Raw genomic sequence first — 112,589 nt, 5'->3', positions numbered from 1 at the left:
GTTTGTAATCTATACATCTAATATGATGCTCATTTGTAACGACCGGTTCAAGTGTACCTTCGGATTCATCTAATTTGATATTTTTGAATGCCCTCTCCTTTTCTTGAGGACATCCCCCTTGGAGTTTCCCTGTATGGAAAAATTCTTGCAGCTTGGCTTATATGAATCCTTTTACCCACACCCGTAACAGAACACTTTTCGGTCTTTTAAGCAGTCCTTGTATATGTGACCCGATTCGTCACAGTTCCAACACACTATGTTCTTACGTAACTCATTGATTTCATCATCTGATGCCTGCTCTGCTTCAGAAATTTCATCGTGGATCTCCGCTACGTTTCCTTTACCACGAAATTGCGTATATTTTGTAGCAGTTCGCATATTATTCATGAAGCGTTCATGTTTCTGAACTGATTTGTGAGAAGTTCATAGTAACTCGTGTCTAATCTCTGGCCTTAAATTACGGATAAGGATTCCACAGAGTCCCTCGTCCGAAAATGGAACTAGTAATTTATCTGAAAGCCTTATTATGTCATCAAAGAATTCATCAAACGTCTCGTTAGTCCGCTGCTTTCTACGACGAATATCGTCCCTAATGTCATAGTCATTGTAGCAGTCCTAATATTGTAGTTTCAATGCCTCACACAAACTTGACCAATTAATGACATTGTTCCGATGATGAAATCTCCAGTAAAAGTCCAACGCTTTGCCCTCGAATAAAATATGGACATGTCTACACAACAACGGATAGTTGCCATTGAGAGTATTCGACGTCATTGTGTTTACTCTATATATAAATTCCTCAATAGGCATATCACGTTCAGCACCGGAAAATGTGAGTTTCCAATTTTTCAAAATATTTAACGTTCTATCCGGATTATCGGATGGAGCAATAGCGTTCATTTGTGGATCTGTCTAACCTAGGCATATCTACGACCCTGTTTACGTCTAAACCGCGTAAAAGATTACTTATTTCATGTGAAATGGAATTTGTTATATCCCTACGCATATCCGTAAGTGACTCCGAAATAAGTCCTCGTACTCTATCTTCGTCAAGTTGGTTAGAAGTCCGTGAATCACCTGCCGCACCTTCTTCAATATCAATGGGTGGTCTGTTAGAGACACAATCCGTTGTAAACCTCGACCTAGTCCTATGACCGACAGGAGTACCTGTAGGACTTTCCGGATTCACAGGTATTTGTCGACGGGGACTATCTGACCTGTCAGGACTTTGAGCCACATACATCCTGGCAAAATAAATATATTGGGTTGCCCAAAAAGTAATTGCGGATTTTACTATAATAAAAAAAAAACTATACCAGTATCAAAAAGAAAATATTAAGTACAGAAATAATATCGAAACGCTGCTACTCAGTAAACGTCACCTAAAACCGAAGATAAAATAAAGTGGTTCAAAATCATCGAAAGATAGAGAAGATACAGAAGGAATATTAAATCGTAAAGGTATTACCTTCAGCTATCAACCTAAAGGTCTAACTCCATTCACGACTCATATACCTTCACCAAAAACAGAAAACAAGATTATCAATGGCTCAAGACCGAGGTTGAAAACAAGAAATAAAACCAGTAGTACAAAATCCTCAAAACCATATTCACCACGATATCAGGATAGATAGAAGGTATGTCCTAAACCAAACTCTTTGTATGAATCGGAAACTCGGGTTCCAACTTCGTAAGTCGACGATTTTAAGTCTAAGACGAATCTCCTTTAACCCATCGGGTAAAAAATTCTCTAAAGCAAATATCAAAAGGAAGATAAGAAATAATATGGAACCAGCATTAAGACATAATACTTGCATCCACTACCTAAGCACTAGCTGTTTGTGATGTCAGCGCAACTAAAGCAGCATCGGAACAGTTTATTAATGATTTCTCTGTGTTTACATCTATCTCCTTATGATAATTGCATTAATGCTTTGTTCTGCAACTGACAGCAAAATGACCCAGCTTACAACACTAAACACAACCCTAGCTTTTCTTATTGTCGTTCTTTCTTTTGTTGTCCCATATTGAGTCTTTTTGCTCTCTTGAGTTTTTAATGTAGCTTTTGCTCACATTACCTCCCGCATAAATTGCAGCTTGATTGTGTCTCCGATTTTACCTTTTTTAACTCAACATCTTCTAAGGTTTTTACTCTTAAGATTTCGGGTGATGGTAGTTCGTCTCTTGTTTCAAGAGCACATCTAAACGTTTCAAAAGAGTGTGGTAAACTGTATAATAGTATGGCCAGTAAAACGTCACCAATTTCCACACTAATTTCTATTAATTGACCGACGGCTTCAAAGAAATCATTAAGGTGATCACGAGAGTTGTCTCCTTCTTTCATTCTAGCCAACGCAACTCGTTTTAATAAAGTTGCTTTTCTTGCAGGGCCCTTCGATTGGAAGAAGCAATAGTTTCAACATAATTCCACAAATCTGCTCTTATTAGAATGGCTTCCATATGAGGCTTCCACGTATCGTAGTTATAAGCATTCAGGAGCTCAATCCTAACACATTGTTGGACATGACTACCAAATTTTTTTGTCTTTTTCTGTTGACAATGTAAACCCGTGAGTTACTGAAATACATGGGACCTGGGCGCATAACCTGTTGAACAAGTCGAATGTTTTTTGTTCTGCTTTCAGACTAAAAGTTTTAAAGCTCATGTGGGTATGCTTACATATATACATTAGATACATAGATAGATAAAGAGATGAGAACAAATTGTACATAACTGACAAATGTCATTAAAAACAAACTAGAAAGTATTTCGTTGTTGCACATTATAGTAGTAAATTCCGAATAGACTTTGCTATTTCGAACAATTTATTTTTAGTCATTTTTGTAATAATTTGTTTGGATTATATTTTGTGTCGCTTATTGTATACACTTTATGCATTAAATTGGTGGCTGTGTTAAATTTAATTTTTAACGGTTGTGTTGAGTAGTAATTTATCACTTTTCCGGAAGAAGTGGTTTTTATGTAGCAGTCTGTTATTATTCTATTGCCTTCTCTTCCTTTTTTCATGTCAAAGTATGGAATTACATTGTTTTCCTTTAACTCTACGGTAAATTTTATTTTGGTGTGATATGAGTCAAAAAGCTTGAGAATCTTTTCAGTATGTTTTTTGTCAATTATTGCGAATCTGTCGTCTACATACTTAGTAATAAAATTTGAAAATTGTAAGTTCTCCGACTGTGTCGTCCAGTAAAGTATCAAAAACTATATTTTCTATCGTATGTGATAGGGGGTTTCCCATTGGCATACCATACGTTAGGTGGTGAATCTTCCCATCGTAGGAGAAGTAGTTGTTGTCGTTTAGACAAAATTACAGCAGCCACAGCAATTTTCTTTTTGGAATTGCCGTGTGATCTTTCAGGGTGTCCCATTTGTCAAGTATGTTTTTTTATTGCTTAATGGGTACGTAACACGTAAACATTGTATTGTAGCCGTTGAGTGAAGCGGACGTGTTTTAATTTCACTCTAAAGAAAGTAAATGCATTTTTAATAAGACTTAGAATGAACTTTAATCAAATATGCTTTTTTACACTTTTTTTCTAAAGCAAGCTAAAAGTAACAGCTGTAAATAGGTACTACCTATTACAAAACAAAAAATTAAGGCCTTTTGGAGTAGGCTAGAAATGGACTCCAAAGAATCAACATCTGCGGTGGTGGTGTCAGACCGTAGCGTGTTGTCCTCCCCTCCTATACGTGTTGGCGCCTTGGCACCTGTAGTCGAGAGTAATGCTTCAAGCGCACAACTAGTCGTCAGACTAATTAATGAGGAAGAGACGGATAAACCAGAGGGATGCACAGTTCGTCCCCTGCCTTTAAGTAAAGGTGGTGTTTCTGACTCGGATTCAGACAGCGACTGTGTCAATGAAACAGTCATCGCAGCCGAATCGAGGGATGAGGGCATCGGGGTGACAGCAAAAGTGAGCGATGGAGTATGTATCGGCAGCGGAAGTATGTATGTACCGGCAGCGGAATCGGGCAAAAGTGCAGGATGCTGGAAAGGATAGAACTGACATTCCAAGCACTTTTACGGAAGCTGGAAAAAGAATCACATCTTTACGCTGCGTTTTGCGTCGGCGGAATGTATTGGTACCGTCAAACAGCTCGTCAGAGGTATTCACGCTCCCTGGGAGGGCGCAAAGCTCAACATCATGAGAAAGATGGATATCCCCCTGCTCACAAAGGCTACGGTCTTCATCAAGGGATAGAGCAGTAAATTTGCGACGGAACGCATGTTGGGATTCGTGGGCAAGCAAAACCAAGTTTTGGTCGCCAGAGAAGTCGGAGAACTTCCACAGGGAGGAGGAGGAAGGAACTCTCTTTGAGGTTGGCATTGATCAAGTCTCCGTGGCAAATTTGCCTAAGACTAAAGGCATGGCGAACTACGGGAGTAAAGCTCCCTTTTTCTAGATTAGGAAGACTAGGATAGGCAGAAATTTTCATTCTGCGACATCAAGCCGTGCAGTGGCAGGAGACTCAACACTGTCCCAACAGGGGCCCGACAACGAGGCAATCACGGCATCTCTCGATGTTGGAAAGACTAGGAGAAGCAATGGTACTAATACTAAAATATCAGGCAGTGCAGTGGCGAGAGACCCAACGCAGCCTAACAAACAGGAACCCGACGACGGACCTATCATCGACTTAAAGATTCGGAATTCTGGGATAGGTAAAGATCCTAATATTGAAATATTAGACAACGTAGCGACATGACAATGCAACCCAACGAACAGGAAGCCGATAATGGTACCAACACCTACTCCCAAGAAACCCATTTACATAAGATTTGGAAGGCTAAGATAGGCAAAGATCCCAGTATTGAAACATCAGGTAGTACAGGGAACAGAAACCAAATACAGCTTAACGAACAGGGACCCGACGATGGAACCATTACCGACTTTATAAAGAGCCGGAAGACTAGACTAGGTAAAGAAACTAAAACGATGACATAAGGCAGTGCAGTGACAGGGAAGTCAATGCAGTCTAAAAGACAGGGAGCAAACGATGAGATCATCACCTACTCCCAAGATGCCGATTTACTGGAGGACCAATGATTGAGGTAATCCAGATAAACCTCCACCGGAGCGATACTGCTACACTCGCTCTGATGGAGGAAATCAGCAAGGCAAGATTCATATTGCCTTAATTCAGGAGCCAGAACAAAGCTTCTGGACTGAACCAAATCAACTACCAATTATTCTATGCTAACACTGGTACTCGGCCGGGGACCTGCGATTTTTTGTCATTTGTGGAGCATACCTGGCATCACTTTATTTGCCTTTCGAGTGAGGAAAGCAAAACAGACAGGAAACGAGGTACTAATAGGGTGCGAAGCGAACTCTTACCACATTTCCTGGGGAAGTATCAACACTAATAAGCGGGGCTAAGACCCGGCTAAGTTCTTGAAAACTAACGACCTAATAACATTTAATATTGGTAACATCGATGCCTTTGTTAATAGGATTAGGGAGGAGGCATTAGAAGCAAACTCTTACCATATTTCCTGGGGAAGTATCAACACTAATAAGCGGGGCCAAGCCCTGGCCAAGTTCTTGAAAACTAACGACCTAATAACATTTTATATTGGTAACACCGATGCCTCTGTTAATAGGATTGGGGAGGAGGTATTAGATGTGACGATATGTTCGGAAAATCTAATCGATGAGGTTCAGGATTGGAGGGTCATCATGGAACACTCTTTCTGACCATCGCTACATTAGGTTTGGAATAGCACGGCCAGCGCAGAATCCAATAAGCTTTCGGAATAAGTTGAAAACCGACAGTACAAAATTCGGAAGGCTACTCAGAAGAAGACTTGGGGAAGATAATTTAGATTGCCTAAGCATAGAAGACATTGACGAAAATGTCAACAGGATTACGACTGCACTGGTGGGGTCCTTCGAAGATAGTTGTCCGCTTCGGGAAAGGAAATCAGCCCAAGAAAAACCCTGGATGACCGGAGAGATTCGTATCGGTGCGGCAAGTGATAGCATGCGTAGGGCATGCGAGGAAGATGATGAGACGTTGGAGCATTTCCATTATCATTGCCCGGCTTTCCTTCCGTTGCATTTTGTTCTTGATGTTTTTATTATTATTTGGTATTTTTCCTATGGACACGGATAGATTGTAACAGGGATCCTTAAGTGAGGAAGAAATTGGTCTCAAAGGCATGTTCTCTTTATGAATATTAGGGAGACCATACAGTTTCGGAGCTCCAGCAGCATTACTCGTCTATTTTTCCCATTCGGTAATACAATTGTTTTTGTTCATGTCCTTTACCAAATTTTTGTTCATTCTCTGGATTTTGTTTTGTTGGGTCCTCCCTTACTGTTTTGTTTGTTGCATTCCTCTGTATACAATATCACTGACTTATTGTATACAATATCACTGACTGTATACAATATCACTGAAGTAACCATTATATTGTCTTTGTGTTTGTCCAAAAACTTCTTTGTATCTTCATGTATAGTCATCGACAGTATCAATTTTTGTTGTTCATTAAAAGCACAGCCTTATCACATATCAATAAGTGCTGTTCGATTGAAGTTTAAGGTCATTGATAATGGGCCTCCTTTTTACAGCCGAGTTTGAACGGCGTGCCGCAGTGCGACACCTATTTTTGGAGAAGTTATGACATGGCTGCCATACCAAATGGTACAGTACCTCACAACTCTGAAAATTTATTCTGATGTTTTCGCCAGGATTCGAACCCAGGTGTTTAGCGTCATAGGCGGACATGCTAACCTCTGCGCTATGGTGGTCTCCACTAAATGGACATAAAGCAGATTTAGGAAATGTCACGATATTGGACAAAGGGAAAATAGAGAATAAGAGATATACTTAAGAAAGTCTTCTAACAACAAAGAATATAAAAATAACACTAAATTACAATATTCTGTTGCACTACTTTAAAGCGTTCAGTTCTGTGATATTAGTTACAAGTTTTGCTGCAATATTTTCTTGTTTTAAATATAAGTAGTAAGCCGAAAATGAGAAATTAATTGTAAGTAAAACATAACCTTTAATGCAGAAATCAAACTGAAATTTGTAAGTTTTTGTCACTAGGAATATAATGATTGGAATGAATTATGAAATAAATTAGGTTTAGTTAATTCATACGAAGCTAATTTGACCGAGCAGCCGGTTGGAACAACAACAAGCAGTAATGAGAAGTTCACGGTCATAGAAAATTGAAAAGATTTGTTTTTAAATCTTAATTAAAAAAATAAAATTAAATAATTTCTATGTGCTCTGAGTCGGAGTCAAGCAATCTTCCAAGAATAGGAGTCGGAGTCGAGTCAAAATTGCTCCACTCCGCACTACGCACTTCAAACGAAATTTTCGGTTGCAAATAAAAAACTATGCATTCGTTTGGCCAATCCGAATGAAGTGCGCATTTATCAAAATCAATCGATACTTTTTAGAAATAAATCCATGACGTGGCGCAAAAAATTATTAGTTTTCTTGCAATGAAACCAAAACATTATCCAATGCTTTCAATGTCAATTTAACACAAAGAAAACCTAAAGTTTATGTTTGCTTTGTGTCAATGAGTTTCTATGGCAACGGAAATTTTATTTAAGGGCATACCGCCGTTTAACAGAAACATTATTTATATGTAGATGCACATCAGGTACATCCTATCTGCGTAGGGAACTCTAAGTTTGAGAGCTATTACAGATATAATTGAAAATGGTTGTCAAAATTGTTCACTTATACACACGATTCTTAATTTTTGTATCTCGCCAGTATGTTTTTTCATATTACATAACCTAAAAATTTGAGCAAAATCTGATTTTTGTAATTTATTTATTTACACCCGCACAACAAGAATATAAAATTCTTATAATTAAAGTGCGGGTAATATCTCCAACAGTTGTATATAGTAAAAACTTAAAACTAAGAATCTATATTGTATGTATTGTATAGCATACATCACAGATTTTGAATGAATAACTTACTAACGGGAAAAACTAATATTTGTGGCTTTGTAGATTTGAATTTAAAAGAAAAAAACAAAGGTGAATTTATCAATTAAAGAGGAATTAGTAGACTTAGTTGATACGAAAAAAAAAGAAATTAAGGTAAGTATAAAAGAATAAAAATAAATATTTATATAAATGAGTCTCAACATTCATCAACTTAATGCAGTAAAATGTTTCCAAAGTCTGGTTTTAAATGTTGCCGAGTTACTGAGTAATTGCAGATAGTTAGGAAGTGAATTCCAGAGACGTACAGCGAATATGAACATATGCCATTCAGAAACAAGCCTCCGATACATTTTGGGAATGATTTTTTTTCCTCTAGTAGATCTGGCGAAATCAATAAATCCATACAGATATTGTGGTGCCTGCGTGTATATCAGTTTATGCAGGAAAGTAAGCGATCTTAGGAACAACAAGTGCTGTAAGGAGACGCCATATAGAGATAAAAAGTATTCAGGGATGGAATCGCGCCGTCTCAAGCCAAATACATAACGAGTAACGCTATTAAAAAAGGTGTTTAGCTTACGTCTACTTACCGAGTCGCAGTTAGCAAACAACTCACAGCCGTAGAGAATGCCAGGAACAAGATAAGTCTTTGCCAAGAGAGACCTAACCCTCAGCGAAGTAACCGACTGAGTGGCCCAGAAAGCATGCAATTTTGAATATCCCTGACCTACGACAGAGTCGATATGATTACTCCAAGTCAGAGTGCTGTTAATAACAACGCCCAAGTACTTTACATGAAGAACGATTTCCAATCTAGAGTCGTTAATGAATATACCGACATCACATGAAAAACCAGACAGCCTGTTTCTGATAACCACACACTTGGACTTTACAGGGTTGAGACACAGGCCATTGGCTTCCGCCCACGTGCTGACTCTTGACAGATCATGATTAAGCAGACGTATGTTTTCAGCAATCTCATCCCTCGGACTGCCGATATATATTTGTACATCGTCAGCGTACATATGTACCTCACAATAAGACAATTGACCCGCCAAGTCGTTACTGTACAATGAAAAGAGAAGAGGACCCAGAATTGATCCCTGAGGAACACTTTTTAAAACAAGCAGAGGTGGTTATAACTGACGGACTGAATGCGGTGTGACAGGTACGACAAAATAAGACGAACGAACGTAGAAGAAAAATTGTAAAGATGTCTCATCTTATCACATAACAAGGAATGATTCACAGTGTCAAATGCCTTAGAATGGTCAAGAAGAACAAGGAAATTTATCTTGTCATTCTCCAAATTGGCCTTGATCCTCTCAGTGACCTCTGCCAAGGCAGTTACGCAGCTGTGGTTAGGTCGAAACCCGGACTGTCTCACATATAACAAAGAGTTCTCGTTGACAAAAGACGACATTTGCAAATACAACAATTTCTCAAAGACCTTTGACAGTAACAAAGAATCGCAATTGGTCTATATTCCTTGGAATTTTTAACTCGTGGTCAAAATCCTATTGAAAACATATGTAGGTTACATGAGGAATAATAAGGGGGAGCAAGAGTCTTACAAATCTAGGATCAATGCCATCAGATCCGACAACGTTAGACTTTACAGTCGCGACGAACTCAAGGACATCGGTGGGACCAATACAGCTGAAGCCAAAACCAGAGTCGTCATCGAGGGAGGGGGAGATATTGAAGCCATAGAAATTGGGATCTGTGGGACATTAACAAAGGCATCGTTAAGCCCGTTGATGTTCAAGTTTGTTGAACATCTATTAGTATCTTTCCCAATTCCTATGTCTCGAATAACCTTCCACGTTCTTTAGGAGCCTATTGCAGAAGTAAAGCGTTATCAACTTATTGACATGGTCTCTTGCTGAGCGAAAGGCATCATGTAACTCAGGCGTCCTGAAACGTCTCCACCTGCGATTCGACATATTCCTCACGTGAATAGCCGAACGAATATCCCGGGAGAACCACGGTTTCGATCTGGAGGACACTTCTCTAGTCTTGAATGGAACCGTAAGTTCCTGTAGGTCACGGATATTCCTTTGTAGAAAGTCAGTTTGTTCATCGATAGTTTCCATACGAAATAAGTCCCTAGCAACCACAATATCTGAGTAAGTAAGAGAGAGAGGTTCAAGGACAGAGAAAAATTCTCGCGTATCCGTACGGTTGTTCGGTCTATAAACGCACCCCACTAGGAGCTTAGTATCGGCAGCAGACACCTCAACAAAAACATACTCAATTGGACCACCTGGGTTAGACTTTGTACATAACTGAGTATTCTGGTAGTTTCTCACATACAGAGCGGTGCCGCCCCCACGACGTAATCTATCAGCTCTATGCACGCTATATCCTGAAAGATCAATAAACGCATTAGGTGTTGATTGATTCAGCCACGTCTCCGATATATACATTATATCAATATCAGAGTTCTCAAAAATCATCTTGAATTCATCAAGCTTGTTATTCAGGCTTTGGGCATTAATATGACAGATATTTAATCTCTTATGCTGCCTAGACAATATCCTGATCATATTCGCCGTTGTATCTCTAGTATTAGTTGTAGCAGTCATATTTAAAGACGTAAAACGATTTAATTAAATCCTCAGCAACTCGGAAGATGATAAATGCTATGGGTGAAGATAAATTAATTTTGATGAATGGTAAGATACTATAATAAAAATGTAAGAAATGCATGGCAAAAGAACTAAATATAGAATAACATAAATGACATGAGTTTAGTTGTGGTTTATGAGATGATGTTAGTAGTAGGATTATGTGTGTGGTTAGTATGACGAAACCCATTTAAAGCATCAGAATGTTCAATGCATACCGGAACGTGGCTGGGATCACGCTTCACATACACTAGTCCTTTGAAAGTGTAAGCTGAGTGTAAAAGTTTCTTTCTTTTTAGGGAGAGGGCATCTTGTAAGATTCTATAGTTTGAATTCGAAATGTTTTCATTTATATAGAACTGACAAGTTGAGTCAAATCCAATCAGGTTGAGAGATAAGGTGGTATTGTTTCTCTTCCAAAATTCAGATAGTCCTTTCAAAAGGAAATTTTTGTCATACGGAGACATTAATGTAGCAATAATTACTCCTTCCCTAGAATTTCTTTCTTTAGTGTTGTTTCTGTTTCTTAACCGGTGTATGCATTTGAGTTTTGGAGTCGGAATATTACAGCTTGTGCAGATTTTTGTGAAAATGTTGTTTAGGTTTTCATTTTCATTGAAAGGGATTCCATTTATACGAAGATCTGCAGCAACCGGAGCATTTTCCTGACGTAAGATTTGCAGTTTGATCTCTTTTAACTCCAGTTTGAACACATCGATTTTACATACTGCAGTCTCTAGTTTCGTGACTCTACCACTGATATCAGCAATGTCTGCACGTAACTCGCATAATCTTTTGTCCAGTTCATTAAAGATTCGGTTTTTAGATTCATACTCAAAGCTTCTCAAAACGGTCATCCAACATCTGCATCAAGCGAAGTGGGGAGTCAGAGAGCCTTGGTGTCTTTGTGAGGGGCCGTGCAAAATCGGCTGGATTCGAAGATTGGGATGGCATTGTTGGGGTATTCATCTTTCTTTTTTTTTCTCGGTGTAAGTATTGAATACAACTAAGAAAGTTGTTCTTATTGGGGTTGAGCAATTCCGTGTTAGGTGTTACCAGGTTTGAGTTTTAATTATAAAGACCCAACAACACAACCGAACGATACAAGGTTAACAATAATTTCGCTTTGAGCCACTGTAGAATTTAAATTTAACGGTCAAATTTACTATTGTGAATTATGTTTAAGCGACTTCGCAATTTATATTGGGTTGCCTAAAAAGTAATTGCGGATTTTTTAAAAGAAAGGAAATGCATTTTTAATAAAGCTTAGAATGAACTTTAATCAAATATATAATTGCCATTTTGTTCGATAACCTTTTGCCATCTTCCTGGCAAATTTAGTATTCCACGCTCATAGAACTTCTGGCCTTTATCTGCAAAAAACTGAACCTAGTGCTATTTTATAGCCTCATCATTGCCGAAAGTTTTACCATTTAAGGAGTTCTGCAAAGATCGAAATAAATGGTAGTCTGATGGTGCAAGGTCAGGGCTATATGGTGGATGCATCAAAAGTTCCCAGCCAAGCTCACTCAGTTTTTGGCGAGTGACCAAAGATGTGTGCGGTCTAGCGTTGTCCTGGTGGAATATGACACCTTTACGATTGACCAATTCTGGTCGCTTCTCTTTGATAGCTGTATTCAATTTGTCCAATTGTTTTGGTGGATATCAGTCTTTGAAGTGGTTTGAGCTGGTTCACCATGCTTGGACCATGATCGTTTTCGACTAACGTTGTTGTAAACAATCCAATTTTCATCTCCAGTTATGATTCGTTTTAAAAACGGATCGAATTCATTGCGTTTAAGGTGCATATCACAAGCGTTGATTCGGTTTGTTAAATGAATTTCTTTCAATACTTGTGGTACCCATATTAAAATTGACGCCAAACAAACAAATGTAAACAAAATTTCGCGCACTTTTTTCTAAAGCAAGCTAAAAGTAACAGCTGATAACTGACAGAAGAAAGAATGCAATTACAGAGTCACAAGCTGTTGAAAAAATTTGTCAACGCCGACTATATGGGCAACCTAATATTTGACGTTTCGCTTGACACTTCTCTTTTACTCTCACAGTCAGTTCTCTAATGTGTTTTAGCTTCTCACTCGTTGTTCTTGTAATGTTACTTGTTTGTAATTTCGGCTTTGCTTTTTCTTTTACACAAAAATAAATTGCAAATGTTTGTAACACATAACACTTTCTGTTACTCGAATATGATTATTATTGAACACAGGGTGTACCACTTGTTGAATTTGCTTTTATTTGTATTTTTTTGTGGTTTATGAACAAAGTATGGAGTGTTTTATCTGGGGCTCAAATAAACACGTCTACACGCTACAAGTGATCTTCGAGAATTCTTTTATGCGCAACAATTGTTTAAGTTGTGAGAAAGCTGTTTAAATCATAAATTTGTGAAAACAATTTATTTTGGGGTTGATTTCATTCGACTGACAACAAAAACAGATGATTTATTTATGTTCTTGTCAGAAGGAATAGAATAGAAGGAATAGAATAGCTCGCTCTACTCGAAAAAAATACATGTGTTATTTTGGAAAGTGATTTTCATATGTTAGTTTCGTTTGTATCACACGACATGTATAAATATGACATATGCTAAATATGACATATCATAAGACAACATGTGCTAAATATGACATATCATAACACAACTACATACCGTGTAGTAGAGCCTTTAGATATACCACTGCAGAGAAAATGACCTCACCTCTTGATTGCACCATGGATATTTAAATACTTACATGTAATTTCAAAAAATAATATGGCTTTATTATACATTTTGAATATTTTATTATTAAAATTTTAATTTGCAAAAGACACCCTAACTTTCGATTCATATTCCAAGATAAATATATTTAATTTAAGTAATTTCTTGCTTCCTTTATTTTGTGAGGGATGCAAGTACATGAAAATTTCTCCATGCAAATAAATGAATATTTAATTATTAAAATTTTAAATTACCAGAGACCGCAATATTCCCACTAACTTTCGGTTCACATTCCAAGATAAGTATATTTAATTTTAGTACTTTCTTTCTTCCTTAATTTTGTGAGAAATGCAAGTATATGAAAATTTTGCAATGCAATTAAATGACTATTTTTAAGAGAGATTTCTAGTAACTTTATCTATCGTAAAATCGTTAACAAATATACATAATGTGATGAAAAATTTTTAGAGCAATACAATGGCGCTTTTATTAATTCTGCATACTTTTTAAGAGTAATGAAGAAAATGTATTTAAATAATTCGAATCTGAGTTATTTATTGCCAGATCCTGGTGTAATTTTCACCGCACCATTTGCTACGAATGAATTATTTCAGGTATTGTTTGATGGTTGCGTCTCCATCGATTGTATGGCTTCAAATTCCTTCGAAACTGACACCGACAGAGCAATGATTAGAATATTCAGCATGTTAACTTTTCTATAAATGTTCAAACATTATATTTGTGTAAAGAACAAAGGGCTGGTTTTGATCTTGTAACAGTACCGTAAATGTTGTACAAATGTAACGCAAATTATGCTTTTTAGAAAAGGTAGCCTATATTCAAGAACATGTCAAGCTAAGCACAAGATTAACTAATTGAATTACCTTTAAATTTTCTTCAATTGCGCAGACGCAACAAAAAATAAGAACAGCATTCCATAAATTAAAAAATTTGGTTTTTAAAATGTTTCACACTTCAATTTTAACCACAATAACGGAACGTAAAATATGGTTTTTATTAAATTTTACCTTCCATTTGCGCTTGGTAGACGTTCAGTAACCTTTTGGTGCTATCACACGATAAGTATTTATCTCATAACCTGTCACCATCAGTATTCTAACGTATTTCTTTATGTACGTCAAATGCGAATATAGCGCGATCTCATTCCCATGTATTGTATTGTAATTTATACACCTACCCGTATGTTCGATTAATATGAGCCTGCTTTATGGTTGGTACTATGTTCGATTTTCACCGTTGAAATCCCGTTTTTCACAATTACTTTTTTGAAACATTACGAAAATAACAATTTTATTCAAATTTTACCATGAGTATTGAGGGAATGGAATGTAGGAAACATCTGAGGCCTCTAAGCTAAGAAAGATTCTGTCCTCGAGACCTAATACGATGGGGTGTAACCAGAAGTCAGAATGTATGGACAATGTCTTGTGAGGAAACACTAGAACTACTCTTTGATACACATTTCCCCGGGAAATTCTCCAACAGGCAACGTGGGGCCAGATGAGGTTATCACTGGTATGCATTCGCAAGACACTTGAGAGGTTGATAGATACATATCTTAGTGCAAAGATCCCTGGAGATCGCCTGTCGCGGCAACAGCATGCATATAGTAAAGGTTAATCCACAGAAAAAGCCCTTCACGACCTAGTCGGCTACAAAGAGGGTTCTCTCGTTGTCAAGGAATTTACAATGGTAGCATTTCTTGACATTGAAGGTGCTTTCGATAATGTTAAACCGACGTCAATCATGAAGGAGTGGGAGTTTCTAGGCATCAACTCTACCGTAAGAAAGTTTATTAATAACTTACTTACTAAAAGAGGCATTACGGCAGGCTTGGGATCTGTGGATCTAAAAAGATGGGTCAGCAGAGGAACACCTCGAGGAGGTGTACTGTCTCCTCTACTTTAGAATATAGCCATTAACAATATATTATTGTCTCTTATAGAAAGATGTATAAAAGTGGTCGCGTATGCTGATGAAAGTTTCCCCTGACCGCAATCGACACGTCATCAGCATACGCGACCACTTTTACACATCATTTTATAAGAGACAATAATATATTGTTAATGGCTATATTCCAAAGTAGAGGAGACAGTACACCTCCTTGAGGGGTTCCTCTGCTGACCCATCTTTTTAGATCCGCAGATCCCAAGCCTGCCGTAATGCCTCTTTTAGTAGGTAAGTTATTAATAAACGGCTCTTCTAGAGTCCACCTACTGCTCAATACTTAGCCGGATACGTTTTTCACAGCGTGCCTAGGACTTGCATATACTCCGAATGCCTGGCAGGAGGCAAGGGTGGTGTTTATACCAAAGCCCGGCAAGGCAAGTTATGCGAAAGGCCTACAGACCCATAAGCCTTACGTCCTTTCTACTCAAAACTATGGAACGTATTGTGGACATCATGATAAAGAGTAGGACATCCAGCGAACTGCTCAAATGCAAACAGCATGCCTATGTCAAAGGAAGGTCGGTGGAGACTGTCCTGCACGAGGTTGTGCATAAAATAGAAGAATTGTTCGATGCCAAAACGTACACACTGACGGTATGCATTCACATTAAGGGGGCTTTTAACAATGTGCGGACACACACTGATCCAATCCTTAGACTAGTACCGGGTGGACCCGGTCGTTAGACTAGATAAACCATATGCTAAGGAACAGGTGGATAAATTGTGTGTCCCATGGCATAAATATAAGGGAGAAAGTGGCACGGGCACGCCACAGGGGGCATTTTATCGCCACTCCATAAATGACCTATTACGGATGCTGACTGAGGAGGGTACTTCTAAGGGGTAAGGATCCGAACGAGCTATGTAGGAGGGACGAAAGGGTCTTGCATATGGCATATGACTGGGCTAGACCCAGAGGTCTCAATGTTAACCCAGAGAAGACTGAAATACGCCTGTTCACGAGGAAGACGAAGGTGGGCCAATTTAACGCACCACGTTTCCTCAATAAGACGATTTCGATATCTAACAAGGTCAAATACTTGTGTGTAATCTTGGACAGGAAACTGTATTGTCCAACTGTATTAGGAGCATAATGAGAAGGCTCACAGATGTTGGGCACTATGAAGACAGGCCGTAGGCTCGAAATGGGGCCTGAATCCGAGGATAGTCCACTGGCTCTACAGGAGCGTTATTAGACCAATACTTACTTACGCCTCAGGAATTTGGTGGACTACTATGGAGAAAAAGTGCAACATAAGGACCATTCAACAGATTCAGAAATCATGTCTTGCCATGAGCGGATGGGTGAGGACCACGCCCACTAGGGCACTCGATACAATTCTAGATATCCGATCCATTGACATACAGACTAAGCGTGAGGCAGCCACTGCGACTATGAGACTTAAGGCGATGGGAGAATGGATTGAGGGTGGGAGCAGCTCATACCATCGCGGTATAATCGAAGCAACGATAGGAAATCTGGAAGGAAGGGAAGAGGTTTCCGATCGGATACTTGAGATGAACCTTGAAGTCAAGTGCGAGGCATTGCTGCCAACGGCACAGTCTTGGATTGACAGAACCCTAGTATTGCCATCTTAAAGATCATATTACACGGATGGATCAAAGTTAGAGGACAGAGTGGGCCTGCGGGTTTACATTGAGAACCCAGGGACTGAGATCTCTTTTAGACTGCCTGACCATAATACGGTCCTGCAGGCGGAGATCCGGGCTATCACGGAATGCGAGAAGTGGTGTGGTGCTAACGCGAGGACATCGAGCGTGAACATCTTTACCGAGAGTAAAATTGCCATAAGGGAAATAACAACCAGGACGGTAAGGTCGCGAACAGTCTTGCAGTGTAAGGAGATTAACGCCTTCTCTGAGGATGGGAAAATCCGCAACGTTTGGGTGCCTGGCCATTAAGGAGTAAGGGGAAATGAAAGAGCAGACAATTTGGCGGTGAAGGCCAGAGGACTGCCCTCAATCTACTTGGTTAACCCGAAGCCTTTCGGGTCGACGCAGTACGAGTTAAGGGAGTGGGCGACGAATCCGCATGCAACATTGTGGAACAGCGAAACGGTCGGTAGGGCGGCGAAAATCCTATGGGGGGATCCAGATCGTGAGACGAGGCTATACTGAAAGGAAGTAAGAAGACGACCAGTGGGCTTTGGTTTACTCTAAAGATCTAGAACTAGTCATATCGAAAAGATTACTCGACCACTGCACAGTGTGTCAAGCGGAGATCCTTCCGATGAAGGAAGAGGTGGAATGGCTAAGATATAATGTCATACCGACGACTGGCATAAATATCTTCTCAGACAGCCATTAAATCCCTGGAGAACGTATTTCTGAACACAAAAACCGCCCTCGACTGTCGCAGATCTCTCAACGAGATGGCTGAACAGTTCAAAATTCACCTGTTCTGGGTGCCGGTCCACCGAGATATCCCAGGGAATTGTAAAGCGGACGAGCTTGCGAGTCTAGGAACTACCCTACACATTCCAAGGATACTGGAATCTGTGGATATGCCTCTAGCGTTATGTAAGCTAAGTTTTCAGAACCAGGCCCGAAGGGCAACGAATGATAGGTGGTCACAAAGAGGGGGCTGTGAGGATTCCAAAACTATGTGGCCTCACCTAGACTTGAAGAGGTCTATTGCTTTGCTGTAATTGGCTAGAACAAACGTCTCAGTCATTGTGTCCGTCATGACTGGTCACTGTCTAATCGAAAAACATTCTGACAGACTGAAGGTTGCCATTAACGAAGCTGTGAGGACATCGAAGAAGAAGAGTTCTATAGAACACCTTCTGTGTGTGTGTCCCGCACTAGCAGCCAGAAAGAGTTCCACTTTAGATTCTAATTTCTTTGAGAACCTGATTTAGCGGAGGTGAACATTCGCAAGTTATTGGGATTTTTAAAGCGATCTGGATGGCTCAACGGTAGGAACTAGAAGGCATCTTCCTTCTTCTGTTCCTGGGGTATCACAATGGACGAAAATGTCTAAGTGAGTCTGATGGCAGACTGCCACTTAAACCTAACCTAGCCTAACCTAACGCTTGAAGCCATGCCGGCGTCATTTTTGTTTCTTTATTGAATTCAAAGGTTCGTTTTTTCAATTTATTTTATTTAATTACGAAAAGAAAATTATAAAACAATAAGTGCAGATAAAAAACGTCATTTGGTATGAAAACAAGAGTAAATTATGCTGTCAAATTTTGCTCGTGAAACAATTAAAAACTTCTGGGACTATTCCGAAATCAAAACGGAATGCCAACCCTAATTTGACATCCACATAGTCCATAAAGTCTGCGTTCATGTGACAATTTCTTTTTTAAACACATAAACAAGTAAAAAGGCGTTAAGTTCGGCCGGGCCGAACTTTGGATACCCACCACCTCGGGTATATATGTAAAACACCTTTCGTCAAAATTCGTTGAAAAATGCATATCTTATGCCCCATAGCAGCTATATCGATATATGATCCGATTTGAACCAAATACTAGGAAGTACAAATCATTGTTCAATAAACCGATCTAAACCATATACGACACGGATGTCGAAAAGCCTAACATATGTCACAGTGTTAAATTTCAGTGAAATCGGATTATAAATGCGCCTTTTATGTGGCCAAGACTATATGGCAGCTAAATCCAAATCTCCACCGCTTTTGGGCCAAGTTGCAGAAAAAACTCGAAGAGCCTAACAACTCAAATTTCGATGAAATCGGATTATAAATGCGACTTTTTTGGACCCCAAAACCTTAAATCGAGATATCGGTCTATATGACAGCTATATACAGATCTGAACCGATCTAAGCTAAATTGAAAAAGAAAGTCGAAGGGCCCAACAAAACTCACTGTCCGAAATTTGGCCGACATAGGATAATCAATGCGCCTTTTATTGAACCAAAACCTTAAATCTTGAGATCGGTCTATATGGCAGCTATTTAAATCTGGACCGATCTGAGCCAAATTGAAGAAGGATGTCGAAGGTCCTAACACTATTCACTGTTCGGAGACATGGGATAATAAATGCGCCTTTTATGGCCCCAAAATTTAAAATCGAGAGATCGGTCTATATGGCAGCTATATCCAAATCTGAACCGATCTATGCCATATTGCAGAAGTATGTCAAGGGCCTTAACATAACTCACTGTCCCAAATTTCGACGACATCGGACAATAAATGCGCCTTTTATGGGCGCAAGACCTTAAATCGAGAGATTGGTCTATATGGCAGCTATATCCAAATCTGAACCGATCTGAGCCAAATTGAGGAAGGATGTCGAGTGGTCTACCATAACTCTCTGTCCCAAATTTCAGCAAAATCGGATAATAAATGTGGCCTTTATAGGCCTTAGACCCTTAATTGGCGGATCGGTCTATATGGCAGCTATATCGAAATCTGAACCGATCTGGGCCAAATTGACGAAGGATGTCGAGTGGCCTAACATAATTTTCTGTTCCAAATTTCAGCAAAATTGGGTAATAAATGTGGCTTTTATGGACCTAAGACCCTAAATCGGAGGATCGGTCTATATGGGGGCTATATCAAGATATAGTCCGATATAGCCCATCTTCGAACTTAACCTGCTTAAGGAAAAAAAAGGAATCTGTGCAAAATTTCAGCCCAATATCTCTATTTTTAAAGACTGTAGCGTGATTTCAACAGACAGACGGACGGACATGGCTAGATCGTCTTAGATTTTTACGCTGATCAAGAATATATATACTTTATAGGGTCGGAAATGGATATTTCGATGTGTTGCAAACGGAATGACAAAATGAATATACCCCCATCCTTCGGTGGTGGGTATAAAAATAAATAAAGTTAAGTTTTTTTGTATATGTTGTTTCTATATATTTCATAAATTAGAAAACAAAAACAAAAATACAGGTTTGCTTTTGCTTTTTTCTTCTAACGCTATTTTTGTCTCATAAGAAAAAATTATGATAACCAAAAAGTCTGCGTTCACTTTGTTTACTTCGAAAGTACCGTTACTTTTTATGATGCTTGTTCTTATTTTTGATCCGTTTCAGTTCATTATCACAACAAGTGATGGTTACACGTGTTTTTTTTTTTTAAATTAATAAATTTGGAAACTAAAGGAAAGGAAATATGCATATCTGAAAAAAAAAATTATTAAATTGTATTGTAGAAAGGACAAAGCTTTAGAAATATTGGTGGAACAGTTGGAAGAACGTATTCTTTTGTCCAGCGCGTAATTAATAATTAATTTTAATAATTAAAATAATAATAATTAAAATTTAGTTGGAACGGTGAAGCACGATGGTGGTGGAGTTATGGTGTGGGGGTGTATGGCTGCTAGTGGAGTGGGTCAATTAGAATTTATTGAGTCCAAAATGATAAATGGGGTTATCTCAATATTTTGAAAAAAAAATTTTTTTGAAACTAAGTGCATAAGTTTCATCGGAGGTTGATACGCTTTGGCTTCTATATAACACTCCAAAGCACCTTAAAACACCACCCTAATCACCAGATCTCAACCCCATTGAGCATCTTTGGGATCTATTGGAGAAAAAAATTCGTCAGCACGTTATAACCAGCAAGGAGATGTTACGAAGTGTCATGCAGGCAGAATGGGCGAAAATAACATCTGAGGAAACAGAGAAGTTGGTAAACTCCATGCCAAATAGACTAAGTGCAGTCTTAAAACAACGTGGCTATCCTACCAAATTTAAGGAATGTGTTAATATGTTTTTATTATGTATTTAAATAACTCTTTTGTTTATTTTTAATTACTGAACGCAGACTTTGTGGTGCTTATATTTAATTGTTATCATATTTGATTCGCTTAGAGTGAAAGTGCTTAACAAAACTTAGAATTTTGTTTCTGTTTTTTAATGTTAGGAATATGAAGAAAAAACATATGTAAAAGAGTTGATTTGATTTATAATTTTATTTTATGTTCTTTAACCAATCATAAAAGTTTGTCAGGTGAACGCAGACTTTATGGGCTATGTGTATCAAATGCATTTCGTGTGATACCAGCTTATGATAACACAAATAAAACAACCTAAAAGTTTTCCTACAATTATAAGAGCATGACCAGGCCTTTTAGGTTTTCTTGATTTGAAAAAAGTTTCAAAGTAAGATGCGAGCGCGACCATCGCAAAGCACACGACAAGAAACCAGATGAAGAACAGACATACAACATTTTGAAAATAAATTGACGATATTCTATATTGTAGATTGTGATTATGGAGCTGCACGATCAGACATGTCATAAGAATAGAGCGCGCTCATTCTTATATGTAGAATTCTTTCTTTTTTGTAATCATGTGTCTACATGTACATACATATGTTCGATGAAATAAAAGCTCGATTTAATCTAAACAGTTGCATATTTATTACAAAATCCATTTGTCATATTAAATTTTTGGCACGTATCACACGATATGTACAACTTTTAGAGCTTGTATTTTTGAAATTATATATGACATGTTTGATGGTGTAATAGCAGCTTATGACTCCATATTAAAATATATACATATGTTTATATGTATTTGTCTCTGCTAAAACAGAAGAAGGAATTAAGCAACTGATGTAACAATGGTCAAATGTAATTTCAATAGGTGGGCACAATCACCAATCTTGCACTGCGTTTTCTTCATTAAATTATGTTACTTTTCATGAAATATATTACTTATTTTACAATTTTTTTCTATAATCAACATAGCAAATATCTTATTTATGAAAATCTTATGAAAAGTTGTGGGTCGATTATGGATAGCAATCTTAATTAAATTACCTTGCCAGTTGAAAAATTGACATTACGGATCCGAACTTTCCACTGGGTGTTTTTATGCAACTTTTTGTTGTTGCTGTGTAAATAAATAGCTGATATGCATAACTCGTTTATTTTTTATTTCACCATTGCGCCACCCGGCAGCTGATTTATTTAAAAATTAACTTGGATGTAAATATAGTAGGCGATCTTGATGGAGTTGGGTGGGAAGAAGCTGAAGAAAACCATTGAAAGGGAGCATACGACGACAAAAAATTAACTTTAACACTTTGAGAAATATAGAAAAAAACATATTTAATATAAAAAATATTCAACAGTGTTTTAAAATAGAGATTATGTTTATTCTTGAAATTACATAGCTTTAAGCTTTTTACCTTGACTAACTTCTTTGTTTTCGTTTTTTCTTGCAGCGAATTGCCAAAGCGCATCTGCGTCAATCAGTGGCAGGTCTTTTTCTTGAAGAATCTGAAAAAACTTCATAAAATCTACACTTTTCTTTAAACACAAAATATCTATGAAACCTTTTATAACGACTGAATTTTACTGAAATCTTCTGCAAAGACAAAATTTTCCTTAAACAAAAAAAAATTGTACGAAGTCTTGAGTAGCATTTCGTAAAAATGGCAAAAATGCAATGAAATGTGGACTAAAGGGAAACTTTAACAGTGGCTAAAGAAACTCTCAAAATGAAATATTTAAATTTCCATTTTTTCGCAGAATTTTTTCTATTAATACAGGCCGTTTATATAGTATTGACAATAACAATTAAGAACACACATTAAAAAGACGGGTCATTTACCGAGATGGTAAAAATCTGGCTGTACAACAATATTTAGCAAAAAATGTAACCCTGTTTTCAAAATTGACCTAATGACCTTCAAAGAAAAAAAATCGTCAAGCGTCCAAAAAATCATCAAAATGGCGTAAAATTGTCAAGTCTGGCAGTCCTGGTGTCAATTGACAAAAGTTTTTATCCGTAATACAAATTTTTATAATGGTTGTGTTGTTAGACGGAAATTAGTCGCTATCCATAATCGACACATTAGATTTTTCGAGAAATGTGGAGGTGGTTTCGAAAGAAAATAATCGTTCTGCGATAAACTATCACTATAAATTACGGTCTGTTTATTACTGTATATTGTTGAGTATGTGAGACATTTATGAAACTTTGTCCTACCATTCAATAAAACGAAATAAATTTTTGAAGTTTTAATGTTTTGTGAATATGGCTGGTTGTTAGAGTTTTGTACCTCCAATGAATATTTTGTAAATGCTGAAAATTTGCGTTTTCTGTTTTTATCCACGTATGACCATGAATCCATTTGTTTAAGCTTTGTTGTGAAATCGGATACCTCGAAGATGCATAAAAGAAAAAGTAGGTTTACATTTTGATGTCGATTCTTGGAATGTCGTATAATATGATTGTAAATGTACCCAATGTACATCATTACCGAGTCGTCATATTTTTGGAGCTTAAACGAAAACAGCAAAATCTGGTAATAATGGTGAGAAATCGTTAGCATCGGCAATGGAGATGCTTCTGATATATATGATAGCAAATACTTATTAATAATTATATGCTTTGGCTTTGCGTAATCAGATGCTTCAATTGAATGTGATGAGGCCAGTTTGCCGGTAACTTTACGCTATAGAAGATTTTCGGTAGTCAATTTGGTTGAAACTGAACTGGAGAAAGAAGCAACTAAAAAGAAAAACAAAAATTTCAATTAGATACAACTTTTTTCTTCAAGTCTTAGCTAACACAGAAAAAATCGTTGAAAGTTTTCAATTAAAGTAAAATTGTTTTCTATTAAAAAATTAATTGATTCAATCATTTTTTTAACTGAATTTGATTTTTTTTTTTTCAAATACAGTCGTGATTGAAATTTTTGCAATTTTCAATTACAAAATTTTTTAATAGTATCTAAGAATTTTCAATCACAATCGTGATTGAATGCTTTTTAATTTTCAATTAAGAAATTAATTGAATCAATAATTTTTTTAATTGAATCGAAAATATTTGAATTACAAATTGGACTTAGATCCTATACCACTTCTTTTATAATATTTCTTATGTAGCCCTTAATTGCTTTTACTTAAGCAGCATATTACGTATCGAATTTCCATTTGCTGAACATCAGCATGGATTTCGAAGACTGCAACACAGAAAAAATTAAAAACTATGTTATTGATTAATTTGTACATTCAAATAAAAAATTTGCTGAAATCGGATCTATAAATGAATTTGTATTATTAACCATTTTGCTATTTAGATTTCAACAATTTTGCTATTTAGATTTACAATTTTTTTTTAACAATTTTGCTATTTAGATTTACGATAAGCCCAATAATCCAATTAAAGTCGTTATTAACCCAATAAACCAATGTGTTTTGAAATTTGATATTTCTTATTGAGATTCCATTGCTGGATATTGTCCGGCTTTAGACCATTGCTTAATACTTTCTATTCAAAGCATAGTATAGCATAAAACATTAAAAGTCAGCAAAAAGTGTGTTGTTGCTAGAAGAATTTGAATTGTTTCTTTCTGACTTTTAAGGTTTTTATGCTATACTATTCTTTGAATAGAAAGCATTAAACAGTGGTCTAAAGCCGGACAGAATCCTGTAATGGAATCTCAATAAGATTTTATGACCAAAAAAGAAAGCGCAAACAGACATTTTTTACTGTTTTAATAAAAATAAATAATTGATATTTGTCACATTAATAAAAAAAACTTTTTATTTCATTAGATTAAACTGCGGATAAAACATGAAACATATTGCTTAAAAATATTTATGTATATTCTTTCTTAATGGTCCCAGGCTTCTAAAAAAATTTTCAATTCCACTTTAAGCCTCTCTTCGTTGTCGACGACAACGTCTGTGTGGAATATTATAAACAATATAATTTATAAACATGCATATTTAAAATAAATCGTAATAAATACTAATCTTAGCATTTTATGTGCAATATCACGACATCTAGATCCACCTGTATTTTCTTTCATCCTCTGCGCCCAAATCGAGATAATCTATATATGGATAAAAATAATATTAAAAATATTACATTCTGCAATGCCTTCCCATTTGTTTCGATTGGATTTATCCACTCTATTTGTTCACATCCGGCATTTTTCTGCATTAAACTATTTCGCCGCATCATTTTTCAAAATACGTTTATTTTACATTAAAATTATAATTTTTTTGTCTACCATGCCACTTCGTGTTTTTATGTGGTAGAAGCTAGACATATATTTGTCTCATTCGCACTTCTTTTCGCATTACATATGTGTGAAAGAGAACACAATATAAACTTGGTCAATACACAATCTTTGCTATTAAAAAGCTATTTAATTCGTACAATAAAAACTTTTTCAATGTTTTCCCTCTTTACCAATCACTTGCCGTGACACAAAAAATATCTATGTCAAAAATAATTGTTTGAAAAAAGTTTTATAAGTCAATACCATGTTTAATTGGTCAAATTTGGGTCAATATTTTTTCTCTTAAGCACAACAACTGATTTACATCCCATCACCGCACAAATTCGCCGTGCCTTCAATCAGCTCGGGCTATGTGATAGGACGGTCCTCGTGGCACTGGACCTATCGAAGGTATTCGACACGGTCAGCCATGCCAAACTATTTGAGGACATCGCCAACATGTTCCTCCAGCCAAGCCTGAAACGCTGGGTCGCGAATTATCTGTGTGGTCGCCGGTCTTTTGTGGTATTTAGTGATTAGAATTCGGGGTGATGTCTTCGACACTGTTCAACCTCTACCTATCCTCCATTCCTCCTTTGCACTGCCTCAGGGCTCATGTGGACCAAAGATCCTACCCGTGCGAAGACATAACTACCTGCAGTCTAAGCAATGCCTTTTAGGCTGTTATCGCAGACCATCAAAATGATCATCTTGTAGATAGGTATCCACCGTCCTATGCAGATCTAGCCTAAAGATAGATCTGCATGACCCAAAGCGTGAGGTCCAGCGCTACAAGAGAGATCCTCCAGATCAAACGGCATATCAAGCGGTTTTAGACAACATTCATGCAAATACGGAAGCAGATGCAATGAATAGCTACCAGGTGAATGTGGTCCTTGGAGAACGACTGCCTTCCATTGCACCTAAAGGAATTGACCTCACCCGGCAATCCCGAGTAGTTCTGGTTCAATTACAATCCGACAGATGCGACCGCCTCAATTCTTACCGAACAAGGATTGATCCCAACGTGCAGGATATACTGTCGGACTTCGATTATCCGGGTTACTCCGGACGAGAGCCATTTAGGATAATCAATTTTCCCGGATAATGGAAACATTTTTTTGCAGCTTTACCACATGTTTTTTTAGCAAAAATTATGTTGAGCAAAAATTATGTTGAGTTTCGACTTTAATATTTATTATAATTTTTAGTAAACAAGTAATAGCCTTCAAAGTTCGGCCGGGCCGAATTTTATATTCCCTACACCATGGATCGCATTTGCTATCAAGTTATTTACCGATATGGGCCGTATAGTTATGCCGTACAAGTCATATAAAAATATTACCTCTAAAATATTATATATTATAAAAATATTACCTAAAATATTACCTTCTAAAGCTCAAGAAGTCTAATCGGGAGATCGGTTTATATGGCAGTTATATTAGGTTATGGACTGATTTAGACCACACTTAGCACAGCTGTTGGAAGTCATAGCAAAACAATATGTGCAAAATTTCAGCAAAATTGGATAATAATTGCGCCCTATAAAAGTTCAAGAAGTCTAATCGGGAGATCGGTTTATATGGCGGCTATAGGTTATAGACAGATTAGAGACCATATTAGGAACGTTTGTTGAAAGTCTAACCAAAACGACATGAGAAAAATTTCAACCAAATTGGGTGACAATTGGGCCCCCTAGATGCTCAAGGAGTCTATTCGGGAGATCGGTTTAACTAGCAGCTATATAAAGATATGGACTGATTTAACCCATACTTAACACAGTTTTTGGAAGTCATACCAAAACCACATGTGCAAAATTTTTGCCATATTTTATAAGAATTTCGCCCTCTTTATCCTCGAGAAGTCAAGACCCAAGATCGGTTTATAAGGCTGCTATATCTAAATATGGACGGATTAGATGTATTTGTGCAAAATTTTAAAGTTAGGGTGCACCGTCGAAAGTTATCGTGCTTTCGAAAGACAGACGGACGTACGGACAGTCATGGCTAGATCGACTTAAAATGTCATGACGCTCAAGAATATAAAGGGTGATTTTTTTGAGGTTAGGATTTTCATGCATTAGTATTTGACAGATCACGTGGGATTTCAGACATGGTGTCAAAGAGAAAGATGCTCAGTATGCTTTGACATTTCATCATGAATAGACTTACTAACGAGCAACGCTTGCAAATCATTGAATTTTATTACCAAAATCAGTGTTCGGTTCGAAATGTGTTTCGCGCTTTACGTCCGATTTATGGTCTACATAATCGACCAAGTGAGCAAACAATTAATGCGATTGTGACCAAGTTTCGCACTCAGTTTACTTTATTGGACATTAAACCAACCACACGAATGCGTACAGTGCGTACAGAAGAGAATATTGCGTCTGTTTCTGAGAGTGTTGCTGAAGACCGTGAAATGTCGATTCGTCGCCGTTCGCAGCAATTGGGTTTGTGTTATTCGACCACATGGAAGATTTTACGCAAAGATCTTGGTGTAAAACCGTATAAAATACAGCTCGTGCAAGAACTGAAGCCGAACGATCTGCCACAACGTCGAATTTTCAGTGAATGGGCCCTAGAAAAGTTGGCAGAAAATCCGCTTTTTTATCGACAAATTTTGTTCAGCGATGAGGTTCATTTCTGGTTGAATGGCTACGTAAATAAGCAAAATTGCCGCATTTGGAGTGAAGAGCAACCAGAAGCCGTTCAAGAACTGCCCATCCATCCCGAAAAATGCACTGTTTGGTGTGGTTTGTACGATGGTGGAATCATTGGACCGTATTTTTTCAAAGATGCTGTTGGACGCAACGTTACGGTGAATGGCGATCGCTATCGTTCGATGCTAACAAACTTTTTGTTGCCAAAAATGGAAGAACTGAACTTGGTTGACATGTGGTTTCAACAAGATGGCGCTACATGCCACACAGCTCGCGATTCTATGGCCATTTTGAGGGAAAACTTCGGAGAACAATTCATCTCAAGAAATGGACCGGTAAGTTGGCCACCAAGATCATGCGATTTGACGCCTTTAGACTATTTTTTGTGGGGCTACGTCAAGTCTAAAGTCTACAGAAATAAGCCAGCAACTATTCCAGCTTTGGAAGACAACATTTCCGAAGAAATTCGGGCTATTCCGGCCGAAATGCTCGAAAAAGTTGCCCAAAATTGGACTTTCCGAATGGACCACCTAAGACGCAGCCGCGGTCAACATTTAAATGAAATTATCTTCAAAAAGTAAATGTCATGGACCAATCTAACGTTTCAAATGAAGAACCGATGAGATTTTGCAAATTTTATGCGTTTTTTTTTTAAAAAAAAGTTATCAAGCTCTTAACAAATCACTCTTTATATACTTGAATATTTCAAGGTGTTACAAACGGAATTACGAAATTAGTATATCCCCATTCTATGGTGGAGGGTATAAAATTAAATAAAATCAAAAATTCAAGGGTTTAGTGAAAAATTTTTTAAAAATTGGATCTCGAGCAAACCTTTCCAAAAAGTCTCATGCATGTATAGCTAGCCTCATAGCTATCCCAAAGATATTTTTGGGCGAATTATATAATCATCAGATTCATCTGAATTATTTTCCTCCTGAATTTTATTTGTGGCCATTGTTATATCTAAAGAGATGCATTACCAAATTGAGATGCATTATAGTCACACCTGATCCAACTTTTAATTTCCTCAGTGTTAAAATCGTTCATTACATATAAAGCCCTATGACATGCTCTTTTGGACGAACTATGGAAATGCAATTCGGTGGAAAAAATTTCCAATAGCCTTTTCAGGCTGGAAATCATTTATGTCTGGATGAGTAAGTTGTCTATCAGAAGGATCATCTTTAAGACAAATTTTCTTCCAAAGATCTCTTATTTCGGAAACAAAATGATTGCTAAAATATTCTATTATATTTTTTTAGTTAACTAAGCTTTTATATTAGGTTTATAAATAACATGAAGTTTGTGAACATTCTTTAAAACATTCAGCCGAGGACTTTTTCCAATAAATAACACCTTACACTGGTACGACGCAGTTGGTCTCTCTTTGACACCTAATACCTATCTACGACTGCTTCATCATGGCATACCAAACGGATCTCAGGCGAACACTTCGTTTCACTTTAAATTTCAAACATAATCGTAAAACTGGAGCCACCGTAGCTAAGAGGTTAAGAAGTCTATACGTGGACGATGAACGCCTGGGTTCGAATTCTGGCGAAAATATAAAAAAAAAATCAGCAGTGGTTATCCCCTCCTAATGCTGGTGACATTTAGAGATAGCAGCCATGTAAAGCTTCTCCCCAAAGAGGTCTCTCACTTCGTCATACCGTTCGGACTCGGCTATAAAAATGACGTCCCTATTCATTGAGCATGAACATGAATTGGACAGCACTAATTGATAAATGAGAAGTTTGCCCCTGTTACGTAGGAAAATTTGCGAATTTGTAATCTTAAATGTGTATCTACTCCCGGATAAAGGCAAAAATATCTTTTCTATCCCGGATAATGGAGATTTCCCAATAATCGATTACCGGATAATCGAGGTCCGACTGTATGTCCAGATTGTGACCAGGGACCACACAACACACGTCACGACCACACGTTAATTTTGTGGAAAAGTAATGTGCCTTCTCAGCCAGATCGCTTTGGAAAGCCTAATAACTTACAAATGTTCACACAGGCAAGTTTTGAAATAATCATTGAGCATGAACATGAATTGGACAGTACTAATTGACAAATGAGAAGTTTGCCCCTGTTACGTAGGAAAATTAGCGAATTTGTAATCTTAAATGTGTATCTACTCCCGGATAAAGGCAAAAATATCTTTTCTATCCCGGATAATGGAGATTTCCCAATAATCGATTACCGGATAATCGAGGTCCGACTGTATGTCCAGATTGTGACCAGGGACCACACAACACACGTCACGACCACACGTTAATTTTGTGGAAAAGTAATGTGCCTTCTCAGCCAGATCGCTTTGGAAAGCCTAATAACTTACAAATGTTCACAAAGGCAAGTTTTGAAATATTTCTGCACAAATTATTTGTAGCAATGATATGGCATAAGTGAGACTTGCGTTATACGAAGGCAGCTATATAATTCATTGGGCTAATAGTAAAATTCCAATTTTTATCATCAAAAATGGTTTTATTGTTCATCAAATTATACTATTTTGAATGCGGTCAAACCAATTGTCGAAGCACTTTTTCCAATCCACTCCGTTTGAGACACCTTCAAAATATTTTTATCTTAATGTGTTAATGTGCAGGCATCAAAATAAGTCATTGGGTGTCAAGTCAGGGCAATACGGCAGATGACCCATCCATTCGGCCTTTTGGCCTGTCAAATAGCCGCTAGTTTCAGCCGATGTGTGAGCGCTCGCATTGTCACGGTAAACAATGATTCGTCTTCTCTTGTTTGTTTTTCGAATTTCTCTCAAGACTTCAGGCAATCAAATTGAGGTATACTGCTCAGAATTGACCGTCCTACGTTGCTCAAGCTGAGCAGTCGCCACATGCCGAAGAAACAGGCAATCATTTGCTTCGAAGAGCTTCTTCCACTAACAATTTTCGTTGGATTGGGGTTCATCTTCCAGACCCACACGATCAAGTATTGTTTTATTTTGGACTCATACGCATAGGTGCACGATTCGCCACCTGCGCCATTCTTATAAACGCATTTTAAAACACCGCGATCGTATTCTTTAACATTTCTTCACACTAATTGAATCGAGCCTTTTTTGGAGCGATTGTCAAATTGTGTGGGATACAACCAGGACTAACCTTTTTTAAAGGCAAGGTGTTAATGCAATATCGCATGTACGCTGGTGCAAGAAATGCCCAAGGTTGCCTGTATCTCACGCCCGGTATCAATGATTTCTGTTACAACGGCTGTTTTTGGACGACCTTCACGGGATTAAAATTTTTTTTCAAATTATTTTTTCAATAGGATTCTGTGTCAACCCACGCATGGCTTCCCTGCTTGCATAAATAACCATGAGACCACAATGACGTAACTACACATCTAACTGAAATAATGGTGATGAATAATAGGAATAAGGAAATAGAGGAGAACAGGGTAGAATATTGAGCTGGCAAACTATAGATTGTTTTATTATTGCTGTTTTTAACACAATCAGTTAAATTTAATTTTTTGTTGATATATACTTGTTTGTGCTAAAAATGTTTGGATTAGCCCACAATTCCATAATTCATAAGCCCTATATTTGCTAATTTTGTCGCATTCTTTGATATTTCCCTTTTAATAGAACAAACCACTCGATAAGTCGAGTACTGCAACAATAATATAGGTCTACATTGGTGTAAACTTAGCGGGCCACATTTTGGACATTTTTGGAGGAGATTAAAACAGCAAAATTGACACTTTTTCCAAGGGGCAGAATCCGAACTCCGAACTTATGTTGACTGAACTCCTTATAGAAATCGAGACATTTCAATTTTTTGAATGGGCATGAAAGCCGTTTCAACATCTCTGGATGGAATTTTCCTAAATATTTAATATATTTGGAAAGGTAGCGCAATGCTCCATTTAATGGATCATCCCAAAAACTAAAATTTATTAAATTGTTGATAACTAGGGATAGAACCTAAACACCAAAATCCACTATGTGCGGGAAGTCCGCCTTTAAAACGCAAAATATAAATTTTATTTATGCACATAATAAAAAAAGTGAACCTTCAACGGGGCTTGAACTCGTGATGCTACACTAACCTCCGACCCATCCTCAGCCGAAGTTTCTGGTGTTTAAAGACGCCTAACCACAAACTACATTTATTGCTTGGAACGTCAGCCAATGAAGTGACAAAACTTAGAAGCCGGATTTCAAAAATAGAAATATTGTTCGAGGTACATATACAAGAACAAACGCCATTCACACCTAAATACGAGAAAAAGAAGAAAAAAAAACTTGATTCTAAAAATATGCTAATCCAGAGTTACACGTTATTTTTATTGGCCGCTACGCAATTGTATCCAGCAGCACATGGCGGAAAAAGCGATATACTAATTTAGCGCATATAAGAACAACATAAACCAGAATTAAAAGTTATTGCGATCAAACAAATCTCATATTAAGGTGTAGAAAAGTGTAAAATATATAGTTTTATATACTTATGGCAAAAAAATCTCCAATGCATGAAATGTCACCTGCTAAAACATGTCTAATGGCTATATGTATTATACTATGTTCAGACCTAAGTTGTTTTAAGCAAACGACTCGTTTCATTCAAAGCATGTGAGCCCAAAAATCGCTAAATTTTGCCCGGATAATGTCAAAAAATAAAAATCTATTTTTTTCCAAAAAAAATGTATAAAATTAACAAAATTTTACAGATAAAGCAAGAAGAAATAAATCTGAACAGTAGTGAATCATAATATTTATATTGGAGTGTGAAAAAGAGAAATTTCCAAAACATTTCAACTAGTGTGAACGACATAAGCAAAACGAGTCAATTTTGTTATGTTTTGTTGTTTGCAAACGGGATTCTTCAAAACTCCAACAACATTTTATAACGCATTCTAGTTGAGATCTATTATCTATTGTAATATTTATTAAACTTTGTATTTTGTTTACCATTTTTATACCTACCTCCCAGAATACAATTCTAAAGTAATGTAATACGAACAGCTGAGTACAATTTTTATACCCTCCCCCTCTCCTATGGGGCTATACTAATTTCGTCATTCCGTGTGTAACATCTACTTATTAGGGCAGGTTGATTGGGTTTGTAAATGAGCCAAATCAGTCATAGACAAAATTATTTTGTCTATAGAAAATATTTTGATTGAAGAGACAAAATATTGATCAGACCAGGACCACCTTAAAATTATTTTTCTTAACAAATTTTAATGAAATTTTTTCTAAAGGCAAAATTTCAGCGTAGTATTTTTAAAAACAAAAGTTCATCACAATTTTTCCCAAGTACAAAGTATTAATAATTCAGGGTTACAATCTCTTCAACCCAGGCCCGACCCTCGAAATTATTTTTTTAAAGACAACATTTCAGTTCAATAACAATTTTTCTAAAGACTACAATAACAATTTGTATAATATAATAATATAATTTATAATATAAAAATTTTATATAATAGTTTTTTTCTGAAGTCTATAAAGCGCAAATTTCAATGCATTTTGCGACACTACATTTTGCTCACACGTTTAAAATTTTCTTGTTATTATGCTTTTCTGTCCCAAATAGAAACAAATAAAAATTGAAAATAAAACTTGAAAGACATTTTTTCTAAAGGCAAAATTTTGATAATAAATGTCTAAAGGCAAAATGTTGCTCAGGCCCGGCCATCATCGAAATTATTTTTTCTAAAATAAAGATTTCAAAAATTTCAGAAACATCTTATGAAACGAAAACATTTTCCCAAAAGTTTTTAATAGACAATTTTCAATAAATATTTTTAAAGACAAAATTTTAACCCATTACGCTTGACCCTCAATTCCCTTGTCCAATTTGGTTGAAATTTCGTAAATTCATAATTTAGAGCATTTATATTAACGTAGTAATTTTTTAAATTTTTTTTTAAGACAAATTTTTCAAAAATTTTACAAAAAATTTTTAAACATTCTTGAAAAAATAAAAAATATCTTATTTACTAAGCCAAAAAACTTTTTTTAATATTTTATAAAAATATTTTTTAAAAAATTTAAAATTTCCATTTTGAAGTATTGATTTCTTCCACCAAAAATGTTTTAGAATGAAAAGATTACAATAAGTAGTTAACAATAAAAATAACTTTGTACACCTTAAGTAAGCAAATGTGTTAAAATAATATAAGTCGGCAGACCTTTATTTATGCGAACAAGTTTATGTTAAACTTACGGTTGTCGCAGGTCATTTGACATCAATTATTTATTTATTTCATCTGCCGAGTAAAAATTAGTAGGCAAAGAAAGAAAAAGGTTTACAACTGCAATAACGTGGAAATATCTTCGTATTTCTGATTTCTAGTTCTACTACCTTTTCTCATTTTATCTCCAATAAATGAGGAAAACTTTAGGACTCATAGAGACATGATGCAAATTATAGCCGTATACGGCTATAGTTGGATGCAATTTTTACCGGATATTTTTTCCTTCAAAATCGGATTTTCGATCGATTTCAATAAAGTTCGAAGGAGAACAAGGTGAATAAATGAAGGTGGACCCACGCGACAGCGGAGAACAGGCGACCAGTTTGATGGTATTACGACGTCAGTTCTGTGTTTACATTCACAGCAAACTACCCCGGTAACCATTTACCGCAACGGTTACCGTGTCTGCATAAATGTTGCCTAGACCCGCTTCATATGCAGCTTGATCTAGTGGTTCTCTCTTGTAGCGTTGAACCTCTCGCTCTAGATCAAAAAGATCTACCTTAAAGCTTCTGGGCGGTGGAAATCTATCCACAACATGATAATTTGGATGGTCTCTGCGATAACAGCCCAAAAGATATTGCTTAGACAGCATGTAGTTATGTCTTCGCACAGGTAGAATCTTTGTCTCCTGATGGTGGTGGTGGCTGAAAATTTGGTGGCAGATATCTTCATATTTCTTGCAGCGAAATATGAGGCAAGTTTGTTGAGGTAGACGTTCAACCTATCGCAGATGTCAACAATGGGTGGGGAACCTAATGCCATGATCGTACAATCGTCCGCATATGATACGATCTCTATGCCGTCTGGAGCGGGTGGAATGAAGGATAGGTAGAGGTTAAACTGTGCCGGAGATATCACACCACCTTGGGGATAGCACTCTACGGTGCTTCGACTTCTTATCCCTAAATGCCACAAATGACTGGCGACCACACAGATAATTCGCGACCCAACGTTTCAGGCCCGGCTGGAGGGACGTGTTGGTAATGTCCTCAAATAATTTGGCATGGCTGACCGTGTCGAATGCCTTCGATAGGTCCAGTGCCACGAGGACCGTCCTATCACATGGCCTGGGCTGATTGAAACCACGGCAAATGTGTGCGGTGATGCCAGGCAAAGCTGTTGTTGTGCTATGCAGTCTTCGAAATCCATGTTGATGCTAGGCGAATGGAAATTCACGGCTCGGGAGGAGTAATGCCTAAAGCGTCTTTGCCACTGGTGAGAGAAGGGAGATCGGTCTATAGGACTCCCCCAAACTCGGGTCCTTTCCAGGCTTCAGTAGCGGGATCACTCTGCCCATTTTCCAGACATCGGGAACTATAAGAGTAAACTCCAGGTAAATCCAGATTCTTCAACATCAAAGTAGAGATTACGTCAGGGCCCAACGCCTTAGATGATTTGGCGCCACGGATCACATTCGTAACTTCGCCCACGGTAAATTATCCATCGGCTCGGAGACCACGAATACGGCGAGTGGCTCTCCTCCTTGCCCTGTAACTCTCGGGATGCACAATAAATTGACGGTTGAACAACCTGACGCATTTCTTCGAATCAGTCACGGTTACTTCGCCAAAAGCGACTGAGGTCCTGTCATCCCGTCTATCGGGGTTCGAGAGTGACTTAACAGTAAACCACAGCTTGCCTAAAACGGTGCCTAAGTTACATTACTCCAAGTGTTCCAGCCACAAAGCCCGCTTATGTTCGTTGCCTATCCTGTTTATTTCCAGACTCAGCTCGCTGATTTTGGGGTTAGCGGGGTCCATAGCACGAATCCCATCACGCTCGTCTGCGAGTACCACTGCTTGCGCCGGGAAATTGGGCCGCACTTGAGGTATTCGACCGGCTGGTGTAAAGCTAGCGGCTACTGCGTTAATGATGTCTCGGAATTTCCTCTCGGTAACTAGCACATCCGAGGGGGTAGCAGTTCACTGAAGCGGCGATTGGTATACACTCTGAAGCTAGCCCAATCGGACTTCTTCTGACTGAGAATTGTGGAGAGATGGTCACTCAAGAGATCAGGGGATGCAATGGAAATTTCTGGCGACCTGCTGCAACTCCTCGTACTCCTAGTGGGGGCATCCTCATTCACCGTACAAAACTTGGAGCCTTCAAACTGCTCTGCAAAAGCCAAGTCACGCTGGTCGTTACATAGGGGAGAATGCCATGAAGTGTGATGTGCATTAAGTCCCCAACAACCAGACGATTATGGCCAGATAGTAACCCACTTATCTCGGGGCTATAAATCGGGACAAAGCTACAAACCGGCTGTATGTATACGATGTATAGCTCTATCTCGGCAGTGCCGGACCTGACTGCTATCTATCCCCATGCATTCCATGTAAGGGTCACTAGCGACAGGCGCAGGCGAAATGTCTATATTGTACGGAACAGTGTATCACGAAGGCAAAACCCCCACCGCCATTCCTTGAGCGATCCTTACATAGCACATTGTGTCCGTGACAACTGTGCAAGCTGCAAGTGTTGGTCAGCTTTGTCTCCTGGATAGCTGCGACCAATATATTTTTCTGACTCATGAAATCCACAATCTCATCGACCTTGCCACGGAGACCGTTGCAGTTTAGTTGCAAAAATGATACATTTCCCGGCACTGGCCTGGTAATATTGGGGCTGGGATGCTGCTGTTGCGTATATTGCCGTACGGGAGAGGTCGAGGGGTCACATAGTCCGAAGACGAGGACGCAGAAGGTGGCGACGACGACACTTGTGATTCACTGCTGGCTATGTTCACACAACACCTTGCGACATAGCCAGTATGACTATACTCCCGTAGTGAAGTAAGGCCAGAGCAAGATCGGAAATGTACCCACTCCATGCAAAGGTTACACCTCACCAACACCGACCGGTGATGGAGGCGGTTCTGGCAATCCGAACAGAACCAGGATCCGGAGTTTTTCTGGATCGCTTTAAAACCCCAATAACTTGCGAATGTTCACATCCGCTAAACCAGACAGGCAGCGTTGCCGTCGAAAATTTTTAAATAGTGGCACAAAAAGTGTCATTTGTAAAAAAAGTGGATTTTTTTTGTAAAGTGACAATTTTTTTTTCGTTTTTATTAAAAAAAAACAAACTAGGAGTAACAAAAAACAAAAGCATACAATAAACTTTCTGCTTTTTATATAAATAACATAAAAAACTTGTTTAAATTGGTCCAAAATTTGGCACAATATTTTTTATGAAAAAAAAAAACAAAAATAGGACGTGTATAACAAAAACAAACAATTCAGTTCTTTTATAAAAATTATAAAAAGGTGTATAAAAGATAAGTTCGGTCAATCCGAATCTAAGCTTCCCACCACCGTAAATCAATCCTAGGTTTTAGGTCGAGACTTTTTGTAACCAAAACGCCAAATTCAAATTTGGACGGATGAACGTATTTGGCAAAATCGAGCTACGATCTACAGAATAAGTATTTGTAGGTTTTAGAATAAACGTTTAGGCGAGCTGCGGTGGTGGGTATTTAAATGCTTAAGTGGTATATTTTACAAACATAAACAAACTTTTTTTTTTGTTTTGTCCAGTTACTCTCGTTCAGCTCAAAAAATTTAATTTTTGGAAAAATTTAATATTTATATGCGATTTGTTGGGCGACAAACAATAGATAATCGCTACATAGTTGTATTTTTGAACAAGTGGCACAAATAGATGGAAAATTGGCCGAAAAATGTTTAAAGTATCCACATAAAAAAGTGGCATCGTTCAAAGCAAGTGTAAAATTTGATACTAAAGTGGCACAACGGTAACGCTGCAGACAGGTTCTCAATGAAATGAGAAGCTACAGTGGAACTCCTTTTGACTGCCAGTGCGGGACTCACACACAGAAGGTGTTCTATAGTCTCTTCTTCATCGATGACCTCGCAGCATCTGCAAGTCGTTACTGGCAACCTTCAGTCTATCAGCATGTTTTCCGATTAGACAGTGACCTGCCAGACGAACACAATGACTGAGATGTTTGTTCTGTCCAGTGACAGCAAAGTGGTAGACCTCTTCAAGTCTAGATTAGGCCACATAGTTTTAGAATGCTCACAGCCCCCTCTTTGTGACCATCTATCATTCGTTGTCCTTCCGTTCCTCAAAACTTAGCTAACATGTCGCTAGCGGCATACCCATAGATTCCTGTTTCCCCTGGAATGTGTAAAGCAGTTCCTAGTTTCACAAGCTCGTCCGCTTTACAATTCCCTGGGATATCTCGGTGGACCGGCACCCAGAACCGGTGAATTTTGAACTGTTCAGCCATCTCGTTGACAGATCTGCGACAGTCGAAGGCGGTTTTTGTGTTCAGAAATACGTTCTCCAGGGATTTAATGGCTGCCTGGCTGTCTGACAAGATATTTATGCCAGTCGTCGGTATGACATTATATCTTAGCCATTCCACCTCTTCCTTCATCGCAAGGATCTCCGTTTGATACACTGTGCAGTGGTCGAGTAATCTTTTCGATATGACTAGTTCTAGATCTTTAGAGTAACCCAAAGACCACTGGTCGTTTAGTTTGGAACCATCCGTATAGAAGTCTATGTAACTTCTGTTACTGGGGATATCGCAGTTCCAATCGGTTCTATCAGGAATAGTGGTACAGTAATTTTTATCAAAAAAGAGGCTCAGGTAGGGTGTAATCCACACTGCCTGGAAAATCGGACATTGTATCAAGGATAACATTGTGTCCGTAGCCGCCACATGACCAAAGAGAAAGCTCCCTTAGCCTCACGGCAGTGGTAGCAGCAATTTGTCTAGCCACAATGTCTAGAGGCATAAGATGTAGCATTAAATTCAGTGCATCAGATGGCGTCGTCCTCAGTGCAGCTGTGATGCACAAAGAAGTCATCCTTTAGATCCGGTTAAGTATTGAGCAGTATGTGGATTTATGAAGCGCCGTCCACCAGACCACAACACCATATAGCATTATAGGTCTGACAACCCAGTATATACCCAACACGAGGTCTATGCGTCTTTTAGTAAGTTATTAAAAAACTTTCTTACGGTAGAGTTGATGCCTAGAAACTCCAACTCATTCATGGTTGACGTCGGTTTTACATTATTTAAAGCACCTTCAATGTCAAGAAATGCCCTCTTGTATATTCCTTGACAGAGAACCCTCTATGTAGCCGACTAGGTCGCGAAAGGCTGCTTCTGTGGATTTCCCTTTACTATATGCATGCTGCTGCCGCGACAGGCGATCTCCAGGGATCTTTGCCCTAAGATGTTTCTATCAACCTCTCAAAAGTCTTCAGCATAAAGGATGACAGACTAACCCTACCTTCGTGTGGTAGGGTTTTCCTGCTTTCGGAATGGAAATGACCCTCCATCCAATAGGTATATATGACATTCTGATACAAGCAGAGTATATCTCCATAAGCCAGGGAACCAGTCTATCAGACACAGCTTATAATTCAGCCGGTGATACATCATCAGGGGCTGGCGACTTAAAGGAGTCGAAACTTCTTATCGCCCAAAGGATTTTCGGCTCAGACACAATTTCCCTAATGGCCTCCGACGAATGCATATCAGTGACAACCCCTTCTAGCGCCACATTATCCGTTGGAGAATTTCCCGGGAAATGTGTATCAACGAGTAGTTCTAGTGTTTCCTCACTAGACATTGTCCATACATTATCTGACTTCTGAATATACCCCACCGTAATAGGTATCGAGGATAGAACTTTTCTTAGCCTAGAGGGCTTAGGGGTATCCTCCAGAGAGCTGCAGAATTATACCCAGGATTTGTTCTGAGCCTTTCTCAGTTCGTCCTTATATTTTCTTAGCTCAGCCTTATAGATGTTCCAATCGAGTGGTGCTCTTGTGGCTTTTGCTCTGTTGAAGAGTTTTCTGCAGTCCTTCATTAGACCAACCAGCTCTGGGGTCTACCATGGCGGTCGCTGTTTGCCCCTTGGCTTGGCACTAAGGCATGCTGACACAAGCGAGTCATTCGGGGCCTTCGTGATCCCCTTGACCACTATCTCTATATCCTCCGTAGTTTCCACTTCTTTTTCTAGCCTAGGAGGGATAGTGGTGCAGAATTTGTCTCGAATTTATCCCAATCCGCCTTTCTTCTCTTAAGCCGGGGGACCACTACTGAAGTATTTTCTCCAAGGCTAAAACTAATATAACGATAATGAGAGAAGCTGTCGAACTTTGTGACCCACCCACACAGGGCTTGTCGGGTCCCGTTTCGATGTCATCCCCTCCTGACTCGATTGTGGCAGGGGATTTTCAGTCTCCTCCAATCCACCAGACTTTAGCGATGTGTCGATAGGTCCTCAGGCAAGTGTTCAGCAACAATTGCTAGTCGTCTCCTGATTCCCCAACCCCACCGCTTCTATAGAGCTTCAGTTTCAACTTGTTGAATCCGTAGGATACAACCCCTTCAGATTTGTTGTTGAGAGCCAGAGTTTAGTACGAATACTGCATGTCTCCGGTCACCATCAGCCTCATCCAATCTACCAAACTACCAGTCGGTGGTTGAAAGACTGCGATTACATTCCCTTAGTCTTCCAAGTATCGCTTCAGGATCTGAGAGATTCCTTGGTATCCAATCATGCGCCATTGGTCGAGAAGGAATATCTTACTTCTTGACTAAATCTAGTGTTGCACCTGGCCAGATCTCAACAATCTTTTTCAGCGCACATCGATACATTTTAATTGAGCGTTGATCTCCGATGGCAATTAGTCTGTATCGGCCTCGATACCAGCCTGCATCGTCACAAACCAAACCAATTAATCGCCCGCCTAATGGATACCACTATCGTAGCTATCCTCGAGTGACTCAAATATTCCTTCCAAATATAATGACCTATTTCAATTAAATAAAATTGGAATTTCTTTACTATTTTCTCAACATTTTACTGGTGCCGAAACCCGGGAATTTCATCAACTCTTTACTCGAATAATTTACGAGAAATTTAGTACTTTTTCAAGATTTCGACTAGTGAATTGGCGTAATTCTGGTGAACGGAAATAATCTTACCTTTGATATTTATCCTTTCGTTTTTCGCACTTAGAAGACAAACAAAATGTGTAATAAAGTAATCAGAAATTGTCAACGACAATCAAATATTTTGGATTTTCGTGCATAAGTGACTATTTGCAATTTCAATTTTACCAATTTCATTTGGCTTTACTAAGAAAACCTTGCACACTATTGTGATTTTACAGACTTCTCAGTTGAAAGAAAATATTAAAGAAAAAATTGTATTACGCTTTTGATTGGAACTTACATAAACTTGTCCACAAGCTAATCGAATTTTCGTTTTTATTTTCAATTCAAATTCTTGCCATTCGGTTCTCGAGTTTATGTTTGAGTGTGTGAGTTGGACAAAACCATGTGTGAGCTATCGGTGTTTATAAACGAGCAACGAGATTTGCTGGCTGAGAAAACGCATGGTTATGTCACTGCTCTGGCTCAAAGGGTGGACGAAATTTTTAATAGATTCGAATCTCAGCATGAGACCATTATGCAATATATTCGAGACTCCTCTATCAACGCCAGTGATGTGCCCTATATTAATAAAGACGTGTATTTAATAAATTCTCTTCGGAATCATACCGGCACAAACTCAACGTTTGGAGAGATTGGAGAATCTTGGAATCTATATACCACAACAAAGGAATGTTTGTTGGTAACTTGATTTCCAAACTTTTTAATATACCGAAGTCTGATGAAGGTTTTCAGTCAGTGAAGACTTCATTAGATTTTGCCCAGGAGTGAATTTGGGTGTGAATACTGTAACATGGGACCCTTTTTTGATACATCAACTTGTGCAAAAGCTAGACCTGCAGTCTCTTCGTAATTGGGAGCAATCGCTTAAATCCGCAAAGGATATCTCTTTAATTTCGGAATTATTTTCTTTCCTGGAAAGGACATTCAGGACCTTTGAGTACCTAAATGATGAAATTCCTAACTCATCTAAAACTACCTCTTCTCGATACCTTGTATGGGCAAGACAAGGAAAACTTCTTGTCATTCCTGTAGTTTTTGCGACATACAAATACATTCCCAATGTTTAAAATTTCTGGCCTTACTATTAGCCGAAAAAAAAACAAATTCTTTTCTGAAAAGCATGTCTGCCGCATTTGCCTTGTGTATGGCCATGATCACAGCAATTGTAAATCTATATTTCTCTGCATAACGTGTAAAGCACCTCACCATACGGTGCATCTTTTAGATGAGCCTTTGGCTCCATCTTCTACAGCCAAAGTCACAACACATAATGCACAATCCTTTTCATCGGTTCTGCTTTACATCATTCGATTTATTGCCGTCACAGGATAAGGCGAATTCGAGTTTAGGGCTCTACTTGACCCTGGATCACAGGGAAGCGTCATATCCGACGGTTCAGCAATTAGGGTTGGATAAAACCCGGTCGCACTGCAGAGTAGTTGGCGTAGGAGATGTTGGTGAAAAACTGTTCAGGTTCACTGCAGAGCCTGATTTGAAAGCACGGCAAAGTACATTTGTGTTGTCTTGCACAGCCCTGGTCTTGTTCACTTTATCGGCCAATGCACCGGATCACATGTCTTAACATATTTCCTCTCTTGGCATGAGCATAAAGGGCTTAGCTAACCCTTATTTTTACAAATCTGATCAAATAAACTTCATCCTTGGATCAGATATGTTCTAAAATAATAAAATTCCCAGGAGAATCTTTCTTAAATAAAGATCTCATCTTCCAAAATACACACTTTGACTGGTTAATTATAATTGTCTAAAACCATCTCCAAAAACCATTTCACAACCAGAGCCATTACTTTGTAGGAAAAATTAAATTTGCAAATTCTGACGCAACACAAATTCTGTCACGAATAATTTGCCTGGAATCAATTTTAAAACAAATATTTTCAAACCGTTTACTAAACGAGAGAATATTAATTATGTTAGGTTGAAAAGAGGGTTCGGATGTTAATCAGCCCCTAGCCACTATGGACATACACCTAAGCCAGTAATCGGCTTGTTGTGCGCTCTAAAAACTAAAAAGTAACCTTGCAAAAGAAAACTTTATTTTCGTTCATGTCTGGTATCGTGTCCCTACCTAAGTGCCGGTGTCTATTAGCCGCGAAAGCCGGGCAATGACATAAGAAATGCTCCAACGTCTCATAATTTTCCCCACATGCCCTAAATATGCTATGACTTGCAGCACCGATTTTGCATAACCGAGCTCGTAGTCCTGTGTGTCCCGTTATGACACCAAAAGCTATACTGACCTCCTTCTTACTTCCTTTCAGTAATAACCTCGCCTCTCGCGATGCGGATCACCCAAGAGGATTTCCGAAGTCCTACCGACTATTTCGCTATTATGCCTCGAAAAAAAACACTTCCAACGATAGGCCTTCGCTTTGCTGAAAGCTATATCTAAGAATATCATCAAAACAAATCATCTTGCCCAACCATCAACACATTTGCAAACTCTTTTATACTGCTATTTTTAGTTGCAAGCCAAACTCATCATTATCATCCTTAATAACATCATTATTACTTAAAATCATCATCTCTTTAAATTGTAACACGTTTTCTACCTATTTCTAACTCCGAACAGCTTATCCATATCCGTTTTAATCAGCGTGCATACGAGTACTATATGCATACGAGTACTATATGCATACGAGTACTGCAGCAGCTTATGCGTCGCTTCCCCCTGCTGCATTTCTTTACAATTTTCTCAACATTTTATTAGTGTCAAAACCCGGGAAATTCATAAGTTCGTTATTTTGAATAATTTAAGCGAAATTTAGTGCATTTTCATTATTTAATAATTATAAAAATCAGGTAAAATATACTACTTTACATAGCTTTTGTTTGCTATTGAGTCTAATTAAGATGTGTGTTAAATGAATGAAAAAACACCTTTCTCATATTACTACTTTTAGTTTTATTAATCTATCAATTAGTCATTGTAATTTTGTATTCCTGTGATTGAATTAGAATACGTATATTTTTCAGTTTGAATAAAATATTTAAACACAAAAGGTTATGGGCCTTTAGACAAAAAAAAAATAAAAAAAAATTTTCATTCTACCTAATTTTGTGAATATTAGTGAAAAACTATGACAAGCAGCCAATTATTGTGACCAATGGAAAGATTTCGGGGCCGTGAGAATTTTGATGTCTGGAAGAGACAGGCAAAATCGATTTTGGTAATAAAAGGTTGCTGGAAAGCTGTAATTGAAGCTATGCCGGACACGGAATTGAATGAAAAAGCTCTTGCGGAAATCACATTAATGGTAGATCTCAATAATTATGGCCACATTGCTGCCGCTACAACAGCGAAGGATGCTTGGACTGCACTGATTAATGCCTATGAGGATACGGGACTAACAAAGAAGGTAGAACTATTGAAGCAATTGGTGAACATCAAGATGCAGAATTACAAGACAATTCAAGAGTATGTGAACGATTTGATCATCATTGCCTTGAAGGTAAAGGATGCTGGATTGAATATCGACGATGAGTTGACTGCCTCGTCGATGCTAGCTGGACTGAGCGATGACTTCAAACCATTAGTTATTTCCGTTAAAAACTCTAGGCAGAAACTAACTGTGGATATGGTCAAAAATCTTTTGCTCCAAGATGCGAAATTCGATAAGGTTAGTGGAAATGATTCAGCACTTCAAGCTAAGTTTTTCAAGAAAAACAAAAAGCAAACAACATGTTACAATTGCAAAAGGATTGGTCACATATCTAAGAATTGTCCGAACAGGAACAATGTGAGTAGCAATGAACAAGAAAAAAATGTTAAGAAATCGGAAATTTTATTTGCGACTACTAAAGAAATTTCCTTTGCAAAAGCTACGTGTGATATTCGATTAACCCCAAATTATTGGTACATCGATAGTGGTGCTAGTAGCCACATGACTAATGATGATGCTAAGATGTATAACAAAAGAATTGTGGAAAACAAGAAAGTCGTAGTCGCAAATAAAGAAGAACTGTCTGTTGAATGCATTGGTGATATTGATCTGAATGTTATTGGTAAAAATGGAGTAAAAAAGATAACTGTTGAGAATGTCGAATATGTTCCTAGGCTGTGTACGAATTTGTTGTCAGTTAGTTAAATAACAAAAGGTGACAAATCAGTGATTTTTGAACAAGATGATTGCAAAATCCAAAATAAGCAAGGGATGATTATAGCATCGGCAAGGATGTTCAATGATTTATACCGCTTAGAATATGAATCTGATTATACAAATGGCAGTGTGTATTCTGTTTCAAGCAAATTCAACTTGTGGCATCGCAGATTGGGACATATTAGTAACACGAAGCTAAAGGAGGTAAAAGACGCTAATTTTGGACTATCTTTTTCAGAGAAACAGTGCGAGTTATGTACTATATGCGTGAAAGGAAAACAGTCCCGAAGACCTAATAAAGAGGATGGAACCAGAGCCAAAAAAGTTTTGGAAATTGTATACACTGATGTCGTTGGACCTATGAACACATGTTCGTTTTCAGGCACACATTTTCTGGTCACATTCATTGATGATTTTTCCAGAAAAGTATTTGCCTATCTTATCAAAAACAAGTCTGAGGTGTTTTCAAAGTTCGCTGAGTTTAAAAAAATGGCTGAAACTCAGACGGGAAAAAAATTAAACATTATCCGGTCTGATAATGGCGGACAGTATGTAAATGGGCAATTTTCCAAACTATGCAAAGAAAATGGGATTATACATAAAAAAACATGTGTATATACACCGGAACAAAATGGTGTGGCAGAGAGGATGAACCGCACGATAATTGAAAGAGTTCGTTGCATGCTCATTGATAGTGGATTTGACTATCGATTCTGGGCAGAGGCCGCAGTTACTGCAACATTTCTTATAAATCGAGTAACCTGTAGATCACAAAAGAAATGTCCAGAAGAAATATTCAGTGGTGGACGATCCAACTTAACGTTCTTGAGAGTGTATTATGGTGGGATATAGTGCCGAAAGCAAAGCTTACCGACTTTTCGATCCCAAAAGTTGTAAAATAATAATATGCCGTGATGCAATTTTTATGGAAAACAGCAAAGTCAACACAACAGAGCAACATGAAAAAGATTTGTGTTATCCGGAATTAATGCACAGCGAAGGTGCAAATTTAGGGGATAGTGGAAATCTTAGCGAACCAAATGTTAGTGTATCAACACCTTCGGTGATAGTCAATGAAGATTCCAATGTGGCGGACTCAAATGAAGACAACCTAATTCCTCAAGATAATCATACTGAAGAATCTGATACCGATAGTGAGTATATGGATAGTTATTGGCCATCAAACAGCGATGAAACTAACAGGCAAGAAAATGTAGAGGGGCCTATTATCCGAAGATCCGAACGTATTGCAAATCGAAACCAAAATTCGTCAACGTTTTGTGCCATTGCTTTTGTTTCAAATGATCCTGAAAGCTACAAAGAAGCAATGGCTATAGAAAATGCAAGTAAATGGAAACTAGCAATGAAAGAAATTGAGTCGTTGAAATAAAATAATATTTGGACTTTAACAGAATTACCACCAGGACTAAAGGCTATCAAATCCAAATGGGTTTTGAAGACGAAAACTGATGAAAACGGAATTCTTAACAGATATAAGGCTAGACTAGTCGCCAAAGGTTTTAGTCAACGAGAAGGAATTGACTACAACGAAACTTTTTCACCAGTAATCAGATATGACTCCAAAATGTAGTTGGTTGCACTGGCCGCTAAGTATAGAATGGAAATTCATCAAATGGATGCTGTAAGTGCATATTTAAATGGGAACCTTAAGGAGGTCATTTATATGCAGCAACCTGAGGGATTCTGCAAACTAGAAAAGTCAATATACGGGCTCAAGCAATCTGGAAGAGTCTGGAACGAGATGCTAAATTACGAACTCATCAAGCTGGGACTCGTACGGAGTGATGTAGATCAATGTATATACCACAACTTGGACAATGGGTATAAACTATATGTAGCGATATATGTTGATGACGTCCTTATATTCTGTAATAATATAAAGATACTACAAAATATAAAGAAGCTTTCCAAAATATTAAAAATGAAGGACCTAGGAGAAGTTTCTACAATACTCGGAATGCAAATAACTCGAAATCGTGATAACATAAAAATAGATCAATCAAAATATATAAATGATGTTTTATATCGTTTTGAAATGAACGAGTGCAATCCAATTTCAACACCGATTGACACTAATCAGAAGCTATCCGTGTCCATGTGCCCAAAGAATGAAAATGAGAGACGGGAAATGTCAAAGGTTCCTTATATGCAAGCAATTGGATCTTTGTTGTACGCAGCACAAGTGTCACGCCCAGACATCACATATGCAGTAAATATATTAAGTCGATTCAGCACTAATCCAGGGAGAGCTCACTGGGAAGCAGTGAAGCGTGTCATGCGATACTTAAAAGGCACGGCAACTGTAGGTCTAGAATATAAATTTGATGTGGAGATTTCAATTGTTAGATACTGTGATGCTGACTGGGCTGGAAATACAGACGACCGCCAATCGACCACTGGATATATATTTATATACCAATCTGCTGCAATATCTTGGTTAACAAAGAAACAAAAAACAGTAGCTCTGTCATCTACCGAGGCGGAGTTCATGTCTCTAACAGCTGCTATGCAGGAGTCAGTCTGACTAAAAAACTTGAAAAGGAAATTAATCCTGATTGCGAAAAGACCATGAAAATATTCTACGATACCAAGGGAGCAATACATGTGGCATTGAACAATAACTATTCCAACAGAACTAAACACGTCGACATACAGGCAAAATTTATAAGGCAAAAAATTGACGAGGAAGAAGTTACATTGGAATACACTCCTACCAATGAAATGTTAGCCGATGTATTTACTAAAGCTCTACCATCGCAAAAGCTAAAATATCTTAGAAATAAGTTTGGTCTTTTGTAAATTCACATATTATAAAATACATACACATATTATAAAATATTTTAGTAATTATCTTGAATTTAATGAAAGGAGTGTACATTCAGGGAGAGTGTTGTTAAATGAATGTAAAAACACTTTTCTCATATTACTACTTTAAGTTTTATTAATCTATTAAGTAGTCATTGCAATTTTGTATTCCTGTGATTGAATTAGAATACATATATTTTTGAGTTTGAATAAAACATTTTAACACAAAATGATGCAGCTTGAATGGAATGAAAAATAAGAAGTAATATAAATTGTCAATGAAAATGTCAGGTTTTGCCTCTTGTCCTGAATTTAGTTCTAATTTTCAATTTAAATGATATAAATTAAATCTAGTAAATCTTGCTAATACGATATGTAGATAAAAGGTACATTTGTGTTATTAAATGTATGATTTCTTTTTATCGAGCATTCGAATTACTAAATATTTTTATATAAAAAAATTGACTTACCATATTTTCTCACGCTGTCATCTGGCCAGTTGACGATCGTTATTGACATGATATTTAGGTAGGGTAAATTGAGTTTAAAGTTTTGAGATGCTCGAGTACAATTTGATAAAGGTGGATATGTGTTGTAAAGAAGGTGAAAACTAAATCTTATGCGTTGATTTAACACCTATTTGAGTTCCATTAAGACATTGTTTCGACGATATATTGAAATTTGATTTCTTTTTTTTTCGTTTGTAAATTTTTCTTGTTAAAATGTCAAATTCTGCTAAAATGTTCCAAAAAAGGTCCAATCCAATTAACAATTCGAAATGTAAAATCCGGGTATTGTTCTGGTATCCATATGGATATATGACAGTCCTGGTTAATTGTAGGCAGATACACAATTATTGCCACAATACATTTCTGCAATCCTCTTGAAATATAATCGAAAATTTACTTGAAGCGGAAAAAAAACCTTTGAACCAAAAAGCTGGACGCAAAATGTGACCTCAAATATGTTTATAATTAACTGTCTGCCCTTATGAGATGGATTGCAATTCTAAAGTTCAATCGCTAAAAGAGATTTCCGATTGAGCCAGTTTCTTGCTCTTTTCTGCTAAACTTCCTTCGCGATCGATATATTAATTGCAAGGATTAAATATAACGTAATAATCATCTAAAACAAAAATCAAAAGCAATAAAAAATTCCTCATTCCTTTTGTACACTACAAAATTATCCCCAACTTACAAAAAACCCTCCTCCCCTCCCCCTTACCATAATTTTCAGAAACGCCAGATCTCGGAGATGGGTGGTGCGATTTAAGCGAAATTTTGTGTGCCCTCAGATAGTACCCTAGAAATAAAAATTTGGTATCCACATTTCGGATGGGGTACCTAGGGGAACCGCCCCACCCTAAAACCTACCAAACATATATTTAGACCAATCACGACAATATGGGACTCAACTAAAAGGTATTTAGGATACGAAAACGTATCTGATATCCATTTGTCGAACCAAGTTCTAGGGGGAACACCCCAACCCCCAAAACACCCCTAGATCGGACCTATACCGACCATGGCAATATGGGACTCAAATGAAAGGTATTTGCGAGTAGAATGCAAATCTGATATTCAAATGTAGGACCACGTTTCTGGGGGTCCACCCCTTTCCCAAAACACCCCCCAAACAGGACTTATTTACTGACCATGGGAATATGGGGCTTAAATAAAAGGTATTTGAATGTAGAATATGAATCTGATATCTAAATATGGACCCAGGTGTTTGGGGGGACGCCTCTCCCCAAAAACGTCTCCCAAAGGGGACACATTTACGGCCACAGCCACATGGGGCTCAAATGAAAGATCTTTGGGAGTAAGGCTCAAATCTGATATCAATATTTGGGAAAAGTGTCTATGGTGCCACCCCACCCCCACAACAACACCCAACCCCCAAAACACCCCTAAATCGGACATATTTACCGTTCATGGCAATATGGGACTCAAATGAAAGGTATTTGCGAGTAGAATACGAATCTGATATCCAAATGTGGGACCACGTTTCTGGGGGTCCAGCCCTTCCCCAAAACACCCCCCAAACAGGACTTATTTACTGACCATGGGAAAATGGGGCTTAAATATGAGGTATTTGAGTGTCGAATTAGAATCTGATATCCAAATATGGGACCAAGTGTTTAGGGGGCCGCCTCTCTCCAAAAACATCCCCCAAAGGGGACAAATTTACGACCATAGCCATATGGGGCTCAAATGAAAGGTCTTTGAGAGAAAAGCACGAATATGATATCAATATTTGGAAAAAGTGTCTATAGGGCCACCCCACCCCGACAACACCACCCAAATATTAAGTATTTGCTGACTTTTGCAATATGAGGCTCAAATAAGAGGGTTTTCAAAGTGGAACACGACTCACTCATATGGGATTCGGACAAAGGCACTTATATTGTTAAACAATTAGTCTAGCGATATACTATATTCGTAGCATGGTATTTCACTGGAAGCTCTTTAATTGTTGAAAGTAAATATTCCAAGGAAACTTTTGTTCCATATAAAGTAAAAGAAGGCGCAGCGGAACGGGCCGGGTCAGCTAGTTTTTATATAAAAAAATAGACTTACCACATTTGTCCCACGCTGTCATCTGGCCAGTTGACGATCGTTATTGACATGGTATTTAGGTAGGGTAAATTGAGCTAAAAGTTTTGAGATGCTCGAGTACAATTTGATAAAGGTGGATATGTGTAGTAAAGGTGAAAACTTAAGACATTGTTTTGAAGATATATTGAAATATGATTTCTTCTTTTTTCGTTTGTAAATTTTTCTTGTTAAAATGTCAAATTAAAATGTCAAATGTTCCAAAAAATTTCTAATCCAATGAACAATCGGGTATTGTTCTGGTATACATATGGATACCAGAACTATATGACAGTCCTGAGTAATTGTAGGCAGATACACAATTATTGCCACCATAAATTTCTGCAATCCACTTGAAATATAATCGAAAACTTACTTACGGAAAAAAACCTTTGAACCAAAATGCTGGACTCAAAATGTGCCATCAAATATGCTTTTAATGGGCTGTCCGTCCTTATGAGATGGATTGCGATTCTAAAGTTCAATCGCTAAAACAGATGTCCGATTGAGACAATTTCTTGCTCTTTTCTGCTAAACTTCCTTCGCGATCGATTTATTATTTCCTAGGATTAAATATTAACATATTAATCATCTAAAACAAAAATCAAAAGCAATTACCTATTAGGAGAAATAATTCTGAAATATTTCCTCCTTCAACTTCAATATTTGAGAAAATCTTTCTTATTACCACGACTGAACAGTTAGAAATTTTAATTCAAATGAAAAATTATGTACACCAAAAATTAAATTCAATTCCGTCTGACATTTCTTCCAAAGGACAAGCTTCAAATTATTACAAAAGCCTACTAGAAATGTTCAGTTATTTGGAACTACAGGTTCCAAAACTAAAACCAAAATGTACACTACACTACCTGTACGACAAACAAATATATTGCCAATGTTTAAAATTTCTGGTCTTACCAAAAATAAAATTGCAAATTTTGCCCATGAACATTCCACTAAGGAACAGGGGCAAACTTCTCACATATCAATAAGTGCAGTCCGATTCAAGTTTTAGCTCAATGATTAGGGCCTCCTTTTTATAGCCGAGTCCGAACGGCGTGCCGCAGTGCGACACCTCTTTGGAGAGAAGTTTTACATGGCATAGTATCTCACAAATGTTGCCAGCATTAGGAGGGGAAAACCACCGCTGAAAATTTTTTTTCTGATGGCCTCGCCAGGATTCGAACCCAGTCATTCAGCGTCATAGGCGGACATGCTAACCTCCGAGCTACGGGTGCCGTCATAAGAAAAGGCGAATTCGAGTTTAAGGCTTTATTTGACCCTGGATCACAGTGATGTCTCATATCCCTCAAGGAAAGATTAATTATTTTGCTGATTATTATCTTCCTTTTTAAAAAATTTCTGATTTTACTTTGTGATAAATCTATTGGGTTGCCCAAAAAGTAATTGCGGATATTTAAAAGAAAGTAAATGCATTTTTAATAAAACTTAGAATGAACTTTAGTCAAATATACTTATACTTTTTTTACACTTTTTTTCTAAAGCAAGCTAACAGTAACAGCTGATAACTGACAGAAAAAAGAACGCAATTAGAGTCACAAGTTGTAAAAAAATTTTTCAACGCCGACTATATGAAAAATCCGCAATTACTTTTTGGGCAACCCAATATAATGTCACCAAGGTTATTACATTGTGTATATTAACGACGGTAGGTGTCATTGTTAGCAACGATTGAGCGATAGTAATATTTCCGCAAAGTAAATATAATGTAAACGAGACATTAAGCATAATTCTTCTAATCTTTAAAATTTAATAATGTTACATCTTGATTCACAAGATGGTAAGTTAGTATGCTTCCAGCCTCTTTCACGGAGATAAAACAAGAGAAATTGTTTTAGGACTGATTCAATCCTCTCGCAATACACAGAATATATTGGGTACCAAATTACAGAACCATATTCAAGTAAACTACGGACCAAAGAAGAAGAGCAATATAGGCTTTGTTGAGTACTTTGCACATATGCCTTCTGAAATCTAGCCATTGTTCCAACGAAATACCAAGATCCTGAATAGAGTTTACAGTTTCAAGTTCTTGATCTCCTATATAGTAGTTTACATGGAATTTCGTTGTACGGGAAGAGAAAATTATTTTGCATTTTAACTTCATTAATTAAAATTACGACAATTTGGGTACGATTGTCAAGGTAAGATTTAATTCACAATAATAACGAATTGCAAAAACATATTGAGCGGAGTTTTATTAATAACAGTTTATGATTAACTTTGTCAATAGCTTAACTGAAGTCAGTGTAAGAGTATCGGTTTGCAAAATTATCTCTAAACCTCCATTAACTATAGACCACCCGACTTCATAACCTCTGAGCGCCGGACGTTTATCAATCATTAGAAAGCCGATTGGGCTGGCTTCGCCGCTTCAGTGAACTGCCACCCCCCTCTGATGTGCTAGTGGCCGAGAGGAAATTCCGAGACATCATTAACGCACCAGCCGGTCGAATACCCCAAGTGCGGCCCAATTATCCGGCGCAAGCAGTGGTACTCGCAGATGAGCGTGATGGGATTCGTGCTATGGACCCCGCTAACCCCAGAATCAGCGAGCTAAATCTGGAAATAAACAGGGTAATTAACAAACAAAAGCGGAATTTGTGGCTGGAACACTTGGAGCAATGTAACTTAGGCACCGGTGTAAGCAAACTGTGGTCTACTGTTAAGTCACTCTCGAACCCCGGTAGACGGGATGACAGGACCTCAGTTACTTTGGGCGAAATAACCGTGACTGATCCGAAGAGATGAGGCAGGTTGTTCAACCGTCAATTTATAGTGCATCCCGAGAGAGACAGGGCAAGGAGGAGAGCCATTCGCCGTATTCGTGGTCTCCGAGCCGATGAACAGCCATCACAAATTACCGTGGGCGAAGTTACGAATGTGATCCGTGGCGCCAAATCATCTAAGGCGTTGGGCCCCGACGGAATCTCTACATTGATGTTGAAGAATCTGAATTCACTTGGAGTTGAGTACCTTACCACTGTCCTCAACCTGTTTTTGAACACTTGTAGTTCCCGATGTCTGGAAAATGGGCAGAGTGATCCCGCTCCTGAAGCCTGGAAAAAACCCGAGTTTGGGGGAGTTGTATAGACCGATCTCCCTTCTCTCACCAGTGGCAAAGACGCTTGAGGCATTACTCCTCCCGAGCCGTGAATTTCCATTCGCCTAGCATCAACATGGATTTCGAAGACTGCATAGCACAACAACAGCTATGCATGGCATCACCGCACACATTTGCCGTGGTTTCAATCAGCCCAGGCCATGTGATAGGACGGTCCTCGTGGCACTGGACCTATCGGAGGCATTCGACACGGTCAGCCATGCCAAATTATTTGAGGACATCGCCAGCACGTCCCTCCAGCCGGGTCTGAAACGATGGGTCGCGAATTATCTGTGTGGTCGCCAGTCATTTTTGGAATTTAGGGATAAGAAGTCGAAGCACCGTAGAGTGAAACAGGGAGTTCCCCAAGGTGGTGTGATATCTCCGGCACTGTTTAACCTCTATCTATCCTCCATTCCACCCCCTCCAGACGGCATAGAGATCGTATCATATGCGGACGATTGTACGAAATCTGAAGATATCCGCCACCAAATCTTCAGCCACATTGTTCACTACAAATACGCGTGAGGTGAATAATGACCTGACTGTGATGGTCGATGGAGAAATGATTCCGACCATCAAGTGTCCAAAACTTGGCGTCACATTTGACAGCCCTTACACATTCTCCTCACATGCCACAGCAATCTGCGATAAAATCAAATGTAGAAACAAGGTCCTTGCTGGCAGCACTTGGGGTGCAGACAAAGAAACCTTGTTGACCACGTACAAAGCAATTGGCCGGTTTGTGGTAAGTTATGCAGCGCCAGTCTGGTCTCGTCAACTTTGTGACACGCAGCGGAATAATATTCAGATTTGTCAGAATACCGCCCTCCGAACTGCAACGGGCTGTCTCCTCAGTTCTCATGTGGACCGCCTCCATCAGGAGACAAAGATCCTACCAGTGCGAAGACGTAACTACAAGCTGTCTAAGCAATACCTTTTGGGCTGTTATCGCAGAGACCATCCAAATCATCATCTTGTAGATAGATATCCACCGACCAGAAGCCTTAAGGTAGATCTTCATGATCTAGAGCGTGAGGTTCATAGCTACAAGAGAGAACCTCCAGATTAAGCGGCATATCAAGCGGGTCTAAACAACATTCATGTAGACACGGTGGCAGACGCGGTAATTGGCTACTGGGTGAATGTAGTCCTTGGAGAACGACCGCCACCCATTGCACCTGAAGAAATCGACCTCCCCCGGCAAACTAAAGTAGTTCTGGCTCAATTACGTTCCGGCAGATGCAGCCGCCTCAATTCCTACAGAGCTAGGATTGATGCCGACGTGCAAGATGTATGTCCCGATTGTAACCAGGAACCGCACGATATACGTCACATGTTTAACTGCCCGGCCAGACCCACTCGACTCAGACCCAGATCGCTGTGGACGCACCCTATCTTAGTCGCAGAGTTCCTGGGTCTTGACACACAACAGAATCAAGTAGACGAAAGATAGAACACAATAAACTGCTACAACAACAACAACAACTGGTTTTCTAGATCGCGATTTCGTTTGAAACCACCTAAACTCGTGGGTAGGAATTGTCAAAAAGGGTAAGTCTTCTAGGTAGAAACTATGTTCTTAACAGTATTTTTATTTGTTGCGCAGCAAGAAAGAAAATAACTCTACTTCATCTATTTCTACCAAATGAAGACATCCAACTATTACGAACAAACACACTTGCTCAACTGCTGCTCTAGGTAATCGTCGATTGCCATAAGAGTAAGTTTTCAATGTATGTATGTGGGCAGTCACACTGTTTGCGTGTGCCGCCCGTTCATTTACATGATTTGCACTAAAATTTTTTGGTCTGGAAATAATTCATACAATCGGATATTGTCCGGCTGCTGACCTTAGAAAGGTAAGTCTTCTAGGTTGAAACTATGCTCTTAACAGTATTTCAATTTGTATCGCAGCAAGAAAGAAAATTACTCAACTTAATATATATGAAATATCAAATGAAAACTTATCTTATATATATCAAATGAAAATGCTCTTAACAACATAGTTTCAAACTAGAAGACATACCCTTTTTAACAAATCCTACCGAAGAGTTTGGGTGGTTCCAAACTAAATCCAGGTTAAAACTATGCTCTTAAGAGTATTTTCATTTGTAGCGCAGCAAGAAAGAAAATTACTAAATTTCTTATATATCTACTAAATGAAGATATCCAACTATTGTATGAATTATTTCAAGACCAAATAAATGTAGCGCAAAACATGTGAATTTTTCAAAAAAATTTAATTAATATTATTTCGTTTAGTAAACGGGTTGAAAATATATGTCTTAAAATTGATTCCAGGAAAATTATTCTTGACAAAATTGTGCTGCGGCAGAATTTGCTAATTCCATTTTTCGTACAAAGTAATGGCTCTGATAGTGAACGGGTTTTTGGAGATGCTTTAAGACTATAAACATTAAATTGCCTCGGATCTGTTTGGGTCTGAGAAAATCCAGCCGAAGTGTGTATTTTGAAGAACAGATCTTTATGTATAAATGATTCTCCTGGTAATCTTTCTCCAGAGTCCAAATTTTGCAGTGTTGTAAATGGTTCCGGCAATATATTTATATATTCTTTATTTTTTGACAGTCTACATCAGATAAACAATGTTCCTAATAATTTTAATAATCTATTGGATTTTATTTTTGTCAATCATATCGATAAGTTTCATGTAAATTCTTCTGATCCTCTGATAATTCCAGAGGACCGCTTTCATCCAACACTCTGTTTGAGATTACCAAGAATAATCTTTACTCCAAATAGTAGAAAATATGCTATCGCGAATAGGAAAGAATTAAATTTTTCGAAAACAGACAATAGTAAACTTAGCTCAATGCTTTGTTCTATCGATTGGAATAATATTCTCATAGCAAGTGATTTGACTTGTGTTTTACAAAAATTTTATTCAGTTTTACTTGACTTCATTTTTGAAACTGTTCCTTTTAAATTCATCCGTGAGCTTCGAATGATTTTTGCAGATATTCATGTGCACGCTTTGTTTATAATTTAGAAAATACATCAGCTTAATACTATTATAATCTATATAAATCGCATGAAAGATGCATTACGATCTAACCCCAAGTTATTCTATTTTGTTAATTCCAAACGGCGTTCAAACGGAGTTCCGAAATCTCTTAAATTTGGTTCCACTGTTGCCAATAGTGAAAATGATTTTTTTGCAACTACTTGTTCCAAACTAAATTATACCCATGATGAATATCCACATACCAGTATCTATTTCAACATTAAGTTCTCAGACTGTTCCAAAGAATTTAAAGTCGCAATATCCCTAAATATTGTGCTGAGCTATTGTGTCTTCCTTTGACTATAATTTTCAACAGAACAGTAAAATTGGATTTTTTCTTTCGACATGGAAGGAGTCGTTGGTAATACCACTGTTTAAATCGGGCATTAGAATAGATGCATCTAATTTAACATTATTAAATTTTGATTCACAAGATGGTAAGTTAGTATGCTTCCAGCCTCTTTCACGGAGATAAAAAAGAGAAATTGTTTTAGGACTGATTCAATCCTCTCGCAATACACAGAATATATTGGGTACCAAATTACAGAACCATATTCAAGTAAACTACGGACCAAAGAAGTATAAAAATTTTTAGTGATTGCAATATTACTGAATTCCTTACACCATCGCTCCATAAAACCAAGAGCAATATAGGCTTTGTTGTGTACTTTGTACATATGCCTTCTGAAATCTAGCCATTGTTCCAACGAAATACCAAGATCCTGAATAGAGTTTACAGTTTCAAATTCTTGATCTCCTATATAGTAGTTTACATGGAATTTCGTTGTACGGGAAGAGAAAATTATTTTGCATTTTAACTTCATTAATTAAAATTACGACAATTTGGGTACGATTGTCAAGGTAAGATTTAATTCACAATAATAACGAATTGCAAAAACATATTGAGCGGAGTTTTATTAATAACAGTTTATGATTAACTTTGTCAATAGCTTAACTGAAGTCAGTGTAAGAGTATCGGTTTGCAAAATTATCTCTAAACCTCCATTAACTATAAACCACCCGACTTCATAACCTCTGAGCGCCGGACGTTTATCAATCATTAGAAAGCCGATTGGGCTGGCTTCGCCGCTTCAGTGAACTGCCACCCCCCTCTGATGTGCTAGTGGCCGAGAGGAAATTCCGAGACATCATTAACGCACCAGCCGGTCGAATACCCCAAGTGCGGCCCAATTATCCGGCGCAAGCAGTGGTACTCGCAGATGAGCGTGATGGGATTCGTGCTATGGACCCCGCTAACCCCAGAATCAGCGAGCTAAATCTGGAAATAAACAGGGTAATTAACAAACAAAAGCGGAATTTGTGGCTGGAACACTTGGAGCAATGTAACTTAGGCACCGGTGTAAGCAAACTGTGGTCTACTGTTAAGTCACTCTCGAACCCCGGTAGACGGGATGACAGGACCTCAGTTACTTTGGGCGAAATAACCGTGACTGATCCGAAGAGATGAGGCAGGTTGTTCAACCGTCAATTTATAGTGCATCCCGAGAGAGACAGGGCAAGGAGGAGAGCCATTCGCCGTATTCGTGGTCTCCGAGCCGATGAACAGCCATCACAAATTACCGTGGGCGAAGTTACGAATGTGATCCGTGGCGCCAAATCATCTAAGGCGTTGGGCCCCGACGGAATCTCTACATTGATGTTGAAGAATCTGAATTCACTTGGAGTTGAGTACCTTACCACTGTCCTCAACCTGTTTTTGAACACTTGTAGTTCCCGATGTCTGGAAAATGGGCAGAGTGATCCCGCTCCTGAAGCCTGGAAAAAACCCGAGTTTGGGGGAGTTGTATAGACCGATCTCCCTTCTCTCACCAGTGGCAAAGACGCTTGAGGCATTACTCCTCCCGAGCCGTGAATTTCCATTCGCCTAGCATCAACATGGATTTCGAAGACTGCATAGCACAACAACAGCTATGCATGGCATCACCGCACACATTTGCCGTGGTTTCAATCAGCCCAGGCCATGTGATAGGACGGTCCTCGTGGCACTGGACCTATCGGAGGCATTCGACACGGTCAGCCATGCCAAATTATTTGAGGACATCGCCAGCACGTCCCTCCAGCCGGGTCTGAAACGATGGGTCGCGAATTATCTGTGTGGTCGCCAGTCATTTTTGGAATTTAGGGATAAGAAGTCGAAGCACCGTAGAGTGAAACAGGGAGTTCCCCAAGGTGGTGTGATATCTCCGACACTGTTTAACCTCTATCTATCCTCCATTCCACCCCCTCCAGACGGCATAGAGATCGTATCATATGCGGACGATTGTACGAAATCTGAAGATATCCGCCACCAAATCTTCAGCCACATTGTTCACTACAAATACGCGTGAGGTGAATAATGACCTGACTGTGATGGTCGATGGAGAAATGATTCCGACCATCAAGTGTCCAAAACTTGGCGTCACATTTGACAGCCCTTACACATTCTCCTCACATGCCACAGCAATCTGCGATAAAATCAAATGTAGAAACAAGGTCCTCAAGTCACTTGCTGGCAGCACTTGGGGTGCAGACAAAGAAACCTTGTTGACCACGTACAAAGCAATTGGCCGGTTTGTGGTAAGTTATGCAGCGCCAGTCTGGTCTCGTCAACTTTGTGACACGCAGCGGAATAATATTCAGATTTGTCAGAATACCGCCCTCCGAACTGCAACGGGCTGTCTCCTCAGTTCTCATGTGGACCGCCTCCATCAGGAGACAAAGATCCTACCAGTGCGAAGACGTAACTACAAGCTGTCTAAGCAATACCTTTTGGGCTGTTATCGCAGAGACCATCCAAATCATCATCTTGTGGATAGATATCCACCGACCAGAAGCCTTAAGGTAGATCTTCATGATCTAGAGCGTGAGGTTCATAGCTACAAGAGAGAACCTCCAGATTAAGCGGCATATCAAGCGGGTCTAAACAACATTCATGTAGACACGGTGGCAGACGCGGTAATTGGCTACTGGGTGAATGTAGTCCTTGGAGAACGACCGCCACCCATTGCACCTGAAGAAATCGACCTCCCCCGGCAAACTAAAGTAGTTCTGGCTCAATTACGTTCCGGCAGATGCAGCCGCCTCAATTCCTACAGAGCTAGGATTGATGCCGACGTGCAAGATGTATGTCCCGATTGTAACCAGGAACCGCACGATATACGTCACCTGTTTAACTGCCCGGCCAGACCCACTCGACTCAGACCCAGATCGCTGTGGACGCACCCTATCTTAGTCGCAGAGTTCCTGGGTCTTGACACACAACAGAATCAAGTAGACGAAAGATAGAACACAATAAACTGCTACAACAACAACAACAACAACAACTGGTTTTCTAGATCGCGATTTCGTTTGAAACCACCTAAACTCGTGGGTAGGAATTGTCAAAAAGGGTAAGTCTTCTAGGTAGAAACTATGTTCTTAACAGTATTTTTATTTGTTGCGCAGCAAGAAAGAAAATAACTCTACTTCATCTATTTCTACCAAATGAAGACATCCAACTATTACGAACAAACACACTTGCTCAACTGCTGCTCTAGGTAATCGTCGATTGCCATAAGAGTAAGTTTTCAATGTATGTATGTGGGCAGTCACACTGTTTGCGTGTGCCGCCCGTTCATTTACATGATTTGCACTAAAATTTTTTGGTCTGGAAATAATTCATACAATCGGATATTGTCCGGCTGCTGACCTTAGAAAGGTAAGTCTTCTAGGTTGAAACTATGCTCTTAACAGTATTTCAATTTGTATCGCAGCGAGAAAGAAAATTACTCAACTTAATATATATGAAATATCAAATGAAAACTTATCTTATATATATCAAATGAAAATGCTCTTAACAACATAGTTTCAAACTAGAAGACATACCCTTTTTAACAAATCCTACCGAAGAGTTTGGGTGGTTCCAAACTAAATCCAGGTTAAAACTATGCTCTTAAGAGTATTTTCATTTGTAGCGCAGCAAGAAAGAAAATTACTAAATTTCTTATATATCTACTAAATGAAGATATCCAACTATTGTATGAATTATTTCAAGACCAAATAAATGTAGCGCAAAACATGTGAATTTTTCAAAAAAATTTAATTAATATTATTTCGTTTAGTAAACGGGTTGAAAATATATGTCTTAAAATTGATTCCAGGAAAATTATTCTTGACAAAATTGTGCTGCGGCAGAATTTGCTAATTCCATTTTTCGTACAAAGTAATGGCTCTGATAGTGAACGGGTTTTTGGAGATGCTTTAAGACTATAAACATTAAATTGCCTCGGATCTGTTTGGGTCTGAGAAAATCCAGCCGAAGTGTGTATTTTGAAGAACAGATCTTTATGTATAAATGATTCTCCTGGTAATCTTTCTCCAGAGTCCAAATTTTGCAGTGTTGTAAAAGGTTCCGGCAATATATTTATATATTCTTTATTTTTTGACAGTCTACATCAGATAAACAATGTTCCTAATAATTTTAATAATCTATTGGATTTTATTTTTGTCAATCATATCGATGAGTTTCATGTAAATTCTTCTGATCCTCTGATAATTCCAGAGGACCGCTTTCATCCAACACTCTGTTTGAGATTACCAAGAATAATCTTTACTCCAAATAGTAGAAAATATGCTATCGCGAATAGGAAAGAATTAAATTTTTCGAAAACAGACAATAGTAAACTTAGCTCAATGCTTTGTTCTATCGATTGGAATAATATTCTCATAGCAAGTGATTTGACTTGTGTTTTACAAAAATTTTATTCAGTTTTACTTGACTTCATTTTTGAAACTGTTCCTTTTAAATTCATCCGTGAGCTTCGAATGATTTTTGCAGATATTCATGTGCACGCTTTGTTTATAATTTAGAAAATACATCAGCTTAATACTATTATAATCTATATAAATCGAATGAAAGATCCATTACGATCTAACCCCAAGTTATTCTATTTTGTTAATTCCAAACGGCGTTCAAACGGAGTTCCGAAATCTCTTAAATTTGGTTCCACTGTTGCCAATAGTGAAAATGATTTTTTTGCAACTACTTATTCCAAACTAAATTATACCCATGATGAATATCCACATACCAGTATCTATTTCAACATTAAGTTCTCAGACTGTTCCAAAGAATTTAAAGTCGTTGAAGATATAATTTACACCTGGTCCCGACGGAATTCCTAGCAATATCCCTAAATATTGTGCTGAGCTATTGTGTCTTCCTTTGACTATAATTTTCAACAGAACAGTAAAATTGGATTTTTTCTTTCAACATGGAAGGAGTCGTTGGTAATGCCACTGTTTAAATCGGGCATTAGAATAGATGCATCTAATTTAACATTATTAAATTTTGATTCACAAGATGGTAAGTTAGTATGCTTCCAGCCTCTTTCACGGAGATAAAAAAGAGAAATTGTTTTAGGACTGATTCAATCCTCTCGCAATACACAGAATATATTGGGTACCAAATTACAGAACCATATTCAAGTAAACTACGGACCAAAGAAGTATAAAAATTTTTAGTGATTGCAATATTACTGAATTCCTTACACCATCGCTCCATAAAACCAAGAGCAATATAGGCTTTGTTGAGTACTTTGCACATATGCCTTCTGAAATCTAGCCATTGTTCCAACGAAATACCAAGATCCTGAATAGAGTTTACAGTTTCAAGTTCTTGATCTCCTATATAGTAGTTTACATGGAATTTCGTTGTGCGGGAAGAGAAAATTATTTTGCATTTTAACTTCATTAATTAAAATTACGACAATTTGGGTACGATTGTCAAGGTAAGATTTAATTCACAATAATAACGAATTGCAAAAACATATTGAGCGGAGTTTTATTATAAACAGTTTATGATTAACTTTGTCAATAGCTTAACTGAAGTCAGTGTAAGAGTATCGGTTTGCAAAATTATCTCTAAACCTCCATTAACTATAGACCACCCGACTTCATAACCTCTGAGCGCCGGACGTTTATCAATCATTAGAAAGCCGATTTGGCTGGCTTCGCCGCTTCAGTGAACTGCCACCCCCCTCTGATGTGCTAGTGGCCGAGAGGAAATTCCGAGACATCATTAACGCACCAGCCGGTCGAATACCCCAAGTGCGGCCCAATTATCCGGCGCAAGCAGTGGTACTCGCAGATGAGCGTGATGGGATTCGTGCTATGGACCCCGCTAACCCCAGAATCAGCGAGCTAAATCTGGAAATAAACAGGGTAATTAACAAACAAAAGCGGAATTTGTGGCTGGAACACTTGGAGCAATGTAACTTAGGCACCGGTGTAAGCAAACTGTGGTCTACTGTTAAGTCACTCTCGAACCCCGGTAGACGGGATGACAGGACCTCAGTTACTTTGGGCGAAATAACCGTGACTGATCCGAAGAGATGAGGCAGGTTGTTCAACCGTCAATTTATAGTGCATCCCGAGAGAGACAGGGCAAGGAGGAGAGCCATTCGCCGTATTCGTGGTCTCCGAGCCGATGAACAGCCATCACAAATTACCGTGGGCGAAGTTACGAATGTGATCCGTGGCGCCAAATCATCTAAGGCGTTGGGCCCCGACGGAATCTCTACATTGATGTTGAAGAATCTGAATTCACTTGGAGTTGAGTACCTTACCACTGTCCTCAACCTGTTTTTGAACACTTGTAGTTCCCGATGTCTGGAAAATGGGCAGAGTGATCCCGCTCCTGAAGCCTGGAAAAAACCCGAGTTTGGGGGAGTTGTATAGACCGATCTCCCTTCTCTCACCAGTGGCAAAGACGCTTGAGGCATTACTCCTCCCGAGCCGTGAATTTCCATTCGCCTAGCATCAACATGGATTTCGAAGACTGCATAGCACAACAGCTATGCATGGCATCACCGCACACATTTGCCGTGGTTTCAATCAGCCCAGGCCATGTGATAGGACGGTCCTCGTGGCACTGGACCTATCGGAGGCATTCGACACGGTCAGCCATGCCAAATTATTTGAGGACATCGCCAGCACGTCCCTCCAGCCGGGTCTGAAACGATGGGTCGCGAATTATCTGTGTGGTCGCCAGTCATTTTTGGAATTTAGGGATAAGAAGTCGAAGCACCGTAGAGTGAAACAGGGAGTTCCCCAAGGTGGTGTGATATCTCCGGCACTGTTTAACCTCTATCTATCCTCCATTCCACCCCCTCCAGACGGCATAGAGATCGTATCATATGCGGACGATTGTACGAAATCTGAAGATATCCGCCACCAAATCTTCAGCCACATTGTTCACTACAAATACGCGTGAGGTGAATAATGACCTGACTGTGATGGTCGATGGAGAAATGATTCCGACCATCAAGTGTCCAAAACTTGGCGTCACATTTGACAGCCCTTACACATTCTCCTCACATGCCACAGCAATCTGCGATAAAATCAAATGTAGAAACAAGGTCCTCAAGTCACTTGCTGGCAGCACTTGGGGTGCAGACAAAGAAACCTTGTTGACCACGTACAAAGCAATTGGCCGGTTTGTGGTAAGTTATGCAGCGCCAGTCTGGTCTCGTCAACTTTGTGACACGCAGCGGAATAATATTCAGATTTGTCAGAATACCGCCCTCCGAACTGCAACGGGCTGTCTCCTCAGTTCTCATGTGGACCGCCTCCATCAGGAGACAAAGATCCTACCAGTGCGAAGACGTAACTACAAGCTGTCTAAGCAATACCTTTTGGGCTGTTATCGCAGAGACCATCCAAATCATCATCTTGTGGATAGATATCCACCGACCAGAAGCCTTAAGGTAGATCTTCATGATCTAGAGCGTGAGGTTCATAGCTACAAGAGAGAACCTCCAGATTAAGCGGCATATCAAGCGGGTCTAAACAACATTCATGTAGACACGGTGGCAGACGCGGTAATTGGCTACTGGGTGAATGTAGTCCTTGGAGAACGACCGCCACCCATTGCACCTGAAGAAATCGACCTCCCCCGGCAAACTAAAGTAGTTCTGGCTCAATTACGTTCCGGCAGATGCAGCCGCCTCAATTCCTACAGAGCTAGGATTGATGCCGACGTGCAAGATGTATGTCCCGATTGTAACCAGGAACCGCACGATATACGTCACCTGTTTAACTGCCCGGCCAGACCCACTCGACTCAGACCCAGATCGCTGTGGACGCACCCTATCTTAGTCGCAGAGTTCCTGGGTCTTGACACACAACAGAATCAAGTAGACGAAAGATAGAACACAATAAACTGCTACAACAACAACAACAACAACTGGTTTTCTAGATCGCGATTTCGTTTGAAACCACCTAAACTCGTGGGTAGGAATTGTCAAAAAGGGTAAGTCTTCTAGGTAGAAACTATGTTCTTAACAGTATTTTTATTTGTTGCGCAGCAAGAAAGAAAATAACTCTACTTCATCTATTTCTACCAAATGAAGACATCCAACTATTACGAACAAACACACTTGCTCAACTGCTGCTCTAGGTAATCGTCGATTGCCATAAGAGTAAGTTTTCAATGTATGTATGTGGGCAGTCACACTGTTTGCGTGTGCCGCCCGTTCATTTACATGATTTGCACTAAAATTTTTTGGTCTGGAAATAATTCATACAATCGGATATTGTCCGGCTGCTGACCTTAGAAAGGTAAGTCTTCTAGGTTGAAACTATGCTCTTAACAGTATTTCAATTTGTATCGCAGCGAGAAAGAAAATTACTCAACTTAATATATATGAAATATCAAATGAAAACTTATCTTATATATATCAAATGAAAATGCTCTTAACAACATAGTTTCAAACTAGAAGACATACCCTTTTTAACAAATCCTACCGAAGAGTTTGGGTGGTTCCAAACTAAATCCAGGTTAAAACTATGCTCTTAAGAGTATTTTCATTTGTAGCGCAGCAAGAAAGAAAATTACTAAATTTCTTATATATCTACTAAATGAAGATATCCAACTATTGTATGAATTATTTCAAGACCAAATAAATGTAGCGCAAAACATGTGAATTTTTCAAAAAAATTTAATTAATATTATTTTAGTAAACGGGTTGAAAATATATGTCTTAAAATTGATTCCAGGAAAATTATTCTTGACAAAATTGTGCTGCGGCAGAATTTGCTAATTCCATTTTTCGTACAAAGTAATGGCTCTGATAGTGAACGGGTTTTTGGAGATGCTTTAAGACTATAAACATTAAATTGCCTCGGATCTGTTTGGGTCTGAGAAAATCCAGCCGAAGTGTGTATTTTGAAGAACAGATCTTTATGTATAAATGATTCTCCTGGTAATCTTTCTCCAGAGTTCAAATTTTGCAGTGTTGTAAATGGTTCCGGCAATATATTTATATATTCTTTATTTTTTGACAGTCTACATCAGATAAACAATGTTCCTAATAATTTTAATAATCTATTGGATTTTATTTTTGTCAATCATATCGATGAGTTTCATGTAAATTCTTCTGATCCTCTGATAATTCCAGAGGACCGCTTTCATCCAACACTCTGTTTGAGATTACCAAGAATAATCTTTACTCCAAATAGTAGAAAATATGCTATCGCGAATAGGAAAGAATTAAATTTTTCGAAAACAGACAATAGTAAACTTAGCTCAATGCTTTGTTCTATCGATTGGAATAATATTCTCATAGCAAGTGATTTGACTTGTGTTATACAAAAATTTTATTCAGTTTTACTTGACTTCATTTTTGAAACTGTTCCTTTTAAATTCATCCGTGAGCTTCGAATGATTTTTGCAGATATTCATGTGCACGCATTGTTTATAATTTAGAAAATACATCAGCTTAATACTATTATAATCTATATAAATCGAATGAAAGATCCATTACGATCTAACCCCAAGTTATTCTATTTTGTTAATTCCAAACGGCGTTCAAACGGAGTTCCGAAATCTCTTAAATTTGGTTCCACTGTTGCCAATAGTGAAAATGATTTTTTTGCAACTACTTATTCCAAACTAAATTATACCCATGATGAATATCCACATACCAGTATCTACTTCAACATTAAGTTCTCAGACTGTTCCAAAGAATTTAAAGTCGTTGAAGATATAATTTACACCTGGTCCCGACGGAATTCCTAGCAATATCCCTAAATATTGTGCTGAGCTATTGTGTCTTCCTTTGACTATAATTTTCAACAGAACAGTAAAATTGGATTTTTTCTTTCGACATGGAAGGAGTCGTTGGTAATGCCACTGTTTAAATCGGGCATTAGAATAGATGCATCTAATTTAACATTATTAAATTTTGATTCACAAGATGGTAAGTTAGTATGCTTCCAGCCTCTTTCACGGAGATAAAAAAGAGAAATTGTTTTAGGACTGATTCAATCCTCTCGCAATACACAGAATATATTGGGTACCAAATTACAGAACCATATTCAAGTAAACTACGGACCAAAGAAGTATAAAAATTTTTAGTGATTGCAATATTACTGAATTCCTTACACCATCGCTCCATAAAACCAAGAGCAATATAGGCTTTGTTGAGTACTTTGCACATATGCCTTCTGAAATCTAGCCATTGTTCCAACGAAATACCAAGATCCTGAATAGAGTTTACAGTTTGAAGTTCTTGATCTCCTATATAGTAGTTTACATGGAATTTCGTTGTGCGGGAAGAAAAAATTATTTTGCATTTTAACTTCATTAATTAAAATTACGACAATTTGGGTACGATTGTCAAGGTAAGATTTAATTCACAATAATAACGAATTGCAAAAACATATTGAGCGGAGTTTTATTATAAACAGTTTATGATTAACTTTGTCAATAGCTTAACTGAAGTCAGTGTAAGAGTATCGGTTTGCAAAATTATCTCTAAACCTCCATTAACTATAGACCACCCGACTTCATAACCTCTGAGCGCCGGACGTTTATCAATCATTAGAAAGCCGATTGGGCTGGCTTCGCCGCTTCAGTGAACTGCCACCCCCCTCTGATGTGCTAGTGGCCGAGAGGAAATTCCGAGACATCATTAACGCACCAGCCGGTCGAATACCCCAAGTGCGGCCCAATTATCCGGCGCAAGCAGTGGTACTCGCAGATGAGCGTGATGGGATTCGTGCTATGGACCCCGCTAACCCCAGAATCAGCGAGCTAAATCTGGAAATAAACAGGGTAATTAACAAACAAAAGCGGAATTTGTGGCTGGAACACTTGGAGCAATGTAACTTAGGCACCGGTGTAAGCAAACTGTGGTCTACTGTTAAGTCACTCTCGAACCCCGGTAGACGGGATGACAGGACCTCAGTTACTTTGGGCGAAATAACCGTGACTGATCCGAAGAGATGAGGCAGGTTGTTCAACCGTCAATTTATAGTGCATCCCGAGAGAGACAGGGCAAGGAGGAGAGCCATTCGCCGTATTCGTGGTCTCCGAGCCGATGAACAGCCATCACAAATTACCGTGGGCGAAGTTACGAATGTGATCCGTGGCGCCAAATCATCTAAGGCGTTGGGCCCCGACGGAATCTCTACATTGATGTTGAAGAATCTGAATTCACTTGGAGTTGAGTACCTTACAACTGTCCTCAACCTGTTTTTGAACACTTGTAGTTCCCGATGTCTGGAAAATGGGCAGAGTGATCCCGCTCCTGAAGCCTGGAAAAAACCCGAGTTTGGGGGAGTTGTATAGACTGATCTCCCTTCTCTCACCAGTGGCAAAGACGCTTGAGGCATTACTCCTCCCGAGCCGTGAATTTCCATTCGCCTAGCATCAACATGGATTTCGAAGACTGCATAGCACAACAACAGCTATGCATGGCATCACCGCACACATTTGCCGTGGTTTCAATCAGCCCAGGCCATGTGATAGGACGGTCCTCGTGGCACTGGACCTATCGGAGGCATTCGACACGGTCAGCCATGCCAAATTATTTGAGGACATCGCCAGCACGTCCCTCCAGCCGGGTCTGAAACGATGGGTCGCGAATTATCTGTGTGGTCGCCAGTCATTTTTGGAATTTAGGGATAAGAAGTCGAAGCACCGTAGAGTGAAACAGGGAGTTCCCCAAGGTGGTGTGATATCTCCGGCACTGTTTAACCTCTATCTATCCTCCATTCCACCCCCTCCAGACGGCATAGAGATCGTATCATATGCGGACGATTGTACGAAATCTGAAGATATCCGCCACCAAATCTTCAGCCACATTGTTCACTACAAATACGCGTGAGGTGAATAATGACCTGACTGTGATGGTCGATGGAGAAATGATTCCGACCATCAAGTGTCCAAAACTTGGCGTCACATTTGACAGCCCTTACACATTCTCCTCACATGCCACAGCAATCTGCGATAAAATCAAATGTAGAAACAAGGTCCTCAAGTCACTTGCTGGCAGCACTTGGGGTGCAGACAAAGAAACCTTGTTGACCACGTACAAAGCAATTGGCCGGTTTGTGGTAAGTTATGCAGCGCCAGTCTGGTCTCGTCAACTTTGTGACACGCAGCGGAATAATATTCAGATTTGTCAGAATACCGCCCTCCGAACTGCAACGGGCTGTCTCCTCAGTTCTCATGTGGACCGCCTCCATCAGGAGACAAAGATCCTACCAGTGCGAAGACGTAACTACAAGCTGTCTAAGCAATACCTTTTGGGCTGTTATCGCAGAGACCATCCAAATCATCATCTTGTGGATAGATATCCACCGACCAGAAGCCTTAAGGTAGATCTTCATGATCTAGAGCGTGAGGTTCATAGCTACAAGAGAGAACCTCCAGATTAAGCGGCATATCAAGCGGGTCTAAACAACATTCATGTAGACACGGTGGCAGACGCGGTAATTGGCTACTGGGTGAATGTAGTCCTTGGAGAACGACCGCCACCCATTGCACCTGAAGAAATCGACCTCCCCCGGCAAACTAAAGTAGTTCTGGCTCAATTACGTTCCGGCAGATGCAGCCGCCTCAATTCCTACAGAGCTAGGATTGATGCCGACGTGCAAGATGTATGTCCCGATTGTAACCAGGAACCGCACGATATACGTCACCTGTTTAACTGCCCGGCCAGACCCACTCGACTCAGACCCAGATCGCTGTGGACGCACCCTATCTTAGTCGCAGAGTTCCTGGGTCTTGACACACAACAGAATCAAGTAGACGAAAGATAGAACACAATAAACTGCTACAACAACAACAACAACTGGTTTTCTAGATCGCAATTTCGTTTGAAACCACCTAAACTCGTGGGTAGGAATTGTCAAAAAGGGTAAGTCTTCTAGGTAGAAACTATGTTCTTAACAGTATTTTTATTTGTTGCGCAGCAAGAAAGAAAATAACTCTACTTCATCTATTTCTACCAAATGAAGACATCCAACTATTACGAACAAACACACTTGCTCAACTGCTGCTCTAGGTAATCGTCGATTGCCATAAGAGTAAGTTTTCAATGTATGTATGTGGGCAGTCACACTGTTTGCGTGTGCCGCCCGTTCATTTACATGATTTGCACTAAAATTTTTTGGTCTGGAAATAATTCATACAATCGGATATTGTCCGGCTGCTGACCTTAGAAAGGTAAGTCTTCTAGGTTGAAACTATGCTCTTAACAGTATTTCAATTTGTATCGCAGCGAGAAAGAAAATTACTCAACTTAATATATATGAAATATCAAATGAAAACTTATCTTATATATATCAAATGAAAATGCTCTTAACAACATAGTTTCAAACTAGAAGACATACCCTTTTTAACAAATCCTACCGAAGAGTTTGGGTGGTTCCAAACTAAATCCAGGTTAAAACTATGCTCTTAAGAGTATTTTCATTTGTAGCGCAGCAAGAAAGAAAATTACTAAATTTCTTATATATCTACTAAATGAAGATATCCAACTATTGTATGAATTATTTCAAGACCAAATAAATGTAGCGCAAAACATGTGAATTTTTCAAAAAAAATTAATTAATATTATTTCGTTTAGTAAACGGGTTGAAAATATATGTCTTAAAATTGATTCCAGGAAAATTATTCTTGACAAAATTGTGCTGCGGCAGAATTTGCTAATTCCATTTTTCGTACAAAGTAATGGCTCTGATAGTGAACGGGTTTTTGGAGATGCTTTAAGACTATAAACATTAAATTGCCTCGGATCTGTTTGGGTCTGAGAAAATCCAGCCGAAGTGTGTATTTTGAAGAACAGATCTTTATGTAAATGATTCTCCTGGTAATCTTTCTCCAGAGTCCAAATTTTGCAGTGTTGTAAATGGTTCCGGCAATATATTTATATATTCTTTATTTTTTGACAGTCTACATCAGATAAACAATGTTCCTAATAATTTTAATAATCTATTGGATTTTATTTTTGTCAATCATATCGATGAGTTTCATGTAAATTCTTCTGATCCTCTGATAATTCCAGAGAACCGCTTTCATCCAACACTCTGTTTGAGATTACCAAGAATAATCTTTACTCCAAATAGTAGAAAATATGCTATCGCGAATAGGAAAGAATTAAATTTTTCGAAAACAGACAATAGTAAACTTAGCTCAATGCTTTGTTCTATCGATTGGAATAATATTCTCATAGCTAGTGATTTGACTTGTATTTTACAAAATTTTTATTCAGTTTTACTTGACTTCATTTTTGAAACTGTTCCTTTTAAATTCATCCGTGAGCTTCGAATGATTTTTGCAGATATTTATGTGCACGCTTTGTTTATAATTTAGAAAATACATCAGCTTAGTACTATTATAATCTATATAAATCGCATGAAAGATCCATTACGATCTAACCCCAAGTTATTCTATTTTGTTAATTCCAAACGGCGTTCAAACGGAGTTCCGAAATCTCTTAAATTTGGTTCCACTGTTGCCAATAGTGAAAATGATTTTTTTGCAACTACTTATTCCAAACTAAATTATACCCATGATGAATATCCACATACCAGTATCTATTTCAACATTAAGTTCTCAGACTGTTCCAAAGAATTTAAAGTCGTTGAAGATATAATTTACACCTGGTCCCGTGCATAACTTACCACAAACCGGCCAATTGCTTTGTACGTGGTCAACAAGGTTTCTTTGTCTGCACCCCAAGTGCTGCCAGCAAGTGACTTAAGGATCTTGTTTCTACATTTGATTTTATCGCAGATTGCTGTGGCATGTGAGGAGAATGTGTAAGGGCTGTCAAATGTGACGCCAAGTTTTGGACACTTGATGGTCGGAATCATTTCTCCATCGACCATCACAGTCAGGTCATTATTCACCTCACGCGTATTTGTAGTGAACAATGTGGCTGAAGATTTGGTGGCGGATATCTTCAGATTTCGTACAATCGTCCGCATATGATACGATCTCTATGCCGTCTGGAGGGGGTGGAATGGAGGATAGATAGAGGTTAAACAGTGCCGGAGATATCACACCACCTTGGGGAAGTCCCTGTTTCACTCTACGGTGCTTCGACTTCTTATCCCTAAATTCCACAAATGACTGGCGACCACACAGATAATTCGCGACCCATCGTTTCAGGCCCGGCTGGAGGGACGTGTTGGCGATGTCCTCAAATAATTTGGCATGGCTGACCGTGTCGAATGCCTTCGATAGGTCCAGTGCCACGAGGACCGTCCTATCACATGGCCTGGGCTGATTGAAACCACGCAAATGTGTGCGGTGATGCCATGCATAGCTGTTGTTGTGCTATGCAGTCTTCGAAATCCATGTTGATGCTAGGCGAATGGAAATTCACGGCTCGGGAGGAGTAATGCCTCAAGCGTCTTTGCCACTGGTAAGAGAAGGGAGATCGGTCTATACGACTCCCCCAAACTCGGGTTTTTTCCAGGCTTTAGGAGCGGGATCACTCTGCCCATTTTCCAGACATCGGGAACTACAAGTGTTCAAAAACAGGTTGAGGACAGTTGTAAGGTACTCAACTCCAAGTGAATTCAGATTCTTCAACATCAATGTAGAGATTCCGTCGGGGCCCAACGCCTTAGATGATTTGGCGCCACGGATCACATTCGTAACTTCGCCCACGGTAATTTGTGATGGCTGTTCATCGGCTCGGAGACCACGAATACGGCGAATGGCTCTCCTCCTTGCCCTGTCTCTCTCAGGATGCACTATAAATTGACGGTTGAACAACCTGCCTCATCTCTTCGGATCAGTCACGGTTATTTCGCCAAAAGTAACTGAGGTCCTGTCATCCCGTCTACCGGGGTTCGAGAGTGACTTAACAGTAGACCACAGTTTGCTTACACCGGTGCCTAAGTTACATTGCTCCAAGTGTTCCAGCCACAAATTCCGCTTTTGTTTGTTAATTACCCTGTTTATTTCCAGATTTAGCTCGCTGATTCTGGGGTTAGCGGGGTCCATAGCACGAATCCCATCATGCGAGTACCACTGCTTGCGCCGGATAATTGGGCCGCACTTGGGGTATTCAACCGGCTGGTGCGTTAATGATGTCTCGGAATTTCCTCTCGGCCATTAGCACATCAGAGGGAGGTGGCAGTTCACTGAAGCGGCGAAGCCAGCCCAATCGGCTTTCTAATGATTGATAAACGTCCAGCGCTCAGAGGTTATGAAGTCGGGTGGTCGGTCGATGGTGAGAATTATGGGGAGGTGGTCTGACCCTAAAGAGATAACGGCTTGCCAGGATACGTCACTCAGGAGATGTCTGGCGAGCTGCTGCACCTCCTCGCAATCCTAGTGGGATTACGTGCAAAACATTAAGCTTTCAATCTGTTCTGCCAAAGCTACGACACGCTGGTCGTTAGCTAGGGTAGAATGCCATGACGTGTGATGCGCATTAAAGTCCCCTAGAACTAGACGATTATGGCCAGATAGCAACCCACTTATATCCGAGTTGTAAGCCTGGCCATTAATCGCGACACAGCTACCAACCGGCGGTATGTACACGTTGTATAGCTCTATCTCGGCAGTTCCGGACCTGACTGCTATCCCCATGCATTCCATGTAGGGGTCACTAGCGCCATGCGCGAGATAGGTCTATATTGCACGGAATAGAGTATTACGAAGGCCAATCCCCCACCTCCATTCCTTGAGCGATCCTTATGTAGCACATTGTATCCGTGACAACTGTGCAAGCTGCAGGTGTTGGTCAGCTTTGTCTCCTGGATAGCTGCGACCAATATGCTCTTCCGACTCATGAAATCCACAATCTCATCGATCTTGCCACGAAGTCCGTTGCAGTTTAAATGCGAAAACGATACACTTCCCGGCACTGGCCTGGCAATATTTGGGCTAGGATGCTGCCGTTGCGTAAATTGCCATACGGGGGAGGTCGGGGGGTCACATAGTCCGACGACGAGGACGCAGAAGGCGACGACGACGACGCTTGTGACCCACTGCTGGCTATGTTCGCACAACACCTTGCGACATAGCCAGTAAGACTATACTCCCGTAGTAAAGTGAGGCTAGAGCAAGATCGGAAATGTACCCACTCCATGTACCGGTTACACCTTACCGACACCGACCGGTGATGGAGGCGGTTCTGGCAATCCGAGCAGAACCAGGGCCCGGAGTTCTTTCCAATTCCGGCACGGACCAGAAGCGTGTGGAGAAGGCACTCCGGGATGTGCCTCTCCCATGACGAAAAAGACTAACATGTACACTGAGGCGGCAGCCCTTGCCGATAAGGATTCCATCGGGTCAATCCGGTGCGTACAACCAGCTGCCAATCGCATGGCATGGATGCTATTACAAAGCAAAAAACACTTTCTCTGCCTAACTTTAAAAAAAGGTCGCCCCTTTGCTGAAAGCTACATCTAAGAACATTAGTTTTTCAGGGGGAAAATGTTGACGGTTGACGTATCCATTCCGTCAACCGCACCCGAATAAAGGACCTACGTCCAGATAATCGTTATTACCCTCAACGCTAATAGTCATCATATCATCAAAAATAAATCATCTTGCCCACCCAAATCATGATTTCTTCCAATTGTAACACGTTTTCTACTAATTTCTAACACCATAAAAGCTTATCCACATGCGTATTAATCTGCGTGGGGGTTCGTATTACCCCCCTTGCATCATATACGGCCAAACTATCAACATCTAAGTATCCTCAACTTGTACTTAATTTGTAAATTCTTTACTGCAAATAAAATAAACTGTGAAACCTTTGGTTTAAGAAGCCTTTGTTTTTTCTTGCCAACACCTTCATTACCATAATCTTATTTACTATAATTTTTAATTTTAATATGATTAAAAAATAAAAACTTAATGTGGACTTACACCGTAAATATATTGAATTCTTATGTGAAAAAAGTAATTTAATAGCATGAAAAACTTATTGTAAAGAATTTAATTTGAAATGTTATTTAAATTTTATATACTTACCATTAGTTTCCGGATGCATAACTGCTTTGCTAGGACTACCTTCATCCATTTTCGAATGTGGTGTAGAGGAGAAATGCTGTACATATTTTTCAGGAGATGTAAATGTTTCACAATTTGGCATTTTTGATGTTATCGTTGTTCTACCCGCTTCATCTGGACAATAATTTAATTGTCATTTTACTAATTCAACGGATAAGAACTTTTTTAGTCTTTCAAAGTATTGGGGGTGAAGTTCGACATCATTATGACCAGCGCCCTAATAAATAGAAGGAAAATATATAAAACAAAGTATGTCTTTATGTACGTTCGCTAGTTGGGTTAGGTTATGTTGGAAAGAGGTTGCGGATATTAATACGCCCCATGCCACTATGGACGTACACCCAAGCAAGTAATTGACTTGTTGTGTACTCTAAATATTGAAAAAGTAACGTCGAAAAAGAAAATCTAAGGAATTCTGCGCTACTTACAAAATCCTTAATTGTTTTCCATACCACGCCCCTAAGTTGGTTCATGTTTGGTATTGTGTGCCCACATAAGGGCTGGTGTCTCTTACCCGCGAGGCAATGACAGAGGAAGTGCTTCAATGTCCCATCATCTTCCTCACAGGCCCTACACTTGCCGCACCAATTTTGCATAAGTGAGCTCGTAGTCCAATGTGTCCCTTTATGATATACTATGTGTCCCGTTATACTGACCTCCTCTTAATTCCTTTCAGCAATAGCCTCGTCTTCTCACGACCTGGATCTCCCCATAGGATTTTCTCCGTCCTACCGACCGTTTCGCAGTTCCACAGGGTTACATGCGCATTCGTCGCCCACCCCATTAATCAATCCCATGGCAGACGGTTGTACGCACCGTATTGACCCGATGGCACTCTCATCACCAAGGGCTGCCGCCACAGTTTACGTGTTTGTATTTTTTTCGTCATGGGAGAAGCACATCCCGGAGTGCCTTCTCCGCACGCTTTTGGTCCGTGCCGGGATTAAAAAGAACCCCGGATCCTTGTTCTGTTCGGATTGCCAGAACCGCCTCCATCATCTGTCAGTGTCGGTGAGGTGTAACCTTTGCATGGAGTGGGTACATTTCCGATCTTGCTGAAGTGAGGCCAGCCTCACTTCACTATGGGAGTATAGTCATACTGGATATGTTGCAAGGTGCTGTGCGAACATTGCCAGCAGTGAATCACAAGTGTCGTCGTCGCCGCCTTCTGCGTCCTCGTCTTCGGACTATATGACCCCACCCCCCGACCTCTCCCGTACGGCAATATACGCAACAGCAGCATCCCAGCCCCAATATTGCCAGGCCAGTGCCGGGAAATGTATCATTTTTGCAACTAAACTGCAACGGTCTCCGTGGCAAGGTCGATGAGATTGTGTTCATGAGTCGGAAAAATATATTGGTCGCAGCTATCCAAGAGACAAGCTGAACAACACCTGCAGCTTGCACAGTTGTCACGGATACAACGTGCGAGGAGGCAGCAATCCTAGGCATCAGACATTTCCATTCCATCCCCTGATCTCCTGACGTATCCTGGCAAGCCGTCATCTCTTTGGGGTCAGACTACCTCCCCATAATTCTCACCATCGACCGACCACCCGACTTCATAACCTCTGAGCGCCGGACGTATATCAATCGGAAGAAGGCCGATTGGGCTGGCTTCAGAGAGTATACCAATCGCCGCATCAGCGAATTGCTACCCCCCTCTGATGTGCTAGTGGCTGAGAGGAAATTCCAAGACATCATTAACGCAGCAGTCGCTCGCTTTATACCAGCCGGTCGAATACCCCAAGTGCGGCCCAATTTGGTGCTCGCACACGAGCGTGATGGGATTCGTGATATGGACCCCGCTAACCCCAGAATCAGTGAGCTAAATCTGGAAATAAATAGGGTAGTCAACGAACATAAGCGGAATTTGTGGCTGGAACACTTGGAACAATGTAACTTAGGCACCGCTGTAAGCAAACTGTGGTGTACTGTTACGTCACTCTCCAACCCCGGTAGACGGGATGACAGGACCTCAGTCACATTTGGCAAAGTAACCGTGACTGATCCGAAGAGATGAGCCAGGTTGTCAGATACAGGTCAAAAAGGAGAGCCACTCGCCGTATTCGTGGTCTCCGAGCCGATGGATAATTTACCGTGGGCGAAGTTACGAATGTCATTCGTGGCGCCAAATCATCCAAGGCGTTGGGCCCCGACGGAATCTCTACATTGATGTTGAAGAATCTGGATTTACCTGGAGTTGAGTACCTTACTACCTCAACCTGTCTTTGAACACTCTTATAGTTCCCGATGTCTGGAAAATGGGCAGAGTGATTCCGCTGCTAAAGCCTGGAAAGGACCCGAGTTTGGGGGAATCGTACAGATCGATCTTCCTTTACTCATCAGTAGCAAAGACGCTTAAGGCATTAGTCCTCCCGAGCATCGTAGGAGAATTTCCATTCGCCGAGCATCAACCTGGATTTCGAAGACTGCATAGCACAATAACAGCTTTGCGTGGCATCACCGCACACATTTGCCGTGGCTTCAATTAGCCCAGGCCATGTGATAGGACGGTCCTCGTGACATTAGACCTATCACATGCCAAGGCATAGTGGACCTTGCCAAACTATTTGAGGACATCGCCAACATGTCCCTCCAGGCAGGCCTGAAACGCTGGGGTCGCGAATTATCTGTGTGGTCGCCAGTCATTTGTGGAATTTAGGGATAAGAAGTCGAAACACCGTAGAGTGAAACAGGGCGTTCCCCAAGATGATGTGACATCTCCGGCACTGTTTAACCTCTACCTTTCCTCCATTCCACGCCCTCCAGACGGCATCATAGAGATCGCATCATATGCGCTCTATGCCGCCCTCCCCCTCTGGTTTGCCGGGGGAGGTCAATTTTTTCAGGTGCAATGCAATGCTTTCGTTCTCCAACGAGGCTGTAGCTATTTACCACATCGGCATGAATGTTGTCTTAACCCGCTTGACCAGGCAGTCTAAAACAGATCTCAGTCCCAGGGTTCTTAACGTACACCTACAGTTCCGTTCTGTCCTCTAACTTTGATCCATCCGTGTAACATGATCTTTCAGATGACAATACCAGGGTTCCGTCAATCCAAGACTGTGCCGCTGGCAGCAGTGTCTCGCACTGGACCTTAAGTGTCGTCTTAGGTATCCGATCGGAAACCTCTTCGATTCCTTCCAGGTTTCCACCTATTGTCGCCTCGATTATACCGCGATGGTATAAGCTGCTCCCATCCTCAATCCATTCTCCCATCGCCTTAAGATCTCATAGTCGCAGTGGCTGCCTCGCATTTAATATGTATGTCAATGGGTCGGATATCTATAATAGTCTCCAGTGGCCTAGTGGGCGTGGTCCTCATCGCTCCGCCTTTGCCAAGAAAACATCTTCTCTGAACCTGTTGTATTATCCTTAAGTTGCACTTTTTCTCTATCGAAGTCTACTAAACTACTGAGGCGTAGGTAAGTATTGCTCTTATCTCGCTTCAGGCCCCATTTCGAGCCTACGGCTCGTCTACATAATGCTCAATATCTGTGAGCCTAACCGGTACGCTCCTGAATGTGACACTTCCAATTCAGTTTCCTTTTCGAGATCACACCTAAGTATTTCACCTTGTCAGATATCGAAATTGTTCTATTGAAGAAATATGGTCAAATTCGCCCACCTTCGTCTTCCTCATGAACAGACAAATTTCAGTCTTCTCTGGTTAACATTTACCTCGACCTTCCTTTCACATTTGGCATGTTATTTTATTTGGCCAGTTCTGGATACCCTATTATTTATCGTGGTGACCACAATACGTTGCACGGTTTCGAATAGAAAGGACGTAGGGCTTATAGGTCTGTTGGCGTTTGGTGTCACATAACTTGCCTTGCCGGGCTTGGGTATAAATGCCAACATTGCCTCCTGCCAGGCTTTCGGAGTATATGCAATTCCCAGGCGCTCTGTGAAAATATTGACCAGGTGGGGCGACAGATAGTCTGCTACCTTCTATAGTAACGCCGAAAATATTCAATTAGGTCCGGATGGATTAAATGGTTTTCAAGGATTCCTTCACCATTAATTCTGTAATTCCCATATTCCGCCTCAACATATCCTCCGTTGTTTCTGATCTCACGTTCGCTATACATTGTTCAATAATTATGTCTCATATAGTGATAGAAAAAAGGACGGTACATAACCAATACTTGAAGGTTTTGTTTTATTGATTTTTATTGTTACTACTATATCAAATTAGTCCATTTTATTGGCGGCTCCATTTAATTTCGTGCCTAAATATGTATATGTATAGACATGAACCAACTTAGGGGAGTGGTATGGAAATCAATTAAAGATTTTGTAAGTAGAATTCCTAACTTTTCTTTGTCGAAGTTAGTTTTTAGAGCGCACAACAAGCCGATTACTGACTTACGTGTATAGTGGCATGGGGCAGATTAACATCTATAGTGGCATGGGGCAGATTAACATCCACACCCTCTTTTCAACCAAACATAACCTAATTTAAATATGTATTAATTTATTTTCATTGTTTTGCCATCACTTTTGTTTATTTAAATCCTCGGCCTTTATGTTTTCCAATAAAACAGGAATGGCATTTTACTGTAGGTAGTTTTCTATTAAGGGTGTGCTCTAAAATTTAACACGCTGTGTTATAAATTACCAAAAATTAAAAAGAACTAACAATCTAATTCACAAGATAAGATTCACGAGTTGCTTGTTAATCCCCACTCTCGAAATTCAAGTGCCATTTATAAGTCACTTACAATCCATGTATATCCACTATTAGTTATGTGCCATCAGATTCTTTTAGACGTCGGCCATTGTGATGCTACAGGAACAGGAGATTCATATCGCTTTAAAAACCCCAACAACTTGCGATTGTTGACATCCGCTAAATCAGATAAGTTCTCAAATAAATGAAAACCTAAAGTGGGATTCTATCTGACTGGCAGAGCCGGACAAACACAAAGAGTCAAAATGACGTCCTCACAGCTTCTGCAGAAGTCAGACAACAACCTCTCATGGCTGCCATTGTGTCAGCAGTATGTTCTAGCCAGCGACGGCAAAGCGGTAGACCTCTTCAAGTCTAGGTCCGCATAATTTAGGAGTGTTCACAACCGACACTTTGTCACCATCAGCCATACGTTGCCCTTCGAGCCTGATACTGAAGACATGTCGCTAGAGGCATACCCACAGATTCCAGGTTCCCTAGAATGTGTTCCTGGGATATCTTTGTGACAAGGCACCTAAAACAGGTGAATTTTGAACTGTTCAGTCATCTCGTTGGGAGATTTGCGACAGTCGAGGGCGGTTTTTCAATTCAGAAATATTTAATGGCTGCAGTCCTGTCTGAGAAGATATTTATGTCAATCGTCGTAATGACATTATATCTTAGCCATTCCAATCTCTGCTTGATAAACACTGCAATGGTGGGATATCCTTCTCGATATAATCATTCACCCAAGGCCACCTGGTCGTCCGTATAGAAGTCTATGCAGGAATAGTAGTACATTAATTTTTATCAAAAAGCGGTCCAGGCAATGTGAAATCCACACTGCCTGGAACATCGGACATTTAATAAAGGATAATACAGTGTCCGTAGCCGCCACATGACCAAAGACAAAACTCTCTTAGCCTCACAGCATGGTCGTAGCAAATTGTCTAGCCACGATACCCAGAGGCAATGGGTGTGGTGGTCATAATTTTCGTCAATGCCTCTCTTGCAGGCGTATAAGGCAAGAGTAGCCTTTCTTGCCCTTTCCAAAATATTTTATTTGGAGTTTAATTTCCTGTGCAGCAAAATATCCAGGTATTTTGAGCTATCAGTGAATGAAACATTTTCTCCTCCCAAGGAGCTGTAAAGAACTACTTCTGTCTTGCACGGATTTATACCAATTTCAGTAGGCCACTTCCCTGTTGCACGTAGAGCTTCCTGAAATATGTCTTTAAGAGTGCTGGAAAACTTTCCCCTAACAGCAATAGCCACATCATCAGCATACAATAATACATTGTAGATGGCTATATTCCATATAGAGGAGACAGTACACAACTTTGAGATGTTCCACTGCTGACCCATCTTTTTAGATCTACCGATCCCAAGTCTGCGAGAGAACCCTCATTGTAGGCGACTAGTTCGTGAAGGGTTGTTTTAGTGGACTTGCTCTTACTATATGCATCTTTCACCTTGGTGTGGTATGGTTTTCCTGCGTTTGAAATGAAATTTACCTTTGTGTCCCTCCATCCCACAGGTATATACGACATGCTGATACAAGCAGACAGCCAAGGAGCCATTCTATCGGATACAGCTTGTAATTCAGCTGTAGGATACAATTACTTTAGACTTGTTAAGGTCTGCGGGACAACCGGAGTTTAGTGCGAATACTGCATATCTCCGGTCACCATCAGCCCCATGCAATTTACCAATCTTCGAGTCAGTGGTTGAAAGATTGAGATAATTATAATAATACAGTCCCTTAGTCTCTCATGTAAGGACTCATGATCTCCTTGGTATCCAAGCGTGTGCCATTGGTCGAAAAGGAGTATCTTCGTTTTCGACTAAATCCAGTACTGCGCCTGGTCAGATCTCGCCAATCTTTTTTATGGCGCAACAATACACTTTAATTGAGCGTTGATCGCCGAAGGCAATTAGTTTGTATCGGCCCCGATACCAGCCTGTATCGTCACAAACTGGAGGAGGCCCTGACAATTCCGTAATGACAACTTAGTATACAGATGGCAGTCCATCGACTATCTCACTCTAATTGTTCCTAGGTATGTAGCCCTGTTCTTCTTCCTTGTCGCCAACTACCATCACCAAACTGTCCTCAATCCCATGGCAGCCGGTTGTACGTACCGGATTGACCCGATGAATTCCTTCATCGGCAAGGGCTGCCGCCTCAGTGTACCACACACTGCTACTACAACAACAACAACCAAACTGTCCTTAGAAACATTAGCAAAGGTTCTTGGACCTATATTACTTTTGTTCGCCTTAGTTCTCTTGGGCATGGTATGCCCTCCACGTGACTACGGCCTTTTGACTGGGAGCGGTGCCGTTTCGGTTGGTAGCTGTATCCCAATTAATGGCCAAGCTTACAACCCGGACATAAGTGGGTTACTATCTAGCCATATATATACGCATCACATTTCATGGCATTCTCCCCTAGGTAACGACCAGCGTGGTATAGCTTTGGCAGAGCAGATTGAAGGCTCCACGTTTTGCACGGTGAATGAGGATGCCCCCTAGGATTACGAGGAGGTGTAGCAGCTCGCCAAACATTTTCATTGCATCCCCTGATCTCTGAGTGACGTAACCTGGCAAGCCGTCATCTCTTTGGGGTCAGACCACCTCCCCATATTATCACCATCGACCAACCACCCGACCTTCATAACCTCTGAGCGCCGGACGTTTCTCAATCAGAAGAAGGCCAATTGGGCTGGCTTCAAAGAGTATACCAATCGCCGCTTCAGTGAACTGCCATCCCCCTCTGATGTGCTAGTGGCCGAGAGGAAATTCCGAGACATCATTAACGCAGCAGTCGCTCGCTTTATACCAGCCGGTCGAATACCCCAAGTGCGGCCCAATTTCCCGGCGCAAGCAGTGGTACTCCCACACGAGCGTGATGGGTGTCGTTGTACGAGCCTCACTAACCCTAGAATCAGCGAGCTTAATCTGGAAATAAACCGGGTAGGCAACGAACATAGGCGGAATTTGTGGCTGGAACATTTGGAGCAATGTAACTTAGACACCGTTTCAGGCAAGCTGTGGTCTACTGTTACTATTACACCAGTAGCAAAGACGCTTGAGGCATTACCGCTCCCGAGCATCGTAGGAGAATTTCCATTCGTCGAGCATCAACATGGATTTCAAAGACTACATAGCACAACTGCTTTGCCTGCCATCACCGCACACATTTGCCGTGGCTTCAATCAGCCCAGGCCATGTGATAGGACGGTCCTCGTGGCACTGGACCTATCGAAGGCATTCGACACGGTCAGCCATGCCAAACTACTGGAGAACATCGCCAACACGTCCCTCCAGCCAGGCATGAAACGCTTGGTCGCGAATTATCTGTGTGGTCGCCAGTCATTTGTGGAATTTAGGGATAAGAAGTCGAAGCACCGTAGAGTAAAACAGGGTGTTCCCCAAGATGGGTTGATATCATCGGCACTGTTTAACTTCTACCTATCCTCCATTCCACCCCCTCCAGACGGCATAGAGATTGTATCATATGCGGATGATTGTATGATCATGGCATCGGGTCCCCACCCATTGTTGACATCTGCGATATGTCGAACGTCTACCTCAACAAACTTGCAAGACATCTGAATATATCTGCAACTAAATCTTCAGCCACATTGTTCACTACAAATACGCGTGAGGTGAATGCCAAGCTGACTGTGATGGGCGAAGGAGAAATGATTCCGACCATCAAGTGTCCCAAAATACTTGCCGTAATATTTGATAGGTCTTACACATTCTCCCACATGTCACAGCAATTTGCGACATCTGCACGTATAGATAAATAAAAAGAGACCCAACATCAGGAATTCAAATCAGAAACAACAAAATTGTGGACACCCTTTTTTATCAAAACATCATAAACAGGACGATAAGAAAAAGTTATTGAATAAAACTGTTAACGCTCCAAGGATATATGGACTACCGAAAATCCATGAAACAGGCACCCCACTTAGGCCGATATGGTCCTCCATGAACTTCCCTACATACGGATTATCCAAATACATCACAGAGATATTAAACAATGTTACGAAGGACTCAATATACAACATAAAGGACGGAATAGAATTTAGATGCGGTAACAGGCTACTGGTTAAATGTAGTCCTCGGGGAACGACCGCCTCCCATTACAACTGAAGAAATTGACCGGCAACCATAGTAGTTTAGCAGATGCAGCCGCCTCAACGCCTACAGAGCAAGGATTGATGCGGACGTGCAAGATGTATGTCCCAGACAAAGACAAAGGAACCTTGTTGACCACGTACAAAGCAATTGGCCGGTCTGTGGTAAGTTATGCAGCGGCAGTGTGTGATTTCGTCAGCTCTGTGACACGCAGTGGAATAATATTCAGATCTGTCAGAATGCCGCCCTCCGAACTGCGACGGGCTGTCTCCTCAGTTCACATGTGGACCACTTCCATCAGGAGGCAAAGATCCTACCAGTGCGAAGACCACTACTTGCTGTCTAAAGGCGCCATTACACAGCATGTAGATTTCTTATGACATCACTTTTTGTATTCACATCAATGTCAATTTACATACGATTCATAATTTTTGCTATCACACCTGTAAGTTATTTTGGTATGACATTACCTACAAATTTGAGCGTATGCTGTTTTTTTATGCGTTATAATTGTTAAAGTTGTGAAAAAGCTGATTAAACCCTAAATTTGTGAAAACAATTTGGGGCATGGCGAAACAATAAATCATATTGTGCAATCCCCATCTTGTCATCAAGCTGATCGACGTTTTACAACACACACAAAGAAATTTTATGCGTGGGTGTATACGTGTGCGTACGTGAGAAGAGAATATGCAAGAAAGGAGATAACAACAAAGAGAATGCAAACAAAAATCTGGCATCTTAATACCGTCTAACCTTGCGTGAGACCACCTTTTCAAATTCGCCTTGAATTTGGGGTTGCTTTCATACGGCTGCCAACAAAAACAACTGATTTCTTTATGTTTTTGTCAGAAGAAATACAGCACGCTCTAATCGAAAAAAATTACAAGTCCTATTTTGAAGAGTGATTTTCATATATTTATTTATTTCATTTCATGCAATGCGAAGCCATCAGGCCTATAAATAATCACACTATGCATAAGACGTACTTTTTCTAACATAATTTAAAAAACTACTCAATTTCGTTTGTATCACACGACATGTGCTAAATTTGACATGTCATAAGACAATTACATGCCGTGTAATAGAGTCTTAAGCAATATCTTTTGGGCTGTTTTCGCAGAGACTTTCTAAATTATCGACTTGTGGATAGATATCCACCGCCCAGTAGCTTTAAGGTAGATATAGAGCGTGAGGTTCAACGTTCTGGCTCAATTACGATCCGGCAGATGCAGCTGCCTTAACTCCTACAGAGCAAGAATTGATGCCGACGTGCAAGATCGCAGAGTTCCTGGATCTTGATACACAACAGAATCAAGCAGACGAAAGATAGAACACAACAAACTGCTACAACAACAACATGATATAAACCTATTGTGGGAACTAAGACGTACTCAGTTAATGCATATTTCTGAATTTCGTTTGCCACGTTATTATTTCCATCCTGGGAAAACTAAACAAATCAAATTACACATTTTTGTGGATGACAGCTAAGATGCCTTTGCCGCCGGGGCCTTGCGTTACTATGGAAGTATAGTCACACTGAATATGTTGCTAGGTGGTGTGCGAATATAGATAGCAGTGGGTCACAATGGTCGTCGTCGTCGCCTTCAGCGTCAGACTATGACCCCCCGACCTCTCCCGTGCGGCAATAAACGCAACAGCAGCATCCCAGCCCCATTATTGCCAGGCAGGGCCGGGAAGGAATAGATACACTATTTTGTAATTCAATTGCACTGGCCTAAGAGGCAAGATCAACGAGATTGTAGATTTTATGATCCGGAAGAACATATTGGTTGCGAAGATCCAGAAGACAAAGCAATCATATAGCAGCCGGTTGTACGTACCGGATTGACCCGATGGAGTCCTTCATCGGCAGGGGCTGCCGCCTCAATGTACAACACACTGCTACAAAAACAACAAAGCTGACAAACACCTGCAGCTTGCACAGTTGTCACGGATACAGTGCTACGAAAGGGTCGCTTAAGGAATACGGTTGGAGGATTAACCTTCGTGATACACCACGGAAGTATAGGCCCATTTCGCCTCCGCCTGGCGCTTGTCACCCCCCATGGAGTGCATGTGGATAGCAGTCAAGTCCGGTACGTATGCATACCACCGGCACAGGATAACTATGAGCACCACACAGGCTGAAACTTTGAGCCCTGATCTGTGTGGTTTTCATTGTAATCACGAGCAGCTTAGCTGCGAGCTACCGGGCGCGTCCACAGGTTGCGGATAGTGAAATGATCCATTCGAAGTAGCTGCAACTGCCGTCGCGGACAATCAGCGGTATCGAGCGGAGAGTCTCAGTGAGTGGCCGGATGGCACCGGCTACTGCCTAAATACAGAGTGCCTATGTTGCTCGATATGACAAGGCGAGTTATTGGCCCCAGTTCTATACTCAAGCGTATTGAACCAACATTTTGTCATTTTTATTCTAAATCTACTGAAGAAATTGTCCTACACCTGAAGATATTGTCCTCCCCCGGCAAACCAGACCTCAATTACGAACCAACATTTTGTCATTTTTATTCTAAATCTACTTTAGTAATAAGTACATGAATTTAAACTTGTTTAATCCTAGTACAAATAGTGATTGAATGACCCATATGTATGCAAGCAACAGGTGTACATACTTCCATGCATATGAACGGATCTATGTATCTTTGTTTGCTTTGATTGCACCATTATTGGCAATTTTCAATCTCCGCTTTCGTTCATGACGATAGAGCATAACAACAAACATGCACACGCATCTCAGCTCATTGTTATTGTTATGTCTTTGACTTCTTCTATAAGAAGATTCAAACAATCGAAGGAATTACAAAAGCAGCCAGTCAACTTTCAATTCTTCAGCCGTACGAGAGCTAACAACGTCACTGGTCGTAGGTCACCAAAAACAACACAAACAAAACTAAGTATAGAAAAAAGTGAATTCATCAAATAAACATACAAAAACAAATTAAAAGAACACATTGTAAATTAGTTTAATAAAACACATGAAAATCAAAACCTAAAGCCAGACCAAAAAACCTTTCTATTGGAAATTAAAAGCAGAAAAGAAACATAGCGTTACAACTTAAAAACTAAACATAATCTTTTACACAAAACGCCTAGCAAACCCCACAACACTTGGGCCTTTGAGCCGGATACTTCGCCTAGCGGATTACCGACTTTAAATTGTTTAGAAACTATTTGGAAAAAAATTGCAAAAAAAAAAGAACATCAAAATTGCAACCATAAGCCATAACCCTGTGAACGTTAAAATGTGAATAAATGTCAAAGTGACCTATGTTAAAATTTGGAAAAAGTGAATTTTGAAAACAAGAATAACTTTGTAAAAGTTTATGACATTAACAAGCTCTTTATATTACACTTATTTTCTAAAATTTTTAAATCTTTGGAAAAAATTGACTTTTGTGAGTTAGCTATCTTTGACATATAACAAAACGCAAATACATTTAAGCACAGTGGCATACAAAACAGATCTTTCGATAATCGAAAACGAAATACTTGAAAAATAAAATTCGAATTCATTTGTGAAACATTTGTTAAAGACATTTTCTTAGTAAATACTCTGTGAAAAAAAAAAAACTTTTTTTGCAAACGTTTATTTCCATAATAAATCCAACTTTTTTTTGAGACATTCTTGTTAAAGTGAAAATCCCTTGCCTCAAAAGAGACCTCACGCAAGTATACACACAAAGGGACGGTAGTAAGTATCCTAGTAAATCTATACCGACTATAAAAGGTTACGTGAGTTATATAAAAAGACGCTTACAGCTTATAAGAATTCTCTTAGTACAAAAAGGCTGAAATCGAAGCATTGACTCCTGCACCACACACACCTGTAGTAAAATCAAATCAGTCTATGAATAATGTGACACCAGTTGAAAAACCAGCATCGCGTACAATAAAACTTTCAGCATGTGATACAGATATTTTTTATGGTGAATATAAGAAATGGCCGACTTTTCGTGACTTGTTTACCTCCTTGTACATTGAGATTTCTGATATTAGCAACATTGAACGCTTATAACATTTGAATCAGATGAAGCACGAGAGTTCATTTCTTTTATACCTTTGACTAATGACCTCGCGTGGGAATGTCTAATAGCTTGCTCGACTTACCATCAGTAATCACAAGATCACCGTCAACTCTTAAGACTTTTGAAAGACCTGTAAATAGTTGTATCCAAAGTCTGAAAATCTTTAAAATCGATACGAAATCGTGGGATCATATACTTATCTATGCTCTCCAAAAATGCCTAAAAATTATTTAGAAGAATTTGCAAATGGACTTACAGATAGCGCTAACATACCTTGAAGGAATTCGACGATTTTTAACTCAGAAGTTCAAGACTTTAGAATCTTTTGGGAACATTCATGCTTCGACCTTAAAAGTTTCTCATATGATACCTAGTACAAAGGGTCATCCAAAAGATCGCCACGTATGCACTTTCCAAACTAAAACAAAGTCATAACCCTAAACAATATGAATCTCAGTCACGACCTCAAACTAACGCAAATATTCAAAATACGTTGCAAATGATCTGTCCACTTTGTAAACAATCACATTTTCTGAGGAATTAGAGAAAAGCATCGAATCGAAGCAGATCGAATTCACGCTGTGAAAACTACACATTCTTGTTTTAATTGCCTCCTAAATAACCATGGCGTTAAGGAGTGTAAATGTAAATACACATGTAGACATTGTAGTCGGAAGTATCAGACGCTTCTTCACAAAGACAGTAGTGCACAATCTACTATAAAACCTACTGTACTATCTACTACACTAGAGAGTACTATACAGTCCACGTCGTACCAAGACTCATCGAGTATCACCAACTTAGCTCTACGTGATGATAATCGACCTTCGTGATGTCAGTCGCGAGAGACCTTGCTTTTTACAGCCCTTGTGCGAGCCCTTGAGATACGAAGCTAGAGCGATCATAGAAACAGGATCCTAATCGACTTTCATCTTTGGTAAACTAAAGGATAGACTTAGACTTTCAACCAGGCGAAATCTAGTTCATGTTTCAGGTTTGTGTCCCACAGTTGCTGAAACGCCAACACAAGCTTGTATTTTCACGCTGCGCTGTCGTGGGCCCTAGCTTCAAATAAGACGTTCTAACCCCAGGTTTGAAGACTTTGCCACTTAACATGCCGCCTAAGAACCTCAACATCAACTTCCTCAGTAACTTAAATGAACCTTTAGCAGATCCTCATTTTTACATAAGTCAACCAATTAACACCAATTGAGGTGCTCCCGGTACGGTATAGCTGTGAGCACCACACCAGCTGGAACATTGAGGTCCGATCTATGTGGTGTTCATTGCTGTCAGAAGCTTAGCTGCGAGCTATCAGGCACGTCCACCAGTTGCGGATAGTGGAATGCTCCATCCGGAGTAGCTGTAACTGCAGTCGCGGACAATCAGCGGTATTGAGCGGAGAGTCTCAATGAGAGGTCGGGTGGCACCGGCTCTTGCACAAATTCTGAGTGCCTACGATGCTTGATATAACATGGCGAGTTATTGGTGCCTTTAAATAACCAATGGCCACCCTGTTCCCGCCGCGATCGGTCCTTTGGACCGGAACGAGTTTGCTCACCTACAGGAGCTTGACGAGGATCGGCACCTCCACATTAAAACAACAACAACAACAATTAACATTTTAATTGGACTTGACATTGGCCCTTTCATCTTCGACTTCGCAGTTCCGGTGCCCCCAATTGGTTCCCTTTCGACACTGAAGACAGTATTTGGCTGAATAGTGGCGTGACCAATTGTTCGATCGACTCAATCAAGGACGAAAGTATCGCTTTTTAATGCAGTGGCCCTAAACAAAATCCATATCCAAAAACATATTTTGAGGTGAGAGGAGAATAAAATCTGCGAAGACATACACACATATAGGACCTACAGAGATAAATCAGGAAGATACGTAGTTACACAACCCTTCAAAAATGATAAAGAAATTGGAAATTTTAGAAAAATCGTCATGGCGCAGTACCTGCGCATGGAAAAGATGCTCAGTACGAAACCTGACATCAAAGCATTATATGACCAGGTCATTCTTGAATACCTCGGCCTTGGCCATATGAAGAAAATTCCTCCAGCGAATATAAACAAAAGACCAAACTTCTACCTAAAAAAGAATTCACCAAATAAACATACAAAAATAAATTAAAAGAACACATTGTAAATTAGTTTAAGTGAAAATTAAAACTTAAAGACAAACCAAAAACTGTTCTATTGGAAATTAAAACGACAAAAGAAAGAAAGGGCTACAAATAAAAACTAAACTCATCTTTTAACACAAACTAAACTAATCTTTTAAACACAAAATGGCTAGCAAACCCCTCAACAACGCCTTCAAATAACCAATAGTCGCCAAGTTCCCGCCTTGATAGGTCCTTTGGACCGGAACGAGCTTGCTCACTTTAATGATGATCGCCATCTCCACATGAAAATGTGGCAACAACAACCGCCGGTTGGTAGTTGTGACCCAGGTAATGGCCAAGCGTACAAGATCGACATGAATGGGCTACTGTCTGGCCACAATCGCCTGGTTCTAGGAGACTTTAATGCGCATCAGGTTTCATGGCATTCTCGCCTAGGTAACCACCAACGGCGCATAGCTTTGGCAGAGCATATTGAAATCTCCACATTTTGCACGGTGAATGAGGAGGCCCCCACTACGATAACGAGGAGATGCAGCAGCTCGCCAGACATTTCCATTGCATCCCCCGATCTCCTGAGTGGCGTATCCTGACAAGCCGTCATTTCTTTATGATCAGACTACCTCCCCATAATTCTCACAATCGACCGACCACCCGACTTCATAACCTCTGAGCACTGGACGTTTATCAATCAGAAGAAGGCCGATTGGGTCGGCTTCAGAGAGTATACCAATCGTCGCTTCAGTGAACCAAGCCCCCTCGAAAGTGCTAGTTGACGACAGGAAATTCCGAGACATCATTAACGCAACAGCCGCTCGCTTTGTATTAACCGGTCGAATACCTCAAGTGCGGCCCAATTTCACGGCGCTGACAGTGGTACTCACAGACGAGCGTGATGGGATTTGTTGTACGGACCCCACTAAGAAATCTTGTTTATCACGTACAAATCAATTGGCCGGTCTGTGGTAAGTTTTCAGCGCGAGTGTGGCCTAGTCAGCTCTGTAACACACAGTGGAATAATACTCAGATCTGTCAGAATGCCACCCTTTGAACCGCGACGGACTGTCTCCTCAGTTCTCATGTGGACCACCTCCATCAGCAGACAAGCAGAAATTTATAACTTTGACCAGATGTTTTATAAAGGTCAGCTGTTTTATGAAAACCAGCTGTTACATGAAAATACAACAGCTAACACCAAAATGGATCAAAAAGGCAGAGGTAAGTAAAAAATAAATTTTTGTTTATTGGTAATTATTAAATTTGTTTAATTTTTATTTACTTTTAATGAAGATTCGTGGCAGCAGCCAGTGTACAGAATACTTGCCATATGAAATAATTTTAACATTTTTGCGCCACTTTTCCATCTATTTGTGCCACTTGTTCTAAAATACAACTATGTAGCGATTATCTTTTGTTTGTATAAAATTTTTGAGCTGAACGAGAGTAACTGGACAAAACAAAAATAGTTTGTTTATGTTTGTCAAATATATCACTTAAGTATTTAAATACCCACCACCGCAACACGTCAAAACATTTATTCTAAATCCTACAAATACATGTTCTGTAGATCGTAGATCGATTTTGGGATTCCGCTCGTTCGTCCAAATTTGAGTTTGGCTTTTTGGTTCCAAAAAGTCTTGGCTGAAAACCTAGAATTGATTTACGGTGGTGGGAATCTAAGATTCGGATTGACCAAAATTATCTTTATACAACTTTTTTATGTTATTTATAAAAAGAAACTAAATTGTTTAGTTTTGTTATATACGTTTTATTTTTGTTTTTTATAAAAAATATTGTGCCAAATTTTGAACCAATTTCAACAAGTTTTTTTATGTTATTTATGTAAAAAACAGAAGGTTTATTGTATGCTTTTGTTTTTTGTTACTCCTAGCTTTTTTGTTTGCTATTTTTTTTAATAAAACCGAAAAAATGTGCCACTTTTTGTGCAACTTGTAAAAAGAACAACTAATTGAAAATTTCCTACGGTAACGCTGGTCGCGATAAGCTAAGCTGTGTGCTACCGGGCGCGGAGCATTCCACTATTGCGGATAGTGGAATACGGAGTAGCTGCAATGGCAGTCGCGGATAATCGGCGGTACCGAGCGGAAAGTCTCAGTGAGAGGACGGACGGCACCGGCACCTGCACAAATACTGAGTGTCTGTGAGACAAAGATCCTGCCAGTGCGAATACATAACAACATGATGTCTAGACAATACCTTTTGGGCTGTTATCGCAGAGACCATCCAAATCATCACTGCCGCCCAGAAGCCTTAAGGTAGATCTACATGATCTAGATCGTGAGGTTCAGCGCTTCAAGAGAGAACTCCTAGATCAAGCGGCATATAAAGCGGGTCTAGACAACATTTATACAGATACGGTAGTAGGTGCGCTAAATAGCTACCGGGTGAATGTAGTCCTTGGAGAACAACCGCTTCCCACTGCACCTAAAGAAATTTGGCTCCGGCAGATGCACCCGCCTTAACTCCTACAGAGCATGGATTGATGCTAACGTGCAGAATGTGTGTCCCGACGGTGACGTGGGACCACACGTCCCTCAATGGGAAAAAAGTATAAGCAGCACACCAAGTGCTGCCGACAAGGGACTTGAGAACGTTGTTTCTACTTTTGTGTACGGTGATGGATGTAATGCAGCTGTAGTTCTATTCCGTCTTCGAAATGCATGCTTTTGTTCGGTGAATGCAAATTGTCAAACGGGAGGATTAGTCCCTCATGCGTCTTGGCTACTGTCGAGAGAAGTGAAATCGGTCTGTACGACTCCCCCTTGCTCGTATTATTTCCAGGTTTCTGTAATGGGATCACACTGCCCATATTCTAAACATCGGGTACTATAATAGTGTTCAGACAGGCTGAGGACAATTGTAAGGGACTCCACTCCAGGCAGATCTAGATTCTTCAGCATCACGGGTGACATTCGTAGCTTCGTGCACGATAAATTATTATGGTTGTCCAGAGGCACTGATACGACAAATGGCTCCCCTTCTAGCCTTGCCACTCTCGGGTCAAAAAAACGGACGTTTATCTAAGGAAAATACCACACAAGTATCGGCAGAACTTTTTATTTTAAAACAATTGTTTTCCTAAGCAAGCAAATAAAAAAAACCAACCAAAACAAAAATCAGCTGTTTTCTGCAAATTTACACTGGAAGTCGTTCACATACTTATGCTTGCAAATTTTTTAAAGAGACTAAAATGGCCTTAGGTAAGGTTAAGTTAAGTGGCAGTCTGGCATCAGACTCACTTAGAAGTTTTCGTCCATAGTGATACCACAGGAACAGAAGAAGGAAGATGCCTCCTAGTTCCTACCGTTGAACCATCCAGATCGCTTTAAAAGCCCAATAACCTGCGAATGTTCACATCCGCTATGACTGAGACGTCAAGTCTAGATTAGGCCACATAGTTTTTGAATGCTCACAGCCCCCTCTTTGTGACCATCAATCATTCGTTGTCCTTCTGGCCTAGTCCTGAAAACTTAGCTTACATGTCGCTAGAGGCATACCCACAGATTTCAGTGTCCCGGAATGTGTAGGGTAGTTCCTAGTCTCGCAAGCTCATCCGCTTTATAGTTCCCTGGGACATCTCTATGGCCCGTCACCCAGAACAGGTGAATTTGGAACTGTTCAGCCATCTCGTTGAGAGATCTGCGACAATCGAGAGCTCAGAAATACGTTCTCCAGTAATTTAATGGCTCTGAGAAGATATTTATGCCCATCGTCGTAGTGACATTATATCTTAGCCATTCCACCACTTCCTTCAATCCCATGGCAGCCGGTTGTACGTACCGGATTGACCCGATGGAGTTATCCATCGGCTAGAGCTGCCGCCTCAGTGTACAACACACTGCTACAACAACAACAACAACCACTTCCTTAATTGCAAGGATCTCTGTTTGACACACACTGCAGTGGTCGGGTAACCTTTTCGATATGACCAGTTCTAGAATCAGGAATAGTGGTACAGTAATTTGTATTAAAAAGCGGCTCAGGTAGGATGTTATCCACACTGCCTGGAACATCGGACATGGTATCAAGGAAACACAGTGAAGACGCCTCACTGGAGTGGTACAAGCAGTTTATCTAGCCACAATGTAGCATTAAATTCAGTGCATCAGATGGTGTCGTCCTCAGTGCGGCTGTGATGCACAAAGAAGCCATCCTTTGCATCCGGACCACAACACCATATAGCATTATAGGTCTGACAACTGCAAGCGGTCTATGTAAGTAAGTGATTAAAAAGGTTCTTACGGTATAGTTGATGCCTAGAAATTCCAACTCATTCATGGTTGACGTCGGTTTTTCATTATTCAAAGCTTCAATGTCAAGAAATGCCCTCTTGTATATTCCTTGACAGAGAACTCTCTATGTAGCCGACTAGGTCGTGTAGGGCTGTTTCATTGGATTTGCCTTTACTATATGCATGCTGCTGCCGCGACAGGCGATCTCCGGGGATCTTTGCCCTAAGATATGTTTCTATCAAGCATAAAGGAGTCCTCAGCATAAAGGATGACAGACTAATGGGAATGAAAATGACCTTCGTGTCCCTCCATCCCACAGATATATATGACATTCTGATACAAGCAGAGTATATCTCCCTAAGCCAGGGAACCAGTCTATCAGACACAGCTTGTAATTCAACCGGTGATACATCATCAGAGCCTGGCAACTTAAAGGAGTCGAAACTATTTATCGTCAAAAGGATTTTCGGATCAGACACAATTTCCTTAATGGCCTCCGACGAATGCATATCAGTGACAACCTATTCTGGCAGCACATTGTCCGTTGGAGAATTTCCCGGAAAATGTGTATCAACGAGTAGTTCTAGTGTTATTTCACTTGACATTGTCCATACGTTCTCAGCAATCCCATGGCAGCCGGTTATACGCACCGGATTGACCCGATGGAATTCTCATCGTCAAGGGCTGGCCCTTCAGTGTATGTGTTCGTCTTTTTCGTTATGGGAGAGGCACATCCCAGAGTGCCTTGTCCGCACGCTTCTAGTCCGTGCCGGGATTAAAAAGAACCCCGGACCCTGGTTCGGTTTGTCAGAACCGCCTACATCATCGGTCGGTGAGGTGTAACCGATGCATGGAGTGGGTACATTTCCGATCTTTCCTCTGGCCTCACTTCACTACGGGAATATAGTCATACTGGTTATGTCGCAAAGTTCTGTGCGAACATAGCCAGCAGTGGTTCACAAGCGTCGTCGTCGCCTTCTGCGTCCTCGTTGTCGAACTATGTGACCCCCTCGACCTCTCCCGTACGACAATTTACGCAACGACAGCATCCCAGTCCAAATATTGCCAGGACAGTGCCGGGAAGTCTATCATTTTTGCAGTTAAACTGCAACGGACTTCGTGGCAAGATCGATAAGATTGTGGACTTTATGAGTGGGAAGACCATATTGGTCGTAGCGATCCAGGAGACAAAGCTGACCTAAGGATCGCTCAAGGAATGGAGGTGGGGGATTGGCCTTTGTGATACACCATTCCGTGCAATATAGACCTATCCCGCCTGCGCATGGCGCTAGTGACCCCTATATGGAATGCATGGGGATAGCAGTCAGGTCCGGTACTGCCGAGATAGAGCTATACAACGTGTACATACCGCCGGTTGGTAGCTGTGTCCCGATTAATGGCCAGGCTTACAACTCCGACATAAGTGGGTTGCTATCTGGCCATAATCGACCTGTTCTAGGGGACTTTAATGCGCATCACACGTCATGGCATTCTCCCCTAGGTAACGACCAGCGTGGCATAGCTTTGGCAGGGCAGATTGAAAGCTCCACGCCGCTTCAGTGAACTGCCACCCCCTCTGATGTGCTAGTGGCCGAGAGGAAATTCCGAGACATCATTAACGCAGCAGTCGCTCGCTTTATAGTGGTCGGTCGAATACCCCAAGTGCGGCCCAATTTCCCGGCGCAAGCAGTGGTACTCGCAGACGAGCGTGATGGGATTCGTGGTATGGACCCCGCTAACCCCAGAATCAGCGAGCCGAATCTGGAAATAAACAGGGTTGTCAACGAGGCCACCGTAGCGCAGAGGTTAGCATGTCTGCCTATGAAGCTGAACGCCTGGGTTCGAATCCTGGCGAGACCATCAGAAAAAAATGTCAGCGGTGGTCATTGAGCTTAAACTTGTATCGGACTGCACACATTGATATGTGAGAAGTTTGCGCATCCCTCGAGTGACAGGGCAAGGAGGAGTCGTACAGACCGATCACCAGTGGCAAAGACGCTTGAGGCATTACTCCTCTCTAGCCTCGTAGGAGAATTTCCATTCGCCGAGCATCAACATGGATTTCGAAGACTGCACAGCACAACAACAGCTTTGCATGCCATAACCACACACATTTGCTGTGGCTTCAATCAGACCAGGCCATGTGATAGGACGGTCCTCGTGGCACTGGACCTATCGAAAGCATTCGACACGGTCAGCCATGCAAAATTATTTGAGGACATCGCCAACACGTTCCTCCAGCCGGGCCTGAAACGATGGGTCGTGAATTATATGTGTGGTCGCCAGGCATTTTTGGAATTTAGGAATAAGAAGTCGAAGCACCGTAGAGTGAAACAGGGAGTTCCCCAAGGTGGTGTGATATCTCCGGCACTGTTTAACCTCTATCTATCCTCCAATCCACCCCCTCCAGACGGCATAGAGATCGCGTCATATGCGGACGATTGTACGAAATCTGAAGGTATCCGCCACCAAATCTTCAGCCACATTGTTCACTACAAATATGCGTGAGGTGAATACTGAGCTGACTGTGATGGTCGATGGATGTCGATTTGACAGCTCTTACTCCCCACATGTCACAGCAATCTTCAATAAAGTCAAAAGTAGAAACAAGGTCCTCAAGTCACTTGCCGGCAGCACTTGGGGTGCAGACAAAGAAACCTTGTTCACCACGTACAAAGCAATTGGCCACGCAGTGGAATAATATTCAGATCTGTCAGAATGCCGCCCTTCGAACTGCGACGGGCTGTCTCCTCTGTTCTCATGTGGACCACCTCCATCAGGAGACAAAGATCCTACCAGTGCAAAGACATAACTACATGTCTATACCAATACCTTTTGGGCTGTTATCGCAGAGACCATCCAAATCAACATCTTATGGATAGATATCCACCGTCCAGAAGCCTTAAGGTAAATCTACGTGATCAAGAGCGTGGGGTTCAGAGCTACAAGAGAGAAACTCTAGATCAAGCGGCATATCAAGCAGGTCTAAACAACATCCATGCGGTAATTAGCTACCGGGTGAATGTAGTCCTTGGAGAACGACCGCCACCCATTGCACCTGAAGAAATCGCCCTCCCCCGGCAAACCAGAGTAGTTCTGGCTCAATTACGTTCCGACAGATGCAGCCGCCTCAATTCCTACAGAGCTAGGATTGATACCGACGTGCAAGATGTATGTCACGATAGTAACCAGGGACCGCACGATGCACGTCACCTGTTTAACTGCCCGGCCAGACCCACTCGTCTCAGACCCAGATCGCTGTGGACGCACCCCATCTTAGTCGCAGAGTTCCTGGGTCTTGACACTCAACAGAATCAAGCAAACGAAAGATAGAACACAATAAACTGCTACAATAACAACAAAATATATTCTCTGAATTCTGAATATACCCCACCGTAATTTGCCCCGAAGACAGAATCTTCCTTAGCCTAGAGGCTTCAGACGTATCCTCCATGAAACTGCAGAATTCTCCCAAGGATTTGTTCTGAGCCCTTATAAGCTCACCCTTATGTTTTCTTAGCTTAGCCTTATACATGTCCTAATCGTGTAGTGCTATTGTGGTTTTTACTCCGTTGGAGAGTTTTCTGCAGTCCATCCTTAGACCAACCTGCTCTGGGATCCACCAAGGCGGTTGTGCTCTTGTAGCTTTCGCTCTGTTAAAGAGTTTTCTGCAGTCCTTCCTTAGACCAATCAGCTCTAGGGTCCACCATGGCGGTCGCTGTTTGCCCCTTGGCTTGGCACTAGAGCAAGCTGACACAAGCGAGTCATTCAGCCTTCGTTATCCGCTTGACCACTATGTCTATATCCTCCGTAGTTTCCACTTCCTTTTCTAATCTAGAAGAGATAGACGTGCAGAATTTGTGTGGATTATCCCAATCCGCCTTTCTTTTATTTAGCCGAGGGACCATTTTTGCAGTATTTTCTCCAAGGCTAAAACTAAAATAACGATGGTCAGAGAAGGTGTGGTCATCCAGCACTTGCCCGTCGCATTTTCTTCCACTTATGTCTTCCGATACAAACGTAATATCTAGTACCTCCTGCCTGTTCCTGGTAATAAAGATCGGGTTTTCCCCTTTATTACAAATCGCCAGATTGCAACTTATAATATATTCAATAAGCAGCTCACCCTTTTCGTTGACATTCGAACTTCCCCATATCTGGTGATGTGCATTAGCATCACTTCCTATAATGAGGCTTTTCTTCCCTACAGAGGCAGCTTCAACCAGCGACCTAAGGTCTGAAGGCGGCATCTCTGAATCGTGTGCCATATATAGGGAAGCCAGCCAGTAATGAGATGTTTATATAATGAGTAATGTTTATTTCAAGGCTGGCTACTACTAAATCTTCAGTGCTTAGCGACGGAAGAAGAAAAACATTTAGACTACCCTTTGCAATAATACAGGTTCTGTGTCTCCCATTCCCCGTACCCTTGAGAAGTTTAAAGCCCGAAATTCTTAGTCCATGAACCATTCCTCCACACAACCATGGTTCTTCAACACGGATTTCGGAGACTGCACAGCACAACAACAGCTTTGCATGCCATCACCACACACATTTGCCGTGGCTTCAATCAACCCAGGCCATGTGATAGGACGGTCCTCGTGGCATTGGACCTATCGAAGGCATTCGACACGGTCAGCCATGCCAAATTATTTGAGGACATCGCCAACACGTCCCTCCAGCCAGGCCTTAAACGTTGGGTCGCGAATTATCTGTGTGGCCGCCAGTCATTTGTGGAATTTAGGGATAAGAAGTCAAAACACCGTAGAGTGAAACAGGGAGTTCCCCAAGGCGGGGTGATATCTCCGGCTCTGTTTAACCTCTACCTTTCCTCCATCCCACCTCCTCCAGACGGCATAGAGATCGTATCATATGCGGACGACTGTACGATCTTGGCATCAGGCCCCCCACCCATTGATGACATCTGCGATAGGTTGAACGTCTACCTCAACGAGCTTGCCTCATATTTCGCTGCAAGAAATCTGAAGATATCCGCCACCAAATCTTCAGCCACACTGTTCACTACAAATACGCGTGAGGTGAATTCTGAGCTGACTGTGATGGTCGATGGAGAATTGATTCCGACCATCAAGTGTCCCAAAATACTTGGCGTCACATTTGACAGCTCCTACACTTTCTCCCCACATGCCACAGCAATCTGCAATAAAGTCAAAAGTAGAAACAAGGTCCTCAAGTCACTCGCTGGCAGCACTTGGGGTGCAGACAAAGAAACCTTGTTGACCACGTACAAAGCAATTGGCCGGTCTGTGGTAAGTTATGCAGCGCCAGTGTGGTCACGTCAGCTTTGTGACACGCAGTGGAATAATATTCAGATCTGTCAGAATGCCGCCCTCCGAACTGCGACGGGCTGCCTCCTTAGTTCTCATGTGGACCACCTCCACCAGGAGACAAAGATCCTACCAGTGCGAAGACATAACTACATGCTGTCTAAGCAATACCTTTTGGGCTGTTATCGCAGAAATCATCCAAATCATCATCTTGTGGATAGATACCCACCGCCCAGAAGCCTTAAGGTAGATCTACATGATCTAGAGCGTGAGGTCCAGCGCTACAAGAGAGAACCTCTAGATCAAGCGGCATATCAAGCGGGTCTGAACAACATTCATGCAGACACGGTAGCAGACGCGTTAACTGGCTACCGGGTGAATGTAGTCCTTGGAGTACGACCGCCACCCATTGCACCCGAAGAAATCGACCTCCCCCGGCAAACCAGAGTGATTCTGGCTCAATTACGTTCCGGCAGATGCAGCCGCCTCAATTCCCACAGAGCTAGGATTGATGCCGACGTGCAAGATGTATGTCCCGACTGTAACCAGGGACCGCACGATACACGTCACCTGTTTAACTGCCCGGCCAGACCCACTCGACTCAGACCCACATCCCTGTGGACGCACCCCATCTTAGTCGGGGAGTTCCTGGGTCTTGACACTCAACAGAATCAAGCAGACGAAAGATAGTACACAATAAACTGCTACAACAACAACAACAACAACCATGGTTCTTGCATAAGAACAACGTCAAATCCCCCAGCCATCAGGAGGACCTTTAGTGCCGCCGAAGCGGCCTTACAATGGTGGATATTTATCTGTAGAAACCGTACCATAGTTAGGATTCAGAATTTCTACCTCACATCCTCAAAAGATTCGTTTGAACTTGTCATGATGAAGTTCCGTACGCATCCAGGGGCAGGTGAGAAAACTGTGGAACCACTCTTCCTCAGGACACTGGGCATTTGCGGTGCGAACGATTTCTTCTTAGATTCTTAAACTAACTGCTGCTGTTGAAGTACATTCTGAGTTCCGTACTTCCCCGCTGGCGGGCACTTTGAGCCCAGTCCAACTTTGTGACCCACCTGTCGAGTTCCGCTTCGATGTCATTCCCTCCCGTATAGATTGTGGCAGAAGAATTTTCAGTCTCCTCCAATCCGCCAGACTTTAGCGATGTGGTCGATAGTTCCTCAGGCAAGTGTTCAGCAACAACTGCTAGTCGTCTCCTGCTTTCCCATCGAGTCCTGATTCCCCATCAAGTTCCGCTCCGATGCCATCCACTCCCGTATAGATTGTGGCAGAGGAATTGTCAGTCTCCTCCAATCCGCCAGACTTTAGCGATGTGGTCGATAGTTCCTCAGGCAAGTGTTCAGCAACAATTGCTAGTCGTCTCTTGATTCCACAACCCCACCGCTTCTATAAAGCTTCAGTTTCAACTTGTCGAATCCGTAGGATACAACCCCTTCAGACTTGTTGTTGTTGTTGTTGTAGCAGTTTATTGTGTTCTATCTTTCGTCTGCTTGATTCTGTTGAGTGTCAAGACCCAGGAACTCCCCGACTAAGATGGGGTGCGTCCACAGGGATCTGGGTCTGAGTCGAGTGGGTCTGGCCGGGCAGTTAAACAGGTGACGTGCATCGTGCGGTCCCTGGTTACTATCGTGACATACATCTTGCACGTCGGCATCAATCCTAGCTCTGTAGGAATTGAGGCGGCTGCATCTGCCGGAACGTAATTGAGCCAGAACAACTCTGGTTTGCCGGGGGATCGATTTCTTCGGGTGCATTGGGTGGCGGTCGTTCTCCAAGGACTACATTCACCTGGTAGCCAATTAACGCGTCTGCTACCGTGTCTGCATGAATGTTGTTCAGACCCGCTTGATCTAGAGGTTCTCTCTTGTAGCGCTGAACCCACCTTAAGGCTTCTGGGCGGTGGGTATCTATCCACAAGATGATGATTTGGATGATTTCTGCGATAACAGCCCAAAAGGTATTGCTTAGACAGCATGTAGTTATGTCTTCGCACTGGTAGGACCTTTGTCTCCTGATGGAGTTGGTCCACATGAGAACTGAGGAGACAGCCCGTCGCAGTTCGGAGGGCGGCATTCTGACAGATCTGAATATTATTCCACTGTGTGTCACAAAGTTGACGTGACCACACTGGCGCTGCATAACTTACCACAGACCGGCCAATTGCTTTGTACGTGGTCAACAAGGTTTCTTTGTCAGCACCCCAAGTGCTGCCAGCGAGTGACTTGAGGACCTTGTTTCTACTTTTAACTTTATTGCAGATTGCTGTGGCATGTGGGGAGAAAGTGTAGGAGCTGTCAAATGTGACGCCAAGTATTTTGGGACACTTGATGGTCGGAATCATTTCTTCACCGACCATCACAGTCAGCCCAGTATTCACCTCACGCGTACTTCTAGTGAAGAGTGTGGCTGAAGATTTGGTGGCGGATATCTTCAAATTTCTTGCAGCGAAAAATGAGGCAAGCTCGTTGAGGTAGACGTTCAACCTATCGCAGATGTCATCAATGGGTGGGGGGCCTGATGCCATGATCGTACAATCGTCCGCATATGATACGATCTCTATGCCGTCTGGAGGGGGTGGGATGGAGGATAGGTAGAGGTTAAACAGAGCCGGAGATATCACCCCACCTTGTGGAACTCCCTGTTTCACTCTACGGTGTTTCGACTTCTTATCCCTAAATTCCACAAATGACTGGCGGCCACACAGATAATTCGCGACCCAACGTTTCAGGCCTGGTTGGAGGGACGTGTTGGCGATGTCCTCAAATAATTTGGCATGGCTGACCGTGTCGAATGCCTTCGATAGGTCCAGTGCCACGAGGACCGTCCTATAACATGGCCTGGGTTGATTGAAGCCACGGCAAATGTGTGTGGTGATGGCATGCAAAGCTGTTGTTGTGCTGTGCAGTCTCCGAAATCCATGTTGATGCTCGGCGAATGGAAATACTCCTACGAGGTTCGGGAGGAGTAATGCTTCAAGCCACTGGTGAGAGAAGGGAGATCGGTCTGTACGACTCCCCCAAACTCGGGTATTTTCCAGGCTTTAGTTGCGGGATCACTCTGCCCATTTTCCAGACATCGGGAACTATAAGAGTGTTCAATGACAGGTTAAGGACAGTGGTAAGGTACTCAACTCCAAGTGAATCCAGATTCTTCAGCATCAATGTAGAGATTCAGTCGGGGCCCAACACCTTGGAAGATTTGGCGCCACGGATGACATTCGTAACTTCGAACACGGTAAATTGTGATGGCTGTTCATTGGCTTGGAGACCACGAATACGGCGAATGGCTCTCCTCCTTGCCCTGTCTCTCTCGGGATGCACAATAAATTGACGGTTGAACAACCTGGCGCATCTCTTCGGATCAGTCACGGTTATCTCGCCAAAAGTGACTGAGGTCCTGTCATCCCGTCTACCGGGGTTCGAGAGAGACTTAACAGTGGTCCACAGTTTGCCTGCACCGGTGCCTAAGTTACATTGCTCCAAGTATTCCAGCCACAAATTCCGCTTATGTTCGTTGACTACCCTGTTTATTTCCAGATTCAGCTCGCTGATTCTGGGGTTAGCGGGGTCCATAGCACGAATCCCATCACGCTCGTCTGCGAGTACCACTGCTTGCGCCGGGAAATTGGGTCGCACTTGTGGTATTCGACCGGCTGGTATAAAGCTAGCGGCAGCTGCGTTGATTATGTCTCGGAATTTCCTCTCGGCCACAAGCACATCAGAGAGGGGTGGCAGCTCATTGAAGCGGCGATTGGTATACTCTCTGAAGCCAGTCCAATCGGCCTTCTTATAATTGATGAACGTCCGGCGCTCAGAGGTTATGAAGTCGGGTGGTCGGTCGATTGTGAGATTTATGGGGAGGTGATCTGACCCCAAATAGATGACAGCTTGCCAGGATACGTCACTCAGGAGATCAGGGGATGCAATTGAGATGTCTGGCGAGCTGCTGCACTTCCTCGTAATCCTAGTGGGGGCATCCTCATTCACCGTGCAAAACGTGGAGCTATCTATCTGCCCTGCCAAAGCTATGCCACGGTGGTCGTTACCTAGGGGAGAATGCCATGACGTGTGATGTGCATTAAAATCCCCTAGAACCAGACGACTATGGCCAGATAGCAACCCACTTATGTCGGGGTTGTAAGCCTGGCCATTAATCGGGGCACAGCTACCAACCGGCGGTATGTACACGTTGTATATCTCTATCCAGTACTAGACCTGACTGCTACCCTCATACATTCCATGTATGGGTCACTAGCGTCAAGCGCAGGCGAGATAGGTCTATACTGCACGGAATGGTGTATAACGAAGGCCAATACCCCACCTCCATTCCTTGAGCGATCCTTACGTAGCACATTGTAACGATCTCATCAATCTTGCCACGTAGTCCGTTGCAGTTTAACTGCAAGAACGATACACTTCCCGGCACTGGCCTGGCAATAGTAGGGCTAGGGTGCTGCCGTTGCATAAATTGCCGTACGGGAGAGGTCGGGGGGGTCACATAGTCCGACGACGAGGACGCCGAAGGCGACGCTTGTGACCCACTGCTGGCTATGTTCGCACAGCACTAGCGACATAGCCAGTATGACTATACTCCCGTAGCGAAGTTAGGCCAGAGCAAGGACGGAAATGTACCCACTCCAAGCACCGGTTACACCTCACCGACACCGACCGATGATGAAGGCGGTTCTGGCTAACCGGACAGAACCAGGGTCCGGGGTTCTTTTCAATCCCGGCACGGACCAGAAGCGTACGGAGAAGGCACTCCGTCCCATGACGAAAAAAGACGAACACGTACACTGAGGCGGCAGTCCTTGCCGATGAGGATTCCATCGGGTCAATCCGGTGCGTACAACCGGCTGCCATGGGATTGTCAGACTTGTTGTTGAGAGCCAGAGTTTAGTACGAATACTGCATGTCTCCGGTCACCAACAGCCTCATCCAATCTACCAAACTTCCAGTCGGTGGTTGAGAGATTGGGATTACATTCACTTAGTCTTCCAAGTATCGCTTCAGGATCTGAGGGAATCCTTGGTAACCAAGCATGCGACATTGGTAGAGAAGGAATATCTTACGTCTTGCCTAAATCTAATGCTGCACCTGGCCAGACCCCAGCAATCTTCTTCAGCGCACAACAATACATTTTAATTTAGCGTTGATCCCCGATGGCAATTAGTTTGTATCGTCCTCGATACCAGCCTGCATCGTCACAAACCGGAGGAGACCCAGGAAATTCCGCAAGGACATCGGAGTATACTGATTACAGTCCATTGACTATCCCACTCCAATTATTCCTAGGTATGCAGCACTGTTCTTCTCCCTTGTCGACAACTGACATCAAACTGTCCCTAGCGACATTAGCAAAGGTTATTGGACCTATCTTACTGTTGTTCGCCCTAGTTTTTTTATGTATGGGATGCCCTCGAGGTGACCGCAGCCTTTTGGCTGACTGCGGTGCTGTTTCCGAATTTAGACGTGTAGTCTTTGGGGCCTGAGCAGCGAATTCCCTAGCCCAATTTAGGGAATCTCCCTCCCTATTAGTGAGAGTCATAGGATCACTCGCACCAAGCCTCTCAATAAACCTGAGAGCGATGCGTCTTCTATTATTCCAACCTCTTAAAGAGAGTGTTGGATTGCCAGGGAAGGCCGATGGCCTAGGCAAATTACAGGCATGCGAAGAAAGAATAAGTTCGGCCTTGTCCTTTAGACTCGAACCAGGTGTCTTCGTGAAAAGCCCCTGCTGACCAGAGGTTTCAGTAGCACACAACATGATACGGCCTGATACCACCACCGCAGCTGTTTGGACTTTGGAGTACATTCTAAGCTTACTCCATGGCTCTAGATCTGCCGCTCCACTGGAAACAGACGAAGATCATCAACCGCCTAATGGATACCTCTATCGCAGCTATTCATGAGTGACTTAAAATTTTCCTCCAAAAATAATGACCTATTACGAGTTGCAGGAAAATTCTTGCGGAGTAAATAACAATACGTCCGCTCCACTCAACGGTTCAAACAAGAAAAAATAGCCTTACTCTACAGCAAATTGTTACTGGAAAAGTACGCGAACAGACCTTGTGATTCGTCGTATGACTTTGTCGTTCAATAAAATGCGGCATATTTCACAATCATTTAATAGACAATTTTCGTACTTATAAACATAGTGTGAAATAAAGGGGTGCATGTTTCGAATTGCATTTTGCAATAAATTCGATATAAGTACAACCTAGCAATGTATGTCCTTAAAAGCCTTCACAGCTAAAGGTATCTGATGCAATAACTCCTAACCAAGAGGTCGAAAAGTGTCATACCATGATTTGTGTGTGGTATACTAGCTTTCATTTTCAATTATATAAAAAAATTAGAATTACATAAATTAGAAAAAAAAGAAAGAAATAAACCGAAAATTATGTTTGATTATCGACATCTAAAATAAAATGGTATTTCATTGACCTTTAACTTGAATCGCTTACTGGTATGAATAATATGATTAGAAAACAACCATCTAATAATAATAATAAAGTCTTAATTTTACATACTTAAGTGAATGCTAAACTCACCTCTACCCATAGCGGTTCAACAGCTTTCGTGCATCTCTCATAAATACCGATACCGTGGGAAAAGTCAATTACTTCATCTTCTGTTCCATGAATCACCAAAACAGGTGATTTAACTTTGGACACTTTATCGATACTGATTTAATTCGTTTTATTATTTTATGTGTATGAATATCTCAAAATAACATACCTTGGAAAAGCGTCGAAAAACCATGTTCTTTTTGTGTTCCGGAAAACAACTCTTAGCCCAGACATTAAAGGAGAATGAAGTATTACAGCTCCCACCTCATGCTTTGTGGCTAAATCCACAGTAGGAACGGTACCAATGCTTTGGCCATAAAGAATAATAGATTCTGGATTAATGTTGAACCTAAAGTAATGTAAATACAGTTTGGATAAATGCCCAATTAAGTTTGATATAGGAAGTACCTTGACCTCAAGGCTTGCCAGGCTGCTTCAATGTCGGCGTACAAATTTTTTTCGGATGGTTTTCCACCACTCATGCCATATCCAGAATAATCGTACCCAAAAATGTTACAATTAAGTTGGGATCCTAATGATATATAAAAACTACTCATCTGTCCCAAGTCAACAGCATTACCATGGGAGAAGAGCAAGGTATATTTCGCATTTTTACTACAGCGAACATATATACATGTAATGTTATTGCCACGCGATGTACGTGTAAAAAATGCTTCCACTTTTGATTTATCTCTTTCAGAATATTGCCATTCAGCTCTATCATAAAAATGCAAGTTATATTTCACATTATTGTCATCTGCGGGTGTTAATTTGTATGTTGGATCAGGAGGTTGAAAAGCTAATTTAGCTGCAATAGGCCCAGGGCAGGGAGGACAACAAAACATGCAACAAAGTTCGCTTATACTGAACATATCACTGGTATACAAAATCCAAGAAACAAAGAGATATTCTATATCCTATATCTCCCTTGCAACGTTTGGTTAATAGTGGCACCGAGCAGAATAAAAGTCCTTGTGAAGGGCATAAACTAAAAGGATTCATTTATAATAATCAATCTGAATTTTTGGAATGTTTAAATACTTTAGTTACGAACTATAAGTTAAAAAATATTAAATCTATTTAAACAAAAGGAAAACGGAGTAATATAGGTAGATACGATACTTGACTTGTTTATATTAACTGCATGTGCAAGTGATGAAAAATAGGTATTGGAATAATCTTTAGCAATCAGGTTTCCCACATGTGAAAATACAAAGTTGATGTACGGAAACATAACGCCGCCAAAAAAAGTGTAGAAACTTTTGCAGTTTTTAAAGGTGAAGTCACATACCATGCGTAGACGCGAAAGCGTGATGCAATCAAACAATTGAGATACGTACGTTTTTTATGATGTCTTATTTTATTAGTTTCTAGTGCTATTATGGTTCAATTGAGAAGGTTAAGTCTAACGATTTTAGGAATTGTACAAGATGGTCAAACTGCATGGTCTTATTTTTTAGTATGTCACAAAAACGGTGCCAAAAGATAAAGAAAATTTTTATTTGTATATTTCACAAACTTTTTCAACACAATTGAGTGTAAGTTCGTAATAATTTGCGAGTTATTTTCTATTTACGAAGGAACAAAGAGAGGAATTGGTTAAAATACTGCATTCGACATACCAACTTGCATGAATCTAATCTGTACCACGATACTAGGAAGACCAAGCAGACCGTACGTCTTGGTAGTATACGGTCTTTGGGTATCCTATCAAATTTATACAAGTTAAAGTCAATAGCCCAGCTGTTGGTATTTTCCAATTTAAGGCTGTATCCAAATCTCACAAGAGCGCCAGATGCTTTGTTTGGATATTAAAGATTTGTTTCTTTTTTCACATTTGTTTTTTCATAGTTTACACGTTTATAATCATAACTCTTTTGATATTGTGGATGCGAAACATTACAATGCAAATAAAAACTAGAATGTCAATTAGGAAGTTCCAGAAATTTGATAGCCTAGTGGGAATTTGCGCCAACATTCCCGCAGGGTTGTGTAGTTGTTTTCGTTGTTGTTAGGCTAGTGACTTTACCTTTACCAAAGTTTTATCCAAATAACACTAAAACGTAAAGTTCTTTGTTTTGATTTTAAAATTTTGTCACATTTTGTTCCCTTTCCACATTTTAATTTATAGTTTACACGTTCATAATCAAAAATATTCTAATCTTGTCGCTGCTACACATGATAGTGCGCATGGCTGAATTAAGAAGTTAAAGTCACTTGTTCAGCTCATTCAATTTTTCAATTCCCGAGTTGTATCCAAATCGCGATAGAACGTAAAATGCTATGGCGAAACAATTAAAGGTGGGGTCATTTGTACAACAACCACAAATCATATGGTGCAGTCCGCCATCTTGCCATCAAGCTGATCGACGTTTTGCTAACACACAAAAAGAAATTTGTGTGTGCGTGTGTGTGTATACGTGTGCATGCATGAGCAGAGAATATGCGAGAAAGAAGATGACAACAAAGAAAATGCAAACAAAAATCTGACATCCTAATAACGCCAAAACTGGCCGGCTGTTCGCGTGAGACCACCTTTTTAAATCCGCCTTGGTTAAATGCTTTGTTTGGATTTAATTTTTTTCCAGATTTTTTTTCTTTTTACACATTTTAAATTGCTTGAATTCAAAATCCACACATTTATAATCATAAAAGTTTTGACTTTGTTAAAAACTGGATGAACAATAAGGAAGTGTCCAACAATTTGACAGCCCAGTGGGAATTTGCGCCACCGTCCCACAGGGTTGTGTAGTTGACTTCGTTGTTGTTGGGCAAGTGACTTAACCTTCTTGCCATCAAACTGATCGACGTTTTCCCAACACACTCAAAGTAATTTGTGTGCGTGTGTGTATACATGTGCGTACGTGAGTTGAGAGAATTACGAGAAAGAAGATGACAACAAAGAGAATGCAAATAAAAATCTGACATCTAAATACCGTCAAATTTGGCCGGCTGTTCACGTCAGACCACCTTTTTAAATCCACCTTGAGATGTCATAACATTTATAAAAATCAAACATATAGTTTATGAAAAGTTTTCAAAACATCATAAATGTTATGAGCATTTTTCATAACAATAAAATGAAAATTTTATAAAATGTATAATAATATCAACTAGACAAATAAATCCAAAAACAATATCAATTATGGTCATGAAACCCTACTCTACTGTTTATGAAATGTTTTCATTATATTTATAAAAAGAACTACAATAATTAATTACAAACAATATGAATTACGCTAGAAAAATAAATCAACAGCTTGGATATTTAGTTAACCTTATTGGATAAAATTAGTTGAATATAAATCTAGGAACGATGTTGTTGTAGTTGAAAGGGGGTAGCGATCTTGACCAGTCTCTGAGAAGGCTGGATAGTTTCGATACATAAGGCCGACGACTTATTTTATTTGTGTTCCACAGTTAAAAAATAATGCTTCATGGTTACCTTATTTGTATAAGTTTTGACAGCCAATAGTCAGTTCGGGATGATCCAAAAAATGTAAAGATGTGTTATTAGATTATGGAATTCTAATGAATTGTTGCATATCCTCATGTTTATTTCAAGTTGGAAGCCTTTTTTGGCTCAAAAAACACTATATTAACCGCAGCGATTAATTTATACACTTTTCACTTCATTGCTTTAAAATTTTACGTAGAATGAATGACGCAGAGATCTAAATGTGCATGATGTGGATTGTTGTATTGTAGAAATATGCATGTAGGTATGCGTGTGTGTGTGTTTTTTTTTTCATTTCTTCTTTTGGGCGAAATTGGACTACAAGCAAACAAGGAGAAATAATGACAAAATGCGAAACTCTTCCAAATATACTTTAATTAGTTTACTTAGACTTGGAAAATTCCCCCCCATCGAATTTTCATAAAAGAGACTATATTTATTGTATACCTACGTAGGCATGTTTAAATAACGTATTTTTTATATTTATGATAAAAATTTTAATCTATGTGCCACAGGGGTAACTACCAAACCAACTTATTTATTATTTTATTTATTAATAAAGTCTTCATTTGGTTTTAAATCAAAAATATTTTCAAAAATTTAGTTGAAAGGTTAACCGGTTTGCAGTTTCCCTTCTCCAGTTGCATACTTCGACGAATTACTCAGTCAATCATCAATGTTATAAGCTTACACAACAATTGTCTTAATGAGAAAAAAACTATTGCTCATAACTTAGAAGAAAGCTGTCAGTAACAATTTTGAAAACAGTTTTGATTTTCATACAGCTCTACTATCTGTGGAGAGACAGCATAAGGTTTGTTATATTTACATATGCATTGGTTCCTCCTTGGTTTTAGGTTATCTGTTTTTCATAATTCTTTCTGTAATCTGTGCGTTCAAAATCAGTTATTATTGGCTGACATTTACCACAGGGGTAACTACCAAACCAATGGTTGCCCGACCTATTTAATAATTGACAACCGTGAGTGATTTTATTTATTAATACAATCTCCATTTGGTTTTAAATTGAAAATATTTTCAAAAATTTAGTTGAAAGGTTAACCGGACTGCAGTTTTTGAAATACCATCCCTTCTTCAGCGGCATTCTTCGAGGAATTACCCAGTCAATCATCAATGTTATGAGCTTAGACAAAAGCAGTCCAAATATTGTTCATAACTTCAAAGAAAAATGTCAGAAACAATTTTAAAAACATTTTTGATTTGCATACAGGTCCACTACACTGATAGAAGAATGACGGTACCTTTCCACTACCGCCTGGTATTATTTTGTTCGCGTCATTGGCGTCATTTTTAATACATTTTGGTATCAATTCAAGGTATATTCATTTACAGGTAGTGGCATTTGCCCAACAACAAAATATTGATCTGATCTATCTGTCAAAATTAGTGATTCAACATTCATTTTGAGTATGTTACTAGTTCGCGACATTTTTCGTGCATTAAAACTAGTTGACAGATAGTGCACTTCGCGAGAAAAAGTTTTACTCAGCTGTTTACGGTACCTACCTGGTAATTGTGTCATGTATCAATTCAATACCAGACAAAGGAGGCTATTAAAAAATTGACGGCGTCACAATGGTATTCTTGTTATTGCGCCAGAAGTGTTGTTGAGCTTTGTACCTAACATATTGACGCCATCATAAAATATTTGTTAAACAAATAAATAATATGTTTGATACAATTTGATAGCTTAAAAACATGCTAAAAGGCTAGTACCAAACGGTACTAACGATTTTATGTTTCATCCATACCATCCGGTGTTGTTTTTGTAACATACGATGTTGCTCTACCATCAATACCTTATGGTACTTAAATGAGTACGTTTGATATCAACTTTTCTCTGGGTGTATCTGTATAGAGACTGCATAAGGTTTGTTATTGTCGCATATGCGACAGTTCTTTCTGTAGTCTATGCGTTCAGGTTCAGTTTTTTTGGTTAGCATTTACCACAGGGGTAACTGCTAAGCCAATAATTGTCCAACTTAATTATTAGTTGACAACAGTGGGTGATTTCATTTAATAATAACAAAACCTACGTGGTTTTAAATCAAAAATAATTTCAAAAATTTGGTCGAAAGGTTAACCGGTCTTCAGTTTTTGAGAAACCATCCCTTCTTCAGCTGTATTTTTCGAAGGCACTATTTTAATTTAGTCTAGTCAATTAACGAAACATTGGCTAAAAACCGGCGGAAAAGTAGTACTCTGCAAAAAACTATTTTAGTTGAACCACTCAAAACTATTGCCGGCATCATTTTAGTTTGCTTTATTGGTTTAAATTTTTCCTTTTTCTTTATATATTTGAGAAAAAAAAAATAAATAAGAGAAAACAATAAATGCAAATGAAGAAACGTGTTTCAGTATGGTGCACTTCGCGAGAAAAAATTGTACTCAGCTGTTTACGAAACACTACCTGTTAATTATGTCATGGCCATTAGCACAACAATAAAAATCTACCCCCAACGAAACTACCTTGAGTGGCAAATGCTGTAAATTGAAATGTCCACCTGGTTTTTGAAATAAACTCTGTTTTACAACTTATCTTCTTAAATGTGCTTTATATTTGTATTTTCATCATTATAACACTGTTTTATTGCTTTTGGGTGGAGTATCGGATCATATAGAACATGTTTCTAATATTTTAGAAAAAAATCACAGCTGTGTTATCAAGCCTTTGACATTTAGATTAACTAAAAAATCAAAACAGAAAAAATTGTACTCAGCTGTTCGCTTGATCTCACCTTATAAGTGCATCCTGCCTCTTCATCTTATCTTCTTCCTAACCCCTTCCTCGTTTCCATAAAACGTTATAAACATCTCCAAGTACATAGATTTTATTAATATAAAAATTCTTTACAAAAAAAACATGA

At 40.2% G+C, this 112,589-nt stretch overlaps 2 protein-coding genes across 7 annotated transcripts; one reads left to right on the top strand and one right to left on the bottom strand.

The window, feature by feature from the left end:
- Nucleotides 1–23,123: 23,123 nt before the first annotated feature.
- Nucleotides 23,124–107,440, bottom strand: LOC106093609 (alpha/beta hydrolase domain-containing protein 17B). Of its 6 annotated transcripts, XM_059361985.1 has the most exons (7): nucleotides 107,367–107,440; nucleotides 106,653–107,232; nucleotides 106,414–106,593; nucleotides 106,227–106,359; nucleotides 75,047–75,302; nucleotides 23,598–23,736; nucleotides 23,124–23,527 (listed from the first exon to the last, which is right to left on the bottom strand). In XM_059361985.1, the coding sequence occupies exons 2-5, from the start codon at nucleotides 107,114–107,116 to the stop codon at nucleotides 75,219–75,221; spliced, it is 861 nt and encodes a 286-aa protein (XP_059217968.1). In that variant the 5' UTR covers nucleotides 107,117–107,232; nucleotides 107,367–107,440; the 3' UTR covers nucleotides 23,124–23,527; nucleotides 23,598–23,736; nucleotides 75,047–75,218. The 6 variants fall into 6 exon arrangements, with proteins under 6 accessions (XP_059217968.1, XP_059217967.1, XP_013116154.2 ...); XM_059361984.1 differs by having other exon boundaries at nucleotides 23,124–23,736; XM_013260700.2 differs by lacking the exons at nucleotides 23,124–23,527; nucleotides 23,598–23,736; nucleotides 75,047–75,302 and adding exons at nucleotides 91,425–91,546; nucleotides 91,613–91,748.
- On the top strand, nucleotides 47,146–47,748 carry LOC131994774 (uncharacterized). The gene has a single exon (XM_059361651.1). It carries the CDS (start codon nucleotides 47,146–47,148, stop codon nucleotides 47,746–47,748), a length of 603 nt encoding a protein of 200 aa, XP_059217634.1.
- Nucleotides 107,441–112,589: the final 5,149 nt, after the last annotated feature.

This window comes from Stomoxys calcitrans, chromosome 2, assembly GCF_963082655.1.
Source record: "Stomoxys calcitrans chromosome 2, idStoCalc2.1, whole genome shotgun sequence".
Classification (NCBI taxonomy): Eukaryota; Metazoa; Arthropoda; class Insecta; order Diptera; family Muscidae; genus Stomoxys; species Stomoxys calcitrans.
Note: the sequence above shows the minus strand (reverse complement) of the source record. Positions and strands in the feature narration are given on the sequence as shown.

Excerpts from the sequence above, each read along its gene's own strand:
- LOC131994774 (XM_059361651.1), top strand. The coding sequence starts at position 47,146 with ATGAAGGACCTAGGAGAAGTTTCTACAATACTCGGAATGCAAATAACT.
- LOC106093609 (XM_013260700.2), bottom strand. The coding sequence starts at position 107,116 with ATGTTCAGTATAAGCGAACTTTGTTGCATGTTTTGTTGTCCTCCCTGC. Across the intron at positions 106,594-106,652 it reads TGGCAAGCCTTGAGGTCAAG|GTTCAACATTAATCCAGAAT; the intron begins GTACTTCCTATA and ends ACATTACTTTAG. Across the intron at positions 91,547-91,612 it reads TGTTTTGACGTGTTGCGGTG|TTACTCTCGTTCAGCTCAAA; the intron begins GTGGGTATTTAA and ends TGTTTTGTCCAG.